The sequence below is a fragment of the Diadema antillarum genome, unplaced genomic scaffold (genome assembly GCF_040938485.1).
Source record: "Diadema antillarum isolate AM-2024a unplaced genomic scaffold, OU_Dant_1.0 scf00000022, whole genome shotgun sequence".
NCBI lineage: Eukaryota > Metazoa > Echinodermata > Echinoidea > Diadematoida > Diadematidae > Diadema > Diadema antillarum.
This window is the reverse complement of record NW_027270911.1, coordinates 753,879-897,936: the sequence shown is the minus strand read 5'-3', so window position 1 is coordinate 897,936 and position 144,058 is coordinate 753,879. Positions and strand designations below refer to the sequence as shown.

The following is a 144,058-nucleotide window of genomic DNA, read 5'->3' as shown; positions in this document are numbered from 1 at the left end:
ACCATAACGTTAAAATGCCACTGACATCATATGCGATACAGCTGTCGTTGGTCATGACAGAGTTAATTTGGAAATGTCGTAAAAAATACGTGCGCTGGAGTGAAAGAGACACTTTTCAGCAGGTCCACATGTACAATATCAGTAGTGACCCGCCTGCATGCGAGCTCAACCGGTATGGCGTCACTCAGCGGCAACGTCCGCGGGATGAGGCGCCGCGGCGTGAAGAACCAATCTATTTCTGCTGTGTTCGGTGATTTATTTTGCTTCTTGTACATAAGAAAGAGAGCATGTACAAAGGGGAGGAGGAGGAGGAGGAGGAGGAGGAGGAGGACGCAGAAGAAGAAGAAAACAAGAAGAAGAAGAAAGTGTGGAGTGGGAAATTGGAGGACGCCCTCAATCCAATCGCTTCAGCGAACGTCGAAAGATATCATGTTATAATTATATATGTGTATCTTCTCTGCAATCCTTATCAACCTTCAAATTCCTCTGAAGGTGAAACTTAATCTAATATATACCTTGATATGTCGACTTCCAGCTAAACAACGACTACAAGTATAGTATAGCAACGAGTAAGGCAAACCTTTTCGTCTTTTCAGATGTTAAAATCATTGTCACTCCGATATACTATACACATAAAGTTCAATTTCAATTTCACCATTAAGCTGTTTTCATGTTTCTCATAAAAAATGGCACATCAATAGTAAAAACATACAATATTATACAATACCAAAGTTACAAAACAGAAATTAGATAGAACTTCATCTGAATGTACTACAGAGTGTCTCAATATAAAGCACAAAATGTCTGTTTACAGTAGTGTTGGGCTATGTTCAGAGTACGTGAGAGTTATTGGGTATATAATATATGTATATAATATATGAAGAGTTTGTTCGCAAAAACCGATAAGTCCATTTTTGAAGATTTTGATGTACGGTCTCTGTCTTAAAGTACAAAATAATACCTTCTAAATGATATATTGGTCACTACATATAAAGGTACATTTTTGAAGTTATGGTCAAAAGAAGCAAAATTTTTCTTATTATTTTCTTTATTTTTCTTGACCTTTAATCGCTAATATCTCCATTTGGCAAATATGGACTTATCGGTTTTTGCGAACAAACTCTTCATATGTATATATATATATATATATATATATATATATAGATAGAGAGGGACTTGTATATGTGGTTTACATGGCATACTAGTATGACATTTACTACATCATGCACATCATTTTTATCTATTAAACGTATGCAATCAAACAGAGAAGGCTAAACAGGTGCATATAAATCCAAGTGTCACCTGGTAACACACAATATTACATTAACATCCTCCCAATCATTCCGAGCTACCAATTACTATTAGTAGCCTACTGTCCTACAATATCTCCCTTATGTTTTGTCGCCCTATACACCACACACACACACACACACACACACACACACACACTCACACACACACACACACACACACAACTCAACTCAAATTCATGTCCCTAATCCTTTGCCGCAAAACATCGACTGGGTATGATTTTTTTTTCCTTTGTTTAATTTCTGTAATAAAATCTGAGGCGAGATCGTATCCATACACCTGAATCCTATATTATAACCCGCCAGAGCAATGGCTTGAAAGCTAACCCTGACGCCGCAGGACCAGACAAAAGTGCAGCCCCGTACGCGAGGGACCGCCGTGCTCGTATAGTTTACGGCATTGAGCACTATCGTATAAGCATACAGTCGTTAGTCTCAGTTAAAGGCAGATTAACCCGATGACGTATCCAATAAAACTATACATTCCGTGTCCGCTTGCCTTGTGCATCAAAAAATAGTAATAATAATAATTATGGCCAACATTTCACCTGAATTCTTGTACATGCAATTTAAGGGGAAAGAGCTGAGCGATACTAGTAAAAAATACTAGAAAACTAGTGAAATAAAAGATGCCTGGTGATTACCTATTAGCCTTAATAATGTATCAAGAAAAATACACGTTATCATTGCATTATGATATCATGATCAATATACGAATCAAATCAAATCAATGGAGAGCGAGAGAGAAAGAAGGGTGCGGAGCAGGCTGGAATCGCAAGGACTATTAGCTCTCGATAATCACGTTTTATATGTATGTATGATATCAAACAAAATAAATGAAAAGCGTGAGAAAGAAAATAACGTTATTTGTAATGTGTATGAAAGGACAGTTCCCCTCGCGTGCTGGAGTGATACTCGACGACGTCCAATCAATCTGCTAAAAAGGCCACTCCATATCAGGAACAACCTGATTAATTTCCTTTCGTATGACTTCCCTCCTTATCGCAGCGGATCTGAAGATTTCTGTTTTTCCCGTTTTCATCGGAAGACATACCGTCATCATGACGTCACAATCTAGACGGACCTTTCCTATTGACAACCACCGCCGGTGGTAAACAGGTGAAGTATCTTCACGTGAGCCGAGATTGTACGCCATCGGAAGATGACACCACTATACATCGTTTAATTCACGCGTTTTAAGGACCTAAGGGATAACAATCTTCTTGCAGGAAGGGTGTCATAGTCAATTTGACCTTTACCGAAACATAATGTACCCCCAATATGGGATGGATCAAACAACAACAACAACAACGACGACGACCACGACGACGACGACGGCGAGGAGGAGGAGGAGGAGGAGGAGGAGGAGCACCAAAGATTACGCAAGGAAGCACAAGCAAAATAAGTAAATGAATAAAAAGAACGCAGTACAACAGTTCCAAGGCCATGTTATGTTATGAATCATCGCTCTGAAGTCTTCTCGCTGAAATTTCAAAGTTCATAGCATTTCTGTGTCAATTTTCTGTGTCGTGAGTAGAATATCCGCCCCCCCCCAAAAAAAAATGATAATAATAATAATAATAATCGACGTGTCAGGTGTTTGGTGACGTTTTATGTTTTATGACATCCTTTGCATGGTGACCTCAACCCATGTACATAAGTCTATATACAAGTAACAAATACAGAATCTGTTATGAAAATATGCGTCATGGATTTTTGACGGTCGATTTTTCCCTCTTTCTGCAAGCGCTAAGCTCAGCCCTATGAAATAACAAGACTCTATATATTATAATATAGTATAAAATAGTATAAAAATAACATATATCAGTAAATGAATAAAATGAACGCAGTACAACACCTCTAAGGCCATCTTATAAATGACCGTTCTGAAGTGGTCTCACTGAAATTTCAAAGTTCATAGCATTTCTGTGTCAATTTTCTGTGTTGTGAGTAGAATATCCGCCCCCCCCCCCTCCAAAAAAAAAAAAAAAGAATCGACGTGTCAGGTGTTTGGTGACGTTTTATGTTTTATGACATCCTTTGCATGGTGACCTCAACCCATGTACATAAGTCTATACAAGTAATAAATACAGAATCTTTTATGAAAAATATGCGTCATGGATTTTTGACGGTCGATTTTTCCCTCTTTCTGCAAGCACTAAGCTCAGCCCTATGAAAGACTCTTGCTGTTTGTGACGTCATAAACAGCAAAGTCACTTTCATGAAAAAAAAATCAATTTTTCATGAAAACTACAAATTCCATCAGCTATAGATACTGACATATGTTAAGGGTGTAGCAATTATTCCCCTGCTTTCTGAAAGCGCTTAGTCCAATGCTCTTTCATTTTGCTACAAAAGTGAATTTTTGTGGAATTCCCTTCATAATTTCGTAGTGTCATCAAGTCTTGCCGGACGGGTAGAGAGGACATTATAATGTTGAATGTATCAGCGTGTTTATCAATAAAAGATATGTAATACATCAATCAAAATACCATCAATTCAGTCTCAGAGGCCATTGCATTTCATGTGGAAGTAATACAGTAATTTCCTTTTAAAGATAATAACACTAAAATGGGTGGTTGCAATTGATAAGCTATCTTTCTTGGGTTTTTTCTCCCTTGCGCTTGTTCAAAACCAGTATTAAACAAACACATGGGAACTATCATCCGTTTTGGCGGGATTTCTTTTTTTTCTTTTATCTTCCCTGTGCCGCCATATCAATTATTACCTGTCCATAGAATTGTGTGTGAAATATGGGCACATAATAATGAGTCCTCAGCACAGAAAGGGTCAAAGCATCACTATTCAAACTCTTCTGTTTCCACACACACACACAAAAAATACTGCCTTTTGCTAGGGGTACTTTTTAACGAAAAAAAATAGCATCTACACGGAATAATGAAGAGAAAACCTAATACCCTCTTTTACCTGATTCCACCGAGTATGTCGGGATGTCGGTGGTCGAATGATGACTGTGAGGAGTGTACGTGGCCGGCCATTCCGTGGTTGACGACTTCGTGAAGTCGCACTGGCCGGGCATCGTGGGAAGACGCCCCGGTCGGACGGAGGGCTGGATGAGAAGGGAGCTGTAGCGGGGATTGAAGGCGCTCCCCGGCGACACCCCGTAGCCGAGCTCGTGCAGCCCCGTGTGGTGATGGTGGTGATGATGATGCGGGTACGACGACTGGTGGTGAGCGCCAAACCCGTAGTGCCACGCGGCGTCCGCCTGCGGGTGATGCACCGACGCGCGGTGGTGCATGGTGTACGAGTCGGCCGCGGCGGCGGCGGAGAGGAATGACGACGTGTCGTGATGCGACATGGACCCAGTCGTGGCTCCCGCCTGGTACACAGAGTTCAAATGACCGCTGTTACTGTTGTTAGTGTTATTGTTGCTGTTGCCAACCGCACTGTAGAAATTCGAGTTCCAGAATGACGGGGGAAAGTTCCGTTTGCACATAGGCGTGACTGGACATCCGGCTTGGATTTGAATGGAAATAAAAGAAAATGAGTGAAAAACATGAAATTCATAAACAAATTCAAAATGGAGATAGACTCAGATATAACAGCTCGCAGGAAATGACACAATATTTAATTGGATAGCAGTGTGTATATAGAGTCGCGTGATTTTCGATGTCATTCCTTCTTCTCCCGACTTCAATGTCACAAAATCCTCTAATGATTTTTCCTTTAAAGATGGGAGAGCAATAAAGCAAACTACCCATAAATTAGCACATCATCGGGAGCCCTTATCTGCAACACTCACTAAATGTGACTCTCGTTTATTTGGCTTCGGCGATACGAGTTGACTTGGCATGTTGGTTGATGGCGGGGAATGCAACTATACGCGGCCATATATCACATTATACTTGGGGAAATGTTTGTGTTTGTGAATGATTTACATTCGTAAAGAAACTCTGAGGTTACATTCCATCCTATCTATAATTAGAACAGGAGCGCTTTGACAATTATAGAGATGCCTCAAAGGCTTTGATACATGCTTTCACTTTTCAAAATTATGGTCATGATATCAATAACATGTTTAGATCGATCCACGTTTTAAAATAGCGTTTTACACCTGGAATGTCGTATCGATATGTAGAAGAGTTACATGCTCTTAAGTCTTGCCACAGAACAGAGTACACACTGGGCTCCTTTATAGGGCCTTATGGTCATCGCAATTATAGGCCCTATACTTCTCAAAAATCTTTCTTGTACGAACTGATGTGAGCAATGTTTTGAAAACTTTACGGTATAATGAATCCGCTTTTGAACTGATGAAATGAAAACCGTGAACAAAAAGCAACAACAATAAACTCCCCCCCCCCCCTCACGCACACACACACAAACACACGTTACTAACATACATACATTCATACATACAATTACAAACACACATACACACGCACGCACACGCCATCACAGTCAACGATTCACGTGCAATGATTCTTCCACCTTTTTGTATCAATCACTCATCCAATTTACGAGTCGCACGTCTGCCCGGTCCCCCGCGCACTTCGGCATGCGCTACCCGCCATTTCTACATCTTCCCCCGACGACCGTTAAGATACCAGCTGAGGTCAGAGTTCAATAATCGACAGGGTTCGTCAAGGGTGGTGCGTGCAGCGAGAATACGTTTGGCAAGCAATCATCTCTTCTTCGCTTTGTGTTATACGGACTCATGCATTTACAATCCCCTATGAAAGTAAAAGTTAGCGAGGGATAGTCATTCAACTTGGCATCACATTCATGGCTATATAGGCCCTACTGTCTTTACTACTACGAATCTACGCTAATGAAATACATAATCATGTCAGCATGGATGTACCATGCAATATGAATTTTTAAGAGTTTGTGTGGTATTGCACTGAGGAAAAACAAAGTCATCCATGTGGTGCAGGGCTTGGAAATGGCCTCCAAAATGTTTGTGCTTTATCTCCGTTCACCGTCTTGTAACTTTGTAAAAGCTCTTTCTACAACTTACAGCGCAGCATAATTATGACTGTAGGGCCCATCACAAAAAAGAAGAAGGTACGAGTATCCCAATATCTCGTAAACTGTGCAAGAGAGAATGCAGACCTCTTTTAAAGGTGTATACAATCGCATCTTATTTACGAGATTGCTCTAAGGACCGCATAGATTTCAAGGATCAAAATCACTGCAGAGAGAAATAAAAGTTTTATGTGCGGGTTCCTTTTTTTATTATCATCATTTTGGGGTTTTTTTTTAATGCGTAAAGTCTATTAGCACGGTCATGTAACTTTTGCTGGAATGATTATGTTAATCTTGTTATCAGGCCTGTGAGAGGAAATTCAGCATTCCTCCCCACCTCCTGCATTTTCTAATTGTCAAAATGTTTTGTGCTTTTTTTCACCATATCATTTGTTTATCCTTAAATACCATTTTTCATATTTTTGTAATTGTTGACACATATGTACTTATGTTTTATGTGAGAAAACAATGTATTTACAAGTTCTGTTGGAGATGAAAAAAAAATAGATGAATGAATGAATGAAAAAAGAGAAAGATAGGAATGAGTGAGATAGATAGATAGATAGAGAGAGAGAGAGAGAGAGGAAGTGTGTGTGTATTTGTTTGTTTGTCATGCATGTATAGGCCTATTATAATCATTGTTATCAACCAACAAAAGAAAAAGTCACCTTATCACCTAGGTAATGTTAGATTGTGTGTATTCAATTTGCTTTGCAGTTGGAATCGCCTTGTGTTGAATAAGATGACCATTTTAAACGAGGAAGTAGGGGAGCACTGTGGCATAGTGGATAAGACTCGGGACCCGAGTTCGAATCCCGCCCAGCGCTTATACGTCCTTGAACAAGATGTTTTTACCCAATGTGTCCCTCTCGACCCAGGTGTATAAATGGGTACCTGGCAACGCTAGGGTAATTATAATAGCAGGGCCCTCTGGTAGAGCAGTGGCAACACTGAAGAGGCTACCCTGGGTAAATAAGACCTTATTATTATTATTATTATTATTATTATTATTATTATTGTCATTATTATTATTATTATTATTATTATCATTATCATTATTGTCATTATTATTATTATTATTATTATTATTATCATTATTATTATTATAATCATAAGTAGGCATATAAATACTGACGTTAAGGTAGACTATAGTACCGCGTACAGCCTACTTCGTTTATTTTGTAGAAGAAACAATGTGAATGCAGGGGGAAAATAACGCGTCCGCCACCCTCGGGGGAAAAAACAGACCAAGGTCATACGTCATAGATGTCAACGCTATCTCGTGAAAGTTCAGCAGGCTGGTGACACTGAACGACAAATCATGTGCACGGAAACACTCGGATTTTCCATCATGGAAACGCCGTCCAATTATTCCACATAACCGCAGGCGCTTACGACTTTCGAAACAGCAATAAATTCCCAGAATCCACCGGGTAATGTGCGATAACACCGCAAACAATAAAGTTGCGAAACAATAGGCCTACACGTCACAGACACTTCAAGAAGATTTCTCGACGCAGTAACTGTTCTTGTGTCTCCTTTAAATAACACTGGGGACAATAACTACAGATCTACAAGTGCAGCAAATTTGAATTGTTTAAAACTCTCAAGTTGTCAAAAATACGATAATATTAGATAACAAAATGTTAGCAGTGTCCTCAGAATCGGACTTAACAGAAGCAAGTTATGTAATTTCACCGAGTATCATCAAAACAGTGATGTTAGCACCAACCACCAGTCATGCCAACAAGATGAAATGCTGATGCCATGGCCTCAACGGAGATCTCTCTTCCATTTAGACCAACAGGCGAATTTATTTTCTCGAAATTTCTATTCCTTAACATGAAGTCAAAAAGAAAAACACGTATCCCGTCATCGAAGTTGTATTAAGTTGGCAAACCAAGTAATGGTGAACCAAAAAATGAGGTAAATTGTGTCATTTTTCACTATTTCCTCCCTCTCCTCGTTAACTCGGTAGCCATCTCAAGAGAAAGGGACAAAAATGTTTAGAACGCAAAGCAGCTGAACAACGCTTTAGAAAGATGACAAAAGCAATATTGAGCAATCATTAGATTATGTACAAGCTCCCTTTAATTTGGAGTACGTCTCGCGTAATGGCTGATACATCATGCAATATTAACACAACGTGACAAGCTTCCAAAATACCACTCATTTTACATGTTGTATCGAAAGAATCTCCTTTTCTCCCTGACAATATCAAAGCCCACTAGTTCAAAGGGAACCTATTCCTTCCCCTAAAAAAAAGTGCATCAGGTTGCGTTGCGTCCTTTAATGTGTAATTCTACCGTCGTCTTATGGCCTTTAACATCTCCTTCCCCTCCATGTTTTGAAGTTTGCGTATTGTTATTTCATTTTCATCACTTCAGTTTTCATGACAACGTATAATTACTACAAGCTTCCACAACTATTTTATATTCTTCTCAGTGCACGTTGTTTTGCTCAAGAAACCTTGGTTTGATTTGATTTGGTTTTACTATTCAACATCTCAAACACAAAATTGATACAATCGATTGAACATAAGACTAGACATAGCGTCGTAATTCAAAAAGAAGACAAGAGAAGACAATTTATACAAACATGAAAATCAATGCGGGGGACCTACCAAAAAGCGGAGCTTGTATCGTGTAGTATAGGTCCCTTATTTTCTGTTACCAAAGAAAGTGAAATACCTGTGTTCTTTTCGGAAAATGAAATAAAATTTTTATTGAATTGAATTGAATTGAAAAGTGTAAAGTATAGGCCTTTGATATTCACGTTCTAATTTCTACAAGACCAAATGAGGGATTGTACGGTAGGGTCTCTAAGACGTGATCAACTAGCCTTCTCGTCGGCGGCTTTACGTGCGATTTCACATCATGTTTACATTATATATTTTCAATAAACAAGATGGAATCAAACAGAGAATGAAAGAGGATACGTCAAGGAAGGACCTATGATTGAAAAGTTAATACATTATAGTCATAAAGAGTTCAAATAGTTCCTAGAAACGGTGATATTACATGTCGGTGAAAACATGTGCGTCTTCCTTAACTTTCTTAATTAATCGTACATCAGATTTCGACGAAACGTCCCTCTATCATTCTGTTCGTCTGATCTTAATTACTCCAAGGGAATATAAATTATTGGCGGAGATGAGAATTGGGCTTTCAACTTTTTGTGAGATACCAAGAAACCACTTAAGAAATAGTACAGAGCATATCATATTTTAAGAGGCATTCAAAGTTTATTAGATGAAAAATCGGTTTTGGAATAGCTGACATCCATAAACAAAGTAAAACAAAGCAATCCTAATAAAAGGTAGGTCCCGCTTTTTATTAGGAATGCTCTTTTTTGGATATCTCAGCCATTTTAAAACCGATTTTCATCAAATAAATGTTGAATCGCTCTTGGAATTACATGCTCTTTCATATTTCATGAGAGGTTTCTCCTTATCTCACCAAAAGAATATTAGAAACCTGCAGGTAGGTCTCAACCAGAACTATGCGCTCCCTTTAATCCTTTCTGTGACATGGATTCAAAAATGTGGACAAATTTCACACACATACCTTTAAACAGGGGATGAATGTGACACGCACAGGGTTAAAGGCCACTTGAAGAAGATGGTATAGAATTTTACTTTAAAGGGCGCCATGCAACCTGATTAACTACACATCACCGACAAGCAAACATCGTCCGTTCCTTACTGTAATCGTCTGTGTTATCGCCTAAATATCCACTCATCTATTTATTTTGTTTCCATGCATTAGTTTGCTATCTCTTTATTTGTTATGACTATTATACATCTTCTACATGAACGAACTTGCCATAAATTGCGTCGAATAATCCTGTCTATAATCATAGAGAACCGTGCATCACAGTCAGAGCTCAACTCTAAAACTCACTGTATATTATACGAATAATTTATGAGTTGTGAGTGCATCAGGGCACGAATATCGCACGAGGCGCGAGATAAGCCACTGGTCTATTCAACAAGGCGCGTAGCGCCGCGTTGAATAGACCAGTGGCGAATCTCGCGCCGAGTGCGATATTACGTGCCCCAATGCACGAACAAAATCATAAATTGTTCGTTTTATACAACACCTTGTCCACAATCACAGTACTAAATTAGTGACCGCCAACTCATGAAGGCCCAAAAATAAATGTAACAATTAGGCCGAGAATTGTAAACTACCCTGTGTACTGCTTTCAAACACTCGTCATGATTCGACCACACAGTCATAGGAATCACAAACTCTGCAGGGTCTATACCCATTCTTCACTAACGTTAGATCGAGTTAGGCCTGACTGTTAGGCCGATCTGAGATGTCGGTAGATCTAGTAATAGGTCTAGACTTTGTCTATTTCCGAAAATGATTTTGTATAAAAACACAGAAAAATAATCAAATTACGGTTTCTCAACTTGAAATGAAGTCTTGATTTTGGGATCACAGTGGTCCACGTAGCAGATCAGAGTCAAAAGTAAAAACACAGCAGTAGGTAAGGCCGCAATACTGTAGTACATGCAACTAGCTAGGTAAGGTATAGCTGCGCGTACACGTTAACGTTGCAGTACTCCGCCGCGCCTGGTCTGTGAGACTTACCGGCAGCGCAGCGCAGCCGGCCAGCACGTAGTTTGCTGGCACTTTGCTAGTGTGAGCCACAGAACTCTACAGTGAGCGGCCGTGCAATAGTAGCCCCCTGCGAAGCCGTGCTATAGTACCTTCGAGCCGTGCAATAGGCCCATGCCAGGGGCCTATTGCATGGCTGTCACTCTCAATGAGTTTGATAGGTATTTTCTATTGAATGTCATGTGACATGTTCTTGGCCAATCACAATTCGACATCATTCTGAGGTGTTGTATAAACTATACTGCCTTGAGCTTGAACGTTCAGTTTAGATGCCACCATTGTCACTATCATTACCATTGTCAATGTTGATAACTGTTTTCACAACAAATTAACTGAAATCAATCAAGTGTTTATAAATGAAAGGTCTACGTATTTTTCTTGCTCAATATTCCCGTGAAGCTATGCACTATGGTATCACCAAAAGAGCATTATCATTCAGATACTCTGATTTACATCACTAAGGTGATATGTTAGCTTGCTTGGAAGGTTATGTAGTCTTGCTACATCGACATTTGAGAATACATAATTATTCTGCACGATGACCGTTACTTCGTCATCTCAACTTCGGACGCCGAAAACACGCACACGCTACAACACCGTCTCTTTGAGACACTTGTCTTCAGTAGGGTGTACTTTTTCTGTGTGCAATGCTCTCCCAGTTCGTTTGTTTGTTATTGTTATTTTGTTCTTGCAATAGCATAACTTAAAGGAATAATACAGTATTGGTGGAGATGAGAATTAGGCTTTTAACTTTTTTTTTGCGAGATTCCAAGCATGCCAAGAAAACACTTGTTAAATAGTACAGAGCATACTATTCTACGAGGAATTCAAAGTTTATTTGATGAAAATCGGGTATGGAATGACTGAAACATCCAAAAACAAAGTAAAACAAAGCGATCATAAAAAAAGTGTGGGTCCCACACTTTATAAGAATTGCTCTATTTTGGATATCTCAGCCATTTCAAAACCAATTTTCATTAAATAAACAATGAATTCCTCATGGAATTACATGCTCTTTCATATTTCATAAGAGGTTTCTCATTATCTCACCAAAAATGTTAGAAACCTGAAATTAAGTCTGAACCAAAATTATACAATCCCTTTAACACACCATGGCGGCAGTTTATCCAAACTTTAATCAGACTTCTCTATTTTGCCCCCCCCCCCCAAAAAAAAAAAAGTTTCTTTGAATTCTGAACTATTCAGACATCTCCTATAGTCACGCTCGGAGAGAAAAGAAACCTCTTTTCCCAGGTAATATTTTGGTGTTTTATGGCAATTTCGAACAAAACGCAGTGACGTATATTCTCCTTATTGATATACAGGTAAATCTACTTTCAGAATATTTCTAGTCGATTGCGTGATATTTCAAATACACGTACCACAAGCCTTGAATCTTATCAGAATGACTTTGAAGCTGGTGTTTCTACATGCAGTGATTTGCATAAACGTCTTTTCTCTCTCTCTCTCTCTCTCTCTCTCCCTCTTCCTCTCCTTCATGAGGCAAAAACAAAATCAAACAAAAATTATCAAACCGATGACTGCTCTTAGGCTGCGTTCACATAGAAGTATACTATTCGGGTATTCGGGTTCGTTTTTCGAGGGCACGCGAATAGCTTGAATCGAACGATAGGATTTCCTCACACCGGTTCACATAGGAGGGCACTATTCGAAAGTACCGAAAAGCTGCGAAAAGTATAGCAAAGTGGGAATCGAGCTTGTTCGATTTTCTTGCACCGTATACCGTCTCTCGTTTATGAAATAATGACACTTTTATTCTGGATTTGCCCTTTAGCAAAAATAAGCATGTAGACTGACATTCTGATGCAGTTTAGAAATTGTTAATAAGATTTTCTGGGATGTAAGAGGAAGAAATCCTCACTGCATGGGATGGTGAGTTGACGATGCGGGTGGTGGTTTACTCGGTGCCCGAATAGCGAATAGCGAATAGCGAATAGCGAATACCGAATACTTCTATGTGAACGCAGCCTAAAGTGCACTCCCGTTCTAACGAAAACGGATATAATGCATTTTCGGATACAACGAGATAAAACTCGGGTCCAAAAATCATCATCTACATAATCTTTATACGGCAACTTTGTTTGTTCGGCAATATAACAAAATTTTGAGATAACGAAAGAAAACTGCCGGTCCCGAGGACTTTGTTATAACGATCATCGCCTGTACCTATCAAACGTTGAGTCACGCTGTGAACCTGTGGGCCGAAATTGGACTCACGTCATTTCCGGTGGCGCTGTGCACTTTACATTCTCTGGGTGAGGATATTGCTCAATATATGGGATTAATTACTAGTAGTTTCAATGAAAACGGGTTAAGATTTGCTCATGTAAATCTTTGTATACTATTTCCCCCCCCCCCTTTTTTTTTTTTTTTTTGCTTGTACAATCCCATACCTGTATTTTTGCTTGACCAGTTTGTGCCGTCTGATCCGCTTTCGCTGTTTCCAGTAGCTTCAGACCTGCTTTTATGCACTCCTTCGGGTGAAAAACTGCTGTGCTGGCTCAGCGAACGACTGAAGTGCTCGTCCACAATTTTGTCCAAGTCTCCGGTGTAGAAGGTAAAAATAACACACCGAGAGTTGACATAGTCCGCTTCGGAGGCAGGGCCTTTGTCCACACTCCCCGATTCCCTCTCTTCCTTAACCCCCAACACCGACGAAACCGTCGCCAGAGAGGACGGGGTAGAGTGAAGGGACGAATGCGCCGAGTGGCCCTGGCTGCTTCCAGCGCTGCTGGCACTGCTGCCCACGCTGTGCCCAGTGTAGTGCGCTGGGTGATGGAAGTGGGGGTGATGGTGGTGCCCGGGATTTGCTGTGCTTGCAAAGGCCGACAAACTCGGCGTGTGGGGGGCAGAATGGTGGTGTGTCGACGTCGAGCTGAAATCGACCGCCCCGTCCATTCCCATTCCGTCTTGCATCTTGTAGTGCCCAAATTTCTACATGCATACAAAATGAATACACATCACTGCATGGTCGAAACACTTGATTTCTCATCAGTGAAAGGTTGTCTCGTGCACGAACAGAAACACTTCTCGACTGCCAAGCGCTGGCTAGAAAACTCCTCCCATATACCTTTCTCACACGCGTTACGTAATCATATCATAATTTGAGAGGGTATAGCTAACGCTTGACACAACTACTCGAGCTCGGTTCTTTGCTCACTGCAAATTGGAAAATCTCTCCATTATCGTCTGACAAGAATGCATGGCTCGCAGTCACGTGACTACCAACAACAAAAACCAAAAATCCTGGGAATGAAATTTACAAAGAATCACACAGGTGCTTCGCATTCCTTGCACGTCAATAATTCTAAGCTTGCCAGGAACGCGTAACCGGTATAAGCCATGCAGTAGTAAATCATTAATGTTGGGATTGTTGGAAAAATTAGATTTGCTTCTTGATGTGTGCTTTTATTAGATGTCCCGATATGTAGAAAGCTCATAATCTACTACTGATGTAAAAAAAAAATGGAATTATATGTCGGGATGACACAAAGCATTTTCCACCAACTATAAAGCCGATGGCGATCATTTTATAGCCCCACGATGTATTTTTTTTTTTATTCAGAAATCAAATCACTCATGTATTTTTTTTTTCATTTTACAGTCACTTAGAAATCCATAATTAAAGAACAAACGAGAAAGAAGGTTACTGAATAAAAGGACAGACAACATTTCAATTTCAAATGCAACTTCCCTGAGGCGATGGATCTCATAAAACCAGAAGTAGACATAATCTACGATAGAAAAATAATTAAGTTATCCCGATTGCCAACTCGACAAGAGATTGAAAATAAGGTTAGAACTGAAGCCAATTAACTTTATAAACCGAGTAATTTGGCATCATGTTATCATATCACATGGTTTCCTTATCCGTCTAGCACAAACATCTTGTTGCTCTCTATTCTGACTGTATGAACAGGAATTTGTCTCATTTGGATTATCTTTAAGAAATGTGTTCCATGTCATAACTATGTTTAAAGTCGTCATTAATTTTTTATCCGAGAGGATAGGACTGGTAAAAGATTGAATACAAAAACGAAGAAACTCCCTAATTGTTGCCTCGGGACGAAAAACTAAGCTTTATGCAATCCAACTCGACAAGTATTAATAGCTACAAAATAATTGTCATTCAAAATGTTGTAATCTTTATCAAATAAAACTTGCTCGAAAGCTAACCAATGTTAATTTTTCGAGGTAAAATTGCAGGGCTCTTGCAACGACACTTATGATCTAAAAGTCACACTTATCAAAAGGAGCCATGCTCTAACCATTATGCAGTCGAACAAGAGGTATAGGCGATCTTTAATTGCAACACATAATTAGCTTTTGAAGTATATAGGCTGAATTGTATGCCCACGCGTTGTGGCTGAGTTTATAATGGTCGCATTTCAGTGACCTCTAATACATATCTCAACTTCTCATATCTTCTCGCAGTGTCCTTACAGTGTAATTCCTCATCACGTACACGTTTCATGTTGGCTTTGGTAAATGGTGTTAAATATAGGTGAAAACTTACAGAATGGTGAGCATTTTCATCGAACTCGGCATAAATGTGAGAAACAGAGACGTTAGGAAATTTTGAAGCTTCATGTGGTTTAGTGGAACTGATATAATTAGTAACGACCACATAAGCAAACTAGAAAAATAAGGTCATTACTTCACATACCTCCACGTGTCTGGACCAACACACAAATCTCACTGCATTTCCTACTACACGGGAAGTGAAAAATAAAAATAAATTTAAAGAAATGCCTTCCCATCAATTTTTCTAAATTGTTATTTTGCAACATTTGCATTAGTTGCTATGTTAGAAACCCAAATATATAAATGGGTATATCTATATATATATATATATATATATGATTTATCTTTTCTTCTTCTTCTTCATCTTCTTCTTTGTGCAGAAGCCAACGACATTTTTGCGAGTTGATGACATCATTCCCTCAGTTATTGCATAATATCTTGCAGCGACCAATATCACTATCTGACGAAGCATGTAAAATTATGAATAATCAAAGACTACATCTACAAATAATTTCACAGCATCCGATTTTCTCCATCAATTTTGTTCAGCTATTTTGCTGTGGCGTTTGTGTATTTCATAGCTAACTTGTCGTGCAATCGATATTTACACCTGTACACGTATAACTGACCTGAGCAAAGGGACGTTGGTAGAACGAGTATTGGTACCCTTGGTACGCGCTCTGATACATCACGTCCAGACAGCTCATGTTGGCAGAGGCTTGGTTAACAGTTTGACAGAATAGTTAAAGCAGACAGACGTAAGTCAACTCAAGAGAATACTTGTCTCTCCCAACTCGGCAACTCTCTCCCATACACTTTTCCTTCACGCTGATAATGTCACGAAGCCTCTTGTTTGGCATCACTTCCAAAGATTGAAACGCTGGCACCCGATGGTGCTATTAATTATTCACAAATTCTCGGTCTCCTCTTGATAGCGTATATGTCGTTTGATGGGAAATACCTGGTTCATCACTCGTGTTTGTGGTTTGCTTTGTATGGCGTTGATGAAGGGAACACCTTGCAGTTTGTTACAGGTGAGTCACGTGAAGTAGATCATAACACAATTAAAAGTTTCCATGAGAAGAAAACATCTCGGCCCGAGTCCGTAACATGTCGTATCATGTCACCCTTATTTTCGACTTCTGTTGTATTCCGAGTCCTATTTTAAAAACGTTCCTTTTTCTCTGAAGCGATCGAAGGATGTTCATAGTTCTTCCCAGGGCCGGGATTCGATGATGGAATATTACTTTTGAAAGCAGTGTCAGCGCTGATTATCTTTAAGAGCTTACCGACGAGAGATTAGTTGTCACCGACTTTCTACGATCGAAAAGACCAGGTTGAGTTAGAATATACGCGGAGGTAGAGAACATGATGTGGCCGATCTGTCAACATGTGATCAATTCGGTGAATGTTATATCCTTGAGAAGATGATGGTGAGATAGATCCCAAGATTCGAAGAAAGGAGAAACGCTCGGCGAACAATGGACAATGGCTGACCCGACCCATGAGAAAATGTAAATATAGACAGCGAAATGAGTGGAAAACATGAGAACATCAAAGCATCAACAATATCTTTGGTGGTTTCCACTTCAGCTAAAAGCTCGATTGGTGGTGACGTTTCCGTGGTAACGCCAAAATGTTGATCGACACCGCCTCAGTTTTGACAGTGCAAGTGCGCTACAAAGCCGATGAGTTAGTTTTGACGTGGGTATCATTTCCCTCGCATGCTTCCTCGCATCCAAACTGATTCACAGTCTGTAAATTGTCTTGATCTGTGTCCGGGGCCAGCGATGACTGCAAAGGGATCACTAAATCATCCGCGGAATACGAAACACGGACATGATGAATTCGAACCACGCGACTGTTTGTTACGCGATACGACGAATGAATGCCGGTGATCTTGGCCTAGACCACGGTGCTAGATCCGGAGGCGCGTTCCGTAGAGTGGTTGACAGGTTTATGTCCCACTTATTCCGCAAGCCTCGAACGTGTACCCTTTATCTCGACTTCTCTTTCCCGACCCCTTTCCCTCTCACGGTCGCACTTCACCTGAGAAGCGTCTCTCATATTCCGTGTGACTTGTTCAATTGGCATTACCCACATGAATCTTGTACGAGACTCTCATATGGCAATCGCAGGATTTGCTTGAGGGAGGGATAATGTTATGGTTGCTAGACTTAAGTGTCCTTGTCACACCCTGATGCCGAGCCGAATTTCCGACATTCTTCTGCGCGATCCTATCGTTTGCGGCCTAGACGAAGGATGCGCGGTTCGTCTCACGCTCTGGAGCGCGGGATGCCATCCCCGCTGTAAAAGAGTTCTCATGCACTTCTGAGCTACGCGCCAGGGCAGGTCTCGCTCGGACGGTACCCGCTCCAACGACGAAATACACTTCAACTATTGGTCTACCGCCTTTGGGCAACGAATTCGTTCACATGGGTAGAGAAGTGGTAGATAAAAGAGTCGTGTGGCGCCTCGGACTCTCCCTTCAGCAAAGGCAGAACGATAGAAAATTTCGGTGGGCGTTACGACTGCAGGTTCGCGTGGCACTAGTCTTCGAACTAGACGCCGAATAGTCACAGGGCCTGTAATTTTCTGCATTTCTCATCAACAGTTAAACAATTAAACCATCTTTTTTTATCATTTTTAGATACATGGGACTAATGTCGTTATATCTGTATGCTTTAAGCATTAATCATGAAATTTCAAGAACATCAAATGGGAAATAGCCTATTTGAAATCTAGATGCAATTCTTTTTATTCCAAGTAGTATAATGAGTTTGGAAATTCCCGATTCTTTTCCCGTTTAGATGAATAGAAGACCCTGTTTATTGTTTACTTTGTACTGTTATTTAATTTCTGCTTATTCAATTGAACCACATCGAGTTCATGTCTAACTATATGTACCGTCAGATCAACAGAATGTATGTATGAAGCTTGTAGGCATTTCACTTCGCTATGCAACAAGGCACACTTGTGTTGATTATGTATACTATTTGATAAATCAAGGCATAAAAAAAAGAGAATGTCTTAGCAATCCTTTTCGGTTTTTTTTTCTTTTGAGAGTATTTTATCGGAAGCACATGTCGAAAATGAAATAAAATGAAAATGACATACAGTTAGATTAAAAGATAATGATAAAAAAAATCACAACAATATTAATCTTTTCTTATTTCCATTATGTGAGAATTCTGTCTGCTATTATAAGGTATACTGCATAATTATGAAATGAATCTTTATCATCTCTTGTCATGGAAAGCATACCAACATCTTTAAACTTTTGACCATTGAAATCACAAACTTTCCTGACATTCGGCGGGAACCCTAATGACACAAACAAACAAACTAACTAACATACAAACAAATACAAACAAAAGCGAAAAAACCGAAACAATTCTGCAAAAACGTATGTTAAAAAAACAAACATTTCCACTCAAGATGCTGTGATAGACTCATTTATTTTTTCCTGTTTTCTTTCTGTGTTAATAGCGGGGGTGGGCCTCAAACTATCGGTTTTCATCAGGTCTGAACTCTTGAGACTAATTTTCAGGTGAGCGACGGGAAAGTGGTGTTAAAGTGAGCCGTCCGTGTTTTGGCGTAGATTGGCCCCCTGCGAAGTCTAATGTCGATATATCTTTGTATTAATTGTTTTCCTTTCCCCTCCATAAACATTCATGTGGTGAAATATTATCCATACAAATATGTCATGTGGATAGTGGATAATGTGGATAATATACAACATTATGACTTCCATGTGAGTTAAGAAAAAAAGTGTCCGAGTGTGGATGAAATAGATGTAAATCGGAAACTGAATCTAGGTCTCAAATGTTTGTCGATGATGTATTTGCTCAGACAATTCTTTCTCTTAGATTTCTTCGTGTGTGCAATGTCCACCCCTGAAGAGAGAAAGAAGTCAAATATACTCGTTTACTTTTCACACCTTGCCGACAATGTAATGGCGATCCACAATTAGCTTTGGATGGACATTGTCCGGATTTTTCCCCCTTCTTCTTACAGACAAGACGTACTGCATCATGAGTTTACCCTGGCCAGACATACAAATTGAACGACTGCACTCAGAATGATGGACTGTGCGAACTCTCTGAACATTTTTTATCTGAAGTGGACAAGCTAATCGTATGGCTTTTTGTTATCACAGTGTGGCGGGGTGGGGATGGGGGGAGAGGGAGGGAGGCGGAAGAAGGGAAGGGAGACAGAAAAGGGGTTTGATAGACACAGACAGACAAACAGATAGATAGATAGATAGATAGATAGACAGACAGACAGATAGATATATAGCCTATACTAGTAGATAGAGATAGATTGATTTATTGATTGATTGATAGATTGATAGATAGATAGATATAGACAGACAGATAGACAGATAGATAGATAGATAGACAGACAGACAGACAGATAGATAGATAGATAGATAGATAGATAGATAGATAGATCTATACTCGTAGTCAGCGTGGAGACAGTGCATTGGTATTTGGCCACGAGTTCACTGCTTGTTGTGGCGCTTGCGATGGTTACTTGCGAGTTTGACTCCTGTTTTACTGTCTTGTCGTGTAAAGCAGATTTAACCGTATATAGTTTCATTCTCTGCCTATGTTCACCGACTTTTTGACCTTCCAATCATCTATTGCTATCCTAATAGCAATGCTATGGACATTCTGATGATAATTATGATGATGATAAAATTGATAATAATAATAATGACAACAACAAGAAAAGTTATTTTATCATTTCTCTTCGGTTCTACTATTTTAAATTGTTCCCTTTCACGTCCCTATATTAAGGGCATAGAATTTGACGATCATTTGATGATCACGCATAAGAGCCGCAGGGGAACTTAAGCCCTCCCGCTGCATGAGGTTACTTATGACTACTCTTTTTTTTACACAGCCCTGTTCTCCAGTTGCTCAAGGATATAGTGCGTTAATTCAAAAACTCTCTTTCCCGAACTCTCTTAGATCTCTCTTGGCTTATTTTCATTGGTTATTTCTTTCAAACTTGCTGATTAAAGAGTCGTTATGATGGCGATACTCAAACACGAAGAAGGAGAAGAGACAGTATTTAAAGAATGGTATTAAAACTGGCGAGATTTCCTCCTGTATCGGCCGAGTTACCAAAATCTCGCTACCCAGTTTCATGCGCGATGTGGCTCGCGCGCTGAATAGAGCTGTAATGGCCATTGATTGGGGAAAAGTTATTATGGCGCGTAAATATTGACATACTATCTGCACATTGTGGACCGTTGGAAGGAAATCCTCGTGTTTGTATGTTTGCCTACTAACATGTACGCCATCTTCCCTGCTAGTTCGTTTACTTCTGTACCACTCAATTCATTACCTTTATCATTATTTGTGTAGAGATTTGTACAACTACTATTATCATTATTTTCTGTATATGCACCTCAGCAACTATTGCTCCTGGTTTTTCATAACCATCATGTCATAACCAACGACAAGGCACGAGAGTGTACAAACTGCCTTAAGGAACCAGTTAGAAATATAGAAAATTGAAGCATCGACAGCAATTACTCCGGTGCAATTTGGTACAAATAACAACAGGAAAGGTCTGTAAATGGGTGCTGTTCGTTATTCCGAAGGTTCGCTATTCCGAAGGTTCGATATTCCGAAGGTTCGTTAATCCGAAACACACAAATTCCCTATACCAAGAGGTTCGTTAATCCGAAAATGAAAATGGGTTCGTTAATCCGAATATTTGTGGCGTTATTCCGAAGGTTCGTTATTCCAAAGATTTGTTAATCCGAAAATGAAATTCGGAATAACGAACCTTCGGAATAACGAATCTTCGGACTGAAGAGCCTTCGGAACAAGAGACCCGCGGGTCTAGCGCTCACCTGAGTATCGCAAGTTCACCTTTCACGCAGTCACTAATCTAAATTATTCACAGCTCTACCAAAATTTGACCAGGCACTCTCAAGTAGAAGATGAAAATGTACAATAAGGTCCCATTTTTTTTAAAGATTCCTTAATTTGGGGGGATTGGGGCCCCCTGGGGCCCTCTGGGTGGGGCATGGTGCTCATTTTGATAAATTGTGATCCTGATCCCCTAGGGATGCTACTTGCCAAGTTTGACGAAAATCCATCATGAGGTTTTCAGGAAGAAGATGAAAATGTACAATTTAGGCCCCCATTTGGACCTTCCCAACCACCCCCCCCCCCCCTCCCCGAGGGGCACCCCTGGATCTCCTATGAACAAACTTGAAACTACAGTCATTAATGTACTCACTCATAGTATTATCTTAGCTCTATAACTTCTGATACTAGAGAAGATTTTAAAAGATTCCTTCATTTTGGGGGTGTGGGCCCCCCGGGGGCCCCCTGGGTGGGGCATGGTGCCCATTTTAACAAATTGAGATCCTAACCCCTTAGGGATGCTACCTGCCAAGTTTGGTGAAAATGGGTCATGGGGTTCTCAAGAAGATAAAAATGTACAATTTAGGCCCCATTAGGATCCCTCCTCACCCCCCTCCCCTGGGTCCCAAGGGGGGCACCCCTGATTCTGCCATGAACAAACTTGAAACTACAGTCATTAATGTACAAACTCATAGTATTAACTTAGCTCTATCACTTATGGTTCTAGAGAAGAAGATTTTTACAGATTCCTTAATTTTGGGGGTTTGGGCCCCCTGGGGCCCCCTGGGTGGGGCATGGTGCCCATTTTAACAAATTGGGTTCCTAACCCCCTAGGGATGCTAGCTGCCAAGTTTGGTGAAAATGGGTCATGGGATTCTTAAGAAGAAGATGAAAATGTACAATTTAGGCCCCATTAGAACCCCTCCCCACCCCCCTCCCCTGGGTCCCAAGGGGGGCACCCCTGATTCTGCCATGAACAAACTTGAAACTACAGTCATCAATGTACTAACTCATAGTATTAACTTAGCTCTATCACTTCTGGTTCTAGAGAAGAAGATTTTTACAGATTCCTTAATTTTGGGGGGTTTGGGCCCCCCTGGGGGCCCCCTGGGTGGGGCATGGTGCCCATTTTAACAAATTGAGTTCCTAACCCCCTAGGGATGCTACCTGCCAAGTTTGATGAAAATCGGTCTTGGGGTTTTCAAGAAGAAGATGAAAATGTAAAAAGTTTACGCACGACGCACGACGGACGACGGACGACGGACGACGCACGACGCACGACGGACGCCGGACGAAGGGCGATCGCAATAGCTCACTTGAGCCTTTGGCTCAGGTGAGCTAATAACGAACCTTCGGAATAACGAGCTGTAACCCTATAAATATGGTTGGTAACGAGAACATTCATGGTATTGTATTGAGTGGAACGGGTGTTCTTTGTATGGGGAGGGGTCTTGACTTGCAACCGCTAGAATCACAGTGTGAAAAACATTGAAAGAAACTGTCCTCTGATTTTTTTTCTTTTTTTTTTCTTTCTTTCGCGAATTAATGGCGTTCGAATAATGAATTTGTGTTTCATTTCGTCGGAAAAGATATAAGAATATTGATATTCATTGTGTATTCATTTATATTCATTACAGGAGGGGCACGAGACTTTGTATCTTTTTTAATCAGGATGTCCTTTTCCTTCTTTTTTTTTTTTTGTCTTGGGCTTTCCCACTTCTCTTGTTTAAATTTTCATCTGCTTGTTATCGTATTACTGTTTTATCAGTTTGCTCCTTGAATTAATTATGCATGTTATAAAATCGTGTTGGCTCGTATACTCGTGACATACAGACAGTTCGATAATATCATCTCCGAGTCCTCTGATCAAAAGTCGAAAGTTTTATCGAGGTTGCTTTTGAGCAGAACCACGATGGAAGAGGGGAAACTGAATCGACGCTTTAACAACACGATAATTACCGCCGCCGTATTTGCTCGCTGTTCAGCGAGACAACATGCTGGATTTTCGCACCACACTTCAAAAAGTCCACTTCCAAATAACAATGGACCGACCTGTATTGATATGTTGTATAGTTCTCTTTGGCATTTACGTGTCATTTTGATCGCGGACAGACTGAACATCATGAATGTCGTGCGTGCCACAGGAGGTATACAGACATCGCTGGAAAAAAAAAGAAGAATACACACACACCGTGCACGCGCATACACCCCCTCCCCTCCCCTCCCCTCCCCTCCCCTCCCCTCCCCTCCCCTCCCCTCCCCTCCCCTCCCCTCCCCTCCCCTCCCCTCCCCTCCCCTCCCCTCCCCTCCCCTCCCCTCCCCTCCCCTCCCCTCCCCTCCCCTCCCCTCCCCTCCCCTCCCCCCCCCATATCGAGCCCAAGACTTGTCGTTGGTGGAGAGTACATGTGTGTACATGCAGTGAAGGGGTTTTGATTTATCAAGATTACATGCTGTGAAATTGACCTGTTCAATGAGCGTATTTTATTATGTTTCCCATGGATATGTTTATAATGATATATATGTTTACTGGTGTACTTCTAAAATTTATATATATTCACTGGTGTATTATGTATTTCTTACAAATTGATAAAATGATATGATTTGTGTGTAAAACTGGCGCAAGTGCGCCATAAAATAAGTATTCTAATAAAGAATGAAAGTGATATCAGGGTGTGAAAAATGGGAAGAACTTTTTGCAGATAACTGTACTGTATAAGACATTTTGACACATAGGGACTGAAGGACTGTAAATTCGGTTCAGGTCATTAACGTGTCAATGTGTACTATAAATTTAGCTTTTGTGCTGACAAACATTGCTGCACACACACACACACACACACACACTCACACACATACATTACACATATGCTCATACAGGGAAACATATTCATACACTTAAAAAAATATATGTTCAAGAATGTATTTTGAGTGTAACTTCCAGACAGCTCCCATTACTCCTCTCTCTGACCTGCACTGTTTCTACCACATCTTGAACTGCTTCAACAGTTACAGTAGTAACAATTAATCAAATCCTTTTGAAGAAGAAAAAAAAAGGAACAATTTTCTATTGATTATATGTCCTTGTCTGTGTTTATAATAATATGCAACTACTACCATCCCCTCCCCCCCCCCCCCATCACAGATCTACATACATGCGTACTCACACGAAAACAAACACATCCCACAAGACAAGGAAATGCTACTATAATGCTGAACACATACTTTATGAGTAGAGTTTTTAAATTTGGTTTTTATTGTATGTAATAGGAACTTAAGCTGCCATATAGGCAGGCACATGAAGATACATCTTCAGAGCTAAAAGAAAATAACATTAACTACAAAGTCACAGAACCCCCCCCCCCCCATCACTTGATATGGGTACTTTCACATTCTAAATGTAGAAAGCATTCACAAACGTAATTGTGAAGCACATTGAAACCATGTTTACCCAAGATGGTTGACAAGAAAAAAGTTATGTATAGGTCTACTCTCTCTGTTTGTTTTACAAGGAAGAGATTTGTCCATGGTGTGTTCTCTCACACATTAAGAAAACGACCTGGTTTTAGGCAAGGATTTTCTGCAACGGTTTCCGGAGATTGTAAAAGACTTTCGATATGTGGCTCCATAACTTGAGCACTTGGATAGTTTGTAAGGATCCTATCCCATTATCCCATCATATGTGACTTTGATAAATATTATACAGCTGTATTACTAAAATTTTGTACCACTTTGTTAATACTCCATAATTTCATGCCACAAATGCATCTATCCAAAATAGGGGAGGTTTTCTCACTGAAAATGTTAAAGTACACCAGTATGATTTGTTCCTATTATCATACCATCAAAATCTAGCTGACTCCCCCCCCCCCTTCTCTCTCCTCTATACATGTGTCTGTCAGCTTTAGGATCATAATTTATGTATGTAGTCACTGGTCAGTGAAGTTACAATAACTGCAAAGAAACATATATCAATACATGTAGATAAAGCCTCCTCTAGACTTTAAAATGATTTCAAATGCAATAAGTATACATAAACGTGGACCAAAGACTTAAATTAGATCACTCCCTTCATAATTTACATTGTATGTAAACACAAACATGCATTCCAAGTGCTGATGAAGAAGAATGTCATCACAAAATCTGTTTTTTTTTTTTAAATGAAGAATTTGATCATAAATGATGGAAGGAAAAAAAAATCTTGTCAATGATGTAAAGCTACTCATAAATGAACTCATTGTAGGGGTTGTATCAACCCATGTAATCACATTAAACATTCCGTAATAGAAAATGCAATTTAAATTACAGTGATACTTATATTAAGCCTCTACTATATTACCATAATTTGTATCACAAAATCAAAATGTTCCCTTAGTGTCATTATATCTATATATATGTATTTCCTTTGGAACATTTTGTTTGCAAGGAAAAAAAATCATGACAAGAAATGAAATGAAGTAATAAGCACTTGTTTAGATGAGGGATAGTGCAAACGTGATTGAACAGATGAAAAAAAAATGTTTGTACTCATCTTTGCATATTTCTTTGAAAAAAGAAATTGCATTCCCTAAAGATATTAAGAGTCATGTATCAAAAAGGAACATCACTGATTAGAAATTGAGATAATGAAACATAACTACAAGTTTAAGGCAATCATAATAATGCATTTGAGACATATGATATTTCATATTCTAATTTAATCTAAAACGAACAACACTGCCCTGATTCCACTCCAGAAATTTGGCTGATTTCATCTTGACAGACTCAGGACTCAATTTCAATATGACACTTCACATCAACAACATTGAGAAAGGTATAGAAACATACACGACTACTAAAAAGCAACAATGATTACAAACCACATGTACAGCAGTTTGTTTAAATCTAAAAATGAATGAAAATAAAATCACTCTCAGTCGTCAATGGGCAACCATACATATACAAAAATACTCTTTTGAATAGGTGTTAGCTTGCTTTTGCCTTGCAATATATGCTTCTTTTTCATGTGTCTGAGCCATAATTTCCTCTTTTGAAATACTACAAAGGTTATCCTCCCATGAAACATAGAAAACCTTACCAACTATAGAATAATTGGTTATCAAAACATTTCTTGTGGAGTACAAATATTCTCATTTCAACCAAACAGAAACCACTGGGTCATATTTTGATGTTTTAGGATCACACTCTATTTTTTATTATTTATTTATTTATTTATCTATATATTTATTTATTTATCTATTTATCTATTTATCTATTTAGTTATCTAGTTATTTATTTATTTATTTATCTATTTAGTTATTTATTCATTTATTTATCTATTCATTCATTTATTCATTCATTCATTTATTTATTTATTTTGTTCACAAAGCATGATAGAGGTGGAATGCTATAAATACTATACACAGCAGAGATAAGAACACAGGTACTACAAAATCATACAAAAATATCTTTGGGGAATAACTCCACAATTTTTCCCCCTCACGGCATGTCAAATGTAACCTTGTAGCTGTTTAATGGATGGATTAACTCCTATGCTACTGCTGGTGATTTGTTTGTGTACTATGTCAATGAGATTTAGTGATGCCAGTATCAGGAGGTTTAAGTTCTTCATGATTTCAGTAGCTCATCATGTTTTCATTACATGCTTCAAACTTCATAAAAGTGATGAAACAGAAAATATTCACATAAACTTACACTTGCTTGCTGATCAATTTACCAATGCTTCAAGAGCACTTTACTCTGCCTGATTACATATCCACTCTTCTACGATACTTGCACCATGCTGCAAATACAATACTCTGCGAACATTTTGTCCAACACAAGCAAAGGAGTGCTCTTTCAGAGAAAAGATGGTTGAAGTCTCGATGATGGTCAAACATGGTAATCTTTTCAGAAAGCCTACATCAAATGTAGTGCCAGAACTTCAAATGACCAGACTTCTGAATGCTTGTGACTGTACAAAGCTAAACTTTGCTGTAAAGATTTAAGGGTTGCATCCAAACTGCCCGCAGTCTGACTGCAAGGCTCCTCGGCTACGTCGCTGAGTGAAGGAAGAAACTGGTGATCAAATCCACCGTACCTGCACGCAATAAAACAAAGAGAAGTTGGAAAAGAATGCTCAAGAATATGATATGATATATACCTTCAGAAACAACAATCCTTGCCTCACACAATGTACTATTTGAATCATATAATAATGATTTGATGCTGTCGTTGTTTTATTTTCTTTTAATTTTCATAGGGTGAAAATGGACAAATTTCCTTCTTCAATGGAGGCAGAAAGCATGGAAAACCAAACTGCAATACACCTTTGTGAAGTATAAATGTAAATCAGGTAAGTGCATCAAGTAAGTTCATCCACACCCTCGTAGCTTACTGTCAAACACTGATGTTTGAAAGTTTCTCCCTTTGTGTACAAAAATGTTATTCAGGAAGACAACCCCCTCCGTATTTTTTTTCTTCAAAAGATGAAACATCACATGACATCTTTGCTTAAAGTGCACATACTTCCCAAATGCTCAGACTGCGATGTATTATGAGGCGAAATATTAGGAAGCACATACTGATATGTATTTTGCCTTTTCCTTTGTAAAAATTGACTCAATATTGCACAGCGTCTCAATTTTACTCCACTGGCTTGTGAGTAGTTTTCAGCAGCTCATTTTCTGTACCTGCACAAAAATCATACTTAAGCTCTCCTTTGTTGCATTTGAACTGTGTGAATACCCTCAAGACTTGCTTTATTAGGGCTGCTGCACTCAAATAATTTGTTTCATTTTATGAAAATTCCATGTTGGAAATACCATTTTGATTAAGTCACACACATGGGCTCTCATATGAGCACAAAGTTTATCATACAAAAACAAGGAAAAAACTACTCCATAGAGAGCAAGCTGTAGTGACTGGTATATTATGTTGTTGTTGAGTCTTTTCTGTTGCACCATACTTGTGAGAAGCTTGGTTGAGATGCCTTGCTCAATTTGCCATGCCGAGTACTACCACAGCACGTACTGTGTCCTTAACAAGCAAAATGGGACAAGGATATCTTTATCTCCACAACAATCCAAACTTGATTATAATCAAGTTGTTTTTGAACCTCTGGCCTTTGTCAAAGGCCCTCTTACATTTAAATTGATATTGCTAGAGAAATGAGCAAAGAGTCATCATGAAAAACAGAGTTGAGCCGCCCGTGAGCGCTTAGCCCCAACAAGAAGGCCTTTGAGAACCCATATGAATTTCTTAAATCATCCCTTTCAACCACTGAATATTGCCACAAATGCTCAGTAGCAAACAGCACAATCGATCTAATCCTGATCTATTCTGCAACGCCCATGCATATATGAATATACATGTATATATTGCATATATGCATATATAGGGTTTGGCATTTGCAGTGGTCCGGTGGCCCAAGGGCCACTCAAACTTCATATTGGGCCACCAAATTTCCAAAAAGGTTATCTTTTAGTGGCCTGATAAGACAACTAGGATTAAAAATGGATTATGTTTCTTTTTATTTCCAGCCAATACATGTTTTTTAGGCCACCAAAATTTAAAATCTAAAGAAATTACTGGCCCAAATGGGCCATCAGATAAAAAAAACAACAACTTAGTGCTGAGCTCTGTATCTATACTGACCACCAGCCAGGAGGCAAATTTATCAATTTTAATGGTTGAAGTGACTGTCTGCATTATTTGGTGGCTAGATCATTTCGTGGAAACGGTGTTAAGCTCTCTCTCAGGTAGTGAATGATAATCACATTCACATGGTGATGTGTTCGGTTTTGGCCCACTTTGCTTCAAAGTGTCAGTGTCAGCAAACTGTGTGCGAGGTCTTTGAAAGAGACTTCTGAACCTCTTGTGAAGTGGGGGCATTCGTGTCTTGCCACAGCTGTACACATTCATGGCAAATGAGTCCAAACGGAAGATAGAAGAGCCAAGGGGGAGGGGGGCAGGGAGGGGATGAGAGGGGAGGATCACGGAGGAGGGGAAGAGGAGGAGGAGGGGAGGAGAGGGGAGAGGAGGAGAGGGGAGGAGGAGAGGGGAAGGAATAGGGAGAAAGAAGCAGGGAGGGGATGAAAGGTGGAGAAAAAAATGAGGGGGGAGGGGATACGGAGGTCGCAAAAGGATAAGAGAGAAAGAGAACAAGAGAGAAAGAGAAGGGGTGAGGAGGGGAGAGGGAGGGGGTGGGAAAAGGGGAGAGGGAGAGGAAGGGGGGATGAGAGGGAGCCTGTATCTCCACCAAAATCATGTTGTGTCCAAATCCCAAGAATCCCTGATAGAGATCTCAACATTTTTTCCTTACGTAATCACTTCCCATGGCTGGCTACCAGTCTTCCCATGGCTGGCAACCAGTCTTCCCATAGCTGGCTACCAGTCCCACCCGGTCCCGACTCTCCTGACTGAAAACCCGAGCACTGGTTTCTCTCTCTACATACTATGCAGATATGGCATCTGCATGTCAACACATTTTCCCATTTATAGGCGATCAAGTGTGCAAAAACTGACTGTGCTGACACAAAGTAAGCAACTTAGATAAAAAAAAAGAGCCAACAAAATTTATGTCACGAACGGAAAACTTGCATTGACTTAAACTTCATTGCCAAATATTTCCTAATTTCATCCTTTGGGTCATGCCATTTTCACGCAGTTTTGATATTTTGCCTTAATTTCTCTTCTCAATTTTGATCAACATTCTTTGTAGAGTTCAGTTCTTTTCATTGATAAATTGCAAACAAATGCATGTGTGTGCCAACACATAGGTGGAAATCAAGAATCAGAATAAGAATGATTTGACGTTTTAAGTCTATTGATGTTCAAACATGCCATGGATAAGATTTTATGAATTTGAACATTCTAACATGAGGGAATATTGTACGATCAAAATCTTTTCTCCACACAGATGTTTATTGTTTCACCATCATTTCAGGGGCAATTGGAAAAGACAGTGCATAGAAAGCTGCATTTGCCTCCCCTCCCCCCCCCCAAAAAAAAATCACATTTAATGAAAGCGACGTTGAACTAGCAAACAGATATTAGCATTGTTCTCTTGGTCTATGATTTTAAAAGCCGTTAAAGCATCCGACGAAAAGCCAAAATCCATGGTAGTACAAAAAGGATGCATGAATTTGTGCAGCAGTGAACAAAATAAAGTTATAGTTTTCACCCTAAAAAACTTCAGCATGAGCCATTCATGACCACTAACTAGACAAGAGGGACAGAGTGAGAGCGAGGAAGAAAGAGAAAGAGAAAGCAATGTAAAAGGAGAAAAGGGAAACCGAAAAATATACTGAACTCAACTGTGGTGGGATAGATGGATCAGAACATCTTTCATCATCAAACTTCCTCTCATTTTCAAGCGACCAAATATTTTTGCATCACAAAAGCCAATGAAATCTAATCCCATAATCCCTCCTTCTCTCCCCCTAGTATCCCCCCAGTGGGGACGCCCAGGAGCTATTAGTGTGGCATGGGCCCAGGATTCCCCTGTGCCGCATTGGACTTGGACTGGTAAATGATAGACCAGCCCTTGGGGAGCTCTGCTACTTTTTAAGTTAGTCTCCTCCACCAGTCCCATATGATCTCGTGTCTAAATATAGACCTCAGCAACTTTTTTTTAAAGGGAAATGAAACCCAAATATGAATATTGAGTTAATGCGCAAAATATCAGTTTAAACACATCAGTGAAGTCTGCCAAAAATTAAAAAATCAATTCAAAAGTTAAAATTTTTTCACAAGTTTTGGTACTACTATCGGTAGATCAGAAGACTACAACATTTCATGATGCCAAGCATGGACAACAATATCAAGAAAATACAAAGAGATTTCAACATATTCTTTATTTTTCGAGCTTAATTGAAAAAGCATTTGACTTACCTCTTTCATAAAACAGAAGGAATTACTGATACATTATTCTAAATATATGTCATTATCGAGAGGAGGAAATGTGCATTTCTCACATTAAAAAAAGCCAAAAACAAATTGGACATTTGTCAAATTCTCTGTACATCTTACATCCTTGTCCATGTGTTCCATCACAAATTGTTGAAGTCTTCTTATCCAGCAAGACAGTGTAGTACCACAACTTTAAAAAATTCAAAACTTTTGTACGGATTGTCTGATTTTCCTCACACTTTGCTGATGTGTTCTACATTGTACTAATATTGCTGCATTCACTCAATAAACACAAATATTTGGGCATTAGTTTCCTCTCAGTCTCGTTGGCAAGACATCTATGCACAATATCAAAACCATGAATTTAAAAATGGAGGACCTGAAAGGTTTGGAGTGCTGTAAAAGTGGAAATTTTTGCGGTGAGGAAATTTTTGCGCATTTCACGCAACCAGAAGCTAGCACGAAAATAAACACACATAAATATTTTTGCATGCCATAAGTTCCAATAGATAATGTCCTGATTCCGCAGAATGAAAACGTGCGAAATTCATCTTAACCAGTCAAGCGTAAAAAATTACTTGCAAGAAAATATCCACTTTTTATAGTACATTTGTACACCACTGCTTTAGTTGGTATGGTAGGTGTCCAACCTACCGACCGGGTCCATAACGACCGGCCGCGCATTATAATGGAATTGCGCGTACAGAAAGAAAATGTACGCATGGGACTACGCGCAACGGTGTTCGATTCTTCACTGGGCTACGCTACCGAGTAAAATGTGGCGAAAACAACTAAGTATTCCCTCTAAATTACCGAAATTTAGCAAAATCGAGTAAGGTTTATCGTGTAACTACATATAACCAGGCCTACCTTTGCTGACTCGTTGTTAGATGTAGAGTATCCTTCCGTAATAAATTTGACGATTTTGACCGCAAAATTGTCACCGCCGCTTGTACGATCGTGCACACACGTTACACATATACATGACATAAACATTTTGTCGCCCGCTACGACCGTACGAGTTGATGCAGAAACGAGAAATGAATGTGAAACAACAAACCGACTCATCTAATTTATTTCAATTACGATGAAAAGTTTCCTAATGAAAATCAAGTCAAATTCATCCAACAGTTCCTCAAAAGTAATATCGAAGGATTCAAAATATATTCAAATATTATTGGGGAAAAAATGACGGCTAGAAAAAAACAGCGGCCTGTCGAAAAAACGCATTTAAGTGCCCTTTATACGTATTGTCAGGGTGGTCGGTTGAAATGAGCAGGGCAACCGAGTGCGGAAAAAATGACACCCCACGCGTTCGAAGCCGCCATCTAAGAGCGCGTACCTCAGATCGCATTTTCAGTGCGCGCTTGTGAATCCGGAGTATTTTCTCCACACGTGAGTAAAATTTCAGGCAAATTGTGAGATTTTTCACGTTTCTATTGATAGAAAAACGTTAGGTGTCCGGTATTATGAACACCCAACCATACTCACAGTTCCCTTCTTTATTGATCTGTACACACATTTCCAGAATTTGAATGGATCCTCTACGAAGTAAGCAGTCAAGATCCCGACAATTTTGGCAGAAGATTGTCATTTTGGGGTGTTAAACCGTAAAGGCATTGTTTATCATTTGCAGATGAAAATAAAACCAGCTTTAGTGCTTCAAAATAGTTCTAAAATGTGAGTTAGGGATAGAAACAACCACTGTAAAAATTTTAATTAGTACAAATAATGTTAAGTATTGCTAAGCGTGCAAAATGTGAACAAGTTATATTAAAATTGTTTCTAGAATAAATGGCTACAGTTATGGTTTATTGAAACAATTAGTGATATCTTACAAAATTTTTATGGTAGGATATTTTGTGATATAACTGAAGTATGCATCAAACCTGATAACTTAAAATCCTGTTAATCACTGCTCCCAATGGTAAACAGTGGCTTTCATATGGTGCTGAGGTATGATAATAGTCAGTTTGCAGGCATTTCTTGTTGCTCTTTATACAAGATGAAATGTGCCATTTGTCATGTTCATGCATTCTGGTATTAGATTAAGACTTGGACACTGAAATGCCATGAACACATTGTCTTGAAGTCACAAAGGTAGATTGAATCGAATCCATGGATTAAATTCAGTCTACAGACTACAAAAAAATTGCAAAACAGGCATAGCTGGATGTCTGCTGGCATACGCGATATGATTTCAAGTGCATTTTTGTGGTCGGAATTTGCAAAATCCATGGACAAAATTAAACTACATTTGTGGATTCCAGTTTCAGCAGTGAAGCTCCTTTCTGTCTTTCACACAAGATGCTGTCACTTTTTAATGTGTTTTCTTGAGGCCCTTAACCCATTCTATCCTGAATTCTGAAATCCCCCAAAACTTAATAGCTGTGTTCAGACGGAGGCAGTTTTGGTCGGAGTAACTTCGGAGGATAGGTCGGAGTAGAGCCCGTCTGAACGAGGTCGTGGTAACTTCCTCCGATCGGAGGAACTTACCACGACCTCTTCCTCCGAACGAGATACTCCTGAGTTTTCTCAGGAGTATCTCGCTACCACGACTAGCCGGTCGGAGTAAATTGCCTGTGCGGACAAGCCCTCGGAGTATTTATGAACTTACATGCCTTACGACCTAGGTAAAACTTCCTGGGTCAAGTCGCAATGTTGACATTTTGCGACTACACGTGCGCGTGTACAGCAATTTTAACCTAGTCGATCGCGACGAAGAAGCTAGCGCTCATGCAGAAATTTCCATCAATAAGAATGGAGAAGACAAATGCCACTGGTAAAAGATAATCGCATGGTCGACGAGCGCGGCACTACCACTTCCGGAAGTTACACCGACCCTCGCACATAAATTGGTCGGAGTTTCTTCCCACGACCATCGTGTGGACACAAGGGTCGTGGTAAGATATGCATTAATTTGAATTTTTATTGCCGTGCCATAAATTTTTACTCCAACTAGAAATACGTCTGAACATGGCTATAGCAAAGGCCACCAGGTTCCAGTAGGGAATGGGTTACTGTATACGCTATACAAATATTTCGCGTGGGTTTTATTTTCGCGAATTTCGCGAGTCGGGAGCTATTCGCGAAATTAACAACACGCGAAAATATTACCTTCCAAAATGAATCCCTTGCCTTGATGATACGAACATTTCAGTACTAGTATACCATGTCATGGCTTACTGAACAGACCATATAAACTGGCTAAGCTTGTTTACGTACATATAGCACGTCCACGTCGAACTACTAGTATACACAGCCCAGTCGCTGTAAGTAGCATTCGCACAGCACAGTAGACGGCGCAATACTATTTCTGCAAGAAATTCCACTTTCTTTTGTTTTTGTTTTTTCCATTGCGCCACCACGTTACAAACGCGCGGCGTGTCACCCTTGATTACAGTCATGTGCGCTATAGCTCATGCGTTTGCATGCCGCTACGTCTTTACAAGTACTGTATGTCAACTTTAGGGGCCAGGGCTTCGTATGCTCCAGCTGGTTGCCGCTGAATTTACTCGTACCCCTCGTACCACTCGTCAGAAATCTAGCGCGATATACTCTTAACCACTTCAAAAATGTTGAATTCTAACTTACTAGTTAGCAGAGTGTGGTAAGTTTTTTGCATGCAGTGTATAACTAGTATCATTCTTATTTGCTAGTAAGTTGAAAATTCACACTTTCTTTGCCACTTCATATTTTCTCTGGTCCCCCAATCGCGAATTTAACCACTCGCGAAAATGTGTGACAGCGGCAATTCGCGAAAATTTATGTACGCGAAAATTATAGCGTATACAGTAATTGACAGGCCAAGTATGACCAAGGAGGTTCAACAGATGGTGTTCCAACTGGATATACTTATTCAAACAGCTGCCAGTTTTCTATCAATGCAAGAATGACGAATTCTACAGACTGTGCATTTGTGCCTTTGATGATTAGGGTTCGACACTACATGTACCATCTTTCTGAGCAATCTGTTGCTTTCTTTTGAAGATCGACACAACTCTGAGTACATTTTGCTTGTTCATTCATCATATGAAATGAAATTTCACCTTATGATAAAGTATTAAAAAAGTCAATCCCATCCAGTACTGCAGTGTATGTTCAGAGGTGTAAATCAGAGCCATATATTGTGAAATGATTTAACACTATACCCTCAAGGAAGGCCGATTCTATCTTCTTCTTTTTTCCCTGATCGATTCCGACAAATGAAACTGGTATGATATTAGCTAACATTATGATATATTCAAGTATAATTCTTATCTCAAACATAGATGTAGATTGGTGTACACACATGTCGCGCCAAGTAATTTTGATTTTTCTATTGGCAATCTCTGTGCAATTCCCATTCATGCATCCCTGCATCTTTACCATTCTGTACTGCTCATCTTTTATAAGTAGGGATGAAAAAAAGTAATTACCATCATAAAGCTGTATTTTCCTTTCAGAGTGGCCGGTCATTATGCAACGGGATGTGAATCAATTGTCTGCTTAACCATGGGCAAATTCAAGTTGGCACATACTCCAAACATTTTTAATGGGCAGCATCAAACATGGAATCAAAGGGAATGAGACTAATACCCCTTTCATAAACTCACCCTCCAATTATCCGCATAAGAATAATGCGGACATTTCAATAAAAAATGCGTTCACAAACTCTAAAAATAATCCGCATTATTTTTACAAGCGCCCGTCCTGAAAAAGGCGGATAATCGTCATGGTAACTGCCCACGTCCCTCCTGCGGGAAAGACAGGTGACGTTCGACCGCACCCAGCAATTATCCGCATTATTTGGGTTTGCGTTGATAAACTCCAAATCTGGTCCCGATGCTGCTATTATGCGGATAATAAAAGGGTAAAAAAAAAAGCGCATTATTCTGCCCCCGCTCCGAGTTTACGACCAAATGTTGTGGATATTATCCGCATTATTGAGTTTATGAAAGGGTTAAGTTGTGTCTATACATGTAAGTCTCATTCCTGTCTTATAAATCTCATTGGTCTGGCATGAGGGTTAACAACTCCAATTTTCACCCACACTATTCTTCTTACTTAAGTTATAGCACAATCAAACATTTCTTCTGTTTCCTTTATTATGGACTGCAGCTGAGATTTATTACTTTTCTTTTCAGTCGTTTCATACTTTGATGATGAGTGATATCTACTGGAGTAACTTGAATAAAAAAAACGCATTGCCAAAGGGGTTGTTTAAAAGACAATATCACCTTCATAATTATGCACAAGGATTGAGAGAATGCAGCAATTTTAGTAGAATACATCAGTGAGAGTTTGAGGAAAATCGGACAATCCATTCGACAGTTTCACAAATTTTTGAAATTTCAGTGCCGCCACTGCTGGACTACAGCTTGCGATGTCGTATGTGTGGAATAGTATAGAAAATTCAACGAATATTCACTTTTCTCGCATAATGAAACAGCACTTGACTTGCCTCTTTCTAAAGGCAGGGGGAATAATATCTCCCATAACATACGTCAGTAACAAGTCAAGGGAATGTGCACTTTTTTCAAAAAATGAAATTAGTGGAATTCTCTTTATATTTTCCTTTATTACAGTGTAGATTGTTTTATGCATGTGACATGCATGCGACTGTAGTAGTCTTCTCATCCACCAGTGACTGCGCAGAAACTTCAAAAATTCTTAACGTTTGAAGGATTGTCTGATTTTCCTCAAACTCTCACTACTGTGTTCTACTAATATTGCTGCATTCACTCAATCCACATGTGCACTTTTTTCAAAAAATTAAATTAGTGGAATTCTCTTTATATTTTCCTTTATTAGATTGTTTTATGCATGTGACATGCATGTGACCGTAGTAGTCTTCTCATCCAGCAGTGACTGCGCAGAAACTTCAACAATTCTTAACGTTTGAAGGATTGTCCGATTTTCCTCAAACTCTCACTACTGTGGTCTACTAATATTGCTGCAAGGTGGACTTGTCCTTTAAACCTCAACGATGAAGTACTTCTTCACCTCACAACGTCCAAATTGAATTCTGGGTTTTACTTGTTCATCTTATTTGAAATGAAAACTGATGGCAGTTATCGTCAAACTCACAGAACAATATTGCATTATGGGTCCCTGAATGCATTTCAAACTGTAAGAAATGATAAGTGGAGCTCCTCTCAAGTCTTTATTACATTTGTCACTTGAAAGTACATCTAACCACTTCACTGGAAGCTGGTGAATAGTAAAACTGATAACTAACAATAGTTTTGAGAAGTACCCTTCTCAGATCTATTTCTCGCTGAGACTATCATTTTTTTTTTTTTTTCATAATCATTTTTTTTAAATAATTGTTTTGGCATGGTCAATTTTGAAACTGTCTGTCCATAAAGACAAAACCCATCCACCTTTTTCTGGTTCGACAATTGGCACTGTCATCTTTTCAAAGACGTACTTAACTCTTACTGTGCCAGACCCAAAACCCCTAACGTGCCAGACGTTTTTACCCAACGCCAGAAAGTTTGCGAACTGGATTGACAATGTAATTTAAAACTGCCATATCTTTGAAACTATTGACTGTTTTGAATTGAGTTCTTCACAACAAATGTCAAGAAATGATTGTTCTTTCGTGTCATGTAGTCAGTTTGCTGTAATATCTATCTAAACCTGAAATATTGCAGAAATAATCGATATCATCAAAAAATGATTCTAAATTTTTGTGTAGTATGGAAAAAAAAGAGTCAGTCGTGATTTTTCTTCAATAGAACGCTCCCTTGACTCTGGGAGAAAGTTTTAGAGCTTCATTTCCTCTTTCAAATGATAAGAAATTTGTCTTACAGAGTTGTATAATTCCAAAGATATTGGCAGTTCAAATTGTCTTTTCAATTGCATTTTCTGCCTTGGTAATTCATTCATAAATCTGTGCCCTTCAGTTCCAGATCCTGTATTTGAAACTCAAGTAAATCCCGGGTCGAGTCCTGGAAGAGTGTCTTTTGTCCACTTGAGAAGGAAGCACCTACTAATCCTTCTTTTGTCTCTACTACGGCCGGGCGTACTCTATTGAAATCGGCAGGCCTTTGCCAGCCGAGGAGTTTGTGTCCACTGTACATGTGCTTAGACAAGAACAAAAGCGTGCTCTTTTTTGGAAGCTAGCGTGGGGACGATAAGTGAAGTTCACTGTCCAAGACAAAAGGATGAAAGACTTGACCGATGAACAAAAGCTTGACCCTCTTTGAGGGACAAATGAAAGCTGCTCCCGCAGGAGAGCGCCCAAGCAGAACAATGCGAGTGGAAACGTATAGACAAAACACGCAGATTAAGTATCATACACACGCGTGGTTTATCAATGAGAAATTTGATCTATACACATCTCGCAGAGGGTGCGCTCTCTGCGGATTTTCCCGACGCGAAAAAAATATATCTAGCTGAAAAATCACGCATTTACTCAAAATTTTCCAATGTAAGCATACTAATATTTTTAGTGGAAACGATGGATATGCTAATCAGCTTCCAGGACAAATAAGTGGCATTTTCTTGTTGTAATGCATTTTGGTACCACAAGAACTTAAATGACCAATGTTTTTCATGCTCTTCTTAGTCGCCGATCGGCGACCATGGCACGTCAGGACTAAGGTCGCCGTTCGGGGACCATGGCACGTTAAGAGTTAAAATTCATACTTTACCCATAGCAAGACTAAATGCGACGATACAAGCATCTCCTTTAAGTCGACACTTGGGATGCAGAAATTGCAGAAATTTTGAAGGGTCTCATCGGTGCTGTAAAAATAATGGGAGGTATGCGTACTATGGCCTCGATGTGTTCTATACCATGCACTTTGCATTCCCGCAGGAGGTTGATAGGCAAACTTGAACAAGATTCGAGTGCAATTTTATGGCATGCCCCCTTGTAAATGACTCTGCATGCAGAATATAAGGATCTGATATATCAAATTCTCAGCATTTTGCTGATCACAAAACATATGACCTTTATTCCCAGCCTCACTTTCAAGATTGTTCTCAAATATATCTGATTTTACTGAAAACTGGAAATGTTGTTATGGCAACTGGTATGCTTCCGCCATACAGCGTTATTCTCTCAATAGGTCTACAGTATGTACTGCCAATGTAGGGCTCGAAATAAGATTTTTGAATGTCAAGGTCATTTTGAAATAGGCACTTCTAGCTCGAGGTAAAGTGGCCTTGGATACCCCAAAATTTCAAGGGGCATGAAGACCATTCAAAAGGGCATTAAGGCCACTTTTAAAGGGCAGCTAATTCTGGCCAAAAGTGCACCAAGGCCCCCCTTTTTTTGTTCTAAAACAACAAGCAGTGCAATGTAAGGCACTTCGGTTCCAGAATTGCAATTTAACATACACACACACACACATCTCCATATACGATACATAGCAATATCAAATTTACAATTGTATGTAAGGTAAGTCTGAATAAATTCATTGGCCTTTCGATATGGGTGATATGATGGAGAAGCGACGGTCAAGAGAAGAGGGGCGTTGGCATCAGGAATTTGGCAATTGCTGAAAAGTTACTGGCATGACGGTGATTTTTACTGGTCTGGGACCATCAGACTGACACCAGTGTTAATAAGCGTTGATGTATACACGAGTTCATACATTCAGACATTGCAGAGATATGAGGGACATAGTGAAATTTTGCACTTCACCTGAACTTTGACCTCTGACCTTGAGCATGTGCACCCCAAAGTTGACAGGCACGGCTTTAAATTTGTCCACTCATACATACATATGCCAAGTTTCGCTTGGATATCTCAAATTGTTCCTAAGTTACATTGTCCACAAAATCTATTTCGGACGGATGGACAGATGAACGTACAACCTCAAAATATAATGCCTCCAGCGCCACTTAGTGGCGGAGGCACAAAAGATACAAGCTGCATCACTCAGTCACGATTGGGAAAGGTTCATTTCCTTTCAATTATATTACAAGCAGCACTCCATAATCTCTTCAACATGACTTAGAACACAAGAGACACTCATTTGTCTGGACATCAAATGAGAATGAACTCTGCAATTTCAACAATCTCCTACACTTCCTATCAGAAGACTTAAAGCAGACCTCCGGATGATTTTCAGATTTTGCATTTGAGTATATACATGTTTGTAACAGAGCATCACCAAACCGACAAAAAGTTGCATGCCCTGATTTCACACGAGGACTCAAAATAGAAATAGGTGAAACGGATCAACCTAGTCAATCTTGAGTTTTTCATAATTTCTGTAAGAGCAATTCTTCTACATTATTCGGTAGTTTGGGATCCTAAGACAAATTGGGAAAATGTGTTCTTAGCAGTTTTTCTAGAACCCTTTTTTGTAGAAAAGTGTGATTAGGTATGTCTTAACCATGGCCGGCAGAGCATTTTCAAAAGTGGGGGGGGGGGGGGGGGCCACTTCTGGGTTTCGAGCTAACAAGCAACAACAACAAAAAAGGCCTTCAGCGCAACTTCTGGTGCCACTTCTGGGTTTCTTCAGCTGACAAGCAAAAAAGAAAAAAGAAAAGAAAAAAAGAAGGTCTTCAGCTCATCTTTCTCCTTCCACTTCCGGGTTTCTTTAGCTGACAAGCAAAGGGGCTTCAGCGCAAAAACATAACCTTACCGCGCTCACACTTCAAGGTCTCTATACATCTTTCTAGTGCCACTTACGCACTTCTGGGGTAAAAACAGTGGGGGGCCCAAAGTGGTGACACCTTTTGTATTCCTTTGTATGGTGCAAAAAAAGTAGGGGGGCCCCAAATGATGTTGTTAAGCAAGTGAAATTGTAAGGGAATTACATGGCTACATTATTGGAATATATGAGCCTGCTACATGTGTATGTCATCATCAATGTTAAGGGTGTCATGTTTTGGGTTTTTCAGAGTATTGGTTTCTCCGCTCAAGGACCACAATAAATTCCACTAATCTGTACATGGCACTATCAATTTACAATTGTATGTACATGATGTGAAATTATACAAATCATCTGGGATGCTATGTCTCTTTAAACAAAATTGGAAATAATAGTTAGAAAATGATAGCTGAGGCATGAGTTTTCTTCAGTTTGTCTCCCTCTGTACAAATGAAATTTGTAAGATCACAACGGCTGATCTATATTTTTAACAATCATGTCGGGGAAAAAAAGGAACCAGCAGGTATCAAATTTGTCATCTAATGCTTTCAAAGTAGCGACACTACCTCCAGGCTGTCCCTAGTTGCCGGCAGTGACACAATGAAGTTGGAACAAATTCCCGACCTCTGAATTCTGACATTGTTCTGTTAAGTAGTCCAAGGCGGACAAGGTATATTAAATGAAAGCAAGACCTGGGGGGGCATTTCATGAAGCGTTGTGGTCCGATATCTTTCTGACAAACTGTTACAAGCTACTGAAATCCTTGCATCTGATTGGCTGAGAGCAAATTTGTCCGACAACTTTGTCGGACAAAATGCTTCATGATATGCCCCCTGTTTACAAGAGATGGGGCTGAAAGACTATAAAGAACTCCCAAAATATGAAAAGCATTTAATCCAAGGTAGGGGCGGATCCAGGAATTTCATAAAGGGGAGACACCAATACAAAATTAAAAGGGGGCGCATGCCCTCCCCCCATTTTTTCCTTTTTATTTCTTTTGTTTTAACCAAAAATAAAGAGGGGGCGTGCAACAGGTGCGCCCCCTTCTGGATCCGCCACTGTAAGGGGTAATGATAGAGTAATCTATTTTTTTTAAAATCTTGAATTAGACACAAATATGCCAAAACAAAAGAAAAAAAAAGAAACTCACCTCAGCAGTCACTGGTGGTCACTTTGACTAAAGAAGACCATCATGACTCCTCCCTGACCGTTTCCGTGGTAACGCTCCCTGCATCCTCCTCTCTCCTCTCTTCGCTCCCTGTTCCTTCTTTACTCCCCGCTCCCTTCTCTCCATCCCCGTCCTCCTTCTCTTCGTCCTCCTCCAAGAAGTCCTGCCACTTCTTCAGTCTCTCGTCCCTCTCCTTGTCCGTTTCCTCTATCTTGTAGTCCGTCTTTCCGTCCCAGGCCTGGACCTCCAGCTGGCGCTTGGCAAACCACCTGCATTGAATCAACCCATGAAGTCCTGGGAGTATCAACTTTGCTGCTTGAATGATCATATGTGTGCTCACTAAATTGGCAACCCTGACACTTACCATCCAATTCAACCTGGCAGAAAATCCATCATGACTGCCGTGTCCCTGGCACGCACGCATGATATGTTTACTGCAGCGGGCGGGAGCTGGTTGCAATATAACATAAAATGCATTTGCATATGCATGCGTGCTTGGGACACCACAGTAATGAGGGATTTCACTCCCAGGGTGGATCTGTCTATATGAAAGAAAAAATAGATGAAAAAGTTTAACTTACTGAATCTGCACAATATCAGAAGAAAAAAAACAAACAAATAGTTTGCCAATCACAGACAGAAATACACATTCTCTAAAATGCTGCCGAAATAAGCATCAGCTATGAATTTAATAACATGTTTACATCCATCAGGGAAGAATGTTTCTTTGACTTAGACAATTTTTCAACTTGATTGAAGTTGACTTAGTCAAGGTTGACTACGGTCTCTAGTTTAGAAGGATACGTCAATTCACTTCGGTCTTTACCTGCCATTTAGGGCTTTTATACAGCTGTCAGCATTCTCGGCATCTTTGAATTTGACAGAAGCCACTCCGTCGGGATGGCGCTGCAGAGAAGTATTCAAAGACAATTCAATTCAATTCAATTCAATTCAATTCAATTCAATTCAATTCAATTCAGTTCAATTCAATTCAATTCAATTCAATTCAATTCAATTCAATTCAATTCAATTAAATTCAATTCAATTCAATTAAATTCAATTCATTTTCAATCATCCTATAAAAAACATTCCAGGAATACTTGTATGAAGAGCACTTACCTACTTTAACTTAAATATAATTTTTTAGGATTCCTTGAAAATGATTTAAAAAAAACTTGTACATGCACACACATACCCACCCTCCCCCCCTCCCTCGAACACAGTCATGTGCACAAATCTCATTTTGCTCTGCACTAAATTCTTAAATCCTGTCCTTTACAATTATTTGACCTTTGACATAGACATCATTTGCAAAGAGTGGTGTTTGAAGACATACGTGGCCCTACAGTTTTCAACAATTCATTGAAAGTGTGCTCTGTGACAAGGCCGACTTTAACATCTCTCCATCCTATCTGCAGCATCAAGCGTGCAAAGCAGATTACGACGTTTAGTGTCGAGCAGAGAGGAGATCAACTCACGTCGAATATGAGTACTTTCTTGACTTCGCCGAACCGCGAGCACTCGGACTGCAAGTCGTCTTTTATCTCCGTGATAAGCGTAGCGTCCTCCTGCAGACAAAGAATTTGAAATAAGAGACAGGATCAATGGACAGATCAGTTTCATGGGTCGTACGTTAGAAAAACTCTGCACAATCATATCATCTTTATAGGAAGTGTCAGCGGCACATTAAAAATGCATATTCTTGTCCGCTTAATTTCTACTGTTCAATATGAGAGCATATAGAACGAAATGCATATAGGCCAACGTATTAATTCCCCATAGGCTACCATTGTTTCTGGCCGTTCAATAATACACCGCATTTTGTCTCGTCTGTGCCACGAGCGCTTGCTGGGTGCACGAATGCTTGCTACTAGTGCGCGAAATTTTGTTACAATTCACAAGCACGCAAATATTCTGCTAGTTACTGGTGCGTCATGAGCAGTTGCATAGAACCTACTCCTTTTTCAGTGCTGAGTCAACTTCAAAGATGAATAGAAGTACAGGTATGGTACTTTTAACAACTTTTAACAGCCATGCAGTGTAACAAATGGTGGCTTTCATTCTAGGAGCATACAAAATGTTCTACCCTCAGGGTACAAAATGCTACTTCTCTGAGATTATGTCTGTGTTACTAGTTTACACCATATGCCATGATGGTGAGTATGGTTTTGGAATTTGTTTGGTGGCTGACAGGTCTAGCATGAGTAATGGGAATCTCAGTGATTGGCTATTGTATATTCATTATAGTACCTGTATGAGGCAAACACAAATGTATGTATGTATGTACGTGTATGTATGTATGTATGTGTGTGTGTGTATACTATGTATATGTACTATGTACAATGTATTTTGTCTCTTTAAGAGTAGATGACTGAGATCAGATGTAAGTGACACCCAAACAGGAATGCACACACCGTGGTACACGGAGCACAAGCCACACACGAAGATTAGCCATTTGTGCTAAGAGCAAGAAGGCCATATCTCTAATGGCTCTGTTTTAGTAGTAGGCTATTGTTATAAATGTACACATAAGTACTGTATGAGCAGCCACAAGGTTGTTCTCCTATCAAGGTATAGATACCACTCTCTTTCCCCTATAATGGAGATTTAGAGAAACTTAGAGGATTTTAACAAATGAATCAGAAATTCCACCGAAAATGAGAGTCAATACTCCTACACAACTATCGTGAGATCATATGGGGGGGGGGAGGGAACTACATGATGGCTGTTTCTAACAGCTAGAAAAAGAATTGCCCAACATATCAACAATAAATGAACTAATGCAGATATGTACACTAGACTATAAGTAGAAATGCATTGAGCACATACAGGTTGATAAGATACTTGGAAATTTACAGTGTAAGTGTACATGTAAACTTTTTTTTTAATGCTACATGAAATGGAAGACACTTTAGTTTTCCTTTTTCCCCACTAATTCACATTGGTGTTTCAGGAGAAGGGCTTAGGTGTAAGAGAGAGAGAAAAAAAAATCAGAATTCTTGTTTTAAAATTGAATGTATGGCTAACTTCAGGAAGCAAAGTGTAGAGGGGACAAATTATTGAAGAGAAAGTTCTGTAAAGGCACTAAAAGCAAATCAAGCATATTTCACCAAAATTAGCACAACACACACACACACACACACACACAAATAAAAGAAAACAAACAAACTAACAAACAAAACAAATAACAAAAACATCTACAACAGCAAAAAAAAAACAAAACAAAACAAAAAAAAAACACAGTGCAAAGTTGTACAGGGTACTTCACCTTTAAGTATTGAGAAAGTACAGAGTCTCAAGTTTAAAGGTATGGTTGTGGGAGGATTACGCGTTTGATAGCTAGTGGAAGAAGCGACAGAACTCCTGGTGGATAATTGGAGCTGTTCACACCCAATTTAGAGACTTATTCTTGGTATGTCCAGTACACCGCATCATCTCGAAACCAGTGGTTGCATCGCAGTGGGCTATGTACACTGCATGCCTTTCGCTTCAAATTCTGTGGGCTGATTGCATACAACTTGTATGTGTGAGTTTATGTGTGTGTGTGTGTGCATTTAAAACAGACACACTCAAGAGACTTTTCTTTTTCTGGAATATGCTTGAACATGCAATCAAATTCATTTTGTTCTTGGCATTATATGTATAGAAAGTTAGATTACGAATCTATGCTTTTATTGAACAGAGTTTGGCTGTAGGATCTGTTCAATTCTAAAAACATTTTGAGCATCACAAGAATCACACAGTTGATGTGAAAGTGAATAGGATGGTACTGACATCATCCATACAGAATTTTAAATAGATAGCATTTCTCTTTTTTCCTAAATCAAAGGGTTGTTTTGCACATGACTTTAAATACACCATATGGGTTCATTTCAGCCACCTCCATGCCACTCGACAAAGAGAAAAATACAGAAGAATTTCCAGCCGATTTCATGTTGTACTTGTTTCGGGGAATGTAAACGTCTGGTTTCCATTACAACATAGTCTCCCAATATTTAAGGACAAGTTCAACCAAACAGATGTGTGGATTGAGTTAAAGCAGCAATATTAGTGGAAGGCATCAGTGAAAGTTTGAGGAAAATCGGACAATCCGTTTTATCATTTTTCAAGCTTCAGCGCCACTATTCCTGGATGAGAAGACTACAACAGTTTGTGACATCATATAGATCGATATGAAGAAAATATAAGAGAATTCAACAAAATTTCATTTTTTAATGAAAAGTACCCATCCTTGACTTGTTACCAACATATGTTACGGGTAATATTATTCCCTGCTTTCTGAAAGGGGCAAGTAGATGCTAGAAAAGTGAAAATATATTGAATTTTCTTTACATTTTCTTCTTTATCATTCCTAGTATGTGACATCATAAACTGTAGCACTTTGTCTTTTCATCCAGCGATGGCTGCACAAAACTTTAACAATTCATAACTTTTGAACGGATTGTCCGTTTTTCCTCTTTCACAAACGTGTTCAACCAATATCGCTATATTCACTCAATCCACACAAACATATATTAGGGTGAACTTGTCCTTTCAGGCTGAACTTTGGAAGAGTCCTTATCGTGTCAGTCTGTCGAGTGGATAAAGAAATTAAGATATTTTAAAGGGATGGTACAGTACTGGTGGAGATGAGAATTGGGCTTTTAAGTTTTTGCAAGATACCACGAAAGCACTTATGATATAGTACAGAGCATACCATTTTAAGAGGAATTCAAAGTTTATTTGATGAAAATCGGGTTTGGAATGACTGAAACTTCCAACAACAAAGTAAAGCAAAGCGATCGTAATAAAGTGTGCGTCCCATACTTTATTAGAATCGCTCGTTTTTTGATATCTCAGCCATTTCAAAACTAATTTTCATCAAATAAACTTTGAATTCCTCGTAGAATTACATGCTCTTTCATATTTCATATGAGGTTTCTCATTATCTCACCAAAAAATGTTAGAAACCTGAAATTAGGTCTCAACCAAAACTGTACGATCCCTTTAAGGAAGACTCCAGTTAAACAGTCATAGATTAGACATTTGATGGTAAGACAAGTGAATGATCCTGCCATCAACAGCTCCCATTGTAGGACATTTACATCCAAATTTATGTCTCCTTTCTGTCTGTCCGTCTCTCTCTCCATCCTTCTCTCTATCTATCTATCTCTCCCTCTTTCTGTCTCTCCCTCTCTATCTATCTCTATCTATCTATTTATTTATCTATAGATCTATTTCTATCTCTATCTATCTATTGATCTATCTCTATCTTATCTATCCATCTATCTCTATTATTCTATCTATTTCTATCTCTATCTATCAATCTATCTATCTATCTATCTCTCTCCATTCATCTATTTATATCTCTATCTACCAATTTATCTATCTATCTCTGCCTATCTATTTATCTCTCTTATCTATCTATTTATCTATCTATCCATCTTCCTATCTCTACCTATCTATATATATATATATATATATATATATATATATATATATATATATATATATATATATATATATATATATGTATACTCTCAATCTCTCTGTCTTTCTTGCTCTTTCTTCCTCAAAGGGAGGCCCAACATTACTATCATCGAGGCTGGTCCCAAGACCCTGTCAACATCCTATTCTTATCCCGGGGCTGAAAGGGGGAGGGTATCCCCTTACCAGGCACTTTGGAGGGACGGGGCCTGGCCCACATTTTGGGTCAAGATGAAACAAGACTGGGCTAAGTACAAAGCTGACAGATACGATCGTGCATGAAGAGATACACAAGAATCGCTTGCTGCTGTATACACAGAGCTCACAGTAATGACTCAAAGAGCATGACATTACAGGTGGCTTGTATTACATGGTGTACAAATGGCACAGAATAAGAATAACTTTCCAAACTCTCCAAACATACCACAATGTACTCTGCACCTTGTTTTATATTTCAACAGCATTGTGTTGTGCAAAGCTACAAGAATCCACTTCTATGGATTGGCATTACACTTTGACAAAAACTGACGTGGCTTTTAGACATCATTTATTTATTTTTTTTTTGGAGCATCAGCATACAAGTACCTCATTAGATATGATATCAAATTAAAGAAAAAAAAAAACAAACCCCAAAAAGACAAAATGGCCAAGCAGAATTGAATTTATGTAATACGTAAGGATAATTTTGAAATAAAGTGGAATATTATTCCTATCATGGCATCAGTTAAAGGTCTTCAATGCACAGTTTACTAGGTCAGAATAAAATGCGTGTTTACTCTTGAGGGCACAACAAAAGGTTGAAGTCGGGTCAAACTCGGAGACTCACAAATGTGCAGTTTGGCCTTGCTCAAACTGATGCCATTTCAGTCATCATTTTTCTTTGCAAACCGGTGCAATTTTTATGATAACAATCTTTTTCTTGCCTGCGTTCATGTGAATCAGAGTGAAAAAAAAACACACAAAAAACATGATTTGAATTGCAATTCAACTTGCACATTTTTAACATGTGTGAATGGGCTTTATGACAAAAAGGATCTGATCATTGTAAAGCAAGATATTTTTCAAGACACGAAATTTTCCCAAATTGGAGCCAACAGCCTATTTTGCAGTGGGAAATTTTTGTGAACTGTCACTGGCATTAAAATGCATCCTGTGTGGACAAAAACTCTTGCATATATTTTAATTTTGTGAATCTTGGCTATCATGAAATTCGCAAAATCAAAATAAATGCATGCAAATATTCCTGGTTTTCCAGTACCAATCCCTTTTCTACACCTAGCCCCAACTCCCCCTTATATCTTTCCCTTATCCTTCTCAACTCTAACCAATGATCAAGGAAGGGGTGAATGACCATGAGGTTTTTTACCTCTGGCCAGACACCTGGACAGTCACAGATGTTTAGAAAACAAGAATGGATGACACCCCCCCCCCCCCAAATAGTGGTCCTGTGTAGGTATAAATACCATGGAGCTACTACAACTCATAGAGCTGAGAACACAAGCACCCACCTAAATTTTACATAATCTGCGTCGTGTGACAATGCTACATGTACCTGGGGGTTACTTTAAATTGCATTATACCCTAACATTCACACAGATTGCTCAAAAAGCTACCTTTACCTCAAACACAGGAGGTGTAAAAAGTATAAAATGTAATGACATGTAAAAGTGTAAAGCAGGAAGATTTTGCAGTATCGATGCCTGTTTTCTCTGCCCTTAGGCAAATAATACTGGTATCTTTTTTTAAAACAAAAAATAAGGAGTAAAAAGAAGCTACAGCTGCATCTTCTGCAACACACTGTAGGCCTATGTGCCATATATTTTGCAAGTTTAATATCTCTTGAATTAAAGACATGAGAGACAAGTTTGTGATTTTGCAACTTTTTGAGAGAAAAAGTTAGCTTATGCCACATTGGAGACAATTTCTGTGAGTTGTTCATTTCGCAAATATGCAGGAGACGCACAAAATATTTCTTACAGTTTTCCCTCATTTTTGGGAGTACTGTGTCATAGAAGATACTCTTCTTTCAGCACCAACAAAAAAGAAGAAAAAAAAAAGGAGACGTTGAACTTGTATTACGTGTCCCTGTTCACCAATGTGCGCAAAAACTGTAGTCAGCAATGATAACAAGATAATACATTGTATGAATTGGAATATGTGTGGTATTCAGCCCTCTGGAAGTGCAGTGCTAATACTGAAGGAACTGAATAAGGCAAGCCATTGTTATCATTCTTTGGTATCTAAAGAATGTTGTGAAATTTTCAAGTTTCACAAGTTCATTCTGAATCTTGAGTGACATCAGTCAAAGGGTGCATTTATCAACTCTTTTTCTTGGCAGAAACAGGTTTTCCAAACAGCTTTCAAGGAATTTTTACGAGTTGATAAACGCAAAGCTGTTTTGAAAGCCCTTTCGGAAAGCCTTTTCGAAAGCCGCAAATTTGTGCTTTCCGAAACAGGTTTCCTAAACAGGTTTTCAGAAACTTGTTTGTAAAAGCCTTTTGAAGTGAGATAAACGCAAAGCTGTTTTGAAACGGCTTTTTACTGCAGTTACGAAGCATGCACGCCTTATATGACCTCTTCTTCTCGGGTCAAATTGTGCAATGCAGCTGTGCAGAGACAGGCCAGTTATCGTGTTCGTGAAGAGTTGATAAACGCAACTTTTTTGGAAGCTGTTTCTAAAGGGCTTTGGAAACGGCTTTGGAAAGGGCTTTGGAAAAGGCTTTTGAAAGCCGTTTTAAACAGGAGAAAGATGATAAACGCAGCCAAAGTTGCGTACAGATTCAGAATTGAAAATAAATTACAGCCTCAGTGGTCTCCAATGAACTTGCACAAAAATCTTCATCTGACTCCTTTTCTTTTGCAAAATATCACTGTATCGTAATGACAACATATCATTGTACAGTTGAAACAATATGACAGCCATAACTTTGTCCAGTTGAAGGGAAACAGTTCAAAGCTACATGCATAGCTTGCTTAAAAAAGAAAAGTTTTATATATTTCATCCTCAAATAAATGCGACATGTTTTGAGGTAATGAGATTGTCCCCTTGGTTAATTTGCATATCACATGACTGTGAACAGTATCACTGTTTCCTGTTTAAAAGTTTATGAACTTCAAAATGTTGTGATATTCTTATCATTTGTTTTTTTTTTGTACAACTGAAATGAAACTTAATCTGCTTGTTTAATTCCATTCTTCTTCATAAAAGTCAAGTTAAACACATTGTGGAGTTTCCCATTGAAAAAACTTTGTTTACTTGTTTTGTTACTTTAAAGACATGGTGTGAAAATACATTTTGATTAACCCTCCCGTGCCATCTCGCATTCTGTACAATAATTCTACCATGACATTCAATTGCAGCTGTTTTACAGCACTGAACTGCCCTGATGGTAATAATTTCCTCATGTAAAACTTTGAAAAATGATGAATTCAGTGTTTTTTCAACAGACACCACATTATCCCAAGCACTAAACATATCAGTCGCTTGTGAACATTCAAACTAAATACAAATGAACTGCATTATAATGATTAGAGACATACATATAAAACTGATAAGAAAAGTACGAAGTTCATATAAAGTTTTAGAAAACATTTTTGGTAACATTTTGGATTTCTCTATCAAAGTAAGCATCTCCCTTCGACCCCCCCCCCCCACCTTCTTGGTCCCGTTATTGATCCAGAGCTGTGAGTAAATACGACCATAGTGCGATTACCTGTCAGCGTGCGTATTGATGGTAGCGTGGTAGCCAGCATGAATAACAGTGGAGTTGTCCATGAGGAATTGGACGTGGGGTATAGGGTGTCGCCTCTTGTGCACCCGATACCGGCCGCCGCACTACCGACAAGCGTACTGACAGGATGGTAGGCTTTCGTGTCCAGGAGTTTTTCTTAATTTCTATTTAAAGTTTCTTTGTGCATGTGTGTGTGTGTGTGTGTGTGTGTGTTTGTATGTATGTATGCTGTGGGTCCTTGTAAATATCTACAAAATGCAATACTTCGAATAGAAAAACACATGACTAATGCAAACCTATAGACAAAGACTAAACCACGACTGTCTAAATAAAAAGTTGAAGTGGGAAGTGGCTTATACATTTTATGTGGGTAAAAAAAGTTCACTAATATTTACAAGAAAATAATCTTGGTGACACTATTGTGAATTCAATTATGATGTTATCCTTGCCAATCACTGAATCATATTTAATGACTAAAATTGCATACTGCAAAAGTGGACATTTTTCGCGCTTGGCCGGATGAGAAGAGCTTCGCGTGTTTCTGATTCCGTGGAATCGAGACACCAAGTACAAAAACATACGGCAAGAAAAAATATTCGCGTGCTTTTATTTTCACGCTAGCTTCTGGTTGCGCGAAATAGGCGAAAATTTCAACACCGCAAAAATTTCCACTTTTACAGTAATGCATACCTAAGATTGGCTCAGGAGGTAGTCAAATGGCAGTTTACATTTTGCAAATAAAAGGGAGCACATAACATGATTTCTTCCCTCCCCCCCCCAAAAAAAAAAAAAAAATATTTAGAGTTAAGAGAGTCAGCTGCTTTAAGATGACCATAGGGACACAAACAATGTTCATACACAATTTCACGTTTACTTGGTATCTTTCAATATCTTATATTTTCCCTGACCATTGAGTTCTGCTCGATGGCCTTCATTCAACATGATTCTTTCCTTTGAGGGTTCTACTTGTCCATAAAACTCCTGGGCACACAAGGCTACAGGTGGAGATGATGCCTCCACCATCTGCGTCTCACGTTGCCAGGCGATGACTGATGCACCGTGGGATACATGGGAATGGCAGAGTTTTCTGGTCCTCTTTCTGAATTAAATTGCTTTTCCCCCCTTTCACTTTATAACATCATGCCTGTTATTTAACATTTCTCATACCGCGTCCTCTACATTTCTCATTTTAGGTTAAATAAAAATGGTTACTACTACTAATTACTACTTCTGCTTAACTACTTATACTACTACTACTATTACTATTACTACTATTGCCACTACCACTACTACTACTACTACTACTACTACTAAAGTGCACTCTCATTATAACAAACATGGTTATAAGGAAATTCTGGTTAAAATGAGGTAAAAATTCAGGCTTAGCATTATCCACTGTATGTTTTTTATTGTTTATTTGAGCAGTTATAACAAAATTTTGACATTAACAGAAAACTGACAGTCCTGAGGACTTCACTATAATGGGAGTCCACTGTACTACTACAATTACTACTGCAACTATTATGTCTTTTGCCAACATTACTACTACTACTACCACTACTACTACTACTACTACTACTACTACTACTACTACTACTACTACTACTACTACGACTACTACTATTCTAATACTAAAAATAATAACAATGATAAACACAAAAATAATTACTACCAAGTAGGAAAAGATTTACAAAGACAGAGTAAGTACGTGTCAGCTACACATGTCAGCTCAACAAGCTCAACAAATTGCCAAGGAAACAGTAATATTCCATTAGAATACAGCTCCAGAATAATGACTGACAGAGAGATATTTTGAAAAGAGATTGAGAGACAGAGAGAATACTTCAAAAGATAAGATGAACCAAGAATACGCCTTCAGGCAGAATTGCAGGACTAAACAGAAGAGAGTACCTAATATTTATCCTGATATGTGTGTACCTAAAGCTAAAGTGAGTAATATACAATTGTAATTATTAAGCTGCATATATCTGCAGGCCATAACAAATCAAGGTGGGAATTGATTCTCTCAGAGGGTATTATGAATGCTCGAAACAATAAGCTCTCTACGTATTCCTGGAATTGTTAATTTTTTTTTTTTTTTTTTTTGCCCACATACACATAAATGTCTAACATTTTCTTTATCACACACAAATAAGAATATTCTATGTTTTGAAGTAATCTTTCGATTCTCTGACAAGAAATCTCCACCAGCGAGGCAGTATAAAGAACTGTTACAGGCAAACCGAGCTTCCTTTCGGAGAGTTTTCTTCCACTGCCCTGAGAAATTACGATTTTGGAAAATGTGCTCCATCCATTCTGTCTTCCTTCTCTCACTCTACTTCTCTCTTCCCTCCCCCTCCCCCCCCCCCCCCCCCCATCACTCACAAAGGCTCAGTGAATACTCCTTGATGATTGGTAGCTCCCGACCTTTGACCCGAACTCAAATTGTGGATAATCTCATGTTGCCCGTATTGAATGACCAAGATAAACTGTCGAGGGCATTTGGACCTCGTACTGCGATGATCAACAAATCCGAGTGAAAGAAGAAAAAAATATGATAGCCGTTCACCGTATTGAAATACTGGAGCTGAATATTTTTTTTTTCTGTTTCACTCGACAGCACCCATTGCAACTTCACTCCTTATTTTTCTTTTCTTTTTTATCTGTATCTCTCTATCATTATTTGATATGCTTTTCCTCCGTTTACCCCAAAAGTGTTGGTATCTCACTGTTTCTCTAGCATTTGCTTGCTTTTGGAGATGTTTTAAAGCAAACGTACAATATATACAGCATTGGAAAAATAGTATTAATCATCTGGTCTCAGAAATAAGGGAAGGAAATACTTTCTCTGACCTTATTGAGAATATTAGTCAGAATATCAATGAGAAATATGCATATTTGAGTCATGACTTACTCTCAGCCAAACTTACAAATGAAATGGAAGAAATGCAAATGCAACTTTGAAATAACTTTGACAGATGAGATTCTAGGCACGCAGATCCTTTTCTGTTTATGGATTTCAGACTTTTTTCTCCAAAATGACAGCAACTACTAAGGTGGTAGGTACGTAGGACAGCCAATTAGGTGCAAGCTTTTACTTGAGAGTACATGTATGCTTCTCTTTGTACGGAAATGTACAATGTAGGAATGGCTGAATAAGGGTTGAACAGGTCTATTACTGTCAAAGTGGTTTCTTTCGCGGTGGTTTTATTTTCGCGCTTTTCGCGCTTTGAGGTTGAACCGCGAATTTAACATCACGCGAAAATGTTTTGAACTCGTCGCTTGTTACAACGCTATCATTACCGACCGCGAATTTAAAGACACGCGAAAAGGTCGGCACCGATGGAAATCGCGAAGGTTTCTGTACGCGAAAGAAACCACTTTTACAGTACTATAAAGACTGAGCTGTTTTTGTTGACTACTTAACAGAGAACATATAGAAAGTATTTGAAGGCTGGACATAAACTGAAAGATACGTATGAGGGAGAGAGTTCACGATTATAAAATATATCAAACACTTATACTTCAAACTCAACCAGTTTCTTCCCCAGCTATTTTGATACAATTCCTTCACATACTTGCCCCCAAAAGGAGTTTATGTCATTTTATAACTCTTGGCTGTTGCCACGCAGACTCATTGACACATACAATGCAAGGTCATGAATATTTATTCACGTAAAGTGGAATGAATTCCTTCGTTGGCGTTACGCACATAGCTCGCATTCATTCTTTCACGCCCACAGTCATGCTGTACAGCTGTATCTGTGTAAATTGCTCTTTTCTGCCATCTTCACTTCAACACTTGGATATCTCTCACTCCCACACTTATAACAAGATAGCACAATGACTAGAAATCTTATTTCTTTCACAACGAAATGCTTCCATAACATATAAGGTGAGGAAAATGCTCTTTGTCTACTCGCACTGTTCGGAATAAATGTCCTTCATCCTAAAGACTAGCTCATACCCAACTTTCAATCTCTCATTCCAAAAATAAAGCCCTTTACTACAGGGGAGAGGCAATTTCCCTTGACAGTATTAGATTTCCACAAATCGAGCCATCGATGAGACCAAAAATGTATCATCAAGAGAGCCCACACAACTTAATTGTATGAAAATAAATTCCCAAATTCCACTTCAATGTTCTACCCTCTTGTGTGAATGAGCCACCGGTGTGTGTGCATGAGTCTAGATGAAGGCCAGTAACGAGCATACCAGGAAAACACATTAATAAGGAAACCCAAAGAAAGAATAGAATATAGCTAGACAAAAAGGACAAGAAAACCTCCAAAGGTTGTGCAATCAGCATTCCTCAGTGATCTGACAATTAACCCATTGAGAACGGACTGATTTTGCTACAACATGCACTTCCAATAGACACCTGCCCGAATGTATTCGGGACTCGTCCTCAACGGGTTAAGGAGTACTTCCCCGAATTTTGCAGAGTGGAAATTGTTGAGGATCAAGTATAGTATATTGAAGGGCTATTCATGGAAGCCGAGCTACTTCAATTTGAATCAGCAAATGCATGTGTCTGATTATGATGACTAAAGAAAAAAATGAATAATTATCATTATTCTTTAACCCGTTCCTTCCGCAATTCTCTAAATACCTTTAATGTCCCCATACGAGATTCTTTTTGCCCGACGACAAAGAACGGACAGGTTGGCAATCCACCGGTGCGAAAGCAGTCAAGCAGTACATTATGCACGCCCACCCCATGGTCAACTACATGTGCCCTAAACAATAGAAATATCGATCGGGTGCAATGTGTGAATAGAGTGTGCGCTGATGGGCTCACAGACTCTTTTGTTTTACACAAATCATGCACCAGAATGCGATGACTGGGATCAGTGAACCCAGATATCTACGGTGTTCAGCTTTGATCGCTAATGTGTATGTTCATACGAGTTTTCTAGAAGAGCACGGGCAAACTAAATCAGAACAAAGGGAAAGAAATACTGCTTTTTTCGAATCTTTCAACAGAATGAGAACAAGTGCTGATAGAATAAACTCTAACCTTTTTTATCAAACCCATTTTGGGGGACTTTATAACTATAAGACAAAGAAGCATGACTTTAGGCCACGCAAGCAGGTACTCTTGTCTTCACTTTGGGAACCTGGTTTACCAGGTTCCCGTATATCAGTTGCTCCCACGGGAACCTGGTATACCAGGTTCCCGTAAGGAACGGGTTAAGTGTGCCTCCCGTGATACTGCAGCTAGTACAATATGTGTGCAAAACATGTGATTTTGGCAATATCCAATCAAATATCAAATTTACACTACCATATTTAAAGCTTGATAAGTACAAAGCAGTTTTTTTTTATACCATTGATACAATTGACTTGAAACTTTGTCATTGTTGTAAACTTCCCTTGCGTTATATAATTTTTCAGTTACCTACAGCAACATGACAAAAACTACCGATTACTCTTCTTCTTTTTGTTTTCTTTTATTTGCTGTTTTAAATTTCCTCTCATTTTGTTTTGTGTTGTTTTGTGTTTCTTTCTTCCACAAAATCTCTTTCCAAAATTTATAATACCAGCAACACTACATACATGCACACACACACACACACACTCAAGTTTTGCTAGATACAGGGTGTTTCTTGACTTTCAAGTGTTGGTAAAAAAAAAAGTTTCCAGTCGTCTGACTTTATCTGTTTCGACACCAGTCAGCACATCTTATGATATTAAAAGACCCTTTAGATGTGGGGGTTCATGGAGTAGGAAGACTGGTCCAGTCTGGATATCTATTCGAGAATCCTCTTAACAAATGGTGTACAGCTTTACCAATGATTTCAAAAATATAAAGCACACACACAGCTGCAGAATCTTGACTAGAGTCGACCATTGCCAATGACAAAAAGCTTCAGAAGCACATATTTGCTGACCTGCCCTACTCCACGTTTTTGTATGTACCCCAGAGGGCAGCAAATGCACTGGACCACTCATAAATCCCTACGTTACCAGGGCCCTGCTTCATAAAGGTGTGCATAAAGTTACGCACCACTTTAAGAACTACTTAACTTTTGCAAGCTATTAAAGTGGGTTTCCTCATCATTGTTAATTTCAATAACTTAAGTTGAAATTTACAGATGATAATGATTATCCTTGCATTTTAACACACGTTTTTTTTAATAATTGAAAATGTATTTTTGTCCCAATGTAGATGAAATATCAACATACACCTGTACTTTGTTAAAACGTACGAAAAAAAAAAATGGGCACACTTCTTTGCACTTCATATTCCAGTCATTCGTAAAGTCATGCGTAACTTTACGAACAGCTTTGTGAAACAGGGCCCAGGTCTTTAATGGGAGTAGTCACGTAATCACGAAATCTAGAACACACAATGGTCTCATCCTCGTCAATTCACATGAGAGTTTCATTCATCGACAGTAGTTTTTTGTGTGCGTGTGTTTCTCTTTCTTTAGGAATCAGGCTCAAAAATAGAAATCGAGTGGGCGGACCCTTACCATAACTCAGATGTTCACATACGACAGAGACTGCAAATCACTAAATAAAACATCAATGTGACTCGCACTTCTCTTGAGACACTGCAAGGTTTCTATCTCTCTCTTTTTTAGATATCCTTCTCTTTCTTTGCAGCGACAAAAACCAACCGACACAATTAAAATGTCTCAGGTTGGACATTCTTGTTTCTTCTCAGCACGCCCCCAGACTGAACAGTGTATTGGCTCTAAGAATGAAATGATTCCAAACCAAATGTGACCGAGCCTTAAAAAACCAACAAAGAGTAACAACACTTGATTTGAGGACTCATAAAAGGTGACACAGGTATACCAAGTCAATCTTGAGTTGTCTACCAAGTCAATCTTGAGTTTTTCATACTTTCTGAAAGAGCTACTCTTTTCCTACACTATTCTTAAGTTTGCGATCATAAAATGAATTGGAAAAGGTGTTTTTGCAGCTTTTTCAGAACACTTTTCTTCACAGAATAGTGTGATTATGTATCTTTGAGAACCCTTTTCATTTCTTAAAAATCTTTTACACGCTTTTCTCTTTGGAAAAACTCTACTTAAACCTTTGAAAGAATAATGCTAGTGCTTTGAAAGCTGGCATTAATCATGGACAAAATGTGCTAATAGGGCATGCTTAATTTCAGCCTAATCTGATAATCCCTTCATTGTTGTCGCTATGGTGGCTTACATCCTGTTTTTTTGTCATATTCACTGCACAGCTAGCATGGCTCCCTTTAGTAAGATTAAGTGCTTGAATAGACCCTACACTAGAAGCCTCTTTTCTCAGTTAACACTTTTCCAAAGTGTGTTCTTTCTTTTCAGTTTTTTTTCTTTAGATACAGTGTAGGTTTGGAGAGTCCACTTGAATTGAGTTATACATCATTTTAAAGCTTGTAAAGAGTCTGCTCTTTCAGAATGTGCCCCCAACTAAATAACAATTCATGTCTGGCAATTTTCTGTTGGTTTTGTGATGGAGGGTCACAAATGACGTACAGCTGCCACAAGAGGGCAGCATTCATACTTCAAGGAACCTGCAGAGATGAGCAGCTTCACTGACCAGTGCACTCTGAAGTGTCCAGTTGGCCAACAGTATTACCTGTGCAGTATACTCATGATCCATTTGTTTGCTGTTGTTGTTGTCTTTTTTTTTTTGTCTTTCTATATTCTTTGACATGTATCTGGTATGAACTGTGTTATGATTTCAGGGTATTCCTGAGTTTATAGTTCACCCTTTACACAATCTACAAGTCGCAAGCTTTACAAGCCATCTTTACAACACAAATGATTCAACTGCATGACATGGCATAGGCTTTAATTTCTCCAGTGAAATTAAAAGGATTGAATTAAACTAAATACACCTGCACACAACCTAGAGTATAAACTCCTATATTGTAGTGTATTTGCATAGAATGCATACAATAGACATGGCTGAGCATGCACATATCAAATATGCAAACAGATATCAATGTTCTTGCTGTTCATGAAACAGATTTCCACACAGCAGGTCATGAAAAGAAATAACGCACTACATCATCCCTCATAGTATATTACATATATAATGTACAACATAAGGTATATAATGTACTACGTAAGGTATTCAAACTCTTTAAGATAAAACAAACAAATGCCTCCACAACAAAAAATGATGCAGTTTGAAAAAAAAAAATGACGACAAAATTCTTCAGTTTGGCTTTGTATTGGGAATAATGCATGGCCCAAGCAAATGAAATCAAATATTTGAAAGAACATACTTTTCATCTGAAAACAAGAGAAAAAATGTACAGAGGGAGACAAATTTAAAAAAAAACCCACAAAACCTCATACCCCATATCCTCAACCCTCTGCTTAATGATCTCTTGCTTTCATGGAATATGTTCTTATGTTTGAAGCAAGAAAAATCATAAGTAAACACGATAAGCTTGCATTGCTGCATCATGCATGCTCACCTCAAACTCACTGGGATGGAAGACGTGTCTAAATATGACCACCTGCTCATTCCTCTTGCGCTGCTGGAATTTCTTCTCCGGCCTCCAGTCAAGGAGCCTGCGAAGCATAGCAAAATGATGAATGAATACCAAATATCAAATATTACCACTCACAATATTTGTTTGTATGGCAGGCTTGAATAAAAGACCAATTATTAGCATGAAAATGACATTAGTCATAACACAAATTGATTTAAGTGCCTCAAAACAATGAGTTTTTCTTTGCTATGGTTCAGAGTTTAAGAATTTATTCCCTGAAAATGGAAAGGAAACTTAGAAACCCCCCCCCCCAAAAAAAAAAAAAAAGAAGAAGAAGAAGAAGAAGAAGAAAAAGAAGAAAGAATGGTGGCTGAAGTCTAATGCATAAACTTTATCATCATTCTTTCTCCCTTAAGAACCCTTCAGGAAAAGTAAATGAATGAATGATCACGCAGACAATATACAACATGTATCACAAGTAGATAAAGGCAACATTCACAGCTTAATACACTCTGTCAAAAATGAAAACAAATATCTCAATGAGAATACATCGCCATCTATTAGTAAACATACCTCAGAGAGCAGAGCAATACCCCACTTTGTGTGTGACAAAATATGTTCTGTATATATCAGAAAGATCAAATGGCACTAATATCACAGCATGCAATGTTTTCATGGTGATCAATTTCTCATGGGAAAAAAAAAAGAAGAAATGACATGAAAAACAAATAAGGAAGAAGGATTAATGGCACATGGTTTTACTTTTCCTGGATGTTCCCTTTCTTCTTTTTGTTGGGCTTCTTCTTCTTGATTGGCTTGTAATCGCCCTTTTGCGTGAAGGTCGCGACCTCTATGTGGATCTTGTGACCTCTGACATCAGATTCATCCAACAGCTGTATAGCAAGGTCAACAGACTCTCTCTGTGGGACAAAGAATGGAAAATTACCAGGATGAAATGAATTGGCAAGCTTTAAGTGCTCAATATGAACAAATCCAAGAGGTATTTTTTTCCAATAGGGTTATTCTGACTAAAGCAGCCTCTCGTAGAGACCATATTGAAAGAAACTGCCTAGCATAGGAAAAAAAAAACAGAGCTGATTAGGATTAAAAACCATGTGGACACGAAGTAAAAGATCCGAGGTTAACTAGCTGCGCCATCATTTCTCTTACTGAAAAATCTTTCCTCTTTCAAGATTCCCCCATGCTTTGTAAATGAGGGCACTACCATGTGCAGATGACAAGAACCTGACCTTTTAAAAGTGAGTTTATACATTTCTGTATGTACAGTTGAACCTCTCGGATCCGGACAAGTCGGGACCGGGGCTCATCCGGATAAGGGATTTGACCGGATACGGGAGACTCAATGCTTTATACATGTACATATACATACACATGTATACTGATGTAGCCCATTGTAGTACCACATGTAGTAATGTGTATACTGCAACCTTTTCATTGTTACACTCAGTAACAGACCCCAAAATAGAGGTTCGTGTTTGCAAGAATGAAATGATTTTCTTTTATTAATTCTTGAGATGATTTACCTAAATAATTATTAAGAAATGTATCAAGTATATGTAATTCATGTGTGTTTGTGTAGGAGTTCTCAAGGAGTTGGGAATCCCCCTTTCCTACCGTAATTATTTTTTAAAAAAATCACGGCGAGATTGCGTCCGTATAATAGAGAGATCCGGATAAAGGGAGGCCAGATAAGGGAGGTTCAACTGTATTGCAACATATATCTCCAAACACTTGCATATATTCCCATTCTGCACTAGTTCCATGGATCACTTATTTCATGGAAATCTTCCACACTGTGATATTCTACATTTACAGTAATATGCTTTTGAACTGATTAAGCAGTCATTTCAGACAAAGAAACGACTCCTCCTAATGCTTTTAGAACCTGTAATTGGCAAACTCCTGCCTAACCCATTTATGCTACTGCAAACACAGAAATTTTCGTGGTACATTAATTTTCGTGTATTTCACGCTACTTTTAGCTAGTGCAAATTCTAAAACCCGCAAAAATATCTTCACAATTTTATCTGCACGTTTTGAAAGGGTTGGCAATTGCACAGCGCAAATTCAAGAACCCACAAATGTTTTTCAGCCGCCCAGCGCAAAAAATAAATCGCGCGAAAATATTGACGTTTACAGTAGCTCGTACGCTTACCTTAAGGTAGCAGCATCGCCCGTCCCCCTTCGGCTTGCCGTGCTCGTCCAGGTAGAGCTTGATCTTGGGTTTTTCAGTCTCCTCCTCCACCATGATGATACCATACTTGGACATCAGCTCCTGAAATTCTTCAAGTGTGACATCCAGCGGCAGCCCACTCACGTAGACATTGGTGTTCTTTGCCGGGTCAACCTCGAACCAGCCTGGGGAAGGAGAGAGGGAGACCAGCACCAAGTGTACATAAGCGATTAACCCCTTCCATACTGAATTCTGAAATGCCCATAGACTGAATACGCAGGCTACCAGGTTCTTGTATTGAATGGGTTAGCAGACACTGAGTCATTGTAATCCTCCATTTGTGTCTGCTTGGGTGAGTTCACCACCCCTTCTCCTTAATTTTCTTTCCTTTCTAGGTGGTTTAAGGAATGTATATTTCTCTTTTCTATGTAATCATTTTTTTTTTTTGTCTGTTTGACTGATTGTTGATTTTGCTTAAAGTTTGCCTTTGGTAGACATTTGCATTCTTGGTGTGTCACTGCTAAACCAGGCTGGAAAAGAGAGAATCAGGCCAACAATCTTGAGTGCTCCTCATTTACATTTGTATTTTTTTGTCAGGTTCCTTCATAAAATATTTATGTATTAAGGTCGAAGGTCATAGGTCTGAAAGATCATTTCAATTTCTCTGACATTAAAATCTGTCTTTTTCACATATTTCTGTAACAGAGAAATACCACCATTTAAGTCCTAAGTTCCGCTAATATCAATGGGGGCCCTTGCATCTTCAGTTATGTAATCATTCAAATTCAGTGGAATTACTGTACACCAACTATTATACGGAACTTGCCATGAACACAGCTGCAATGATTTGGGACTTTGTTCAAATCACAATCAGTTTCTGTAGTAATATCATAATGTGGGTCCCAAATCTGCCTTGCAGGATTTTTTTATACACCATAACTGGAGGCACACAGAAATATGTCCGCAGATAAACAGTGATAGGTTTAAAGTAGAGTACTGCCTATGAAAAGGGGGAGGGGGGTACTGGATGAGGGGATGATTGGTTTCTTTCTCTATAAAAGCAACCCACAGAAAGATGCCTTTAACAGTGGCTATGAATACATTGATTTAAAGAGAAGAGACATATTTCTACTTGCTGATACATACTCTTTTGTTCAGCTTTCCTTTTCAACTGCATTTTCTGATATCTGTACAGCTGCTGTGGCTGTTGCTGTTGCTGTCCCTGATTGGTTGAATCGGCCTCTGTTGCTCTAGGTGGCTCCTCCCCTTTACTCTCATTGGTGGACTCTTTCTCTGTTGTCTCTGCAGCTGGGGCAGTCGAAGGTTGGGCCTCGGCCTGGCTGTCTGTTGGTGTTTCCTGCGACTCTGTTGTTGCTATGCCATAACTTGCTTGGTACGACGCTATGAAGTTCTCATCAACCTGCCGTACACGGAGAATGGCAAATTATTACACTTATCCAAGAAGTTTTTCAGAACACCAATTATTCTCACAAGGTGTACTAAATAAATTATTAGGATACTAATGTGCACTTTAGTTGAATCTGTGAATTCACTGGATTAATGCAATTCAGATATTCCAGCCCTGAAAAAGACCATAGTCCAGCAAACAGTAAATCAAACCTGATCACAATATTGCTTTCAACGGGGGTGGGGGGAGGAATTCAAAGAGCAAAGTTTTACCCGTGGAAACCATGCTTGCTTCTGAGGATCCCACTCATACATGCTGCCATCGTTGGGGTCTGTGTAGATGTAGCCATTGTCCCGTTTCCACTGTTCCTCCTGTTCCTGTTTCAGCTGCCACTCAAAATCATCGGACTCCATCTCACCGACCGTCTGGAGTCCTTTTCAGTCTATTTCAACGTTACCTCACCTGAAGAAATACAATTTACAAGTGTAAGAATGAGAATGGAATGAAAGAGAACATCATACTTGCAATGCATATATGCATGCAATATCCCCACACAGTCTGCATACAGAGTATCTTAACCCGTTGAGGACGATTTGATTTTGCTACAACACGCACTTCCCATAGACGCTTGCCCGAGTATACTCGGGACTTGTCCTCAACGAGTTAAGAACAGCTGGAATTCCAAACTGTGCCCCCAAACCAGACACTGTGGCCTATATAAGCTTTGTGCTATGAATAGACCAACCCTTACACATACACATCATTGGTAGGTAGGATCTAGTGGTTTTGGCCCTGCTGGTCCACCATCCTGATGAAGATTTGATCTTAATTGGGCTTTAACCTCTACAAAGAATGGACTAATCAACAGTAAATCAAATGGTACTCTGATCCAATACCACAAAGCCCAAAAGCACAGTACAGAACACCCCAAAATATGTTTTCTTCAAAGCTCAGTTATACATATGCTCTTCTGTCATTACTGAAGCTTGAACTTCCTGACACCCGATGAAAATGGAACTTTTGGAAGTGCAAAGCAAACTGGGATCTCTACAAAACTTAAAAAGGGAACAAGATATCTCTGTAAACACTTAGAGTGCTTTTGTTCTTGTGTGCTAACTGGCATAGAAAACCACATAGTGTTGCATGCACTGTCCAAAGTCTAGACAAAGAAAGTCCCTGGCACAGAAACGTGTTAGGCTAATTTGGTTAGAATAGATATCACGGTACCGTAGTTACGGGTAAACTCGGCCTAGCTGGTAAACTTGGCCACTTGTGAGAGCGCTAGGGGTCGAGTTTACCAATAAATATGGTACCATGAAATGGCAATGGCAGACTGTACTGGACAGGAAGAAGAAGAAGATGATGACGATGATGATAAATGTAGAGACACATTTGTGAACTTGGAAAGATGCTATAGCTATAAACAGTTACCTGGTATTCAAATTGTACTATGTGTTGTCATGGACATATGGTTGTTGTACAGATATCGGATAGACTCCCTTTTCATTCTTTGTCATAATTATTATCATACTAAGGTCAGGACAGTCTGTCAACGCGACGTCAGCGCAGCGTACAACTTACGACTTAGGTAAATGAAAAATTTTTTTAAAAAAAGTGAAAAGCATATCTTCAAAACAACGCCCAGCAAAGTTTTGTCGTTGCGAGCCTTTCACCCTCTGCTCTAACCGCAGCAGCGACCCCATACGGACAAATACGTACCGTAAAGGGTGTTACTGTGTTACAGCGCCCCGCGACGGGGTTACCTCTGCTCTAGAAGCGTCCCAGGCCCAGCGCCAGCCCGCCCAGCGAGATATTGGTGACTACGCCTCGGCCCTCGCGAGAGGGGGCCGCGCGCGACGCCGACACATAAAGGGTGATCCCGCCGGCGTGTTTTTTTTAGACGGCACAGATTGGGGAAACTAAAAATCTATCGGGGACCCTATATCCCTAAACCTAACCCTATAAATCCTAATCCTAACCCTAACCATCAAACCCTAACCCTAACCCTAACCATAACCATAACCAAAAACCCTAACCCAACGTTTTTCCCATAGGTTTAACACGCGCCATGCCCCAATCTGTGCCGTCTTAAAAAAAAACGCATCCCGCCGGCCCCGGGCCCCGAGCCCCGCGAGCGCGAGGCGAGGCTGCTGCGCTATTGCAGCTGCATACAGGCTGAAGGATTTAGTCCCACGTATCCAAAACTTTGTCTGTCGACAACTCGATTACATTTTCGAGACAGTTCGAATTATCAAACACTTCGATTTCCACATAAAAAAACAAATCCATTCTCGTCAGCTACATCACAGCTAGAAGAACGACGAATCTTCCACATCAAACCATCACAAAAAGTCTGTCAAAAATGAAAATCTACGTTACTTACAGGGTGAGAGATTGAACGACGGAGCTTCGATGCGCGACCAATTTGAATATATCCCGCAATATTTAATGAGTTCATTGTATGGTAGCTGTCAAGGGAAAACAGAAATTCTTCGTCAAGATTGTTCCTTGAACAGGCTGAACAGGGGAATTATGTTAAAAACGGTTAAAAAAAAAAAATAATGAGGCCTTTTTTAGACAGGAAAGATATGCTTCAATCCGTCCCCCACGCTTTTGTACTGTTAAAACGTCCCTTTTGTCGTACACGTTTCGTTTGATATGAAATGAAGTGAAAGGCAAGGGAGCGAAGGTAGCCTACACGAATTCAGGAAGAAACAGGGCAAATGTGCCACAGTGCTTGGATGAAATAAGAATTGACCTACTACATGTTAGTATGTGTGATAAGTGGTATAACTTACGCAACTAAATCTTTGAACTGTGCATTGTTTTTTTCTCCTTCTCAATCCTTTTTTTTTTCTCATCTGATCCATTTCTTCTTCCGCCTTCGAGTCTTCATCCTCCCTTTCAAAACTTCTTCTTCTTCTTCTTCTTCTTCTTCTTCTTCCTCTTCTTCCTCTTTCTTCTTCTTCTTCTTCTTCTTCTTCTTCCTCTTTCTTCTTCTTCTTCTTCTTCTTCTTCTTCTTCTTCTTCTTCTTCTTCGTCTTCGTCCTCTTCGTCTTCGTCTTCGTCTTCTTCTTCTTCGTCTTCTTCTTCTTCTTCTTCTTCTTCTTCTTCTTCTTCTTCTTCTTCGTCTTCTTCTTCTTCGTCTTCTTCTTCATCATCATCATCTTCTTCTTAATTCTTCTTCTTCTCCTTCTTCTTCTTCTTCTAAGTTCTTCTTCTTCTTCTTCTTCTTCTTGAGTCTTCTTCTTCTTCTTCTTCTTCTTCTTGCTTCTTGGATTCTTCTTCTTCTTCCTCCCCGAGCTCTCCCGGAGTTCTCCTTTATTCTTTTGTGACTTTTTCCCGATCACAAACGATAAATGCACGTCATCATAATGGCCAAGATAGAATAATGACTATTCCCCACTCCCCAGATCGCGTTCATCAGTGCACACTGCCTGACCTCAAAACAGATTATTGCGTATAGAAGAAGAAGAAGGGGAAAAAAAAAATATTCGTAATAAGATTTTGAGTCAGTTTTTGGTCACTAAGCAACGGACCATAACTTAATGAAATCACAATAGTGTATATCATTGAGAACCAAGACATAGGGAATCTTAATCCCCACCTGCACCCCATTAAGGGTATATATACATCTACATGCAAGGCTCTATTCTTATGCTCGTTCCCTCTATTTTTGAGCTCCTCATCACACTTCAGACTGCCAAAATCTCTGAGCCCCCATAATCGTGGGATTTTCCTCTATATGCCTTTGAGACCCCCTCTCCATCCGAAATACTGTAAGTGCAATGCACCCCTTATATCACTCAGGTGTGCACAGCTTTCAATCCAACCCCGATATCCCGAGAATACTCGGGCAAGTGTCAAAGGGAAGTGCGTGTTGATTATAAACAAAATCAGCTCGTCCTCAACCGGTTAAGACGGACACCCCTCAGCCCCCCCCCCCCCCCCGCCCCCCCCCCCCCATCTCAAGTAAGCTGACGGGTACCGAAAGAGATTTTGTTTTCTATACAATCCGTTTAAGAAACCAAATAGGCCTAAATATAATATCAGTACGTAAATGGCATAGTCCGAAGAGAAAGACAGAGATAGAGAGAGAAAAAAAAAACCACCGTTATTTTTAAAAGAAATCTTTGGGTAAAGTCAAAAGCACTTAAAAAAGTCAAAGCAATATTTTTGGGAGATGGGCCAGATTTCGTCGTGGGAAAAGTAGATGATTAGGCCTACAGGAGATTTTGAGGACACGCATGGATGGGATCCATCCAGACGCAGGATGGGGGGGGGGGGGGGCGGAGGGGGAGGGGGAGGGGGAGGCAGGGCTTAATCTAATAATTTCTGTGCGCCTAAAGGAAGAATCAATAAAAAATTGAACGATATTTAGATCAGTAAGAGGGTTGATGTATCGTAGTCAGAGGTTACATACAAGTGCTCAGAGCCCTTTCTTTTAAAGAAATGAAATAATTAAAAAATGTATTAAATGAGATAACCTTTCATCAAGGAATGTTCCACACAGATTGACAGCCATATATAATGACGCCATCAGTATCTATAAAGATGCATTGAATTAATTATGTTCATGCGGGATTAATCACAATTGTATTAATTGTATATAAGTTAACATGGAAAGTTCACGTTGATTTTCTGCGCAAAATTATATCTTTATGTTAAAAAAAAAATGTCAACAGTGTTAAGTATAAGTTCAGTATTTTCCTATAAGCATATTCTGCATTCATTGTATTCTACTCTTTTATTGCTTACACTGGGGGTTATGGAATCCTGGCATGGGGAAACTGCTGTAAAACAAGACTCAGTTTTTTTAAACGAGCCATGTACGGATAATTTAACTTTGCAACTTTTTCTGGAACACTTATGTCTTTTTTTCTCACACTCAAGATCCAGGATTTTGTATCACTTCAATATTGAATCATTCATGTAGACCTATCAGCTAAATACAGGTGGTCTCCCCGACGTGTTTTCTTACGTTTGTTAAGAATACTGAAGTCCATTCTAATCCTATACGAGACCAAAAAAAAAAACAACAACAACAACAAAACAACAACAAAATCTTTTCATCTTCTCCAGTATCATACGGACTTTATGCTCTAAAAACAATAGGCCTAAAAACTACCACATGACCTAAATTATGTAATGGGATATAAGAGTAATAATCCAATCTCAATCTTTTACCTCATTTAAGCATAAACTTAAATCAGGGTTTTTTTTTCTGACATCATAGCCTATAGCGATTCAAATCTTCTCTTTCCAGGCTTTATGTGCATGATATACTTTAGACGGTCATCATCTGACGTGTGCTTCACTCGCTCTCGGATGATCACGGCATCACGCCACTCTATCTCTATAGGAGTTTTGTGATGCGGACATTTTTTTTTTTCGACGTCTGTATATTTCCATACTTCGTAAATTGTCATTGCTTTCAGTTGTAAATTTCATGTAAGAATAACATCATCTCCTATAAATACATCTCTTGCTATATACGCCCTATATGATTATACAAGCATGGCCGGCGCCACGGTTTTCAAAAGTGTGTGTGTGTGGGGGGGGGGGGGGGGGGGAGGCACTTCCGGGTTTCATGAACTAACAAGCAAAAAAAGGCCTTCAGCGCAACCAAGCAACAAAAACTAAAAAAAAAAAAGAAGGTCTTCAGCTCATCTATCTATAGCCCCAAACAAACGCCTTACCGCCCAGACAGATTCATTCTGTTCTTTTCTATATAGTGCCACTTCCGGGGTAAAAAAAAAAAAAGGGGAGGGGGCAAAGTGGTGACACCCTATGTATTTCTGTGTACGGCCCGGGTGCAAAAAAGTGTGGTGGGGGGGGGGGGGGGGGACGAGCCTCCCCTCCCCCCCCCCCCCCCCCGTTCCGCCGGCCCTGATAAGCAATACTTTTATGTATATTCCTCATATTTCCGCATGCCGGTTCAATTGTCTTAATTGCTGTATTTGGCAATACATCCATTCATTTTTTTTTTTTATGTTCATGGTTTAATTGTTGAAACGTGTAATAGGTATATGGAACAATAAAAGCAAACAAAACAAACAAACACTGTCGTGCCAGCCGCGGGGATATGTTGCAATGAATATAATTATGTTTCATGTCTGCAAGTTGCAATTGTAATACTAAAAAAAAAATACTACCACTACTAATAATAATGATAAATAATATAATGATAATAATGATAATAATAACGATTGAAATGAAAAAAAACAACATTCGATATATCCTCTATTCCACTCAAATGCAATGAAAATAGACTCTATATAGACATGATGATCTTAACAGACACTATAAACCACTCAAATTCGAGTAACATATCATGCGGTATCGCACTCGAAAATGAACATACTTCTGCAGATGTTCATGTTTATTACTCACAACTACCGTACCATTGAAAATTCGATGCGATGTTCAGTTTTGTAACGTGGTCAATCAAATAATCCTATTTAAGTTGAGCAGGTTGCACTATAAATTATCAATAAAACATAATTCAAGGCCTAGTTTTGAATAAATGTATTATTTTTTTATGATAATGCTTATTTTTTATTCTTAACGTCGAATAAGAGAAAATAAAAATGATATACTTCAACAAACAATCAAATCGTAGTGACGATATCCAGGGATACATGAACGCTAATTCTCCGTCGCGTACGAAGTACTGCAGCGCATAGCAGCAGCACCAAAGCCAAAGGCCGGCCTGAACGTCGTCCGAATACCTTTCGGAAGCTGGAAGGATCAAATAATTTGTTGTGGTTCTCGTGTGGTGTCAGTCTGCAAAGAGGAGAGTAAGAAAATGTCTCAACGCGCCTTACCAATTCTTTTCATCAATCTCGGAGGAGAAATGCTTTATATTTTGGATCAACGTCTTCGAGCTCAAAACATTCCTATTGATAAAGCGCGTAAAGGTAAGAGAGAGGCAGAGACGATAGATGAGTGCTGTATGGTGACTGGTGTGCTGCTGCAGGTAGTACGCGTACGCGACCGACCTCCTGCACCACCCTGTGCCTTTGAGTTTTTCAGCCCTTCCCGCCCGCGTCGGCATCACCAGTATTTTAATTTACCCTCTCTAGACCCTTCTATATCAAAATAAATGTTTGAAATGGTAGTGTTATGATGTACTTTCGAGGTGCATGTATATCAGTACGGCAGCAGAACCTCTTATCTGAGGTGATTGTCACAGAAAAAAAGAAAAAAAAAGTACAGTTTGGAAGAGAGAAAGAGGGAGAGAGTGATCCTGAGCCTGAGGTGGTACAAGTCTACAAGTACAACTACAAATCCAATGTAATTTCCCAACCCTCCCGCAGGGTATCATTGCTAGGGTTATATTGTACATGGCCAGCCAGGGACTAAGGATGTTCGGTAGCTGTGCCATACCGTGGAATCCCCTGAATGATCCGACCAAAAATGACTAACGTTAGTGTATATTTATTGCTGGGGATATATTCTGCAGAGACTAATTATAAATGCATCCCCCTCCATCCACTCCATCCAGCTCACAACACAAAGTGGGGGGATAGCATGTAACAATTGTTTTGTACTATCACCCCCCATTTTGTGGGACATTTTATTATTAATATTATTATTATAATCATTATTATTGTCATTGTCATCATCTTTGATGTTGTCAACTTGTCTTCCCCCCCCCCCCCCCCCCCCCCCCCCGCGTTTCTGATCCCTGAAAAAGAAAAAAAGAAAAAAAATCTCCTGCCTGTAATGGGATGGCCTCTTTTGAAGCATGACAAAAGACCTTGGGGATCTAGATTCTATACAGGGGATGGGGTAAATGCATGCAATCTTTACTGTTGTTGTTATTATTTCTATCCATTTTATGTATGATTACAAGATAATCTTGTAAATGTCACACGAGGGAAGTGAAAGAGTTCCACCTCCCTTGGCACACAGTAAACGAGTGCCTATCTGGATGTCATTGCCAGTGGCGGATCCAGGGGGAGCGAACCGTGCACCGCCCCTCCCCCCTTTATTTTTTGTTAAAACAAAAGAAATAAAAAGAAAAAAATGGGGGAGGCATGCGTGCGCCCCCCTTTAATTTTGTAAAGGTGCCCCCTCTTTACGAAATTCGTGGATCTGCCCCTGATTGCCGCGCCTGTCAGCACTTGCGCTTTAAAAAATCATTGCTGTGATGAAAGAGATGTGTGAGAATGAGACAATTTCAATCGTCAATGTCACACAAGAAGTACATTTGATTCATGTTTACACGAACACTAAAACAATAATGATGAAGCAAATGATGTAAGCAATCAAGTACAGGTAATCTTCATTTATTGCAACTAATATGCTACACTTGAATGCTGTTCTAAGCATAGTTTTGATCCTGCCATCATTGTAGTCATTATCAATTATTAGCACATCGGACATTATTATCCTTCAATCATCAAGCCAGCAACAAATGTTGACAGACATACAATGACATGCGGGAGAAAATGGTAAAAAAAATATATATGGATATGAGCCAGACTCGTCTAGATTCCTCCCTTTCCTTCTCCCCCTTTACTGTTGATTGTACACAATTATTGAGATTAAAGCTGTTTCACAGACTATAATGATCATGATTGTTATAGGGTAGCTCTTTAATACAACCTATGTAGTACATTATTGTTGACCCCTCGTGCTACATTTATATGTGTGCAGACACAGTCCTCAATTGACATACTTTTGGATCAGGATTGCCTACCTTCCTTTCATAAATGGCTTTAAATGAAATTTCATGAAGCTGTCAGATATGATCCATCTTAACATTTCTGTTAGCCACAACAAATAATTGTATTGACAATTTATGCTAGGGAATGGTTATGTGCATGGTGTGCATTTCTACATGATTTCCAGTAGAAGTACATGTACAAGAACTTGTGGCTTTCTACGAGTACAATTTAGTATTAACAGTAAATTGTACTGCCTACTGGCTTGTCGAATAATACAACACTTTGTACAACAAATGACTGTCACAGAATTACAAATTCTAGTACAAGACATCAACTGAATTAGTTTTGATCCAGTATTCTCATAACTCTGCTATTTAATACTGGACACAAGATTTGCCCACCTCTGATCCCTGATATAAGTTAAACAAACATGAGGGCTAATCCACCAAGTAAAATCAAATGAGTGAATGGAAATAAAATTATGAACCACAAAATAAATACTGTCATGCTCAAGTTTAGATATTCTGAGCAAGAGCTTGATAGTCTTCTTCTTCCTTTATTTTCTCCTGCAGTCATGTATGATATTGTGAAGACAATGTTCAACCAGCGTTTTGTCGGGGAGCTCTTCAAGCCGCAGGACATTTACTCCAAGAAAGCGATGAGGACCGTGTTTGATCGTCTGGCTCATGCCTCAATCATGAGACTCAACACAGCCAGTATGGATAAGGTAAGCCAAACACTAACTAAGAAAGACGAAGTTCGCAAACCCCCCCCCCCCCAAAAAAACAAAAAACAAAAAAACAAAAAAACAAAAAAACAAAACAAAAACAAAACAAAACAAAACAAAACAAAATATTAAGGAATCTTAAAAAATCTTCTTCTCTGGAACCAAAAGTGATATAGCTAAGTTAATACTATGAGCTTAGTACAGTGATGACCGTAGTTTCAAGTTTGTTCATGGCAGAATCAGGAGTACCCCTCTTGGGACCCAGGGGAGGGGTCCTAATGGGGCCCAAATTGTACATTTTTATCTTTTTCTTGAAAATGCCATGATGAATTTTCACCAAACTTGGCAGGTAGCACCCCTAGGGGGATAGAATCTTATTCCCATCAAATGGGCACCATGCCCCACCTTGGGGGCCCCAGGGGGCCTAAATTTGGGCCTAGATTGTAAATTTTCATTTTTTTCTTGAAAACCCCATGATTGATTTTCACCAAACTTGGCAGGTAGCATCCCTAGGGGGATAGAATCTCAACTCCATCAAATGGGCACCATGCCCCACCTGCCCCCCCCCCCCCCCACCCCAGTAAGAATTCTTTAAAGATTTTCTCCAGAACCAGAAGTGATTGAGCTATTTAAGTTTAATACAATGAGTCAGTATATTGATGACTGTTGTTTCAAGTTTGTTCATGGCAGAATCAGGGGTGCCCCCCCCCCCCCACTCCTTGGGACCCAAGGGAGTGGGGTCGGATGGGTCCAAATGGTGATGTAACTTGTACATGTTCATAATCATTGAAAACCCCTTGATGAATATTCACCAAATTTGACTGGTAGCATGCCAGGGGGTTAAGATCTCAATTTTTCAACAGGGCACCATGCTCCCTTTGGGGGACCCGAGGGGGTCCAAACCTCCTACATGTATATTAAGGAATATTTATATAATATTGGATGGCCTTGAGATTAATACAAGGAAATATTGGACGAGCTATGCGCAAATATTGGACGAGTCGAAGACGAGTCCAATATTTTGCTTAGCGAGTCCAATATTTCCTTGTATTAATCGAAAATAGGACATTCAATATCATCATTATTATCCTACAGAGGATTTTAGCAAAGAATGTTTTCACTTTGGCCTACCCTTTCTGTCTCCAACTCCGAGTGCTGTTCCTACTGTGTAGTGATCCTGACATGGGGTATGGTACATGTACACTCTTCAGTGCAAGTTAATCCACTTCAGTCTCTGATAAAACAGTGATCTATGTATCCAAGGTAGCCGTCATGTTACTGTTAGACCGAGATCTAGCTAATTTAGACCAGAATTAGATGTATTTGTATCCGAGATCTGAGAAACAATTTACGTCACATCTACCGTAGATCGTGAAAGATCGAATTAGGCTACTACTACCACAACTAGTCCTACTGTGCTGTATATAACGTACTTGTACACACGTACAACTTTGTACGTACATGTACAGTAACTGTAATATGCATATCGCGCATGCAAATGCAAGCGCAGCGGCGGCGGCCGGCTACATTATATCGCGCGCGGGCTATCTAGCAGTAGCGCTGAGCATGCAGAGCTGCAGATCAATCGTCGCCTTGCGCCTGCATGCACAAAAAAATGCAACTTGTTTTCATCAAACCTAAATTTAACTTCCTGTTATGAAAGTGATATTTTGAAAAATTGTGTGAAAAACAATTTCAACTAATTGATATATGAAATTTGTTTGTATAAACACAGAATTTTAGAAGAAACGATATTCTAGTTAATTCGTGATTAACCAATCACAGACGTTTTTACTTCTTATTTCAGGTCATCTCGTATATATCTCAACCAATCACGGTGCAGTTTATAAAAACTTTGGGGAATCTCCCTCTTGCCGTCCAATATTTTAAATATTGGTCGAGTTCAACAAACTTTTTAAGTGGGTTGGAGGTTATGAGGTGCGTCGACAAAATAACACTTGTATTTGGACTCTAAAAATCCTCTGTATGGATAATAATCAATAATATTCTTCTCTAGAATCAAAAGTGATAGGGCTTTAAAGTGAAAACTAAGTTTCGGTAAGTGCTTGAGAACCCGTTTAGCACCATTTCATTTTTGCTTGCAATATATCGAAAGAGTCCATTAAGAAACTTACTGGCTGACGCGGTTTGCCGGAATGATGAGTCGGTTTGGAGTATTTTGAGAAAAATAATAATAGTAGGAAAACCGACTTTTATTCGAGAAGGCTCCAGACTAACTCGGTCTCGGGAAAAATTCGACCCTACTTCAGACAATTCACACGCAGTTCGTGATCGCCACATTCTACTGGCCACTGCATAATACCAAATGAGGCCTAACTGAATGGACAGGAAAGTAAGTGCGTGCTAACGTAATCCTGTACAAAACAAAAATGACAGCGCGCGGTCCTCAGTTGCTGAGACGCGCGGTCTTTGGAGTTTTTGTTGTTGTTTATCAAGCGCCTTTGATTGTTTTAGAGGTGCTTGATAGGCGCACACTAATTTTGCATGCGCGCAAAAGAGGATTTTGATGCGCGCGTTGTAACAACTCGGACCATTACTGCGAGTAGCCAGAACACGAAGCGCTAATTTATACAGGCCGCTCCCATAGGACAACACTGTACAATCAGAGGGTAGGGACAACCATTACAACTCATACCGCCGTCAAAGCGAAGCCGAGTTATCCCCGAGTCCGAGTTTAGCCTGACCCCGTTCGGGTAAGTACTGAGACTGAACCTTTTTGGTTAATATTTCACATTTTTGTCGTTACCCATCGGATATCTTGTAATAACATCGTTATCCTGCACATTTCCTAAGCATACATTCACATTTGGGAGCGAAATTTGACAACTTTTGCAGGCGTACCAAAACTTTGTTTGGGCTTTAAGTCTTATTTTTCCAAACTGCATAATCCAACATTCTATAAAGTACAACTGTACAGTGTATTTGGCAAGTATTTTTTACCAGTGTGATGGAATACATTGTATGCACCACAACCACAATATACAGTGTAGACACCATGCCCCCAGCTCTCAAAGCTACCCCCACTACAAGTTTCCAATGTTCTCAGGTATAAGAGTCTGCAAGAATGCATGGAAGGTGAACTTGCGATACTCAGGTGAGCGCGAGACCCCCGGGTCTCTTGTTGATAATGAATTAGATTACAGATGTTGTATTACCACTTGACACATATGCTCCTGAAATGTTATTGCCAGCCAATATGGTCATGATTCTAGTATTCAATGGTTGTGTGTTAGTGTTTTATTTTGTAGTCATAATTGCAAACTCTCCTCTGATAAGATGGATACAGTGACCTTTTTGTGAGACTCCAGCACATACAATTTGTACATGTACATGCAATGCATACATGTGCTGATGTACAAGACACTTTGTTAAAGGTATGATGTAGTTTTCATTGAGATGGGGATTCAAGTTTTAACATTTCATGAGACAATTAGAAACCATTTATACTGTATGAAAAATATCAAAGAGCATACAATTCTATGAGGAATTCAAAGCTGGTGTAATGAAATACAGATACATTTGAAGTGGCTGTGATATGCAAATCACAGAGGTCTCAGTAAAAGGTGAGACCTACAGCTGTACCTTTTATTAGGACCACTTTGTTTTGCTTTCTTTTTGGATATCTCATCCTTTTTGAAAGCAAACTTCATCTAATGAACTTTTAATTCCTCTTAGAATTGTATGCATGCTTTTTAATATTTCATGATTAAGTGGTTTCTAATCATCTTACAAAAAGTTAGGATGTGAATTTCCATCTCAACCAAAACTGTATCATCCCTTTAAATGTGTAATTTGCATAGATCTCTATTCTAGCACGTTGCCTGGTTACAAGTCACAACTCTGCAAAATGACATTACTCTAATTCCCTCTCCTAAAATATTTAGTGCAGTGCCTACATGTATATGCAGAGCTGTCAATTATGTATCACCTAATACAATGTATCAGTAACTTTTTTTTTTCATTTGAACTCGTATCAGTTTGCATGCTACAACTGTACAGTAGCAGAGCTATAATGCATTGCGTGTGTACATGTTCTGAGAGGAGACACACACACACGATCACATACATGTACACAGTACACACACCCTCCCTCTCTCTCTCTCTTTTTCTCTTTAATCTCCTTTTAAAGTAAATACTTTATACAGGTATGCCATTTTATTTAGTCTAATTTCTTTTCTTTTTTTTAATCAAGACTTTGAGATCCTAGAGTACAGTAATGGACAGAGAAATGGACCTGTGCACATTACATTCACATTATGTCAGGATTTCAGAGTTAATAGAGCTTTAGATTTGTGGCGCGGCTTTTGAGATGACAATTGCATTGGCGGTTCTCCTCTCTCCCTGTATCGTGTTGCAAAGTAGATTTAGATTATGCGAAGATGCAGCCTATAAAAAGTAAAATGGTTGGTGCCCCTGTATGATTATTGCATCAAGTACAGCTGTACATACAGAACATTGTATAGCTCTCTAAACTGCGTGATTTGAGCAGACACAAAAACGGCCCGGTACCAACCATGAAAACTCAGACAACGCAAGATTGATTTTGATGGGGAATTTAGCGCATGAGCAGGACAGGTTTTTTTCCCCCTACATGTAAATGTCAGCGCTGCAAAAATCTAAAGCTACCTAACATTCATTGTTTGTGTGTCGTAAAATTTGATGTAATAGCACCTGACTCATGAAATTTGTGAAAGTAAGAACTCTTCAAAATGTGTGTAATGGCTGTACCATCCTCCTTCCAGTCCGTGTTGAATTATTATCTGAGTTGAACATCTTGGCTCCCCTTCTTACAATTGTATGGATACATGTACACTGATTCACATCCAATAAATGACCAAAACAAACTAATGCTGTTTGATAGTTTTGTTTCAAGGTTATGCTGTAACAGTATAACAAATAAAACAATTTACCACATCACTGGTAATTTATATTTCGGTCAATGCTATTCAAGTGTATTCAATAGTATTCTGTCTTTAAATCATTCACATTCATTAGGGAGCCCTGCACACTAACCCATTTTTCCTACTGGTCTGACCTGTATGTCAGGCCAGAAGGTACCCAGTTTTTCCATTTTTTACTGGTTCATTCCTGAAAAAGTTTCTGGTTCAACAGTGATTTTCACTGGTCAGGGACCGTCGCACCAGTGCCGGTGTGCAGGGTTGCATTCATGGAAAGTTACAGTGTATCTTTTCTGTTGAAATGCTCTATTACAAGATTTGTATACCCAAGTCACATTTTATACTTCTGATTATACAACAAAATAACAAGAAGATACACTGTAACGCTTTCAGATGTTAAACCTGTATTCCATAATTTTTGTAAAAAGACATCCTCCAACAGAATTCCAGCCTACAATCTGTATGAAGTCTTATCAGATAAAAGTTTAGAAGGAAGTGCACATTGTATGCTGTGGAGAGAAAACTCTGAGTGCAGGGAATATACATTGTACACTGTAATTGTAAGCTGACTTTTATGAGTTACTCTTAAATGATCTATAGTTTCATTTTAATAACAGATTTAACTCACAGCAGTGACTTTTGATTACTCCAGGCAGTTGGGCAAGTGAATTTTTGTAGCACCATGGAAATGTCTCTTTATTTTTGTCAGTGAATGTGTCATAACCCATCCATGTGCTATACCCCAAGTATTTTTATTTTTCTCCTTAAAGGGATGGTATAGTTTTAGTTGAGATTGAGATTCATGTTTCAACTTTTTGTTAGATAATTAGAAATCTCTAAATATGAAATATTAAAGAACATACAATTCTAAGAGGAATTAAAAGTGTATTTGATGAAAATTGGTTTTGAAATGGTTGCAATATCCAAAAACAAAATAAAACCAAGTGGTTGTAATAACAGGTAGTTCCCAGCTTTTATGAGGACCTTTTTTATTTTATTTTTTAACCAGTTTTCATCATTTAAACTTCTAATTCTTTTTAATAGAATTGTATGTTCTTTAAAATTTCATGGAGGTTTCTGATTATCTCACCAAAAGTTTAAATCTGAATCCCCATCTCAACTACATGTAAAAGCACATGTATCATCCCTTTAAGACACCACAAAAAATGACACATATACTAATGTACGTGTAGTTATTATTACATGTACAATTATGTGCAATAATTCAAACACGCAAGATATTTTCAGTGCAATTTACAAATTGTACATGTATGCATAACCTTTTGGAAGCATTTAAACTAATGTATGAAAGCGTACCATCAATTAAAAGCGATTGTTGGCAAGCATGACTTTACCAACATCCATCGTTCAGTAAATATTGCAAATTAGTTGTGCCAATAACAGTAGGTGTTGCCATGGAATTGATTCATAACCAAGAATCCTTGCACTAGCCCCTTTTAACTCATCAATTTCTAGAGAGCACAGTGCTGTAGTTGGGTGATCTACAGTACAACAGTGTACAATGTGTCTTCAGTTCAGTTTAGTTCGGTTTTATTTCTGAGTTTATTTTATTCCTGAAAATCAAACAGTACAAGTACAGTGTATTTTGAACAAAAATGTGTACTGTACAAAGAAATTCACAATTTAATATTTAAATCACAATATAATCTTTGTATTTAAACAGATACATGTGTACACACGTACATGTACAATGAAATCAATGAAATCAGCTATACAATTTATAATTCCAGTCATAGACAGGGTGAAAAAAATGGAGGAGTCTGCCATCTTTTAAGAATGAGTGCTTGATAGTGATGGAAGCCTCAGAAAAAAGAAAAAAAAAAGCAAACAAGCAAATGAGCAAACAATCAAAAAGGAATTTACACAGAGATGGGCAATTTGCATGGAAATTGGCATTGTATCTTCTTCTTGTGCTGTAATAGTGGAAATTTTCAAGCATTTTATGCAACGTGAAAGTAGCGCAAAAATAAAAGCAGGCAAAATTTGTTGCTTGCCATATAGTACATGCAAAACTAGTTTCAATTTTTGATTCCACAGAATTAAAAACAAGTGGAATTCATATAGTAGGGCTGAGTGCGAAAAATTACATGTTATTGTACTAATATGAAAATTCTTACTTCTACCAATTATTGTATAACTTGTGTTCTCTGTTAGTGTTTCATGAATATGATCTACCAGATAAAACAGATCTCTTCATGTGACCACTTGTCATTCATTTTTTGATGGGGACCGTACTAAATTTCCAAAAGCCTCTTCACACGTCAATGGTATAACAATTGTACATCTGGTTCTTTAATTATTGAAGAAGACATAATAACAATATCAGAATTCCTGTTTTGCTCTTATAATTTAGCGACTTCAGAAAATCTCTTTCTGATTTTGTGCAGATCTAATGTTATTTTCATTAAAACAATTACAATCTTATCCAATACAGGATTGTGCAGTGAGATTCAAAGTTGCCAATTTAATAAATTCTTTAATGTTATTCAATTCTGCACCAAAATTACCCATGGACTTTATGGAATGATGATGCAGTCCAGGTGTGGAGGAGTGATTCGACAGATTGCACTTTTATGAAAATCTTTGTTTCAAAGGAGAAGCAATTATCTTCACTCCTGTAATGGAAAACAAAATTTATTTTCCTTTTTTCCCCTGAAGTTGATACATTTGTACATGTTCAATGTGATGTATTTTATGTTTGCTGAATACAGACCTTCACCTTGTTGCTACAACTGTCATTTTTTTTTTCTAAAGAAACAGATCTACCCAAGTGTGAAATACTGCATTCTGAATTAAAATGAATTGCTATGAATACTGTCTAGGAATTCCACTGGTAAAGTTAGAAATCATGATTTCAAATGATTACCACTCAATAACTATGCAATGTCTAATCACAGTACTAATTTTTCAACACTACATTGTGCACAGATTGTTTGTTTTAATTATTTACATATTACTCTCTTTTGAAGCAAAAAAAAAATGAAGTAAAATACTGCAGGCACACAAAGAACAAGAACAATATTCTTTTCTTGACAGCAGAGTATAATGTGGATACAGTACACTGCACAGAGAATATTTGCAAAAGCTCTCTCTTTCATGATAAAGACCTGTCCCTGTCAGAGTATGCACTACACTGTATGTAGCAAACTTGTAGCCTTGATCAGCATCTAAAACATCTAAAACAAAGCGAATGAGAGCAATACTGTTGCATTTTTTTTTTTTTTTTTTACAGTTCTGCGTGCCGAATTAAACCTTGACTTTCCAGGTTAATGAGATTGAAGTGAATACTGTATAGTTAGTGCAAATGATGAAAGCTGCATCTACTTGGTACTTGTTAACCATGCGTGTCTAGCTCAAGGCCAATGCTTTCATTGCCCTTGTGAAAAAAGAAAGAAAAAACAACAACGAATTGATATATTCCACAGCCTTGCGATGGACCTAGTAGCATGTCACTTCTGCTCAGCAGTTTGCTCATTACCTTAATTAGAGATGGGTACCAGTAGGTGGAAACACCACTCCTCATACGCTGTAGATGAACTTTTCTTCTTTTTTCCACTGCTACATATATTTGTGTGTGTGTGTGTGTGTGTGTGTGCACAGCATTTTTTTTAAATCCTTAGTCATAAAGTATTATGATGAATTGTGCTATGCAAGGTTTCAGACATTGAAGCTCACATAGAGTGAATCTATGGGATAAAGGGGGTATCTCACCAGGCTTGAAACTACACATGTGTAGTTCGCGACTAGTTCGCAACTCTAGATTTTGCTACGTGTAGTTGCAGAGACGTCTCCGCAACGTTTCAGAGACGTCTCCTGAAAATTACAGAGTCTCCGATTAGTCGCCAGTTAGTCGCAAGAAATTTAAACATGTTCGATTTTTCGTGAAGTCTCTATGACGTCTCCGAGAAGTCTCCATCAGTCGCGGAGACTAATCATATCCGCAACTGCTGAGACGTCTCCGCGACGTCTCCGCGATGTCTCAGAGACGTCGCCGAGACCTGCTGGAGACCAAAAAAACTGGTGAGAGGTCGCGGAGATGTCTCCGCGATGTCTCTGCGACTCTATTTGACGCCGTTTGACCCACTTTGACATCCTGCCTAGATCTTGAAGTCAGGTGATTTTGACTGCAACAGCTCCCTCTATTTGAAATTTTTTGACACCTGCCATAACTCATATCAGAGACGTCTCCTTGGTGAGACCACAAGACATTTTTATGTTGGAGACATCTCCGCGACTGATAAGTTGGAGATGTCGCGGAAACGTTTCCGTTGGTGAGATACTAGCTATAATGTGCAAAAGTATGTTGTAAGTCCATGATATGCATTAAGCCACTTGTGAGTCTCTCTATTAAAGAGTGACTTGTGTGAAGTAATGTGAAATCTTGTGCAGTGTGCAGAGATGAATGTTAATACCAGAGTGTGCAATCACAACTACTTTATTTTTTTTTCAACCCTACTCTAGAGCAGTCAGTAAAAACATCAAGCTTTGTGCAGACTGGACTTGAGTGTGATACTGAATGGAATGAAACACTTTTGATTGATTGATTGATTGATTGATTGATTGATTGATTTTATTTTGTTTTATTTTATTTTATTTTTTAATTACTTTTTTATACATAGATTACATTATTTTATGCATATATGTATGCAAACATATTTTATTACCCTTATTCACCATATATTCATTCACCGTAAGTGTACGATTCTCACAGTATTGGCAAACGTGTGGCTGGCCCGTGATTTCTTTTACTTTTTTTGAGACAATTCACTGTACCTAAAAGTTTGCATTTTTACAATCTCTTTCCCCGTCCAGCTCTACGATCTGATGACGATGGCAGTCAAGTACCAGATTTCACTGTGCCTCAGACCCAAGGACATCCTCCTGGTCACCCTCAATCACATGGATGCTATCAGGGTCTTTGTGGCCCACAATCCTGCCATCAAGGGACAGGTGGAGGGAGTGTGCAGGCTGCTACTCAAGGTACCTTGACATCCATATCATTGAGGGTTTGCGGTGAAAGTCAAACTGTTCAAATTGAAGTTTGGAATGGTGATGCTTTTTCTTTCAGTCGCATCAAAGGAAAATATGTCTACTGTGCCACATCTAATTAATGTAAAGGAAAAATTTATTACATAAATACATGCTATCACATTTTTCCATGTAAAGTATATTAAGATGTATATTGCTTTCTTGAAGATTCAAGACAGAGAAAATTGAAATGTTACATTTTACAAATAAAGTTTTTGCTCTGTATGTTATGAATTACTTCATTTTTTAGCCTTGTCAGATTTTCTGTAGGAAAGTACTTATATTTTAATTCGTCTTTTGATATTTTTTCACCAAAGTCTTGAACAGCAGATACTTGGAAAAACTGATAGGATGATCTACAGTTTGTATGTGTCTCTCTCTCTTTTTTTAGAGGGTATTATCCAGAAAAAAAAAGGATCTACAGTATGATAGTAGGATAATACAATATGCTAGTGTCTTGTTTTTTATTGTCCTACAATTGTACATGTTGTATTTTGCTCATATAATTTGACAGTTTGTATGCGATCAAATTATACTTTTTTTTTGTCTTTAATAAATGAATCACTAAAGCAGTGCTACAGAAAAATCCATGCTTACAAAAGAATACTTTAAGATTACATTACATTCCATCTCATCTCTTGTGATCTCTTATCAATTGTCTGTCTGCAATTGTACTACAAAATATGGTATGCCTTAAACACAGCATTGAACTGTGCCCTTCTTACATAAAAAGTCCAATAAGAGGCAGTTGCCTCAAATTTATGTAATGCGGCCTTCTGCCAATCACAGCTACGTGTATACGATGTACAGGTGTATCTACATTAAGATTTGTGTTATACTTCATGACTCAGAGTCTGTCACATAATATTTATTCTCCTGGGCAGTATGAAAAGCAGCATGAAACACAAACACATGAACTGAACACAGGATACCTTCTCTTGTAGGTACATTGTACATATTCACATGGCGGTGTCTTTGAATCATGAAATCAATTATGTTGTGTACCAATGTTATGGCCATTGCATTTTGTCCATTCCACAGACATACGCGTTTGTCCCTGTGGGGGAGTTCCAGCTGATTCGACAGACACTTCTAGGTTTCTTTCAAGACATGCATATCAGGGTAAGGCAGTTATTAACCATTGTCTTTATAGTGTCATTACATTCAAACTTTATCATTTAAAAGCCCCCCCCCCCCCCCCCCAATTGAATTTCAGGAGGATTAGATTTTGGGTAATGGAACCATTTTGAGATTTGATTCACATTTGAGCACATGGGCAAGGTGTATTATTATTTTGTTGTACAATGTATGAATGATAAACTGCAAGTCTAAGACGTAAGAATTCAGTACCATACTTGCAGTATAGCATTGATTATTAATGTGGGTAGGAACAGCTGAAAAACAAAAAAAAAAAACATTTTTTATTCCATATACAGGTACAGTGTATATTGTACAGTATATTAGCGCAGCTGATTTTTTTTTTTTTTTTTTTTTTTTTTACATTCTTCAAACTCACATTGCATTTCCAGCTCAATTTGTTCTGGGAATAACAGATTGAATGCTGTGAGACTTTATTAAAAGTGTACACTGAAACGTGTGGCAGGTTTTGCACTTCTGTACCATATTTTGAACATATCAAGCAACCTTCCCACACACTGTACTTGATGATGATGATCCACAGCATTTGTATAGCGCCATATCCAGTATCTGTTATATAGAAACATTCAAAGGCTTGTGGCTCGTATGTGCACATGTATACTTTATCATGCATCGCTGAGTAGGGGATGAGAAGCAGCAAATGGCATCATGCATTCGTAGTTAAGGAGAAGCTTCCTTTCCCCCAGTAGGCATCTCCATCAAAGGAGATGCCCTTTAGAAACGCTCTGAATACCGCCCGAGTTGCCACGTTACCATGGCAACGCAGCCTCTCAAGGAGGCGCTGTCAAGGCCATTAGCAGATGACATATGTGGCTTCGTCACTGATATGCCCGGGCCCCTGCAGAGGCATAGTGGCTGTATTGAGCATTGTACCGTCCCCCTCCTGCCGATCAAGTAAAATGGGTTAGGCAAGTAATGTGCATAGACACTCACCACAAGAGGGCAGTGGAGACCCAATCAATATCTGACAAATCAGGCATTGTTCAAGGTGTCCGCAGCGGACACAGTGGAACAATTAGCAGGGGATCTATACCGCGAGGATGCCCGCATATTAGCACAAAGCTAATTATCATCGACTGAATGCAGTGAGCATGTCCACACTTGTACAAATTAGCATTCCTACAACTGCTGTGTTTACAGTAACTTTAAAATGAAGCTCAAGGCAGCCTTGATGTGATGTGCATGCATGCAGATAGGTTAAAAACTGATGTCAGGAACCTCTTGAACTGTGATGTTACTGTAGCATTGGAGCGGCTATTCATAAAGTTATTATTGTCATTAATATTATTATTACTATCATTATTATTATTATTATTATTATTATTATTATTATCATTATTATTATTATTATTATTATTATTATTATTATTATTGTGATGATGATGATAATTAATAATCATCATCATCATCATCATCATCATTATCCTCATTGTGAACTTCTACTGAAGATTGTTTTGCAGAATGAATAAACAAAGATTTGTTCCAGTCATTCATATTTACCAAAACTTTTAGGACTCTTGTGCCATTTTGATTGGCATTTTGTTTCATGAAGTCTTAGTGCTATGGTTAACAAGTGGTTTGATAACTGTGCATAGTTTACTGTAATGCCCACATACTGGGTTACATGTGGTGTTATTGCACAGGTCAGTGCCAGCCACTGCTTGAGCTGGAGCCCTGCTTAAACAAGAAAGAAACTTGTTTTCCCCCCACCCCTCCTTTTTACCAGTGTGAATATCAAACTTTGTTGTAATTATTGTTGCAGGTTATCATTGGCATCACTGTTTCTCTATAAACGGTGCACCATTGTCACTTTCTACTCCCCGTTAGGAATACTCTCTCAGCAAATTGTAGTCAATTGATTGTCACTGTTGATACCTAACTTTCAAATGTATCCCTCTTGCTGGATATCGCAGCCAATCTTGAGAGTTTTGAAAAAAAATAGAATCTTACTGTGAGCCATCTGTCTTTGTTTGTTATACATGTACATCATTGTCCTTTGTAATCTCACTGTAAATACTATGAACAACAAAGTTAGATTGCATCTCAGAAATATAATCCATTTCAAGTATTAGTGTGATTTCAGTAAGTGAAACATTAATACTATCACTATCACTGTCTTGCCTGAAGTTTTAAATGCACAACATCATTCTCTCCTTCTTTTTCTTCTATTTTTGACATAGGTGTCCATATTCCTCAAAGAAAAGGTGCAAAGCTCCAACGGGCGCTTTGTTCTGTCACTTGGTGGCGCTGTTCCATATGGTACAGAGATACCTGGGACCATAAGGTGAGATGTTAGGGGAGGGCTGTAGTCATTGAAACCAAATAGCATTGAAAAAATACACAGAGAAAACTTCAAATTTTACCAGTTCAATTTTGAAATATATGGCTTCGGAATGACTGCTTGTAAATCAAACCACCTGAATGTAAAACATGAGAAATTATTTTATGTTTTCTCTGTCTTCTTTAGAGACTGCCAAAAGCATTTCCAAGGAGTCTTGAAGTTGGCTAGGTCACAGAAGAATTTCTTTTGTATCAAGCTTTGCTTTAGCACTTGTTGGTGGCATTATATTTTTCGTAATATTCTGAGATGAGACTCAACAATGTTTGTTTGTTTGGTGTTTTTTTTTTTCAAACCTGGCTTTGGCTATTAAAAAGAAATAAGTCTGAAAGTACAATTAGGTACTTAATGAACTGTTAACAGCTGTAATGTAATTACAGTTTAGGTGAAGATAACATTCTTTTAAATTTGATATTCCAAGACAAGACTTAGCAATTTGTTTGTTCAAACCTAAACTTGGCTGCAAGAAGAATTTTTGAGGTGTTATAAGGTCTCAAATGTAATGTAATTGTCATTTACAGTTTAGGTGAAAATACCATTTTTAAAGATTATATTCCAAGACAAGACTTCACAATTTGTTTGTTCAAACTTAAACTTGGCTGTAAGAAGAATTTTTGAAGTGTTACAAGGTCTCAAATGTAATGTAATTGTCATTTACGTGAAAATATTTCGTAGTCTGACTATACAGTTTGAGATTTAAAAAAAACCAGTATTTGTGGTGATTATGATATGTTAATGATTGTGAATCATTTTTAGTGACAGATAAACTCAATAATAAATTATGGAATGTTCTGATATGTCATCTTTGAAGGGATTCTTCGAAATGTTGATGCAAACTTGTTATTCCAGGGATTTGTTTGTTTGTATTTCAGTACATAAAAATTTTGGGGAAAATATCATAACATCTTTGAGCTGCCAGATGTGTTAGAGTTTGAATCTAAGGTTAAGACTGAAGCCTATTTTCTTCCTTTTAATATTTTACCTTGTCTTCTTCTTCTGTTGCTGATATACATCAGATATTTCAACAAAGATGGCAAACAGGTGGAGACGGAGGAGTTTTCGGTCCAGGACAAGTACGTCGCTTCTCCCAAGGAGGGCTGCTTCGACCTGGAAGGCGACCGGGTCATCAAGCTCGGCCGCAACATGTACAACTCGGCAAAGACCAGCGATGCCACAGTGATGGACGACGCGTCAAGCAAGAGCAAGTCCAAGGCATCGGCTGAACAGGTGAGTCGCTCACTTCACCCTGAAATGATTTAAAATTGTTATCCAGCTGCTCCCTGTTTGCTGGTATGCTTTAGATTGGTGGAGAACTCTGGTATCTTACCACCTAAGTCTCTCAGTCCTTTTTCCATAGTCTCCTCCTTTGTTCAATCCTCTTTCCTTTTCCTCACTCTCTCTCCTTCATCATCTTTCTTATTGTTATCTTCTTCTTCTTCTTCTCTTTCTTGCCATAACTGATGTTGTTAGTGTAATCATTGTTATCATTATCATTTATATCATAATTTTGTTTGATTTCTGTTATGATTGTCATTTATTATTAATGTCATCCTATCTTCATAATCATATTCATCATTATTATTCAATTATGGGAATTACCATTCAATTACCAGTAGTGTTATATCGATGATGTTGATGATCATGACGATGAATACCCGTGTTACTATCGGAAAACCAGAAACATTCCTGGCATGAAATCTTTGCAGCATGGAGCCGATAGCCTTCTGTGCAACATGGAACATTTGCAAATTGTTTGTTTGTTTGTTTGTTTGTTCATTTTCCATCTAAGAAGATGGCTGGATAGCCCATATTCAGCTACATTAAGCTGGTCTTCCATGGGGTCCAGTTGGATGTGAGGTGGGACCACCAGATTAAACACCCTGCTCTTTGCGATGAATGAATGAAGCGGGATCTTTTACTTGCATGAGCTGTGACTCTCTCATACACGGGACCTCCATTTTACTGTATGTCCTATCCGAGGGACAGAGTGCTTTGCCTCTTGCTAGAGGGAATGGTATGCTCACAGTCACACACAACATTGCTCGGTCCAGACTCGGGTTCGAACCCGGTCCGCATGATCTTGAGGCAGACGCGCTACCGACTGAGCCACCTCACCGCCCTGCCATTCAGTGCATTGTGTAGACCAAACCTTTGGCGTGCATTTTGCTTTCGCAAATCTTGTCTCCTTGTGAAATTTTCATCGTTAAGACCTGAAGGATGAGATGGATGCTGTCGACTGCACACACACGCATCATTTCTCTGACACTCAACAATAATAAAGCCACAACACCACCAATCATCTAGGAAGAAACGACAAGACACGACTCTATTCCCTTGAGTGCCATGTGTGCGATCTTTCTCTCTCTAGAAGTTTCCCACCACATGGACTTCCTGGGACAAATCATGCATACATTAATTTGCATTTATACACATTCATGACATCGTGCATGTGAAAATTTCTGGTTTTACAGTCTCCTTGTTTCCACCTTTGACCCCCAGGCGTCGGCCAACCCCAATCCCATGGTGAAGGCAGAGCTGAACCTACTGGCCCATCTCATGGGTGCCGTGGAGAAGAAGACTGTGAGCAAGGAGACGGATTTCAGGATCAACATGTTCAACACGGACGAGGAGGAAGAGTGAGTAGAGCCCCTGGTGATGGAGCCTCTGGTTTCTAGCAAAGCACCCTTACCATTTCATCACTCCTCTCTTGGGCAGATCTGGTTTGAGGGATTGATGCGAGAGTTTAGTTATGTTGACAAACAGGTTGTCAGTTTGTTAATGTTTGTTGTTGTTGGTTTTTTTTTTTTTGGGGGGGGGGAGGAGAGGAAGGGGTGGGGGGAAGGGCGGGGGGATCAGCACTTTTCTCTACTGTCTTCCAAGCAGCCCTGTGGAGTGTGCTAAACTTTTGGATAGTGGTTATCAAGTGCAGGGGGCACCTTTGATATGGCACGTGAAACATTTTGATTCCTAATCCTTCACCTTCACATGCTCCTTCATTAAGTTGCTATTAAAGCTGTTAGGCAGGCATTTGTTTCTGAGGTTGTATCCTGCTTTCATGTAGTTCTGTAGGTGTCAATATTTTATGCATGCTTTTTTTTTTTTCATCACCTCTTCTGGCCATAATGAGGGGAGGGGTGGGGTGGGCAGGAGGAGGATACTCTTTGTGGCAATAGAAGGCACATTTCAGTAATTGACATAATTCAAAGAAAATCTGATCACCGTTGTCTTCTGGGTTCTTGATCTTACAAAAAGAATCAACAATGAATGAATCTAAGATGTTATTTCAGAATGAGAGAGAAAGAGAGAGAGAGAGAGGCTCGTACTAGTAACCTTTTCACTCCTTGAATCCCCGGTAAGTTATTGCCAGGTATAGGTCAAATTTCAGCTGTATGGTTGGGGTTACTTTAGGGTTAGTTTTAGGTAAGGGTTAGGGATTGGTTAGGGTTAGGGATTGGTTAGGGTTAGGGTTATGTTTTTATGTTTATGTTTATGTTTATGTTTATGTTTATGTTGTTTATGTTTATGTTTATGTTTATGTTTATGTTTATGTTTATGTTTATATTTATATTTATGTATGACATTTGGAAGAGTCAGACATTGTATTAGCTTTGTTTTTATTTTGCTTTGCTTTTTGCTTAACAGTATCAGAGATGCCAACTCTTATCTTTTGTTAGATTTTCTTTTTTTTTTTTTACCAGAAATATTGCGTGTTTCATTATGAAAATACTGTTTTTCCCAAATTGTATTACTACACATATCTCTTACAGGAAAGGTAAAAATATTGTTTTACACCAGAATATGCCTTTTCAGCACTATAAACACCACATTGGTGTGCATATTGTTGGCAGCCTTGGCAGTATCTGCTTCTCATTTTGTTTTTTTGTACATGATATGTTTGCTCAACAGGAAATTTGCCGCAACTCGTCCACCACCAGACATGTATGATGTCAAGGTCATAAAGATTGATGCCTCAAAGGTTTGTCCACTTTTGATTTGCCTGTTTAGGATTATTTAAATCATGATTTGTTTAACTTGGCTGCTAAGGAAGTAATGAATACTTGTAAGAAAGTAAACCATGGAACCAGTAGCTTCAAGTCCTTACCAAAGGACTGCACTGTGAGAATGAAGTTCTTTACCTATAAAAGGCACAACTCAACACTAACTGTTTTTTCTCTCGAGTGGCCCGTTTGGGCTACAAAAATCTTTAAATCTAAAATTTTGGTGGCAGGAAAAAGAAACGTAGTGGCCTGAAATAAAACAGAAACGTACCAATCCATTTTGAATCTTAAGTGCCCAATTAGGCCACCAAAAGATAGGCTTTGAAATGTGGTGACCCAACATCAGTTTTTCGTAGCCCTGGGCCACCAGGCCATTGCTAATGTTGAGCCCTGCTTAACGGCACTACTGCCGGCAACAGCAGACTCAATCAGGGACCTCGTGAGTGATAATCCTTTTCAAAACCTGCCGTGTTGTAAAGCATCACCTGTTTTTATTTCTTCAATTTGTAGTTTTCTGTTGTTCATAGAAAAGTTTACTGTGTTTATTTTCTCCCACTTGATGAGGCAGATTACCTAGTCAGGTCCTTGCTAGCATTCAGTTGGTCAACAACCATTTTTTGGGGGTCACTTTTCAGAAATACCATAGACATTTGAATCTAAGCAGTGTGTAGTCACTTGTAGTGATTTACTGTAAAACAAGAAATATTCACAGTATGAAACTTTCGCAAATTGTGATTGCCTTCCCTGCCTGTTCGTCATTTTGCCTCTGACGAAGATTCTGCTAGGATCGAAAGCTCGGGCCCTTTTTGACTCCATTTTACTCCACTGGCTTGCCACAATTGGATGAGCAGTTTTCAGCAGCTCTTTTGCTACTCTGCAAATTAGAGCTGACAGCCTTTTCATGAATTTCCACAAGCATTTAATGTGCATTTAATGGCGAAACCTTTTGCTTCCATTTCAATTTTGTGAATCCTGCCTCCTCGCGAAATATTCTAAAGTTTCCTGCACACAAAAATTTCTGCTTTTTCAGTACTTGGAGTCAATTTGTGTTTGCCAGTGATGATTGGCCTAATGGGAGACTATCTTTACTCCCCTATCTCTCTCTCTCTGCAACCTGTCGCTCACTTCCAGAATCAGACGAGCGAAGAGCTGAGCAGAATAATGGGTGACATGTCCATCCCCGAGGCCGGAGGAGTGACCAGCAAGGGCGACGACCTCTTGGCGCTCATGGACAGTGCTACCTAGATCGGCAGTCGGTTCCCAGGGAGCGTGTGTGCTTGGTTGCATGCGTCCATCGTTTTTTTCTAAATGAAAGTTTGTATCCCTCTCTCTTTCTTTGTCTGTCTGTCTGTCTGTCTGTCTTCTCTTCTTCCTCTCTCTCTCTCTCTCTCTGTCTCCTTCTTTTCCTATCTTTCTAATGGCGCGTTTACACCGAGCACGGTACGGGCAATAGGCCGGGTTTTTTGCTATGGTGAGCCAAAAGGAACCATGTCTGGTTCTGTTACAATATCGCTCCCCTGCTAATAATACGGTTACAAAATTAATCTTCTACTGTTGATTTTGTTGCTCTTGATTTTGACATAAGAATAACATTTTGGGTGATTTTGTACCAAATTAATACTGATTCGTTTTTAACAGAACAGACGTGGTTTCTTTTGGCGCACCATAGCAAAAACCCTGTTCCGGGACCCATGTCGGATTTGGTCTAAACGCAGCTTTAGGCTGAATGCCCACTTATATTATCTGCTAGCCAGATAAAAAAAAAAGAAAAAAGAAATACATGTGTACCAAAAAACAAAAAGGGGAGGCAATGTGAAATTCAAACTTTATAGAGCAACTTGAAATGTCTCTTATCATCATGTGATCTTATCTGATAGTCCTTAATGTGTTCTTTGTTTTGATTCATGTGTTCATTTCTCTGTGTGTTGTATTGAGATGATAGGTGGGGGGGGGAGGGGGGAGATGACAGATGGAGTGGGGGATGGGGTGGGGACAGTGGCTAGTTATCCATACTATTTTGTAACCTTTTGCAACTACGTACAACCATTTGTAGTGGTTTATTTTGTTAAAACAATGAATAATATTATACTTGTTATGCCCCCTATGTGAACAGTCATGTCATGTGTTATGTCAATTTTCTTTTCAAATGCATTGGACCCTGTGATAGAATTGTCTATGTCGTTTTATATGGTATGCTGTGAAAGCTGGCGTTTTCATGTACAGATATTTTTGTGAATGAGGAGGTCACAGGCATTCTTGAGAGATGTTGTTTTCGTGACTCAACACCGAAGCTATCATAAGTCCACTAAAGCCTGTCCGTTTGCGATATTTTCATGTGTTGTTAAATTTGTGACCCAACAGTGATTTGCAAAGAACAGCTTTTACAGTAGGTGTTGCAAGTACAAGTTAGGTTTTCAGTGCCAACTATTAGCAAGTGTCATGTTGTGTCATGAGTGTAAGACAGGGCAGTCAATGTATGATGTGCTACACCCTGTAAAACTCCATAAGTGCACCCTCCAGATGTGACATTTTTTTAATGCCTCTGGCATTACTTTTTTTTCTTGTGTTTGGATGTTGTTGCTTCTTGTCCTTTTCACTAGTTCAGACACTATCTTTTCTTTTGGCAGACAGAATTATTCGTAATGTCTACGACAAAGAGTCTGTATTATGGGAAAGGGTTTAAAGGAGCACAAGTCCAAATTTTTGTCACCTGAAATCCCGTCAGAATACTCTACCCTCGAGCAGACTCCCATGATGACATGCTGTTGATGATGATGATGATGATGATGATGATGATGATGATGATGATGATGATGATGATTACTATGATAGCTGGAGGAACAAAGTCACATCCTCTTCTTACCCTCATTTAGATGTCGAATTGCTGGTAACAGAAACTTAGCGGGCAGTCTTCTGCAAGATGTTATTTTTTTTCCCTTTCTTTGAAGTGGAAGATGTTTTCTGCAATCCATGTACAGTTGAGGATTTTGATCTTATTCTGTGGGGTAGCTGTTTCCTAAGTGTTCTCCTATGTCTTGCCTGGCTTCTCAACTCATGTGGGTGTTGGTAACCAAACCTGATTAGTGATATGGGAGACATTTTGCTAATACAGTGTACCACAATGACATGCCTGCCAAAACTTGAATGTGGAGGTGAAATGGTAACACACTCTTCAATCCGCAGTGATCATAAGTACAGTATATATAGCTTAAAGAGATGGTATAGTTTTGGTTGAGATGAGGATTCAGGTTTTAACTTGTGAGATAATTGTAACTCACTTTCATGAAATATGAAAGAGCATACAATTCTCGTGGTAATTATGAGTAGAGCACATGAGTGAAGTTTGAGGAAAAATCAGACCATCTGTTAAAAAGTTATGAATTTCTACAGTTTTGATTGCACCATAACTAGATGAGAAGACTACAACAGTTTATGATGTCACACATAGACCATGACATAAAGAGAATTCAACATACATGTATTCAACACATTTTTCCTAGCATCATGAAAGAGCGCATGACTTCCTGCTTATGTCACCATCAAGAGAAGGGAATGTATAATTCATTTAAAGAAAAGGAAAAGATTTTTTAAAAGATTTTCTCTATATTCGATACTTTATATTGTCTGTGAGTGACGTTACAAGCTGTTGTAGTCTTCTCATCTAGCGATGGCAGCACTAAAACCATGTATGGCAGGTGGCCGCATAGGTACATGTAGGTTTAACTTTGACTGATAGATCGGTCTGTATCTTGTCAAAGGGGATATGTTCCGCGGCTTCATGGAATCCCCTCTTATACGGAAGAGAGCCAGAAAAGTAAAAACAAAAATAAGACTCCTCCGGACAGACGGATTTTTCGGTGTAGGTTTGACTGTATTATGTTTTAGTTAGTCCCAGTGGAATTACCTCCGCACATCAAATTTTTGGGGGGTTTTTTCGTCATCAGTAATTCTCATTATCAAAAGTGAAAAGCATTCCAAAAAGAAGTGCCAACATGTTGTATTCTAGTGCAGCGAAATTTTCTTCATTGAATTTCTGTGCTTGCATCAAACATTATTCACGCATGCTTTTATGAGTATTTACTGTGATTGTTAGACATTTTAACCTGTTGAAGACTAGTCCCGAGTATACTCGGCCAGATGTCTGTGGGAAATGTGTTATAGCAAAATTCAGCTCGTCCTCAATGGGATAACATTCCATACAGTTCCCTATGGTGTTACTAGTATTGCATGAGAGAAGAACTGCATGGGAACTAGTTGAGGGTGGCACACGCCAACAGTTTACATTGACACAGGGATATGCGAAGTGTATGTTTGAAGGTTATCTACACCTAGGAGAGGGATTAGTGTACAATGTGTTACACCTTACATTGTAGGTGTGAGGGAAGTGTAAATGTTCAGTGTGTTATAACTCAAGATGTGTATTTTAGGTGTAATACACTAAAGGTGTGTATCAAGGGTTAAATATATCAGAGATGTTACAGCAAAGCAGAAATGGACCAGAGGGGAGTATTGAGGGCAAGTGATGCCACAGATGCCTATTTAGGGTGTGAAACACCAAATAATCATGCCAAGGGTCGATGAAGAAGAGATACCGCATAGTGATCTTGACCAGAAAATTAGGATGCAGTGCCTTTCCTAGGGGCCCAACCGCTGCAGGCAGGGGACTTGAACCAGTGACCTTGTGATTGACAGTCCATGGTCTTTACCATTGAGCCACAACAGGTCCTCAAAGATTATACTACCAAATGAGGTACAGCAGAGGTACTCCTTGAGAATGAATGCACAAAATGTGTACGCTGGAGAAGAAAAAAAAACCTTCGTAAGTGATTTGTAAGAATGGGATACTATAATGGTATATGTTAAGACTTAGATGCACAAAAGTATGTGCTGAGTGTTACATGTACATGCACCAAAGATGTACATTGTACCAACGTTGAAGGTGCGATAGCCCCAAAGTGTATGTTTAAGTTGAGAGACGCAGCAGGTGTATGTTCAATAGTGAGATACACCAGAAATTTATGTGGGGGGGGGGGGGGGGGTGAAATATGTCAAAGGTATAAAAAGTCATATTTAGGATAAGCTATGGCGGGAGTGTCTGTGTGTGTTTGTGTGTGCATCTGTCTGTATATGTGTGCATGCATGCATGTTTGTTGAGATATATGCCAAAGGTGTACAACATGTATGTGTGAAAGTCATTCTGTTTCAAAATTTGGCCTTATTATTGAATTCAATTTCATTGCCATGGCAACTGGGATGTTACTTTCAATTTATGAACTCAAGTATTAGAGCAGAATGAACAATAAAACATCATGAAAAAAGAAGAAGAAAACATCTGAACTTCTGGACAAAACAAATACCCTTGTATATAAAAGTCCACTATATGTGCATTCACTGTGCCAATCTGTAGGTTTACATAGTAACAGTATACATGTGAGACATGTTTTCTTATGTGTACCTGTGATTCATGTCCAATAGACTAAAGTATGCCCTGGTTGGCAGTAGGATTTTTTTCCCTTACGATAATAATAATAACGACGCAGACTACACAGCAAACGTTATTCAAGATTTTGTAGTTTTAGTACAAAAGTTCTCTTTTCTCACCCAGCAACCTTTGAAGGATGTGAATATGAGGAAACATGACATCAACTGACATCATATGGTTATTGCGGTTAAAAAGGGGGGGGGGGGATTGTATTATGTTTGGCACTAAATTTCATTTAGTTGTTCCCTCCATTTTATGGAACTCTTAGCTTCTTTAATTTCTTACTTGCAGTGTTTCTGTGATTCAATTTCAAAGATTATCATTTCTATGAGGAAAAACACACATAAAGAACAATGTCTGGGGTTTTTTTTACCCCCGTACCTATCTCATTACTTCCGTTCAAGCCAAAATGTGAAAAAAGAAACAGAACAATAATTCACACACATTTAAAACGAGAAAAACTGTAACAATACAACAGTTTGCTATGAATAATCCTTCTTCTGAGTGTGACCAGAACAGTTCTGATAACTGCCATACATGTAGATAGCTAACATTTGTTGGTGTCACTGTTTGCTGTAATTTAGTAGAAAGAACACGATAGGTACGTCACATTAGAAGTGTATGCTACTATATTTATGATTCCAGGCATCGAGAGTCAATTTAAGTAAAATATGATTAAAATGCATCTAAGAAAATCCTCATTGCAAGGAAAATTTATTGCATTTGTTTTTGCTCATCAGTCAAAATAATTGATTGAGAGCAAGAGATTATTAAAGCAGAGGGGTGAAGTATGCTATGAAAGATTTTATGGCTTGTCTTCCCCTGTACAAACATATTTGTAAGATTGCAACTGCTGATCTATATAATTAACAAGCGTGTCGGAAAAAAGAAGACTAGTGATAAAACCTTTCATAGCATTATCATTGATGCTTATTTTTGCCCCCCCCCCCCAAAAAAAAAAAAAAAAATAGAATGATACAATGAGTTTGTGTGTGGGTGTGTGGGTGTGTGTTTGTATGTTTCTGCTGATCAATGTGTGTTGGTGGGTTTGAAGTTCTAAACTTATACTAACCGAGGATGAGACTGAATGAAAGGCTATTTTTGCTGCATAGCTTGACTCTACTTTACCTTGTAAATCATAAAACATTGATGGTAGCAGCGTGTTTTTCTACAAATTTTAATACTGGTTTGGGGTTTGTTTTTCTGCTCAGTTGTTTGCTTTTTTTTCACCCTCTTATTACAGTCCATGACAGTAAATTCAGTGTTGTGATTATGCAGATATCTTTGCTTTTCCTGCGTGGTTAGTGCTAAATATAATTATATTTAAAAAAGTTATGTTCATTCAGGGAACTAGATAGTGTCTTTCATCAAAGGTCTATATAATTGCTAAGAAAAATAAAAAGATGTCTAAAAGCTATCAACTTCTTTGCTGCATTCTATTGAACATCATAGTCTGATATCATTTTAGTGTCACCAGTGTTTCAATGCTGTCTCTACAAGGAGAAAGAAAAATAGGAATTACATTGTACTTCTGGGTTTGACTCTCGTTTGCACCTATGTCAGTCATGCTACAACATTTTCAGTGATGTGGTTTGTTCCTGTCAGATCTGTCAGGCCATTCGTAAAATGTACTACAAAATTTAGAAAGACAAAAAGAAGGAAGAAGACGAGTTACAGCAGCTAGTGGTTTGAGATGATGTATGGTGTTGATAAATGTCCGGAATTTATGCCTTCATGCAATGGTTGATTTTATTCTGTCTCCTGATTGGGCTCTCAGTGTCATGTGACTGTAAGGGGGGGGGGGGGAAGAGAAGAAGTCCTCGTTGACTACTGGTAGTCATATCAATATGCTGACATCCCCATGTTTAAATGCTGTATGTTCCAGCTTGATTGTTTTCTGAGAGCAAAACATTGCACATGTATAGCTAGATCCACCGATGGTGGATAGCCAGCCGATATCAAATACACGTCATTCTGCCCATTATCATTTCATTTGTTTAAAGTATGCTGCTCGTAATGCCCTTAAAAGTTTAATTTGTCTTTTGCAAGTAATAGGGTTGAAGTTTTTCTATATAACATTTTTAAGTTTGTTTGATTTTGTTTAAACTTAGAATTGATAGAAAAAGAGAGGACTACATTTCTTTGTGTTCTATAAATGTAGTCAAAATGCTCTTCAAACTGCTTGGAACATGCTGTTCTGCTCATCTTGAAGGATAAAGTACTAATAGTTTTCGTGCTTTGATGTGCAATGTTTATGTTTTGGCAGCCTAGCTATTTCTTCTTCTTTTTTTTCGGGGCATTAATTGGTAAAAGATACTTTGTACTATTATTGTTATTTACCCTGCTCTTTTCCTTCGCATGCATTTGCATTCATTAGTTAAGCTGTTATATGATATTAAATGTATATTTTTATTTTGTGTGACGAGGTCACTTTCTGAAATCAAAGCCCACATTCTTGTATCTCCATTTTCTTCTATGGCAGAAATGATGATTAATGCACAGTGTACACGGTCATAATGGCAAGAAGTCACAAAGGTAGTACATGTATACAGACCTTCAAACCGTTCTGAATTTGGAGGAAAGAATCTTAATTTTGACCATTCCCAGGTCTTGTTTCAATAGGAGATTCCTGATTTTCTTGATAATCTTACTACACACTCTTTATGAGAACTGCTCTTTCTTTTTTACTACCTTTGAGCCAAACCATCCCTTTTTTTTTTTCAGTCAGAAAGGTCGGGAGGTCTGAGTATAGAAATTTGTCCATGGATTATGCAAATTTTGACTGCGTAAGTGCGTATAACAAATCATGTACGCTAATAGACGTATAATAGATATAGGCATTTGCAAGGTACGGCTATTTTGCGTTCATTTTAGTCAGTTGACTGAATTGAAACCATGGATTTGGGGATAATCTAACTTTGTGAATTCGGGCCAATATGTCCCAAAATATGTGTACTACTTTTTTTTTTTCTATTGAAACCAAACGCTCTGTTGTTTCTTATCTTCGTATTAAAAGAGAGTGCTGTTTAATGAGTTGACACATTCCAGATCATGTAACAGTGATAGTATCATCATATGATATGGCATATTTTTTGTTATTGCTTTCTCACCTTGATGTTAGTTGCAAAATAAAGCCGTCCAGCACTTTTAAGAAGCAGAAGAAAAAGAAAAGGGAAAGAAAATATGCCCAATGTAAAGTTTGTTTAGAAAGTTATTACAGCTTGAACCAAAAAGATGCCATTCAGCAACTACAGAGGTGTAATAACTTTGCTTTGTGATGACACGATGTCCGGCATTTTGGGTACGAAAAAAAAAAGGGGAACTCTTGTCCTTATACCTCCCATGGAGATTGTTGAGAATCCGTACAGGGGCCTAAACTTTGTTAGTATCAAGATCACACTTTTGATGCAGTGGTTGCTTGACTAACTGACAAATGGCATTGATTTGAAACACTTTCAAGACTGGAATGGATTTCCAATAGTAGATGAGTTGCCGTGACCTCCGTGGAAGGGGTAGAGGTCGTTGAGTGATAAGAATTTTATGTCGCTGTTGAAATATTTCTCAAGTATTACAAAGCCTTGTGGAATAGATAAATTTTTTCTGCATCGCAAACTCTGAAGACCAGTATTTTGAGGAGGTGCCTAACAATGGTACATGTATTTCAGTTGTTTCACTATGAAATGATGACATGGATCCAAATCAAATGATTGGTTGAGTGTTGGCACGTGACCAATGGCCTTTACCACAGCAATGCAGTTACATGTCGACATGAAACTTGAATTGCCGAACAAGCAGAATTCAACTTAACTGAGTTGGTTTACCTATGATCTTCACAAACTACAAGAAGAGCACTTGGTGATCGTGTTAAGGGTAGAAGTTTGATGTGATGTAACTTTGCGCAAGAGTGTCATATACTCTAATTGTATTGTAGGGATCCCTGTTGCCATTTCATAAAACAAATAATGCACGTTGCACAATCGTGGGTCATTAGGGAACAGAAGGATTTACTGCAGCCCAGTAACATCGAGACTGTCCAAAGACAACTTTGGGTTTGCCTTTCGGACTGTTCATGATGATTATGGAATTGGGATTACAAATATTCAGTGAGATAATTCCTGCAAGAATCTTTAATGGTGGATTTTCCGACTACATAGTTCACATTCCGGAAACTTATTAAAGATGATGATATAGAGAATTACATGTATATTGTGTACCTTTTGTGTCCAAGAAGTGAAAGATGTCAATTAAGTGTCACATTGTTTTCACCCGGCAAAAATTTATTCGTATTCAGGATCCGTGTTCTACTCACTACAGTGACAACTTCGTTCCTTGTAAAATTATGTACGTGTATAGGAAAGTTTTTATTGCTGTAGATGTCAAGTGTTGTGTTCACCGTCCTTTCAGAGACTATTATTGTGAAGATGTTGTACATGAACTATTTTATGCATGACTACACATGCTGAAAACACATTATGTAAATGTGCTGTGACCAGTGAGTGGTGTGGTGTAAAAATAAAAACAAACAAACAAACAAACAAAAATCAATAAATTATTCACAAGAAATGTGTTCCCTGTGTCTTGCCATTGTAGTTTTTGGTCTCACCAACATACAGTACTGTAATAGACAAAGGGTAGTGATGCCTAATTTATAGTGGCTGGGGGAATGCAGCAACGTAGGTAGAACGCAACAGCGAAATTAAACGAAAATCGGACAGTCTGTTCAAAAAATTTTAATATTTAAAGTTCTTTCTTGCCGCCATCCCTAGATAAGATGACAACTACAGTTCACGTATAAGTCACGTATGGAAAAGGATTTAAAGTAAATGTAAAGGAAATTCAGCTTAAATATTTTCTTTTTTGTAGTATTATGAAAGCACTCGACTTTAATATCTCTATCAGAAAGCAGAGGGAATAATTTTATTATCTTAAACGTAAGTCAGTAGTGTTACGGTCAAGTTCACACAAATGAATGCAAGGCGGTCACAGTGAATTGAAATGAACAAATCTTCCGGAGCTTTATTAGGAATTTGCTTAACAATCAGTTTCCAACCGGAATAATGATAATTGTTCAAAACATTACAGCGAAATTAACCATAACAATTGAATGTTAGATCGGATCGTTTCAACAAATGATAACTCAGAGACAGATTATGTAATACCTGGCCAGGGTTTTACCCTAACAGAACCAACGTCGGGGCCCAACTCATCTGCGACGTGACGGGGAGGCGACGCCAGACGCTATCATATCACGTGGAGAGCGCGTCGACGCACGGGGACGTCGTCGAATCAGCAGGCGACGCTATCTCACTCAGGTCAGCTTGCAGCTCCGCGACTACGCCGGGTAAAAGGGCGTTGGCTGCCAGGTGCGCGTGCCACTCACACAGTCTCGACGCCCTGGATCGACCTCGGCGTGGCTCCCACTAGTTGCCGTGTAGCAATCACAGGAATCACAGGTGGGCGTTGGCTCCAGACCGCCTGGTGGTTCGCCTGGCCAAGTCAACGAAAAGTTATCGACGCCGTCGTCGTCGAAGGGAAACGGGCTAGAAGCAGGTTGACATCTCCTGGATTACCCTGCTGTTTAGCACTTTAACTCAGTCCGCAGGATACTTGTCTCAGGGAGAGCAATTTCTCCCAAGACCATGGACGGGACGTTGAGAAAGTTATAACGGTCCTCTCTAACCGGAGTCTGATTGTCGACTGACGCGACCAATGCATTTTTAACATGAGCATTATTACATACATGGAAAATTCCGTCAGGCACGCCCAGCTTAATAATATATTCATAACATTAAACTCAACCTGGGCGAAGTGTGTAAGGCTGCGGTTCGAAACGAATGACTCGAAAGGAGATTACATAACAAGTGGTGTTTACAAACATTCGCGATCGCGCACGTGTGATCGCATGCACATGATCATAAAACATAAAGACTACATTGTTAAGTGATCACATGGGCAAATTCGTAACACTCCCACCCCTAAGAGAGAAAATATTGCTCTGAAGTAATATTTTCGTTATATATCAAAACACGTTACAAATTTCAACTTCATCATCCTGCATAATTTATAACAAATAACAAACATCGGCTATTTCTGAACTTCTTAGGGTATCCACTCACTATATAAGGCAACTGCTCACAGAATGGCTCAAATGCACACTAAATACACATTATTTAACCAGTTCAGATTATAATAACACGGGAACATTATCGCATGTGTTTCACAACATCATCTCTTCACTTTGCTATAAATTTGGCATCACGTCTGAGTTGTGACAGACCTGCATAACAAATCCTCTATCATGTTTGCACATAATGTTTCCATACAAATACCGGTAACAGTTTGTGGAGTAGTTACTGTAAACGTTTCCTGTTAAAGGGAAACACCATAATATTTCAAAAGGAGCCATTTTATTTCTCCTTTACAAAATACTTTTGTTGGTATCGTGTCCTTCCACAAAAAAACAAACAAACAAACATTTGAACATTGTTTGTCCATTCTTTCAAATTCATTTCAATCCTTCCAGCTTAGAATGCGACACAACCTAGTATTCCTCATGATTTCAATTATCTCTTCTTTTTTTTTTCACTCACAAAAAAATAGGGAATGGCGGGAATGAAACTAACCACGTGTCCAAAACTTGATACGTTTACACGAAAAATGAATATTCCCATCCTACTTGCTCTAACGAGAAACTACACTCCTACTTGAGTTTTCCTAATGCCAACGTGATCTCCCAAGGGAATTTCCTGAGCAACTCTCAGTATCTCCCTACGATAGTTCACTGGCAACACTATTTGCTATACCACTGACCACTGACCACTGACCACTGACCAGCTTCAATCTCGGAAACAACAGTAAGGAGCCAACGTTCAAGGGTTGGATCTTTTTGCTGCGCTGCAATCAGGGAAGAACGACAACACTTGTCATCACTAGACTGAGCAGAAACATCATAGAAGTTAGCAGAAAACGTGTCTGCCAACCGAACAGAGTCATCTACAGACCCAAAATCATCTGCCTCGTCTTGCTTCGCCTGACCTGACTGTGACCTTGTCACCACACAAACAGGAAATACATCCGGGAATTCTTCAAGCAACTTTTCAGTTTCATGGTCAACTACCGGATCACTTGACACAATTGGTGAGACTGAGACCTTTCTCCCAGCCAAATCGTTCCCCATCAACAAATCAACCCCATCCATGGGTAGACCGGGAACCACACCAACCATAACTACTCCAGTGACTAAATCACTCTTCAAGTGTATCCTATACAAAGGTACAGAAACGTAGGTTCCATCTATACCCTGTATCAGTGCACTAGCACAAGATGAACCATCAGCAGGCAATTTATTCACATCACCTACAAGGAGAGACTGTGCTGCTCCGGTGTCCCGCAGGATTCTCACCGACTGCACTGCACCGTCATCAGACTGCCAAGAAACCACACCCTTTGACATGAAGCCATGGTAACACTCAGACATGTTATCTACACTTCCAGGGTTAATATTTCTATACACTATTTCAAGACGGTCATGCACAAAAATAGCAGCACACGTTCTTTCTCCTAAAACTGCAAGTACGGGTTTGGCACCCTGCTTTTTACTATCCCGTTAGCTTCCAACATTGTATGTGAACATGTCCCTTCTTGGAACAATAGTGACATGTCACCTCTTTCTATTCAGAATTTCTCAACTGGTTAATCTTTGGCAAAGAAACATCACCGTCCAAAATCCTGCACTGAAAATTCCCTAGACATGGTTCAGTCTACTCCACAATTAACACAGCAATGAAAGCTTGACTGCAAACTTTGCAACTTTAAAACAGCGAGAGCACAAGAACAAGCCTATATAGACTTAATTGGACAGTGTAATATACTGTATAAGGCTTGCGAAATTCGGTTCCCGGACAAGCCCCCACTTTGTTACGGTCAAGTTCACACAAATGAATGCAAGGCGGTCACAGTGAATTGAAATGAACAAATCTTCCGGAGCTTTATTAGGAATTTGCTTAACAATCAGTTTCCAACCGGAATAATGATAATTGTTCAAAACATTACAGCGAAATTAACCATAACAATTGAATGTTAGATCGGATCGTTTCAACAAAAGATAACTCAGAGACAGATTATGTAATACCTGGCCAGGGTTTTACCCTAACAGAACCAACGTCGGGGCCCAACTCATCTGCGACGTGACGGGGAGGCGACGCCAGACGCTATCATATCACGTGGAGAGCGCGTCGACGCACGGGGACGTCGTCGAATCAGCAGGCGACGCTATCTCACTCAGGTCAGCTTGCAGCTCCGCGACTACGCCGGGTAAAAGGGCGTTGGCTGCCAGGTGCGCGTTGCCACTCACACAGTCTCGACGCCCTGGATCGACCTCGGCGTGGCTCCCACTAGTTGCCGTGTAGCAATCACAGGAATCACAGGTGGGCGTTGGCTCCAGACCGCCTGGTGGTTCGCCTGGCCAAGTCAACGAAAAGTTATCGACGCCGTCGTCGTCGAAGGGAAACGGGCTAGAAGCAGGTTGACATCTCCTGGATTACCCTGCTGTTTAGCACTTTAACTCAGTCCGCAGGATACTTGTCTCAGGGAGAGCAATTTCTCCCAAGACCATGGACGGGACGTTGAGAAAGTTATAACGGTCCTCTCTAACCGGAGTCTGATTGTCGACTGACGCGACCAATGCATTTTTAACATGAGCATTATTACATACATGGAAAATTCCGTCAGGCACGCCCAGCTTAATAATATATTCATAACATTAAACTCAACCTGGGCGAAGTGTGTATGGCTGCGGTTCGAAACGAATGACTCGAAAGGAGATTACATAACAAGTGGTGTTTACAAACATTCGCGATCGCGCACGTGTGATCGCATGCACATGATCATAAAACATAAAGACTACATTGTTAAGTGATCACATGGGCAAATTCGTAACAGTAGCTAATCCAGGGAATGCGTATTTTTCATTTTAAAAAAATTACATTTTGTGGAATTATTCTCTTTACGTTTTCTTTATATTGTTGCCCATGCGTGACGTCACAAACGAAACAGGTTACTGGATTTGGACCAAAATCGGACCCAATCATTAGTGGGTAGGGGATCATATTCTGTAGGAATGGTGCTTCTAGGGCCCTGTCGGGGCTTGGGGGGAGGGGAACATTTATATCGGAGAAGCCAAATATAATGTACCAGTAATTAGCAAATTTTCACAATTGTTTTTTTTTTTTTCTCATCTGTCTTATCCTGGCAAACCGAGAGCTAGATTTGACCAAACGTGGAAGGAATCATAAATTGATGGTAGGGGATCATAGAAGGTACAAAATGATTATGGTTGTGCACTGTAGGAGAACGTACCCCAGAGGGTGGGACCCCCAGATACCCCAAATGAACCAATGTTCATAATCTATGCATTTTCGTTTTTCTTCTTGAAAACAAGTTCCTTAAATTTGACCAAACTCGGCAGGAACCATCGATAAGCATGGGGAGGGAGTTACAGTTGTACACAATGTGCATCTGTACATTTAGATATTACCAGATATCATTTATTTATAGATATCTAGATTTAGATTTATATATTTATATATTTATGGCTCGACACTAACTTTTTTGTTTGGTGGCCCGATGGGGCCACCAAAATTCTAAATTTCAAATTTTTGGTGGCCCGAGAGAAAAATTTGGTGTCCCGAAAAAAAAAAAAAAACAATAAAGAACATTAAAAGTCCTTTTTTTAATGAGTCAAATATTTAAGTTTTATGACAGTAAAAATTAAAAGTTGGACATATCTACTCATAAATAAACTTCAACAAACTTGCAACACTCACTCTCAGGCACTCATTCAGTCCTTTTCATCCATCCTTTAAACAAATTTAACTGCTAATTTCCGGCGCAAAAAGTTACGAATTTATTGACATACTTTTCAAAAAAATTTGGTGGCCCGAGGCGGGCCACCAAATTTGCCCTTTTTTGAAATTTGGTGGCCCGACTTTCATTTTTGGTGGCCCCGGGCCACCGGGCCACCGTTAGTGTCGAGCCCTGTATTATATATATATATATATATATATATATATATATATATATATATATATATAGAGAGAGAGAGAGAGAGAGAGAGAGAGAGAGAGAGATAAGATATGTATCTATTTATTTTATTTATTTATTCATGTTTTCTTTTAAAAACAATACAGGGTAGGCACATTCAGTTTGCTAACTGCTTTACAATGGCGCTCTGTATATACACAAAATAAAACAACAAATGCATTTGTAGTAACATGATTCACATAATTACCGATCAGTGACATAAACAAACAAAAGAAATCAACTTTACTACACATCTGTTACATGTATACATAAAAACTAAAACCTTAACGATTTAGAAAAGGGAAGAGTATATAAACACAAACAAAACAAAGAAAAAAGCCTAGTGGGTGTGACAATGTAAAAAAAAAAAAGAGGTCTTATTGGATTCATTGGAAGAGAAAAATTAAAGCATGCGGATAAATCTTAAACAATTTGTTTTGAATATAGTCAGTGACGAAGACAGTTGTACTTCAATGGGGAGTTTGTTGAAAAGAGAGCTACCGGTGTACGAAAAGGAACGTTTTTTTATATTCGGTTTTTGGGTAAGGTATCGATAGAGTGCAATTCTTAGAGTATCGTGTTTTGTAATAATTAGCTGAATAAGAAGTGATTAGAGGATTTAAATAAATAGGTACCAGATTATGACGGATTTTGAAGGTGAGTATGCAATATTGTAACTTGATTCTTTCTTCAACAGAGAGCCAGTTTAAAGTGGTGAGTAGAGAGCACTGAGGAGTATAACAATCAACATTAAGTACTAAGCGCGCATATTTATTCTGCATTCTTTGTAATTTCTGCACATTAGTCTTAGAACAACTACTAGTACCCCATGCCGTACAACAATAATCAATATGTGGCAACATAAAAGCAAAATATAAATTGATCAGCATTTTTTTGGGTAAAAGATTTTTTATACGACGGATGCATCCTATTGCTCGAGATATCTTTCCACGTAGGACCTACATACAGTACATGCATCTAGACATATAGATTTATAGATATCATCTATTCTGTTTTAATCATGCTACTCGGTTGGGATATCTGCATATAAGTACTGAAGCCTCTTCACTTTAGAAATAAAAAAATCCCGCTCTGACAATAAAAGCCAGCGAGTAATCCTATTCATCGTCGAATTTTTAACCTGTTGGTGAGTGATTCGAAGACAAAAGAAGTGCAGGATCGCTAAGATTCAACCCCCGGGCGATGGCTTTTCAACCAAACAACACAATAATCGATTTAGCTAACGGGAGAGAGCGATTTCGTTTGTTCGTGAAACGGGATATAGACAAAGGATCCCTAGACAAGTATACTTATTGTGTCTTTAAGGAGATTATGAATTCGCTGGAGGTATGTGTGTGCGTTTGTGTGACAAGTGCTCGATTCGCTCAGTATCGATGATTATCGATTGTCTTGGTGGACAGTGCAAACGTCGCGAAGTCAGCTAAAAACTACAGTTGATTTCAAAACATTAGTTTCTTCGTCCAAATCTCCTGCGTTGAACCTAACTAAAATGCATCGCTGTTGTCTGCGCGGGCGTTCCACGGATTTCTTTGACAAGATTAAAGGTTAATAATATTGAAACGAGAACAAATTTAAGTCAAACTTACCTTCCTTATTCGAACGACATCATTCACAAACATTACGTGCGCAAATGAAGAGGGAAATAATCCGCAGCAAAATATAGACGACCAGCCAGCTCAATCCAAATCGGCTGCATATTCATTATGTACCACGAAAGAAAACTTATGCAGCTAATCTGAGTGATAACCATGGCAACAAACTTTAGTGTATCCCTCCTCTGGTGTAGCACAACCCATTTGAATTCTTTTTCGTCTTTTCTTTTCTTTTCCCCCTTTCTTTGTCTGCATAAAATATATGTTCTACAGGGAATAAAAAAAACCCATTGCAGCCTGCTCGTAGCATTTCACAAATTGGAAATGACGTCGCAAGTGCTTCGTTGGAGCAATGTATCTGTTTATGGAAGGAAACACACGGATATTTTGCAGCGGAAGGTTTGATGTTTCGTGATGTCCAAACTGAACATTTGACAGCACAATTCTTCCCAGTCTATAGCAGGTTTAATGGGAATGTCATCAAGTGTGTGTAATACCTTTCGATTTACACCCACGAACGGGAACTAGCAACTGCACCTGTACTTTATATGACGATGATTGCAGTTGCGCCAATTTCTTGATAGGTGGGTTGTCTACCATCCCACCAACCCATCTGTCGACAAACCCCAACACTGTATAGTATAAGCACTTCCGTAAAGACATTGTTTACCATTTGCAGATGAAACAAAAACCCAGCTTTAGTGCTGCAAAATAGTTCTAAAATGTGAGTTAGGGATAGAAACAACCAATGTAAAAATGTTAATCAGTATAATCAATGTTAATTACTGGTTAACATACAAAAAGTGAACAATAGTTATAATAAGATTGTTTCTAGAATGAACTGTTTGCAGTTATGGTCTATCAAGAAAAATAGTGAATTCTTCATAATATGTTTGAGGCTTTATTGCGAAATTTGTATATGGTAGGATGTTTTGTGATGCAATGACCATATGCATCAAAATGTGGTAACTCGAACATTTTAAAATCATTGCTCCCAATGGTAAACAATACCTATAAGTCTTGATAAATGTCGCGTTCCACCCACCCCTGCTTCCAAGCTATGTGTTTGAAATAAAGACGTTGGTCCAGAAGAAGAAGAAAACATTCACCAAAGGTTAGATGTAGGGCACGCTATTATTCTGTGACGTATACAAAGACACAGTGTCCTGGGCTGGTAAGATTCTTTCACCCGGGGGCGCTGTCTCTCAATACTTTGACAATTGGTAGTGGACCTGCGCAATCCATTCGCGGCAGATGCACCTTGCTTGATAGGGTGGGGCTTATTTCGTCCTCGGCCCCTCGACTCAGTCTCCCGGTCCGCCTCTTCATCCGCAACTGTCACAAAATACATGGTGTAGGCACTCGCTGGTTTTTGTTTCGGATATTCTCGCGATTTTACTTTCATCACCTATTTCTGGTAATAAAGAAAAGGAAGAGAAAACCATAAAATAAAATGTCTGAGGCAGATAACAAGTTGTGCGTGGTGGTGTTACTGGTGTGTTGCGTCTTCATCATCGCTACGGCTGGACTCGTCCTAGGAGCTCTCAGCCTCGCCCAGATCGGGCTGAACGGCTCCGGAGGGGCTGCGGCCGAGTACCACATCTACGCCCAGACCAGCGACGGCTCGGGAGGCAGCGTCTCTGCAACAGGTTTGAACACAATTCATTATTATTATAGGGGACGAAAAGATGTTCTCGTGTATATAGCCACATTAACAGCGATGATAATTGTAATGATGATGATGACGATGATGATGATGTTGACAATTATAATATTATGATGCCGATGAAAGTAGGCCTACTTTTTTGTCGTTCTATTCAACTTAATCATCCCTGCCTTTGTTATCATCACCATCTCATTTGTAACTGTCGTGATCGTAATCGTGTACAGCTGTTCTTGTCGAAAATGAGGATAGTGACCACGATCACCACCTTCACCACCCCGTTGTCATTATCATCATCGTCGTCGTCATCATCATCACATCATCATCATTATCACCACCATCATCCCCATCACCATCATCATCATCTCCACCACCACCACCACCACAATCATATCATCATCATCATCATCATCATCATTATCATCATATTACCATCGTCATCGCTTGTTGTCATCAGCTGGGGTAGATCCGGATCACTTTTACTGAGATGATGACCAGCATGACAATAATCATTTACATCACAGGAAGCAGACGACAGACTAAATTTAATGCAACCAAAGTTTGAGTCTTCTCATGCAGCAAAACTGTCCTACTATATAGGATTTTTCAAGAATACTTCACATGTTATTATCTTTGGGTTGCATTTGTTTTTGTTTTGTTTTTGTTTTTGTTTTTGTTTTCATTTGGTGTTCAACTCTTTCTTAGTGCGCCAATGAGTCAAAAGTCAAATGTCAAAAGTCCAAATGTTCACAAATTTCACGCACTGATACCTATAGACAGGAAATTCACGCGGCATGCAGAGGGCCAAATGCTCACAAAGTTGATATGACGTGTATCCCATGGTTGCCATAGTAACGTATAAGCTCTGTTTGTCTTTGAAGACGCGCACCATGCACAGTCGACGAGAATCAAAGCGCAAGTACGATACTCTGGTATTACTATTACAATGGGAAAGGTGTCATCAACCTTAGCAAGTTACCGTTGTCTCTATAGGCCCTAACTGTAATGAGTATGGAGAATTGATTATTTGTTTCAGTTTTCTTTCTTATCAATTTTTATTGTGATACAGCTAACAATTCGAACCGTGAAATACTTTGGCTCTTTGGATATGGAATGTTAAAGTTTTTACCACATAGCCTACTCACTCCAGATAATACACCTCTGAATTTCGGACATGCAAAAAAAAAATACTTATCTGCTTAGGAATGTCTATCCCAACATTTACCGTAGACCAGAATCAATGAATAGGCCCTTTGGATCTGCGCACACATCTACGGAGGTGCAGGATATCCCCTATTACATAATAACTCTACCCCTATCCATAGACTTACGATCTTGGGTCTTCATTTTTGAAAAAAAGTAATCTTCTTGCTGCTGTTTAACAATCATCTTTGCTCAGCAGAGGATCACCTAGAACGTGAAAACACGCACGGAGGAATAATCGTCCTTTCGCAAACTTTCGCCGCAACCGCATGATCACACTCCATTGTTTTCGTTTTGGGGCCACCATCCAAGTCAAACTGCCTAGGCTGTTGGCTGCCCCCTTTTTTTCTACCTCCTTATTTATTATTACAATATATCACTTCTGTGGACTGGGTATGTCATTGATTTCGCTGATTTCACTATTGTGATGACTATACTTCTAAAACATTTATTTGTATCGTTTACTTTCTGTACCTCGCGAAAATACAGATTTAGTATCAAAACTAAACTAAACGACAGAAAAAGTAACATGCCAAGATCAATTAGAAAGGTGTTAACGACGACAAGCTATAGTGTGAGAAATATTCCAAGGTATGCCTTCAAGCCTATTGAGCCCCTCACCAAGAATCAATTCAGAGTTGAACTCGAAAGGTGAAAGACAATAGGAGCGGCTTTGTGTTTTATCGATCGCATTGTGCAGACATCGCTGGCCCCAAACCGCAGTACACTTTATTTAGAAATCTTCTTTGGAGGGATAGGGATAACTCGGAAAGGATCTGTTCTGCAAATTATGTTACGTCTTGAGCCAAATTAAAGATACAAAGTTAATAATGATGAACTAAATTACAATATATAGAAACTTAAACGTGATACAACAGTCACTTTTCTACTCTTTTCATTCTTTCTTTTATCTGTCTTTCTTTTTTTCTTGGGTGTCTTCTTGTTTTGTCTTGTTTGGCTCTAATTCCTTCTCTCTCTCTCTCTCTCTCTCTCTCTCTCTCTCTCTGCAGACAGTGACGATGTATGGCTGTTTGCTATCGGCGATTATGACAACAACGTGGAGTATCTGTAAGTGATTAAACAGTTGACGCAACGGAATAGAAATTATTGTCACTTGAAAGTTGACCGTCCGAAGTCATAATGTGTGTTTACCAATAAACTTTCATATATTATAGGGTAGCCTACATTATGAAAGTATACCCGAGTGTTCTCAGCCGTGTCAGTTGTGTGGGTGTTGGTTTGTTATGGATCCGATTTGTGTTATGTCTTTCATTTAAAAAAATGGGGAAAAAATGAATTGAATCGAATTGAACTATAAAGATGACATTATGAACAATGCATCTTTAACAGTTTGCATTTAACTAGCGAGATTGTGAAATTGTGACATATTGTGATATATATCATTGTTAGACAGACGACAGATTTAACATTGTGATTTAGATTGTTACTGACTACGGTTTGCTTGTTTGTTTATTTAATTTCTTTTTTTGTTTCCTTTCCTAGGGACCCAGAGTCTTATCAGGTCAAAGGTTACAATGCGGACATCGTAGATGCAGGTATAGCAGTATGATATGTATTTGATATAATGTGCACAAAACTTTGGCTAATTTTCTTATTTTTTATATCTTTTTCTGGCTCATCATGGACTAAAATCAACAGAAAACGGAAAATATGCTTGGTATTAAACATGAAAGAATGATCGATGTACGCACATTGATCTTTCACACAACGCAATGACTTTCATTTGAAATGATATGTTCATTTATAATGTATGCATTACATTTTTGTTGTCGTTAGACGAGTTTAAAGGGATCGTACAGTTTTGGTTGAGACCTAATTTCAGGTTTCTAACATTTTTTTGGTGAGATAATGAGAAACCTCTTATGAAATATGAAAGAGCATGTAATTCTATGAGGAATTCAACGTTTATTTGATGAAAATTGGTTTTGAAATGGCTGAGATATCCAAAAAAGAGCGATTCTAATAAAGTGTGGGACCCACACTTTATTACGATCGCTTTGTTTTACTTTGTTTTTGGATGTTTCAGTAATTCCAAACCCGATTTTCATCAAATAAACTTTGAATTCCTCTTAAAATGGTATGCTCTGTACTATATCGTAAGTGTTTTCCTGGTATCTCGCAAAAAGTTAAAAGCCCAATTCTCATCTCCACCAATACTGTACTATCCCTTTAAGGAAAACAAAATGTACATTGTATTACAAATATAAATATACATATATATATATATATATATATATATATATATATATATATATATGTATATATATACATATATATATATATATATATATATATATATATATATACGAAATTAAGTGTTCAATATAATTTTGTTATTATAGGAATGAAGGAAATAGACCCTAAAAACTGACTGGCATACACTCATATCACTTTACAGAAACAAATCTCTCTGCGCCTTTGATGGCAGTGAGAGAAATAAAGGCCCGGGGGGGGGGGGGGTGAGACAGTACCTTTTTTGTCTGGAATATTCTCCCCTTTTATTTAGTAAATTGCCGGTACTAATTTTCACGTTCTATTACTGTTTGATAGTCTGTGATATCGCGAACAAGAACTGCGAGCTGGTGTGGGACGTGTACGGCAACTGCTGGGACACTACCGTCGGGGAGCGGGGCCGGGGAGGCGTTGGACTGATGGCACGGTATTACACGGCCTGCACCGGTAAGTTTGACTTACCTACAAGATTGAAATGAAATCTACCGAACTCATTCATGTCAACAAGACAAGAATTAGAGCATGGATAGTTTCTGTCAAATGGATCATTAGTAGATGATTTGACCCACTGATCCACAGATTGTCTTTAAATTATATATGGAAATACAGCAGAAACTTACAGGACAGAAATTATATATATTTTTGCTCATTTCAGTATCTTTGTTTTCAACAAAATAAAGGGTATAACGAACATCAGTAGCTTGTTACCCAATTGAGCTTACTTCCTACTTTTCATTGCCTGTATGATTCAAATAGGAAGTTTGAGGAAGTAGAATATTAAGAAGGAGATCACGTTCAAAAATCTCTATTTTAAAGACTATAATACTTTTTTAAGTGTTGATACTCGTTCAGGCTTATTCACAAATAACTTTGAGGCCTGTAGGAAACTTAACTTGAACTGAAAATGATATTGGTGCATGGCAAAAGTCTACTTTTCATCACTGGGACATTATAGGGCTCACACCTGTAAATAAAATGGAATGTCTCAGACCCCTTCACAAATTCGTACCAAAGATACCAAAATAAATGAAGAAAAATATTAATTAAAAATCATTAATGCAGTTTGGCATAAAACTGAATAGCTGCAGATGTTGAGTATGAATTCCTCCACAAATTACATTTTGGTTTCAGTGAAGATAAAAGCTTTTCTCATGGAATTTGAAGGGACTATATTTCATTGGGTGCGTTTACGGAATATAGGTGATTTTTTTGAGTGAGAAGAACTCGTAGTCTGGCTTTGCGGACCCTTGAACAGAGTTTGAGCCGAAGAACCTGCCTTCGAAATTTGGTGGATGACACAGGGTATAGCTCACTTATCCAGGTTAGTGAGGATGAAACATTTCATTTCTCCCAGCTATTTTACAGAACTTTTTAAAATTTGAATTTTAACACACGTCTCTATGGGGAATTATTTACCCGTGTGAGCCCTAAAAGTATTTTCATCCATTTTTCCCATCAGTCATCTTTCTCACTATGCAATCCTTGGACTTTGTACCAGGTTGGGTCCAGACGTACGAACGTCTCCTCACGTTCGACTTCACGCGCCCTTTCTCGCAGAAGAGCCAGGTGGCCCTCTACGCCAAGATCGGGAGCAGTCAGTCGTACGCCGATCTCTCTGCGGCCCGCGTCGGATTTCTCGGCACGTGGTTCTCGGACGCGACCTGCCTCGCGCGTTACGTCTCAGACACCACCTTTCCCATTGCGGTATGACCTCGAATGAAATGATTTCCAGCCAATTTCATCCCAAATCCTATTTTGTTCCCAGCCATCTTTCCAATTTCTAGATTTTTAGCAGGCGCAAATTCAACCCTAAAAGTAGTATTGTTGTCTTTTTTTTCGGCATTGGACCGTCAGACGCTTTGATAATAGCGGGTTCAAACACATTTTCACACTGATTTAAAATGGCCGTTTATCATAATCTTGTACCATTTCTGTTTCTTTTAGATAATGGGCTAACTTTCACATCCCTGCCAAAACGTATGAATTATTATTCTTGTACAATTACGGACTAGGTAGACGTTGTCGACACTTTTGAGCTGTTTGATCGTGTCATTATGACGCATTCAGATATGACTTTCTCTTATTCTCCCTCGCTACTTCAACGAATACCCTGATTCTGTTGCATTCGCTCTCACTTGTAAATCCGAAAAACACACAGCCGAACATATGGCATATAGGCCTACTGCACTTCTTACATTGAAATGTACCCGGATATATTGCGCTATAATATATGTACAAAACCTCAACAACCACTGAGCAACGATAACAAATATGAAACACACATTGAAAATGGCAAAAATCATCGCTGTTCAACTGTCAATCTATCAAATGTCAAAATTAATGACAGGGTATATTTGGAAAGATCTTATGTCGTCTGGTATAGTGAGATAAATGTTCAAGAAAAGAGTCATGATTACGCTTTGTTCACCGTGTCATTTCTGTTCCTTTTCTATGGTCTAACTCTGTCGCTTCTAGGGCGCGGAACTTCCCGATGATCGACAAACGGTGTTCTCCAGCGCAGACGATCTTATAGTGGCGCTAAACACTAACCAGGTATTAAAAGCGGATAAAGCTCACCTTGATCTCGTATTCTGGACTGATGAAGAGACTTAGATGTGTTGTGAGGTTTCCATTACATTGAAAGGAAGAATGCTTCAACATACCAAAAGATAGACATAAACAAAGACAAAAATAAAGATGTGACTTCCGATCTCTTTTTAAAACGCACAAACTGAAACCCTCTCGAAATACTGTGTTGATCACGAAAGGGAGACACAAAAAAATAGATAATTAACAACTAAAGCACAAAGAACAAAAAAAACAACAAATGATAATATCATTGTCAAGCATGATGATGTCATTATCATGTTTGTTTGTTTTGTTGTTGTTTTTTTGTCGTTATGTGTACGTTCACTCATGGGAAGATATTGAGGACATCAAAACAATATTCAATGCACTGAATATTGAATATTTTCTATCCAACTATCCATTACTTTTTTTTCGTCAATCCAGGAATTACCAACCAACCAATCTTGAATAATGATATCTATGCAGATCAATCTGCCTGCATTGTTGATTTTAATCTAACGAACGCACTGACTGGGGTTGTATTTTGTTTATTCGGCAAAGTATTAATGAACGAGACTGAACTTATCGATTAGTGTAGTAGCGTTCATTTATGACGTCACCATTACTACCCGTATGTCTATATCTATTGGCAAACCATGTAGATAGATGTCGTGTTCAGCCCGAAGCTACCTCAACTGGATGGCAGCCTGCAGCGTATCTCCCCAGACGACTTCACCAACAACTGCGAAGCGGCTGGCGGAAGCATGATGACGTCGAAGGCCAACAAGGAGTTCACCAGGTGGTGGGATGATGCATTTGCTAGACTCATCACCACCAGCCGCTACGACACAATCTGTCAGAACATTCTACGAGAGCACGGTGAGCCATTATATATTGTGAAGATGGAATGCTTACAACTACACAATGAAATTGTTAACATACATCCTAGAAAAATACATTCGGACATGATGGGATCTTAGACTAGCAAGGTAAAGTCATAATTATCTAGATATAAGTTTTTATAATCCTTTTATTTCTCTCTCTCTCTCTCTCTCTCTCTTGCGGTTAAACTAAAACTAAACCTCTTCTTTTTTTATGCAGGGTGCACGGTGGGTGCAATAATGTGTAACAAAGTTTACGCGGCAGCCAGTAGAGAAATGAATTGATTGAAACAACAGGCGACGAGTCTGTTAAACCACGGTCTTGCACCTTCCTGGTTAAAACACTGTTTAGCATGTGGATGACCAACGGTGGCATTATATCTGTACTGATTTGCCATATTGATGTGTCGACAACTAGGCTACCCATAGATTCAGTAAGTTAGTATGTCATTGATCACCCTAGAGCAAGTTCGGGGCTGATTGGTGAGTACTGCGTCTCTACGAAGAACAGAGTTCATGAAATGCACGCAGTCCTTATTTTATTGTGGTAATTATCATGATGATGATTTAGCGATCATGACCAATATTGTCAGTATTTTTATTGGCGCTATCATTATCATCATCATCATCATCATTATTATAATAACTTTTATAACTACTCTTTCCATCATCATCATTGAAATTAGTAATCATCATTCTGTATTCACTGATTACAATGGTACTATCGAAATTGAAAGTATCAACGGAAGAAAAATTTCATATGAACGATCGAGTCCTACGTGAAGCCAGTGGTAGGGACATTATTGTGCTCAGATTTGCTAGTTTGTTTATTGTTGTTGTTTTTTTACACGTGCTTAAAATTATGATTGTGAAAACAAACGTATCTTTTTTTTTTCCTTCCTACATTTTAGGAGACATCGCCGGGAACGCCCCGGAAGATATTTGCATCGGTTACTGAACCATCAGATGGCGCCCATCTGGGGTGGACTACTTATGAGACAGACCACGCTCATCCCGTTCGCTGTTGACCGCCGCACTGCAGGATGGTAGAGTCACTTTATGCCAGCCAGTGTGCCTGATTTGCAAATGAACAATTCGTCATTTGTCTTTTTATCAAATTATTGAAATGCTACGTTTTGTTGAAATAGCGGGTCAGTATACAAGAATGTGTAAGTAAATAATATTGTATGTATGTCTGCCTGAGAAAGATAGCCACAAACTGTACTTGTGAAAAGCATTAAGCTTTATTGCACTGTACCGCCAAGCGCAATGCCATCATTTCCCATGTTCTGAGAAGCCAACCATTTTGATTATCAAAAAAAGATGTTCGTAGATGTCAATGAATTGTTGAGTAAATATCATAGCAAATTATGTACAGTATAGCTTAAGGTCCAACCTAGTGTAGTGATAGGGACTTGTTAGTGTCTGTTAAATAGTATTTGTAACATAAACTGTCATGTTATTTGCTATCCCAACAACAGTGAATTGGTAACACCGCTTTTATTTAATTCCCTGATCCTGCGCTCCAATTTTATTTTCACAAAAAGTGATAGATGATTATGTAATGATAGGTTTTAGAAATTATGAATGTGTTTCTGCATTACTATTGTTGTTATTTTTACCACAACGAGTTCCATTATTGTTACCATTCATGTTATCAGTACCTAGAGTGTTAATTGAGTGAAGTACAAACTTATATTCTATTCTTATTTCTCCTTAATAGAAAGATTAACAAAGGAGTTATAAATCAAATCTACCCAGATAATTTCAGAGTTAGATTTGTCATTATTTCATCTGAGAATCCGAGAATCAGCGAAACACTGTTGTGCAAGAGTTTGAAAGGTTTTTTGTTGTGTGGATTTGAGTGTTTTTGTATTTTTTTCCTATTTTGAGAATGTAAGAACATGAGTAAATTTTCCCTGGAATGACGAAAAAAAAAATAACCATTGCATTTTGTTTCGTTGTTTCGTGATCTGCAGAGAGTTCTTGCATGGTTGCAACCTGTGGTAAAGTATTTCATTTGCATCGGAGATACCATAAAATGATGCGTTGCTGTTGCCCCCTTCCCCCTTCAACTTCAATTTTTTCATATTTTCCTATACAAAAAGAAGAAAAGAAGAAGAGGAAGAAGGAGGAGAAGAAATTATTGCTTGTGACTAGTAATTTATTTTATGATGTCTATCACCAAATGACCACCGTTCATATATATATATATATATATATATATATATATATATATATATATATGTCATGTATCATATATGCATATTTCATTACTGTATTTGCGTATCCTACAAGAAATAAATCTTCTACCAGCGTCTACGAATCAAATATATTAACATAGGAACGTACCACTCTAACTTATCAATTTGTATTATCGATTGATCTTCCTCAATACGGATTTCCCCCGGCTTGTTGTGTTTCAATCTTGTTTTCTTTTTGTTGTTGTTGTCTTGTTTTCTGTTCGGCATTCCATAGAACATAGTTATGGCACATTGCACTTCTTCACAATTGCCACCCATTTCTCACTACAAAATTAATCTAACCAGTATGAATGAATACTATAAGCAGTGCAAAAGGCAATATTCACATGGACACGTTTTGTTGAAAAAAGGGCATGATCAATTTTTATACTGTATACACGTTTGACATGTTTGAACTGAATTGTATACCTTGACGATTTCATTTAAAATTATGTGTGTGCAATTTATAAATGTTATAATGCAACAAAACGAAATGATAATTCATTGTTTCACTTTCAACAATGCAAAACATTTACATACACAAATAACACAATATCAATACAATGTAGTCACGAAGAAAAATACGTAAAATTAACAATGCTACGCATCACAGATGAAATTGATTTAAAATTAAAGTTTCGGGAAATGGAGGAGACGTGCCGAAAAACCAATTGTCGATTATAATCGACATCCATTATTGACAACTAGAGACTTTCTACAACTCAATAGTAATGTACTAGTCCTCGTCCAGTATATCCAGTCATCTTTAAGAATTTCTAATAGCTACCACAAAATCAGCGACATGAAGATAACTATTGCAGAAATTATTTACAAAGGAGCCCGACAAGAACTTGTGGTTTGGGCACATGGATTCCCCACTCTCTTCGTCACGGTTCTTTTCAAAACTCTTTGCTAGAATTCTCTCTATCACCCTCTCCCTTCATATTTTTTTTTTGTCTCTCTCCCACTCTTTTTCCACCTGATACACGTATCTAGCAAAAAAAAAAATGCAACTTTCATGAACTTTCGATCACCTATTCTCTTTCAATTCCAAATGGTCCCTCATAATTACACAGCCGCCATTAAAGTCCACCTTTACTGCTCCTCTTTCTTGGTGGACGCGCCTGCACGTCTATTCCTGGGGAGGGGCCGTTCAGTATTCAGATGGGGTCATCCCACTAAACCGACACACACGAGTCATACAGCCCACGAGTTCGACATTGAAAACAGGCCCATGAGTCATACAGCTCACGAGTCATACAGCCCATGAGTTCGACACTAGGCAAATAAAGCCCATGAGTTCGACACTAGGTAAAAACAGCCCACGAGTTCGACAGATACAACACGTCCGGCGCGTAATGTGTCGGTCTCGTGGGCCTTTAGTTGGCTTAGCGTCGAACTCATGGGCTGTATGACTTGTGAGCTGTATGACTTGTGGGCTGTATGACTCGTGGGTGTCGGTCTCGTGACCTGCACCCGTTCAGATGATACGTACACATTGTCCGTCACGTATCTACCATCGGGCGGTCTCTGTCAATCCTGCAATTGCCAGTTTCTAACATCTTCTTTATTATCATGACTATATCTGCTACTGACCAATGACCATTTACCAATTACGAAATCAATAATTACATGCTCCATCAATTCTCCCTGTCGCATATAGCCGATATCTAGCCATATCACCTTGCGATACCGATATCTGATCGATCGCTCTTGGGACGTACACTTCCGGTTTTGCGGTTTACCCCACAGAACTCTTACACAAGAGTAAGAGTTCTGTGGTTTACCCACGTCACGTCCTTCATCTATAGATATTTTCCATAATTTCGTTGCTTTGCATCATAGGCCCAGCATTCATGGGCCGCTTTGCAGAAGAATCACATTCACCAAAAAGTTACAGATTAGAAAATAACTCTATTATTCGACAGATTATAAGACATAATTCAATACGAACTGTGAATACCAGTACTTTGGCGTTCAATGTGCATAAAAGCGTACTAGCATGTACACATCGCGCGTTCATAACCGGAAGTTCATATCCAAGAATTAAAGGTAAAAAAGAATTAGAGCGCCATACGCGTTCAGATTCGGAGAGCTTATATGCGATAGGGAGAATTTTGGGAGCACTGTGGCATAGTGGATATAGGGCTTTATATGGGTTCTTTATCAAACAAAGAGATTGATGGTCTGGGGTTCGAATACTGTTCGGTGGCGCTTATTGGACAAAATATATAATACTATAATACTTAACGTTTTCCTTCCTCTTTACTAAGGTGCATCAATGCGTTCTTCTCAATGTAAGGGTGGTAGATAGGGGTGGGCCCTCTGAATGTGGAGTGCAAACATTGAAAATCTTTCCCTGGATCAACTAATTGAGGCCAAATTATCACCATAACCGAACTTTTCCAGTAATCACTGATTAGCCATTTAGTGACACTCTCCGCAAAACCGTCCTCTTTCTTTAGTTGTCTGTTTCTGTCTCTTTCGCTGAAGCTAAAACCAAACTTTTCTTCCAAATACAATCTTTCAAGTCGAAAATATATCTTTAGATATTATAGATTCCCCCGAAGGAGAATGCTTTTTTTTAATGTAAAGATCTGATAGCCGGCCTCTGTACGTAGATTAATCTTCCCACACTGGTTTAGCCTAACGATGACAAGACACTTTGTCGGAGTTTATATACATGTAGTTTGAAGTTGACTTCTTTAACATCTCTACGGATAAGCCGACAAATTCCATCATGCGTCAAAGTTTCCATCATAATGTGTCACACCAGTCTTCCAACACCACATCTCCATTACAGGCATATTCGACGAGCCTTCTATCGCATATTTCTTTTTTCGCCCATGAAATTTGAAGGTAAGGATTCACACCCGCTTAAGGAAGATATTTTCCCGTCAAAATTGGCGTCACTCTGTTTTCTCTGGCTTCATAATTAACCTTCATGCGGTGTGATTAAAAGTGGTGTGGGATGATCGAGTCCCGCCTAGGTGTACTATTTATACCAACTTCGCGAAGTCGCGCCTACTCTGTGACGTACGTAAGCAAAAATCAGGGCGAAATCCCGTCGAATGACAGTAATTATCATTTGTCCTTTCCTCCGTCAGTGCCGATATGTTGCATGCTTACACCGTTCGTGCGCATTAACAACTTCAGACGATTATTTAGAGAAGTCTAATAAGCGTTTGGACGAGCCTTGAATGTGACGTTTACATGGGGGTGGTGACCCATCACGGTCATCGTGATCGTGTTACATTTCAATCATCGTCCGTGTAAACTCTGAATGGAGACAAACGAAAGAAGAAGGATCAAGACATGAGATTGAATAAGAATTATATACACGAAAAATGTTAATATTATACTTCTTTTAAGAAAAACTGAAATAGAATTTTGAAATAATTAGGACTTCTAAGCTTCCGATGATAGTTGGGGAAGATATCAAATTAAGATTCAATTCAACGGAGCTCTTATGTACAATTTTGAAAACACACCTGGAGCAACTTTGAAAGGGTTTTATTTGATATCAAACCACACAAATGCAGACTGTGCCGCAATACACAATTAGTTTTAGTAATAGCAAGAGATCATGAAAATCTGAAGTCTGCAAATTAAGCTATTAAGGGCACGAGCTTAAGCTGGAATTATGCGTAACTTGAGGTTATAAGGATCACCGTCTGAACATAACTAACAAATTTGGTGGAGACGAGTAGACAGTCTCAGGTATTAGACCATTACCTGGGGAAAAAAGACAGAGAAAAGACTTCTAACAAAAGAAAGCAAAATAAAAAGACACGAATGATCCACTGCATTTTTGACATAAGTCATGTTCTACTGTTAGTCCAATCGATCTTCCCAAACAATCAACAAACCGCTTTTCAAAACAGACATAGCTCGGATGCTGTTCTACATGCTCACCTTCGTAGTTGACCTGACCTTCGCCATTGACGTCGGCTTCCTCGATCATCTCTTCGATCTCGTCTTCCGTGAGGCCGCTGGCCACGGTGCTCATGATCGTCCTCAGATTAGTGACGCTGCGTGTGTCCATGCACGGGGAGGTTGGAAAGAATGGGACGATATTAAGTAAAGGATTTTGAAATTTTGACGATATACTCTTGGAATAGGGCCTGCAATAGCTGGTTGTAGTCCTGCACATAGTTTTTTTATTAAATTTATGTTTTATTGAAAAATTATGCAGAATCACACTATTTACAACAATCAACTTGATTAGAATAACGCAATCACTGAACAACGTAGAGGAATTGTAGAAAAGAACAAAAAAAAAAGGCAGAACATTAAGTTACCATATACAAATCAGATCTTGTTCAAGAGCGATATTCCTGCACATAGTTTCTTACACATCCACCAATATCTCCAATATAGCTGGAAATCAAATAAGTTCATTTACATCTATCAATAGAGGAAACCAATATTTTATGTCGCTTTGATGTGACATAATTCGACAAAGTTTTAAAAGCTCTATCATCATCATGATGATTATGATATAAAATCATCGATTTGTCATTTTTTGAGCGCACATTCCTTAAAGCCTTTCTGCCAGGCAGGCCACGATTTGATAGTTGATCATCGCGGCCTACCATGAACATACATGACGTACACAATTTGTGCATGGAATAGTTCATACCATGTGTTATGATTATGATTCCAATGATAACCATTGAATTATATGCATTGCGAATACATGTCATGCGATCAGCACATTTAACTGTTATATTTCTTTTTGCAGCTCTTCACCAAGGTTTGAAACACGGAAGCCTAGAGGAAGACTTATAATTGAAACCTATAGTCCCGTTGACTCTTCTAGCTGCAAGCTATTGCATGAATTGACTATGATACTGCGTATGTCATCACGCTATATACCATGGTATCTAAACAGGTGGATATCGTGACTCCTATTTACCTTATGTAACCGTTGCCGTCCTTGTCGAAGACCCTGAAGGCCTCGATGATCTCGTCCGACGAATTGTCATCCGTCGTCGGTCTGGCCATCAGGGATAAGAAGTCTGCGAAGTCGATCTCACCGTTCCCTAACAAAGTTGTTGGGATTTCAAAATCAAGGTTTCATTACAACATCTTGAAATAGAACAGTCTGATGTTTATATGCACAGTCAACGTGTTTCTGTTTTCACTCATCAAACCCCAGGAGAATTGGTGGCAAAAACATCTTTTCATCATTAATTGGAATGACTTACCCGACTCCGTGAAAAACTCAAACATTACTGCTTTCATTTAAAGCTATAGCACAATTCAGCACATTCTAACCCAATGCAATCGGTAAAATAAAGTGGTACTTTTTTTTAATAACTTTGTTCAGATTCTGGTCACATTTCTGAAGTATTATTGTATTGATATTGGTGAAAAATTATATATCATATATGGCTAAGCACAAACATCTTATGCACGTACTGCACGCACACAACCCTGCCTTACATTGTTATTTCTCCGCTACATACCATTCTACAGAATCTGCCTTTTGTGTGAGGCAAACCCGAGCTATAAAGTCCCCATGAGGCCGTCAGCTCAGTCAAGCCATTCTGTATCCTTGTCATGCTTGTTGAATCAAATGTATTGCCCTTTTTTTATATTCATACAGCCATAAATGTTCTATACAACGACTATGCTCTAGTATTACACACGAGTTTTTACTTTAGTATTGCTCTTTTCAATTTAGTTGTTTGAATATTGTTTAAATTCTTCACGACAATGTAATTCTTATTTTGTTTTGACTTGAGAAACAAAACAGATGCGAACGAACAGATTTGGCACCTCTGACTTTGACATTGGAGAAGAGTAGCTAAAACTGGAAAGATCTTAATAAATTTGCATCAAATCTGAAAAAAAAGATAATGCGTATGAGGACAAGGAGCATGAAAACTTTGTCCCCAATTCAGAGATATTCTTCGACCAAAGTAAATAATCTTCTTTATGAAACACCATCAATGAATAGTGAAATTTGTGATTGAGAGATACACCACGATACCAGAGAGATGTGGTTTCTTGACCTTGACGGGTTTAGATATTATCTATTCTATAACTTTCCACAAATTCACATTGTACATTGTACATTTACATTGTACCATGGTAATAACTCCATGCAGTTTGATTAATGTTAGCATATTGTGATTGTTATCTTAACAAGGTATTTCAAAGCCAGTCAGGCAAAACTTTGATTAAAGAGACATACGACTCTTAATGCATTCATCTCGTCCCTGATAAATAGAGCACGATAAAAATGGAATAGCATGAATATTATACATCTTCATGAAGCAGTCATATTGGTCATAATCCCGTGTAGTATATTGCGACCCATAATCGCATGTTTGGTGGCGATATCATCACCTGGTATATGGTATAAATCACCGTTAAATGTATATATACAAATCTTCTCCACATTCAATTTTCAAAATTCGTGTCATATTGACGTAGAGTGGTAACGGGGCGGTAATTTTAACTTTGGGAGAGCACTGGAAAGTCATCGACGACGAAACACGTGACTTTTATTATCATTTGTACGAATATAATGGGAAAAATTTAAATGAAACTTCTATCCCTCTGTGAATCTATACTTTACGGCTAAGTAGGTAAAATTTGGACTTGGAGCATGGCACTTCACTTTACTACAGATCCACAGCTGCGGGAATGGACACAGACACAGGGGAGAGTGAAGCCCTCGGAATCCATGAAACTGGAATGGGAATCATCTCACTAAAATGAAATGAGTTTCAGGTTTGTGATGGGTTCGGTATCTTTTATGTTTTTGTTGTGTAATTTTTCCTTGTTCGCTCGGGTTTCATCTATTACAGTATGTAATCTAGTTGGTTTGGTAATTTTTTTCTGCACACGCATCTAACTACATCGAGTGCCAAAAATCAGTCGCTTTTTCCAATATCCCGCAAAATCTCTGACCGTTTCACGTTGCAAAATCCCTTACCGTCGACATCGATTTCGTTGACCATATCGCGGAGTTCGGCGGCGGAGGGGGATTCCCCGAATGACGTCATGACTTCCTCCAACTCCTTGGTGGTAATGATGCCGTCACCGTTGACGTCGAAGACGGCGAATGCTTCCCGGTACTCTGGGGATGAGAACAGCGACAAGGACATATGAAGCACGATTAGATAGGGCGAAACATGAAGTTATGAGAAGGAAGCCATGGTAATACTTTCATACCGATACAAAGAAGCAACAGAAAGGCCACATGTTCAAAGGAAAAAAAAAGGCAAGTGCCATAATGTGTCTCGCCCATTCGCGTACAAGAAATTGTACGCGAATGGGATATAACAGATTAAAAAAAGAGATATAACAGATAAAAAGAGATATAAAAGGGTTAAAATTTATGGCAAAAAAGAAACGTGCCATAAAAACTTAACATTGAGCCCTAAAAGTTCCTTGACCCCTGCCTGTGACTTTTGACCTTGTGGTGACCATCCACTCCCCAAGGGACATCTACCATCCAAGTTTGGTAACAAACGGACCTACATTGTATGGATCAAAAGTTATGACCCATAATAGAAACGCGCCTTAAGAACTTAACATTGGGCTCTAAAATTTCGTTGACCCCTGCTTGTGACCTTTGACCTTGTGGTGACCATCCACTTCCCAAGGGACATCTACCATCCAAGTTTGGTCACAAATGGAGATATGGATCAAAAGTTATGACCCATAATAGAAATGCGCCATAAAAACTTAACATTGGGCTCTAAAAGTTCGTTGACCCCTGCCTGTGACCTTTGACCTTGTGGTGACCATCCAATCCCCAAGGGACATCTACCATCCAAGTTTGGTAACAAACGGACCTATGGATCAAAAGTTATGACCCATAATAGAAACGCACCATAAAAACTTAACATTGGGCTCTAAAAGTTCGCTGACCCCTGCCTGTGACCTTTGACCTTGTGGTGACCATCCAATCCCCAAGGGACATCTACCATCCAAGTTTGGGCACAAATGGAGTTATGGATCAAAAGTTATGACCAATAATAGAAACGCGCCATAAAAACTTAACATTGGGCCCTAAAGTTCATTAACCCCTGCCTGTGAGCTTTGACCTTGAGGTGACCTTCATATATGGTAAAATGTGAAACTTTGTATTACCCCTCCTCCCTCGAAGTTTGATTGCAATTGAAGCCCAGAGTAAAGAGTTATTGAAGTTTTTGTAGCGTTACGGACAGACGACGCACGGACGGACGGACGGACGGACGACGGACGGACAGACGCCGCAGGCGATCCCTTATTCTCCCCTCACCTACGATGGGCTCGACAAAAAAAAAATGACAAGGTGAAGAAGTGCTCACGCCCAGTCTGAGGTGTGCAACAGGCGAAGCCAGAGGCATGGGACAAAAGTAATCAGACGATCTCATGACCACTCTTATGACGAAGTACTAATAATCATATGACTTGGGTCATTGGGCTGTAGATGCAGCCTATTTCTCTTGATGGGCTCTCAATGTTCAAGCTATAGCTGCTTCGATAAACTGCAGTGTTTGAGTCATTTATGTCTGCGCTGCGCTGATGTACCATGACAATTGTGTGTGACATAGACGTTTTCAGATTCAATTCAGTTTTTTTTTCTTTCACAGCACATAATTTAAAAAGTTACAAATGACCCTGAATAAGGATTTTTTTTTTTTTGCTTAACAGCTGATGGAATCCGGAAGTGGCACCAGAAATATAAACTGCCCCACTTTTAAAAATGCGGCTCTTACTATGATCATTGTCGTTATCATCGTTATCATCAATTTTTAATTTTGCATGGTGCTTGGATACCTAACATTACCATTTCAAACTTCAAATTGCTATCTTTATAAGTTAAAACAAAGAAAAATAAATAATAATAACAAATCCCACAATGTATTGGTGTCGTTCGTACCTTCGATTTGCTCTTCCGTTAAACTGTCGGCCTAAAAGAACAAAGAGAAGATTCATCGACCATAAAACAACAGTATTGCATACGAAGAAAATCTTAAGCGTCGGTAGATGTAGTTTAATGGTAAACAACAGTTCTATGGAGTGACTTTCGAAAGTAAAAAAATTCTTACGTGGTTCACCTTGTGTTCCTTCTGGAAAAATGCCCATGTTTCGTAAAACTCAATCAATTATAGAGATAACTTGATCATATAGGTAAATGATAAATGTGTGTGTGCATGTGTGTGTGTGTGTGTGTGCGTGTGTGTGTGTGTGTACGTAGGGCCGCTGTACATAATGTGAACATAGGCCTAAAGAGATCGGAGTGATGTGCCTGTGTTGACAACACTATCAGTACGCACAGAGCGTGTAGCAAAGACAATGCATTAAATTTCATCTTTAATTCTGACAAAATAATCATGTTCTACAAAAATGAACCACTTCAAAAAAGCCAATCCTTCCTCAAAGAAAATATCATAACTACAAATTTGGAATGAGAAAAAAATCCCCAGGGACAAGACAAGAAAAAAAGTCAACAATACAAGCAGTTGCAAAGCGACACATTGAAACAATACAGTTGATATTACAGGAACACTACAATCGTGTCCGTGTACTATATGGACACGGGGGATTATAGGAAGAACTTTGAAGACTGCAGAAGCATGGTTTAGAATGCTTAAGATTTGTACTCTGTGCTTCTTATTCAAACGTATAGTTCTGTGTCAAGAGCGTTTTGGTAGTGCCGAATTGTTTACCAATGACTACGCAGCACGTTAAGCAATTTGTTATCATTGGTCATAATTTTGAGAATTGTCGTGGTTATAGTGCATCAAAAGTATAACTGTTAGTATAACGACATCAATGACAGTGATAATCCAAGTTGGTTGTGTCTGTCATACTTTTCTTGATCTACCGTCCCTCACGTCTGCACACGGAGATTCGATCTCGATTGTCTCATAATGTGAAAAGTGAGAAAATTACGTGAAACATGCATACAACGATTTTAGATCTTTATACACTTGTATACAAACCGCAGAGGCGATTAGGCCTACGATCAATACCAGCCGAACGGACTACCGCTGCGAAAAAAAGGGCTATTATTAACATCCCAAGGGATTAGTTTTCGATTCCAGCAAACGGGTTGAACAGCTACAGTTTTTGTATATCGTAAACCGTAACATCGTCAAATGCGGAGTGAACAGTATAAGTATATACAATAGATACTCACCATACTGCTGTTACGCTGAAATGACTCCTTTCTTAGAGGGATCATGTATTTCAGTACTCTGTGTCAGTGTAACGAGGTATCACAACTTTATCTATATACATTCGCATACGGCTCCAGAGCGGGCACCGAATCACACGTATTATGAACGCTACTTTAATAACAAAGGTGTCATGTCTGTGAGTCTCACCCCCCCCCCCCCTCCATTTTATCGTTCCGCATCATTTCCTTTCAAAACAATTTTTTTTTTTTCAGGGAAGAGCAAAGCTCACTTTGATTCAATGCCCTTTTCAGTGACAGACAAAACATATTAGAAGCTATCAAGTCGATAGTCAGGATTGTGACGTTCTCTGCTTTCATTTTTTTTTTTTTCATGCAGGTGTATGGAGTTCAGGCAATAGGGGCATTTCATGAAGCATTTTGTCCGACAAAGTTGTCGGACAAATTTGCTCTCAACCAATCAGAAACAAGGATTTCAGTAGCCTGTAACAGTTTGTCAGAAAAATATCCGACCAAAACGCTTCATGAAATGCCCCCAGGGGTAATATAATGTAATATAGGCCTATATATACACACACATGTATATATATATATATATATATATATATATATATATATATATATATGATTAGTCACTTTATAAAAAAATTATAACTCTATTGACAAAATATTTATGAGGACTTATCATGATTTATCTGTCGAATAACTCATCAACAAAATTAATGCATTGTAGCAAAATGCGAACATTTGATATGGACAGATACAGCGAAATAATTATAAATGACAAATCAATATTATGAATGGCGAATGTTATGCAGATGTTTACTAAACATGGAATCGAATGAAATGTACACGCCGCCAGTTCCCTCGAATTCCCGATGTACCATGTGTGTGTGTGTGTGTGTGTGTGTGTGTGTGTGCGTGAACCTTCATTACATACTGCTCCGAGCAAGCGAATAAAGCCTCTGTGTGCTTTGAGGCGCAGAAAACCTCATAGCTTTGTACATACTGTCCAAAGTCCCTGGCACAGAAGGGGTTAATCTCTTGCTGGAAGAAAAAAGGCGCGAGGTGGCCCAAGCATTTTACACTGAGCACAAGCCGACAGGAAGTCGCCTGCCCGGAGAGCTGTGTATAAGCGTGAAACCACTCACTATCGGAAGCGTGTTAACCTTTCTTACCCCAACCTGGTTCGGCATAATATTTCCCGTTTCCTCGAGCCTGTGCCCTCGCTCCCTTTCATTCAATTTCTCTTTATTTTTGCTTACTTTATCTTTATTAGAGAAAAACAAAAGGACATAATCTATGAGAAAACACATCATCGAAATGTTTCTGGACGCCATTTTCAGGAAGACTTCTGAGGTCTTCGCGGTACAGTTCAAATTATTTATTGAATTTGTCATACAGACCTACTGGAAAAATGATGTTGAAGTAATGCTGAATTTCGCACGCTGCTAAACCTTATAGGTCGTTCTTTTTGTGTTGCTCTACATGCATAGATGGTAGAATGAGTAACAGAAATGGACACGGGATGACATGATTGTATATCTTGGTTTCTTCCAACGCCTATACTTTTGATATTTTATCATTCTGTAAATTCTTCATTTTATTGCTTCCACCATTCCTGTATATATTTATTTTGTTCTTATGAGCTTCGTTATCAAAATGTGAAACAAAAAGAAAGTCGTGCCGAAATAATTTCGAGAAAAAACTTATTTTGTTACCACTGGTTGCAGTATCTAATTGACAATCAACATGAGGAATGACCCTTCGTGCTATAGCATCTATTGGAATGCTTGATTAGCTCTATATCTCGAATGAAATACCTCAGAAGAATTCAGGCAAATCATTAAAAGGGTCAGCATTGTATCACTATTGATTGTATACGGTGACTCTAAACAATAGACGAACCCCAAGTGATGGTATTTGGCAGCTGTTATGGATGCCGACATAATACAGCAAATGTATAAAACAGAATTCTCTGCTAACTTTATATCACAACAGCCATCATTATTGTAATAATGAAATTAACACTTATTTATCGATTACTTGGTGTATTGATTGATTTAAGGGTTTTGCATTGTAGACAGCATCTGAATAAAATGCGGCAATTGTGAGGAAAATCAGATGCACAACGTTACATAAGGAACAATAAAAGTGGTTAAATCATGAAGTATTCAATTATGATGCACTGGAAGATATCTGATAAGCATACCACTAAACAAACACAACCCTTGTAACTATATTAATTCAAATAAAAGACTATAAATATTACATAAATATGTTTTAATGTTGAAGAAACACAAAGAACCACAAGAAAAAAAAACCAGCCACGTATATAATAGAGTCGGAGAAGAAAAGGATTGAATATAAAATAAAATAAAATGAAATGAAGAGAAGAAAGATTATGGAACTGAAGATAAGATGAGTAATATAATGTTGTTTTGACGTTTGCAATATAAATTTGTATTGTTTGGAAATGAAAATAGAAAAAAATGTCAAAAGGGAATGAACGAATGAACAGCAGAATAGAAGGGAAAGGATAATGGGCGAAATAAGGAGAAAAGGAAAGAGGAGAGAAGAAGAGTTCTCATTGCATTGACGCTGTCATTCATGGTGATCATAAAAACATGCACGGAAAGCTGCCAAAACGCCACTCTGTTATCCCCTTGCGCACTGGAATTGGAAGCTCCTTTTGTTGAGTCAAATCTGGAAGGTAAGGGCAAAAGCTCGGGAAGTGAATGAAAATTGTTTTTTTTTTTTGAACGCGTTCATTCCTGGACATTTCAAGCCAAGGAGCTCTCTCTTGTCTATTTCTATTTATTTATTTATTTATTTATCTATCTATCTTTTATCTATCTATCTATCTATCTATCTATCTATCTATCTATCTATCTATTTATGTATGTATAATCTATCTCTACTTGATCACGGGTTTGCAGTGATATAGAAACAACTATAATTTACTTGTATTCACGGTCTTTGAAGTCATTGTTAGTTCCACAGCAAAAAAAAAAAAATAAAATAAAAATAAAACAACCAAAAAGCCAAAAAACAAGACAAAAACAAAAACAAAAACAAACAAAACACACACAAAAAAACAACAAAATACTTGATGCTTTATCTATCCCAATGCAAATTTTGCTCATGCTATATAATTATGACCTATAACTCTTTCATGAATTAGATTTTTAAAGCATAAAATACTTTGATGATGAAATACCCTTGGCTAGTTACTGCTTATCTCAGTTCTCTAATCATAATTTTTCCTTGCTTCAACAGTAAAGCCATAACTTACTAATGATTGCAATTCTGACTTCTAAAATATAAAATTCGGGAGTAGTCTAACAGTAGTTTTTGTGTATTAATAACTATTCTCCTTTGCTAATATCAAATACTTTACTGGACTCACTATAACAGCGCAACCGTGCCTGCGACAGAGCTTTCCCATTGTCATTTCTGTGCAGTGCGTTGCCGATCATTGTTACATTATACAGCTATTGGGAAAAATATACACTGTACAATTAGTATGCTTTTATATCAGAGAAAACAAAAATCAAACAAGGGAAACATTTTCGACGCTAATGTACTTTCGTATGCACGTATAGTATCTCAAATTCCGCACACTTGAATTACGTCAAAATCACTGGAAATAGCTTATATAGTTTCGATAGCTTCCGTAAATTTAAAGTGTCGATATCGACGTTGACTTTCATTTCGTCGCTCGCTACAACTCACTATGCGCTGCCTGCGCAATGTGAAACTGAAGCTAGCCATCCGATATCCTGCGACGTATCTTTCAGGCAGGATTCGGGGAGCTAACTGATGAGGTCGGTTGAGAAATGCAATTGAAAGTTGGCGTCGACATCAACGCTTTGTGACATCGATTTGATTCATATTTACATGGATGATTGCAAGTAATTTGAGAAGAATTTCTTGTGATTTTTGCGCAATTTGGTTTTGTAGAATGCGAGACATCCAAATGGATATACAACAAGTAAGTATAGGCCTACATTAGCGCCACATTTTCAGACCATTTATCAACACATTAGATCCAGGGCGATCCAGGGCTGCATGAGTGTTTTCAAAATCAGAAATGATGATTATGAGATCGTCCTGCTTTTTCCAGCCTTGACTGTAATGCTTGGCAGTGATTATTGTGTAATATCTCCTGTATATAGGCATATAAAATTCAACAATGGACAGGATGGAGGAATGAATGTGCACCCATGCACCAAGTATCTAATAATGAATGTGGAAAAAAGAAACGCGATGATATAATATTAATCTTCATTATGTCTCCTGACTTTGTTTTGCGAAACTACCTGTATGTTCTGACGTCGGCATGATTAAACAAAATATTGTAATATCGTAAATATTGCTCGATTCTCATCACTGAGCCACGTATTCCGGAGAAATCCACTAGCACGATTTACATAACCTTTTACAAACATTTTCAACATTTTCATCCTATGCTTATACTTCGGGTATAATCTAATACCTTGAATACTATAACAGCATCATAATTATTGGACCAAAGTTTATCTAAATGCTTACCGTACTATTATTATGATTTACCAACCTGGGCCTTATAGTAAAACCCATTATGATTAGTAAACCTACAGTTTTATCGATATGAAACTCAACTCATTTTGAGACAACCATCCAGAAGATAATCATGACCCTATACATGCACTTCAAGCCATAATTCGTTTTCAGGAAAAACACAAGATTCAATATAGCCAGAAAATATAATGCATAACATTGCAGGGAAAAAAAATTTCAGTGGTAAAACGTAAGACAGGCAAACGTAATTACATTGCAGAATAATGTCAGGTTTGAGGAAGGATGGTGTATAAGAATTTGCACTTAAATCTGTTCGTATCAGAACATGATAACAACCATGTAAATATTTGAAACCAAGCTATTGCTGAACATCAAATTAGCTATGCCAAAAAGGCAAATCTTCAATGCGATTGCCACAGCTCTGCCAAAACATGAATCCCGGACTAGCACCCATTTCACCTTTGACCGTGCAGTCGCATGCATGCGCTCAGGATGCAAACGGCACTCACACACAAGTGTAAACATATTGCTCTAGCACACGGTATACCATACTGTAGGAATGCTGGCAGTGGCGTAGCTATTGTACCAATATATTACTTCACGGGACTTGACAATTTTGGAATGAAAAACAGGATAGTTGATTAAAGCGGGTCGACTGCAAGGGTGGTGGACTGACAGGGTATTCAGCCGTCCTCGATCTCGCCGGTCGAGAGGCGTAGATACTCACTACGTGACCTCAATCAATACCCAATATATACAACACTAAATGTGGACCGCTGAAAACGTATCAATACGTAGACATCTACATCACCGCCCCACCGTGTCTGTGATGCAGCTGGTAAATACTCGTCTACCTACGTATCTCACCCGGGAATCCAGAATGCAGTGAACAGCGACCTCGGGAAAGACCTATAGGTAAGTGTCTATAGATTGCAGACGCTTTATTTTTGTGTTTTGAATGTATCGTCGAGTTCGAGTATGAATTCAAACCCAATAATATTGTGGATTAAAACTGACGCCTGTTTAGTGTTAGCGTAAAACGCACACAAACAATAACATATTAAGTCCGTGCATTCAAACTTGATATTCTGAGGTTTATGAAGACATAACGAGTTGATTGCGTCATATACATCATGATTATTATGAGGATACAATTGATGAAGTATTTAGACAACGTTACGGATGGTGTAGGGTCCTACTTATTTGCTTGAATATATTGAATAACGCCATGTGCCTCTGCGCTGTGCATGTATGTAGGATAGGCCTATATGTGTGCTGATCCAGTACAGATATAAAAATGTCGCTCATCACGCGGAAATGAATATGTATAGTGCCTATATTATTCTAACGAGAAGGAATTTTTAGGACGTGCTGAAACAGCCCAGGTAAAACGCTGGAAAACAGGGAAATTTTGGCGAGAATCTGGCAATCGATCCGTTCAACATAAACAGTCATGACTTTGTAAAATTTCGCGTGGTTAGTGTGCTCCCATCTCAGCTCAGGACCCCTTGTTTCTTTGTTTCAATCATTTATTAATTTTGTTTGTCCACGCAAGTTAAAACACTTCTCAGCTCACAGAGCTCTATTTTTCAGAAAGTCAGTTAGTTATTTCCATATTCAAAAAATGAATATTTAAAAACATAATTATATGACGTACATGTAAAACATACTTCAGATCGAGTAACACATTATGGCCTATACTATATAGCAATGGTTTATTGCAACCACTACAACAATACACGATGAACAACATAAACACGCTTCCTTGGCCTGCTACAGACATATTAAAGGGAACCAAATCCCAAAGAAAAATGTGGATTGAGTGAAAGCAGTGCTCAGGAAACATTAGTAGAACACATCAGTGAAAGTTAAAAATCGGACAATCGATGCAAAAGTTATAAATGTTTTAAGTTTTGGTGTTGGAATCGCTGGATGAGGAGACTGCTAGAGGTTATGACATTATATTTGTGGACAACAATATAAAGAAAATATAAAGGGAATTCCACAAAAAAATCACTTTTCTAGCATAACGAAATCTTTGAGCACTTGACTAACGCTTTCAGAAAGCATGACAGTGGGAATAATTGCTAATACCCTTAGGTCAGTATCAAGTTGATGGAATGTGTAATTTTCATGAAAAATGAATTTTTGTGGAATTCCCTTCATATTTTCTTTATATATTGTTGTCCACACATCACGCCACAACCTTCTCATCCAGCGGTTCCAACACCAAAACATTAAAAATCCATAACTTTTGCATCGATTGTCCGATTTTAATCAAACTTTTACTAATGTGTTCTACTAATGTTGCTGCTTTCACTCAATCCACATTTTTCATAGGCAGATGGTTTCCTTTAAGGCAGACAAGGATATCGTTCTCCGTGCCCTCCGGAGAAGCCCAGTTGATCGAGTGCTGCTCATCCTTGAAAACAAGGATTCGTTAGGAGCACATTATAATCAAGGAGGCACTAGTATACCTCCATGACATAATTTTGTAAATTAATGAAATATATATAGGTTTTCCCGGCCAATTTCGCACTTTTTTTCAGTCCAATTCCTAATTACTGCATTCAATTTAGCACAATTAGCCTAGATGGCATGTTCGGTATTTCAATTTTATAATCTTTTCATTCAAATTCATTTTGGAGCATTAAAATTTCCTTTAACCTCATTCGAATCAGCACTTTTTTCCGTTCAAATTCGTAAAACAAGCACCTTTTCGTAAATCGTTCATTCAATTTAGCATGATATAATCACGTGATCACGTATACGCTGCGCTCGTTCATTCGAATTCATTCTTGGGCATCCAATTTCGCATTTACTGCAGTCAATTTAGCAGACACGTTTATGCTCTTATTCTTTTCTTTTTTTTCATTTTCATTCATCCTAGGTATCGTTTGCAAGAATCATAACATTTCATATTTTCGTATTCATTCTTTATTCTGATATCATCTTTGCAACAGTACTTTCAAAATATTATGTGTACATACTGTGTTTATAATGTTCGATAGCATTATTTCATTCACAGGTACATTAATCTTAAATTTGTTTTGACATTAATTGGGAGAAGGAAGTTTAAATTTACATCGTGATTATTTCTTTCATCTGCATGTTTCATTATTTTCATTTGGTGGGTGCTATATTGCGTCAATCATCATTAGAAATAAAGTTCTTGGATCAGCTCCAACCATCAATTTGTCAAGGTTATTACCCTCAAATGCTTCTATGATTCTTTCCCTGTCTTCTTGAGAGATACGCCTGTATTATTATGTCATTCATGATACAGCACTTAGAATTCAGATAAACAACCCCCCCCCCCCCGCCGCCCTGCTGACTGTATGACGACCACAATACATAATTTCGTACACTGACAGAGATCGCTGGCTTTGAATAAAGTTAGCAGGTATCTGCCTTCTGGAAGAGTACGAACTGGATGGCATAGTTCAGGGAGGCTGTGACAATTCAACAGAATTAAGCTGATAAAATCATAATCATAATACGTATGGAGAGACAGAGAGGGAGAGAGAGAGAGACGGGGGGGGGAGGGTAGGCACAGAGGTGTATGGGGTTAGAGAGATTATGATATCTGATATGTGATAATCATGATTTGTGGGTTGGTTTTCCGTCGATACATTGCTTGAACACTATATATCAGGATATGTAATGGCTTCTTTGGCTTGCAGAGTTAATCCGTCTATACTCACATGTCTTGTTGCCGCATTTTGCAAATAATAATTATGCTCATCCCTGTAGTGATGGATCTCGTGTAAATTGCCATGAATTGCGTCAGTTATGGCCTAATGACCGAACAGTCTATACCTGACTGAAATTGCAATCCCGTTGTGACAATGCTGAAATAAATGAATAGATAAGACAGCTTGTCTGTGTCGTCGAAGCCAAGGCCATCTGCAAGATATGATTTGTGATTAATTATTCATCCTACAATTCTGTCATGCGTATATTCTCATTCATCTTCGCTCGTGGGTAGATCATAATCAGTAAGTTGTTTTCCCGCCTAAAGGCTATCAACCCCCAATCACCCAGAAATCAGCATCATCGTGTCTTGTCAAGTAGAAGACTGGCCCCTCAACGTGCTCTTTTATTCGGCCGGATATATTAAGTATGGATGGGTTCATGCGAAGATATTAGCCACTGAAGCCTGCCATTATATCAATTTACCGTCTTCTTTTTTTTTAAGGCTGTGATATTGGAAATAAACAGACTGTATATGACTTTGATAAAGTAGAAAAGTCATTTGTTTACTTGCCTGCTTCATATTATTAAAGGACAAGTTCACCTTCATAGACATGTGGAATGAGTGAATGCAGCAATATTAGTAGAACACATCAGCGAGAGTTTGAGCAAAATCGGACAATCCGTTAAAAAGTTATGAATTTTTAAAGTTTCTTCTCAGTCACGGCTGGATGAAAAGACTACTATAGCTTGTGATGTCACATAAGTACAACGATATAAAGAAAGAATAAAGAAAATTCAACATATTTCCACTTTTCTCGCATAACAAAAGAACACTCAACTTCTCTCTTTCAAAAGGCAGGGGGAATAGTATTACCCTTAACATATCAGTAGCAAGTCGAAGAAATGTGCACTTTATTCAAAAAGTGAAGTTTTGTGAAATTCTCTTTTTATTTTCCTTATAGAGTTGTACGCATGTGACATCATACACTGTAGTCTTCTCTTCCAGCAGTGACTGCGCAGATACTTAAAATATTCGTAACTTTTGAACGTATTGTCCAATTTTCCTCAAACTTTCACTGATGTGTTCTATTAATATTGCAGCATTCTCTCAATCCTTATGTATATGAAGGTGGACTTGTCCTTTAATGTTAAGTGTGGACACAAGTAGAACTTGGTGATGGATTTAACAATCCAACTTTTTTCTCTTAATTCTCCAGCAGGTGTCATGATGACTGCAAATCACAAGATACAGCCCTATGGAGTGCACGTTCCATTCAGACTCCCTCAACGGCTCTACGATGCGGCCAAGAAAGGGGACATCCTGGAACTTAAGAACCTCCTCAAGGGACTGGCCATGGACGACGCTAGGAGACTCATGGAACACGACTCCATAATCACGGAACCTATCCTCAACATCGCGGTTCGATTCAAACACGAACATCTCGTCAGGGTCCTGGTCGAATTCTACGGTGTCAGTGTCGACGGGAAGGATAAGGTAGGCAATGGCGTGCTGGCGGAAGATTCTATTGACGAGACGACACCGCTGATGCAGAGTGTGTTGGGCGGGAACGTGAACATCCTCCGAATCATCTGCAAGAAGATCCGTGACGCCAACAAGGGTTTTCCCCTGCATCGCGTGTGTGGTGGCGACACGCCGAATGGCGTCCAGGTAGCCAAGATCCTCCTGCACAGTGGAGCTGACGTAAACCTTAAAAATGCCAAGGGGATGACGCCTCTAATGCTTGCCTGCCAGCGGAGAGCGACGGAGATGGTGAAGATGCTCTTGCAGCACGGGGCGGAGACGAACCTGTGCTCTCCTGACGGAAACACCGCGTTGCATTACGCCATCAAGCGTCCGGATGAGATAACAAACGAATCCATATGGAATCGATCTCAAATCCACAAGCTCCTGATGAAGCACGGGGCAGTGACAAAGAAAAACAGTCTTGGACTGACGCCGTTGTTTCTCGCTTGTATCAAAGGGAATACCGGTATGGTAAATTTTATCTTGACCTACTCATCGGCGAGCGATCGCGAGAGGGCGGATAGCTACGAGCTTCTGGCTACTGCCGCGTATTTCAACAGCATCAAAAGAGATGGCCGATTTACAATCATGTGCAAAGTGAATGACACCCATAATCTAGCTTACGAGTACCTATGCAAGGCCATGTCATTACGTTGCTCTCACAACCCTCACCTGTGGAAGTTCAGTAATCAGGAACGGGTTGAAGGATTGCTCTACCGTGTGGAAACGCAAACCATGGAAGAATTGTCGGCTATTCGTAACCACGGGGAAGGTCTCATGGTCGAACTGATCCTAGCGAGACAACGCATCCTAGACCCAGCTGCGTACGGAGATTATCTGTTGCCTTTCATTACGGAGTACTTTCTCTATCTGAAGAAGCATCGTCATTTCCGACAAGCTATTTCGCTTCTCACACATAGCCTGCGACTCCAGCTGAAACTTTCTCATCGCAAATTTGAGCATACGATTATATTCCTTCTGGGGATGGTGAGATCGTACAGAGTGATCGCAGAGAAAGAGGTCATACCTGAAGATGAAAATATGTCAAACATCCTGGAAGCGATCATGGCGTTTATGGAGGAGTGCTACCAGTGCGATATATCGGAGAAGAGATTCCTTCTACGCTGGCTGTATTTGACGCTTCTGCATCTGCTCTACCTGTGTCTCCTCAATCGTCAAATCAGCAGTGACAGACACGTGATCAAGGATCTTACAGCGAGGTTCCTCCGAACTACCAAGGATCTGAAAGATTCCGTCCTCTCTACCTACGAGCACTGCGATGAACCGTATTTGTTTGGTCTGTGGACTCGGGAGCCATACCGCGCTGTTGCTGGCGACAACGCGTTGCACGTGGCGTGCAGACACATCCCCAGTCCGGAATATTCATACAGAAAGGTGGATAATGGGTCCGAATCTACGGCTCTGGCGTTGCTGCTCCAGATCTTGCTGGACTGCCACCAAGACATCAACGCGCGAAACTGCGAGGGCAAGACACCCCTCATGGTCCTTCTCGACCGCCACGCCCCATCCACAACGGTGCCGATCCGAGAAGCAGTTCGCACTCTATTGACAGCCGGAGCTGACCCGAACGCAAAGGATAAACTGGAACAAACAGCTCTACACTCCGTGATCTCTGGTTACCTATCTCCCAGGTCTATTGTCTCGTCAGACAACGAACTCCACGAGGTGTTGAAGATGCTGCTGAAGAGTGGCGCGGACCCGAATTCGATGGACAAGCGGGGTTTCGCTCCTCTGCATGTTCTGCTGCATCAGAGCAGCATCCAAACAGATCGGCAGTCCTTTGCCCACGTGGTCCGGACGCTGCAAGACTTTGGAGGGCTGGTTTATTTCGTCGCGAAGGACGGGCGAACAGTTCTCGACATGTGCGAAGACGAGGATCTCAAGGAGGAGCTTGTAAGGCGGGTATCAGCGTCGCAGTCCAACTGGATGAGGTTATCGCGTTTAGCGGCGAAGACCATTCGTACGGCCAGAGTACCGTACCGTGAGTCAATGCCGGAAGTTCTTGTGCATGTGATCGAGCTAAGACATTGACGTTCTCAGATGGTGTAATGCGAGCCAACTGTACGCGTTATGACTCAAGCAATATAGTAACGCCCTCTCTCATGGAAGTGTTGTTCCAAGAGTGTTTACTATTCAATTCCGCCGACAATAGGGCATTTCATTCTTCTCCCACATTTACTTTTGTGTCGTTTCAGTCCGCACCAATGAAACTACCGGTGAAGTTGCTCATTATTATAGTCGCATACAGGAGTCCGAGTTTAAGTTGTATAATGTATAGTCAAAGAGAGTATATATCGGATAGAAGCCAGCTCACCTGCTCGAAGTGCATGAAAGGGTGCGTCAAGTGAAACGCAGAATCAATGAGCACGGACACGTTCTCCAAAGTCAGTCCTCGACAGAACGACGAAACATTGTCTCAGTACTTCTAACATGGAAATATGCAAATCAAGGCTTGTTTCGCTGGTGATTTCTCGATGTAGCATACAAAATGATGTTGTTTCACTTCTTCTCGCACAAGAAAAACGCATGCATCGCGGTTTGGCAGTCCTATTCTGCGGCTGAGTGTCGTGGCACCAAAGACTGACTTTAATGGGAACTTGTGGAACTGACAATAGTGTCAGTGAAACTATTGCACACTGACATGGCGACGCGATGATTTGCTGATAAGTCACTGTCAAAGTAAACCAAATTTTGCTGTAATTATATTCAAAGGTAGCTTTTACTGCCGGACGGAGATGCGTGTTTGCTTTGTACTATTCACAGAGGCAACTTTTAGTTTCATTGATACAAGTGGTATAGTTGTGAAGTGCTCAGTGGCATCTGAGTGTAACTGGTAATTGAGCATAATTATATAGATGTCAGCAAGGAAAACAGGCAAGATTAGATTATGATTAACTTCCAATTGGGTCATTGCAATGGACATTCCAACCAATAGCTTACATACAAGACGCAGTAGATAATCTCCATGCTTTAACACAACACATAGGAATGACAAATTTTGTTGCATGATTTGACTTATGTCGCGCTAGTGTGAAACAGTACTTTGACACACGCACCTTACGCAGATGGTCTCCGTAAATGAGGAGTATTATAACTTTTTTTTTTCTGTTTGGCATTATACGTGATAAGATTCAGCAATTTATTTCTGAAACTGCCGAGAATTGCTTATTGAATATTACCTTTAAATCATAATATAAGTACTTTACAATTATAACCTACTTACATATACGATGCCCTACATTCATTCAATATACTGAACTCAAATTCAGTAACATTGAAGAGCCACGGGATTAAATTAGTATACATGCATTAGATTGATTATTGTTTATGATTATTTTTATTACTACTACGTGTACTTTATTATTATTATTATTATTATTATTATCATTAATACTATTATTATCATCATCATCAATAGTTTGCAAGTTCCCATGCAAAATTAAACAGAACAATGACACTGAAGCGACCACAGGTCACCTTACATTAATAATTACACCGATTATTATTTAGCGTATTAGCATGTTAAGAATTCGTTGCACAGTGAGGGTATTTCAGAAGTAATCGTCTTGGAGACTTCATTTGGATTATCGAAATTATGCAAGTTGCGTGATAGAATGCTTTCCTGGGTCTTTTCGAGTGACAATACTGTCAAGTGCTGGTGTGCTTTTCATCATGAGTTGAATGCTCTATTAACAGTACATTCTATTCATCGAAGTGATTGGTTTGAAGTTCATTATCAGTAACGTATTTCAGACAGGTTTTTTTTTCTGAATTTCATTCATCTTTGACGAATTATGAGTTCCTCGTGACATTCCACTACCGTATATTTCTTCACACGTTTTTCATGTTTGAGTATTATACGAGGACACGTAGGCCTACCTCATGCCGGTAAAACATTATGGGACAAAATATGTAATGTTTACGCTGAGTGCACGGAATCACGTGGCTGACAGTTTCCCATGTATTTGATTTTTTTTTTGCGTTTTATATGTGTAATAATGAAGTAATTTGCTGCCCTTTCACTCTCACCTTACAAGGGTCAAATAGCTATCTTTACATAATCTATATAAGCATAATCTTTCAAGATTTATCATGGAGTACAACTGCAAGTTCCGATTAAGCACATAATGCCTCAATGTAAATCTGACATTTTGTGTCATGGTTTAAACCTTTCAGAAAAGATCTTACTGGTACATCAACAAGTTGCATATCTTCAGTTTTTATCATTACAAATCTTAAAACGCACACACCTAAGCTAAGAATCCAAGGACCGAGCAAATCCATCTGGATCGTAAAACGCGTTCATAACTCAGAAAGTTAAGTAAGAGTTTGAATGCCGAGAAGGGAAGGTCCCTAAGCCTCACTCTGATTGGTTAAAAGTTCACTTATGTTTATGTGCTTATTAATCGTTGTCGTCCCCAACAAGCGGTAATGTATACAAGTCTGTTCTCGGAGTTGAGTTTCCATAAAATGCAAATTCGAAATCTTGCTTAGACATTTCGCTTGTAATAGAGGTGGGCTATAGAGGGTCAATTTTAGGTCACATTTTCAGAACATGCTCATCACACCTTAGTTTGATGACTTTGTGCCTACTGACACCATTTTTGAAAAAAAGAACGAAAAAAATGCGAAATCCAGGGTGCCGCGGCCGAAATCGTTAAAAATCCAAGATGGCCGCCGTTTTGGCTTAAAAAAGACATTTTTGGCTCTAACTCGGCTATTTTTTGCTCTATTGAGATGGTTTTGGTGTCTAACCCCATGTTTTAGGGGTCAAGGAAATGGATTATAGTGTTAATTTTAGTGTAAAACCTCATCTTCCACATGATACTAACCTGTTTCCCATATTTAGGGTTAAATTTTCTTTGTCCTTTACCCCTACCCCACCCGCCATTTTTTCACCTTTTTTCTGTATTTTTTTCAAGTCATCTTATCTACCATACTCTTAATAATAAGTTCTAGCTATCATTCAGGTTTTTCTCCCAACGATACAACAAGAAATACACAAAAATTCGTTATACATGTATGTGTCATGCAGATACCGGTATGTGGCTGGTGCATTCAGGATGCATGGTAACTGTGCAACCAGTGCTAATACTGTTTCTGTATTAAAGTGCCCATTGACATTTGGTCTTTAGACCTTTAACAATAGTCAAAGTGTACAATTCTACTGTAGGTAGTACAATTTTGTAAAATGACTTGAATAAGCCTTCTATGATATGCCAATATTGTCCAGCACAAAGGTAATGTTTCGGCTGGATGATGCATCCCATGAGCCCATATATTGTACATTATGGAAGAATCTGCATCAGCAGTACTGTCTGTACATCAGCTTGCTTTGGGCATCACTAGTGCTGATGCTGATCTGTCCCTTTCATTCTTTCCATATGCTTGATTCCATGCTCTTGGTCTCAACACATACCAAGGTGCCAGTTTCGTGCACCTTTGTACGTGTATGTAATCCAATATCGCAATGCAGAATCATTGATGCCCAGTTAACTATCAACAATTTCTTCAAGGTTGGAATGGGCAGTTGGTTGTATGATGCCATTGGTTGACTTTAGATTGAATGCATTCACCATGTCATCTTCGGTAAGCAGATCAGGGGCAGGGAGATTATCAGACTGTCCTCCAGTCGCTAGAAGAGTCAAGTTCATCTTTACTTCCATCTCAGAGATTTGGTATCAAGACCTTATACACTTGTTGATGCACAATAATCTCGATGGGATATGAGTATGCGGTATGACAGCTCTCCACGTAAAATAGCTTTGAGTTTGGTGAGATCTCTGGTATCTACAATGTAGGCATTCCTTGAGTTCGTCAACTTTGTTAATTAATGGGCCTCCCCATGTTTTAAGTTTCTGTAACAGACAGCCTATGCACATATCGGTACTCTAACTGCTTGTTGTGCTTGGGTCACATTTTGGAAATGGAAAAGAGAACCTAGGGACTGGAAATAACAGATAAAGTCAACAGATATTAATTACCTCAGCTTTAGG

At 38.9% G+C, this 144,058-nt stretch overlaps 5 protein-coding genes across 5 annotated transcripts in view; 2 read left to right on the top strand and 3 right to left on the bottom strand.

Annotated features, from left to right (window-relative positions):
• LOC139730295 (transcription cofactor vestigial-like protein 3) overlaps positions 1-16,717 on the bottom strand; it is a 24,148-nt gene extending 7,431 nt beyond the window's left edge. Inside the window, exons 1-3 of the mRNA XM_071641175.1 lie at positions 16,102-16,717; positions 13,342-13,882; positions 4,239-4,787 (exon numbers count right to left, since the gene is read on the bottom strand). Of these exons, the coding sequence (XP_071497276.1) occupies positions 4,239-4,787; positions 13,342-13,882; positions 16,102-16,179 (1,168 nt within the window). The 5' untranslated portion in view covers positions 16,180-16,717. The remainder of the gene's footprint in view (positions 1-4,238; positions 4,788-13,341; positions 13,883-16,101) is intronic.
• A 9,983-nt stretch (positions 16,718-26,700) lies between these two features.
• Positions 26,701-65,677, bottom strand: LOC139730285 (17S U2 SnRNP complex component HTATSF1-like). The gene is made up of 10 exons (XM_071641164.1): positions 65,644-65,677; positions 63,533-63,722; positions 62,999-63,272; positions 61,835-62,037; positions 60,421-60,578; positions 59,641-59,737; positions 43,491-43,580; positions 42,839-42,918; positions 41,995-42,281; positions 26,701-27,436 (listed from the first exon to the last, which is right to left on the bottom strand). Exons 2-9 carry the CDS (start codon positions 63,671-63,673, stop codon positions 42,035-42,037), a joined length of 1,290 nt encoding a protein of 429 aa, XP_071497265.1. The 5' UTR covers positions 63,674-63,722; positions 65,644-65,677; the 3' UTR covers positions 26,701-27,436; positions 41,995-42,034.
• Positions 65,678-70,068: 4,391 nt separating this feature from the next.
• Positions 70,069-91,388, top strand: LOC139730276 (protein OSCP1-like). Its single transcript, XM_071641158.1, has 9 exons — positions 70,069-70,180; positions 72,508-72,662; positions 82,415-82,582; positions 83,672-83,752; positions 85,969-86,072; positions 87,143-87,353; positions 88,626-88,762; positions 90,033-90,102; positions 91,256-91,388. Exons 1-9 carry the CDS (start codon positions 70,069-70,071, stop codon positions 91,367-91,369), a joined length of 1,152 nt encoding a protein of 383 aa, XP_071497259.1. The 3' UTR covers positions 91,370-91,388.
• A 17,364-nt stretch (positions 91,389-108,752) lies between these two features.
• LOC139730903 (uncharacterized) lies at positions 108,753-116,825 on the top strand. The gene is made up of 9 exons (XM_071641783.1): positions 108,753-108,948; positions 110,757-110,802; positions 111,180-111,233; positions 111,669-111,721; positions 112,737-112,865; positions 113,917-114,122; positions 114,894-114,971; positions 115,649-115,865; positions 116,779-116,825. Exons 1-9 carry the CDS (start codon positions 108,753-108,755, stop codon positions 116,823-116,825), a joined length of 1,026 nt encoding a protein of 341 aa, XP_071497884.1.
• Positions 116,826-121,111: 4,286 nt separating this feature from the next.
• On the bottom strand, positions 121,112-128,286 carry LOC139730266 (uncharacterized). Its single transcript, XM_071641149.1, has 6 exons — positions 128,261-128,286; positions 126,998-127,028; positions 125,060-125,203; positions 123,029-123,155; positions 122,026-122,141; positions 121,112-121,389 (listed from the first exon to the last, which is right to left on the bottom strand). Exons 1-6 carry the CDS (start codon positions 128,261-128,263, stop codon positions 121,361-121,363), a joined length of 450 nt encoding a protein of 149 aa, XP_071497250.1. The 5' UTR covers positions 128,264-128,286; the 3' UTR covers positions 121,112-121,360.
• Between the last annotated feature and the right edge of the window lie 15,772 nt (positions 128,287-144,058).

Coding starts and splice junctions, on each gene's coding strand:
- LOC139730285 (XM_071641164.1), bottom strand. CDS start 63,673: ATGGAGTCCGATGATTTTGAGTGGCAGCTGAAACAGGAACAGGAGGAA. Junction 43,581..59,640: donor TCCATCCCAGTGAGTTTGAG/GTGAGCATGCAT, acceptor CTTTGTCTGCAG/GAGGACGCTACGCTTATCAC. Junction 42,919..43,490: donor AGAAAGTACTCATATTCGAC/GTGAGTTGATCT, acceptor ACTTCTCTGCAG/CGCCATCCCGACGGAGTGGC.
- LOC139730276 (XM_071641158.1), top strand. CDS start 70,069: ATGTCTCAACGCGCCTTACCAATTCTTTTCATCAATCTCGGAGGAGAA. Junction 70,181..72,507: donor TATTGATAAAGCGCGTAAAG/GTAAGAGAGAGG, acceptor TTTCTCCTGCAG/TCATGTATGATATTGTGAAG. Junction 83,753..85,968: donor TTCAAGACATGCATATCAGG/GTAAGGCAGTTA, acceptor TTTTTGACATAG/GTGTCCATATTCCTCAAAGA.
- LOC139730903 (XM_071641783.1), top strand. CDS start 108,753: ATGTCTGAGGCAGATAACAAGTTGTGCGTGGTGGTGTTACTGGTGTGT. Junction 114,123..114,893: donor ACACCACCTTTCCCATTGCG/GTATGACCTCGA, acceptor TGTCGCTTCTAG/GGCGCGGAACTTCCCGATGA. Junction 115,866..116,778: donor GAACATTCTACGAGAGCACG/GTGAGCCATTAT, acceptor CCTACATTTTAG/GAGACATCGCCGGGAACGCC.
- LOC139730266 (XM_071641149.1), bottom strand. Junction 123,156..125,059: donor CAACGAAATCGATGTCGACG/GTAAGGGATTTT, acceptor CAACTTTGTTAG/GGAACGGTGAGATCGACTTC. Junction 121,390..122,025: donor AGGTCAGGTCAACTACGAAG/GTGAGCATGTAG, acceptor GTCTCCATTCAG/AGTTTACACGGACGATGATT.